The sequence below is a fragment of the Schistocerca nitens genome, chromosome 2 (genome assembly GCF_023898315.1).
Source record: "Schistocerca nitens isolate TAMUIC-IGC-003100 chromosome 2, iqSchNite1.1, whole genome shotgun sequence".
Classification (NCBI taxonomy): domain Eukaryota; kingdom Metazoa; phylum Arthropoda; class Insecta; order Orthoptera; family Acrididae; genus Schistocerca; species Schistocerca nitens.
In genome coordinates this window covers 750712368-750856546 of record NC_064615.1, presented here as the reverse complement: position 1 = coordinate 750856546, position 144179 = coordinate 750712368, and the positions used below count along the sequence as shown (strand labels likewise).

General features: G+C 42.1%; 1 protein-coding gene across 1 annotated transcript; it reads right to left on the bottom strand.

Annotated features, from left to right (window-relative positions):
* Positions 1 to 48197: 48197 nt before the first annotated feature.
* LOC126234604 (uncharacterized) lies at positions 48198 to 133747 on the bottom strand. The gene is made up of 6 exons (XM_049943328.1): positions 133603 to 133747; positions 107049 to 107193; positions 81128 to 81267; positions 63532 to 63667; positions 52002 to 52257; positions 48198 to 49123 (listed from the first exon to the last, which is right to left on the bottom strand). Exons 1-5 carry the CDS (start codon positions 133643 to 133645, stop codon positions 52005 to 52007), a joined length of 717 nt encoding a protein of 238 aa, XP_049799285.1. The 5' UTR covers positions 133646 to 133747; the 3' UTR covers positions 48198 to 49123; positions 52002 to 52004.
* Between the last annotated feature and the right edge of the window lie 10432 nt (positions 133748 to 144179).

Genomic DNA, 144179 nt, shown 5'->3' with positions numbered 1-144179 from the left:
AAACACAAACTGTCCCAGAAGCCACGAATAACTGTTATTCTTTGCGGACGGGTAACATTTCCAGTCGGGCTGTAAAGCTTCAGTTATAGGTATATGACTTTCTGCGGTTCTGTTGATAGTGCTAATTTCTTCCTAGTCCAGTTCGAAATTCTGATTCTATTTTCACATAAGAAGGTGTGCGTTACAGTTTCTACAAGCCCACATTTGTCGCAGTATAGAGATGGTCTCAATTTTATTTTTCATAATCGTTCGGCTGTGGGTATGGTTTCGTCTACAACGTCGCACCGTACGGCACTGACTCTAGTTGGTATAATTTTATTGTTCATATTTTTCCAGACGTTCCTCCAATTTTTTGTAGGTTAATTTACCGGAATTGGTTTGTGTAGACGATGTCTGGTAACATAATCATAGACGGTTCTAGTGTTGGTTTGTGCTGGTAGACGTCTTATACAGCTCCAGTCGCCATAGTACTTTCGGACGTAATCTATGCTGGCGTGCTACATTACCAGGAGCGTTCCTGTCCCCAGGCTCTAACGAGAGGAACAGAAGTTTCGTGATGCCTGTCTTAATGGCGTGTATTAGTTTAAAAGCACGTCTTTAATTCCAAGTCCTCTGTTTTGCCTCTGCAAAGTCGCCGTGTGACAGGATACTTTGAAGATTTTTTTTCCACTCATACCAAGAGGCTACAGCTAATATTTAATGTGCTGTGACCTGCAGTATCGGTAAGACTGCTGCGACATGATAAATTTTGCTAAGTATGTGTGTATGTATAAACTGAACTTTCTGCAGCCAGTCTAACGATCGCATGTCATGGGCCTTCAACAAGGTTCTGATGACATTAAGTTTCCGCTCCCAATTGTTCGTGGCCATGCGCTTGGGATTCGCCCTTAATCACAATCCGAGTTAGAGTCTCTCTTCAGTTACATCTAACAAAAAAAATGATTCAAATGGCTCTGAGCGCTATGGGACTTAACTGCTGTGGTCATCAGTCCCCTAGAACGTAGAACTACTTAAACCTAACTAACCTAAGGACATCACACACATCCATTCCCGAGGCAGGATTCGAACCTGCGACCGCAGCGGTCGCGCGGTTCCAAACTGTAGCGCCTAGAAGCGCTCGGCCACTCAGGCCGGCAGTTACATCTAACCAGTGTGCACCTATTGCACTACTGTAAGAACCGAGATACAGTATTTTGGATTTAAAATTTTGAAAATTTGTGACAAGAACTTATGGGACCAAGCCCCCCGGCCATTATTTCACTCGCTCGCCCCTACACTGTATTCCCGCGTGGGTTCGGACGATGTCGTGCGTCTAGCACTGAAAACTATAGATGAGCCGCCGAGACCCAATTAGTTATATAGGATGTTTCAGGAGAAATAGTAAATATTGTAGGAAATGGTAGTATAGAAAAAATTGTTGAAACAGTGACATATAACTTGTGTCCAATTTTTATCGAACATACATATAGCTGGGTTGTAGTGTATCTAGAGGTAGCCCTGGATGGAAAAAATATTATGAACACCTCACATAAAAAATGTGTTCCACTGCGAAAGACAATCTTATAAGCACTAGAAGCTGCTGTAGGGTAAACTGGGGTCGAAACCCAATACTTACTGGATATACACCTCTGCAAAAAGACCATTGATAATTTATAGGCCTATAATATGAACAAAGTCGAACAGAAGGTGGCTGCTAGGGAGTCTGGCAAAGTGCAGAGACTGATCTGCTTTCACAAACAGATGGAATTAGCAGGACATCCACTCCTGTGATTGATATTACGCTAGACATGCCCGCCTTACACCTGTGGCTTAAAATGGAGGCAGCGGCAGGGACATAAAGGCTATAAATTGTAAATAGCTGGATATAGTTAGAATATACGGAATCCCAAATCAGTATGGCGATGGTTGGGGAAATGCCGACTAACTATACAATAACTTCTAGCTGTTTCAATAAACCTTGCCATGTAACACTTGGAAGCAGGGAGCAGTGGAAGAACGAACCACTACACCGTGCAGTAGACATAATATAGTGGTTTACTGACAGGTCGAAAACAGATGAAAGTACTGGGTCCGGTGTACTGCCTAGAATCTCTTTAGGGAAGACGGCCACAGTATTACATGACATCTTCTATCAGCATGTGCACGGAGGAGAATTAGAGTAGAGCCTACAAAAATCGTAGCATCTACTTTTATTCAGACAGCCAAGCAGCTCTGAAATCTCTATCAGCCCCTGTAACTAGATCGAAGGTCGTGGCAGAATGCCATGAAGCATTTTCTTTCGGACATGTCCGAAAGAACAGACACCACACATATCTCCATAGGCAGGGTATTTCGGGAGGAATAGTAGATATTTTAGCAGGTGGTAGTACAGACGAATTGCATAAAAAACTTCCATATAAATGGGTCCACTTTTTATTGAGGACAGAGATACAGCTGATAGTACGTAACCCTAACACACTCAAATCAAAGGCAAATGAGAACGTTCAAAGTTGATTTTCAAAAATTCCGCCACCAACTTCAATGCACATTTGACTTCTCTAGATAACACCACGTGTAGCTCTTCTTAGGTCGTCTTTGCGTTCTTTTATGGGGGCTCCACTATTCATAATCCGAACGATCAAATCGGCTTTTGGGTTTACTTTTTCTTTGTAGACTTCGCCTTTAACCTGTCACACGGCGACTTTGCAGAGGCAAAACAGAGGACTTGGAATTAAAGACGTGCTTTTAAACTAATACACGCCATTAAGACAGGCATCACGAAACTTCTGTTCCTCTCGTTAGAGCCTGGGGACAGGAACGCTCCTGGTAATGTAGCACGCCAGCATAGATTACGTCCGAAAGTACTATGGCGACTGGAGCTGTATAAGACGTCTACCAGCACAAACCAACACTAGAACCGTCTATGATTATGTTACCAGACATCGTCTACACAAACCAATTCCGGTAAATTAACCTACAAAAAATTGGAGGAACGTCTGGAAAAATATGAACAATAAAATTATACCAACTAGAGTCAGTGCCGTACGGTGCGACGTTGTAGACGAAACCATACCCACAGCCGAACGATTATGAAAAATAAAATTGAGACCATCTCTATACTGCGACAAATGTGGGCTTGTAGAAACTGTAACGCACACCTTCTTATGTGAAAATAGAATCAGAATTTCGAACTGGACTAGGAAGAAATTAGCACTATCAACAGAACCGCAGAAAGTCATATACCTATAACTGAAGCTTTACAGCCCGACTGGAAATGTTACCCGTCCGCAAAGAATAACAGTTATTCGTGGCTTCTGGGACAGTTTGTGTTTTACGTCGTAATAAACAAAACTTAGAAGAGTGCATGTTTTATATTGCAGGAGAACATTTTAAGCTGAAGAAGAATAACAAATATAAGGAATGGTATAAAATTTTTTTTATCTATTGCTTTATGTGGGCTACAAAGAGGTGGACAATTTTATTGATTAGAAGCAGAATAATATTCTTTCACTTTTTTTATTCCTAGAATATTCTTTTACGTTGGTTCTAAAATCAGAACTGTTCTACTTTGGCAAAACCACTCCGGCTCCGAAACTTCTTCCATTTGTTGACAAATATGTGGCTTCCTTACAGGCCTCATATACATCCAGTGCATAATAACTTAAATTGTGAATATATTTCTGAATGAATGTTTGCTATTTATTTTTCCGTCACCCTGTTCAATGTTATAAGTTATGTTCCACAAGGAACGCACGCCATTGGAGGCGACAATCTGTAATTTATTTTACCTTAATGACTACTTCAGTTCTGTTCTTCAATTTAAAGGAATATATGAATGCACACATGGAATACATGTGAATAATGCAGCTGCTCAGTGACAGGTATGGGGGAGGCATTGTGGCCAGGCCTCGGATTTTCGACCCCTGCCCTCTTTGCCCCCGCCTAGCTGGTGCTGAAAGTCTTCTCAAACTTTTTAAACAAATAATAGTGCAGTGGTCAGCACGTCTGTCTAGTAAGCAGGAGGTCTAGGTTCGAAGCTCAGTCGGTCACAAATTTTCAGTTGCCGTCGTTGCTGTATTTCAACACGCTGTGACAGTGTGGCCATCGGTCCCTCGATATTTAAGATGCAATTGTTTTTTGAGGCAATAGAGGTGATTTGCGAACATTTGTCTTGCCATCAAAATAACGGGACTCCAACGGCATCCAATCCCTAGTCATACCTTTGTGCCGGCGCTAACCCATGTCGTATACATGCGAATTAGATTGTAGTTCATATTCAGTCAAATAACGAATGGTCAGTATACAAGTATGCCGGCCAGGGTGGCCGAGCGGTTCTAGGCGCTACAGTCTGGAACCGCGCGACAGCTACGGTCTCAGGTTAGACTCCAGTCTCGGGCATGGATGTGTCTGATGACCTTAGGTTAGTTAGGTTTAAGTAGTTCTAAGTTCTAGTGGACTGATGACCTCAGACGTTAAGTCCCACAGCGCTGTGAGGCATTTGAACCGTTTTTGAAGTATACAAGTATTTACAAACAGTAGAAGCAGGATTGCAGCGAACTGATCACTTAACAAAGTTTAACGTAGAGTACCTGTGTAGTGAGTCATTCCAGCTGCATAGCTAAGGGTAATTTTTTTTAAGCAATTCATTGCTGAATTAATGTAATACCCGCAAGATGATCTCTATAGTCATACTGTATCATTAGCAGCCCGCGGACGTAGTACTATGTTCGTTAAATCGGATTACTCAAGCTGAGGCCAAATAAAGACAAGCGACGACGCCACAACACTATCTTTACTTAAGTAGGTAGTCAGCGCTAAATTTTGTGTGCCACCATTAACGTTGCAGTTTGACAGCATAACACCACCACACTACTGACGACCTGAACCATTATCATCACGCAGTTGTAACTCGCAGTGATTACAAGTTTCTCATGTTTGCCAAGAAAAGCGGAAAGCGCCTCTGAAGTTCCATTTCCATTACGCCTAGGACGGAGAGAATCCTAAATATCAGTAATAGATCACCTCGCGAAGAGAAGAGTCCACGTATTGTCCCAAGCTCTTGCAGTTTGAGGTTAATGCAGTTCCAGATGGTTTCACACTAACGGGTTCTTTTGGCTATCGGAATACTCGTATGGGAATTATAGAAGTGTAATTGCTAGAACGTTCAACTACCTTACTAACACCTCATTCTGGATTGAATACGACTCGGAAAGGAACGTTAATTTTACGTTTCCATCCACCTCCTGACGACTTACTGAATGAAGTATGAAGTGCACGCACAGTTGTGTTGCCTGCCACAAGGATTCTGTGGCAGCTGGCAGTCATTGCTGAATACAGACATGTGCAAATAGCCTCACTGCTCCCGCGGAACTCGTCTTTGTTGCATTTTTTCCATACCGTAATAGCACAATAACATAAGGCTTGTTCTGCTGAAGGACTTGATGCCCACAAATCCTTAAATAAGAATCTCCTAGCGTGAGTAATGCATGAAAGGAAACAGACTTTTGGACAAAAGAATGGATAGCTCCCTGCTTTTTGCGTTTCCGATAGCGCCTACGATAAGAATCTGGTGTCATATTATTTTTCAGAACCCTAAACTCTTTATTTTTTTACCTCATACTAAAACAACAGTTATGATATGAGAAGAGGAAATGACTCATATGCTTCTCAGGAACTTTAGTTTTTCGTGTTTATTTTCTCACTTCATGCTAAAACAAGGGCGTTAATATGAGAAGAGGAAATGAAATATACGCTTCCAGGACATAATATTTCCTTGTGTGCTACTACTGCATACATGAAAACGCTGCAGTTAATTTTTCTATGTTGGATACATTTTGGTATCACCTCACATTCCTTCGTGAGAAGGTTCCTATAAGGTTACTATAAGAACACGCAGGCAGTGATATCCGCTCACTGCAGTCAGAGCCAAGGTGATTTCTTTCTGTTTATGGCGAAGCGTCTGCTGCAGTGTCCACGCTCAGCCAGCATAAACAAATCGCGGCGGTATTGGGCACTGCCGATCGCTGCACTTGTCGCGAGCCTCGACAAGAAGAGCGCACTGCCTCTGCTAACGATACTATGTAGTTAATACATCTTACTTAACGTAATCTGCAGGACGTGGGTTGGGTGAAAATTCAGTTTGTAACTTCCCATCGCATTAAAATACTTTACAGTCATATCTGATGCAATATATATTGTTGTTTGTCTCTCTAATGTTAATAGTATTGATTCAGATTGTGCATAAACACGAAAACACACACACACACACACACACACACACACACACACACACACACGCACGCACACACACACAGTCATTGATTCCAGTCAGGGTGACAACTACTGTGTGTTGAACAACATATGCACCAGTCAGTTCCTCAGTTGGCGTCGAGTGGATGAGTTTTTTCAATTACCTTGCATTGCAAGAATTGCAAGGAGGAGACAGAAAGTAAATGGACTTGTATGCTAAAGAGCTGCGACAAAGCAAAGCTTGACCGATTATCAGATAACTGTCCACATGGGTTTTGTGGACGAGTATACTTTAGTAGCCGCGCGGGATTAGCCGAGCGGTCTGGGCGCTGCAGTCATGGGCTGCGTGGCTGATCCCGGCGGAGGTTCGAGTCCTCCCTCGGGCATGGGTGTGTGTGTTTGTCCTTAGTATAATTTAGGTTAAGTATTATGTAAGCTTAGGTACTGATGACCTTAGCAGTCAAGTCCCATAAGATTTCACACACATTTGAACATATTTTTATACTTTTAGTAACCAACCCACCCACGACCATTACGTAAGATTTCTCGAAGGCGTAGGGGAGTTGATTTCATTAAGCCGTCGACAGTGTAGCGTGATGGTTTACTTCCCAACTTATGTTTTCTATATTTGTGCAAAGGTCGCTTGCTTTTGTAGATCCATATGGACATATTCTCTATCTGGTTGATGTTTTGTGATCGTGGAACAAACGGCAACAGCTTTACCCTCTCTTGGCCCTGAAACCAATCTCACACTGCTTTGCTATGATGGATGGGGCTCTGCTCCTGTAAATTAAGTGTTATCTCGTTAGTTCATATATTTATATTTAAATAACGTATTTGTAATAAGCACATTGGATTATTATTTTCCACAGTGTTTAAGAATTCAGGCCCTGTCATAGATAAGTGATCTATATTCAACAGTCCGATTAAGAATGTGGTTTACCCCGTCTATCATATGATGAGAGTCGTAGTCGGATTTCCACATTAAGACTGCCTGGCTAAATCCGATTAGAACGATCTGGTATCGAAATCAAATTACAGAAATCGGATAATTTGAACGTCTGTATTGCAACAATGCTGCGCACATAAATTCCTATGATGGAGTAACGTAGCAACTGTCTACGAAAAATTGAGAAATATGTCTACTAGCAACAATGTAACGTAATTATAACCCACATTTATGTGATGGAAATACTGAGTCGAACAATACACGTCTATTTCAGTGGTGGGAAGATACACCATATCGGATTTGCTGATGACATAATGACAATAATAATAATAATAATAATAATAATAATAATAATAATAATCGCGTGTGGCGGATAGGGGAAACCCTCCCCCATATGGGTGGTACCGAGGAAATCAAATACAGGGGGGGTGAACCAAATACTAACACAATCCTGAACGGCTACTCAATCCGTTGAACCCAAAATCCAGACACGTCTGAGTGAAAATCACCGTTGCTCTGGCCAGCGTCTGTTAGCTCAATGAGCTTGGCTGAAAATATTTGCTTTCAAAGGCTTCAACACCCTCTGGTCCTGTCTGGTAAAGTAAACATCGATACATTGATCCAAACACGAAAACTAAATAATCTCACAAAAGCAATCGACCGACAAAAAATTCTCATCCTTGCTCTTTAAGAACCACGACTAACTGACAATGAAATCTTGCATTAGGGAAACCATTGCATCTTCAAGAGCAAAATACAACTAAAGGTAGCGAAAGGCGTACCAGTCTTCGGCATTGCATTTCTCGAACACAGATCTATCATCAACTCTGTCAAAGAAATCACACCCATCAACAATCAAAAGGTTCAAATGGCTCTGAGCACTATGGGACCTAACAGCGGAGGTCATCAAAAATGGTTCAAATGGCTCTGAGCACTATGGGACTTAACATCTATGGTCATCAGTCCCCTAGAACTTAGAACTACTTAAACCTAACTAACCTAAAGACATCACACACATCCATGACCGAGGCTGGATTCGGACCTGTGACAGTAGCAGTCGCGCGGTTCCGGACTGAAGCGCCTAGAACCGTTCGGCCACCGCAGCCGGCCCATCAACAAGCGACTTACGACTATGCTCATCAGAGCCCCAGTAAAAAATAAACACTGACTAACAATTTGCCAACAATTCAACCACAAAAGGATGTCTTCCCACTTTAGGAAAAAACCACTTCCCAGGTAACATGCTAAGCTGCCAGGTGCAAGCTGCTTTCGTACGCCTTTCGAGACTCGCTGAAAGCCAGACTTTTCATTCTTTTGTAGCACAGCTACAAGCAGGCAGACAAAATCTCAATAAGGAAATCGTAAGACAACGCTAGAGCAAAATTCGTCTTGTTTCTTTTAGTAACCCTTAGTACCTTACTGTACTGCCAAATTCATAATGCCATTTTTGTTTTCTACCGACATATTTTTTGTTGTTGTTAATATATAATTTTATCTATGAAATGTTACATTTTCATAATACTTACGAATGGTACAGGAAATGAAATAAATAAAGATCTTTTCGAAGTTAAAAGTCGGTAATATCCTACTAATTCGTGTTAACATAGGCTCAATCGTCTCACAGACACTTAATGCTTCATTAAGTTAGACTGCCGTCGTGATGTTTCTGTAGTAAGCTAAATTTAATTTGTAATAGTACAGTGAGTATTTTAATTGCATTTTCCATTAGTTTACTAAACGCAAATGTGATTATCAAAGAGAAATTAATCAGCAGCAGAATTCTCTTTCACGATATCTAAAACGATCTGACAATGCTAAAGTTGTTTACAAATTCTACGCCTGTAGAAATCTACTGGTTCTAACGATGTCATTAAACCAGAGTAGTTATAAGAGTATTTTCGTCTAGAAATGAATTGCCTTGATGGTTGATCGATCAAGAGCGGGAAAGGTAACATTTTACAAATATATGACGAGAGGGACAAGTTCTTGAGAGAGGACTTCCCTATCAATACAAGTGCCTGAGAGACGACTTTCCTATCAATCTCCTGGATAGTTTTGTTTCTCAAATCAACATAGTGCGTTATCATGCAGTAGCACAGGTGATGTAGTTTTGTTCCTCGATTTTCTTACACTGATACCGAAAAGTGTCTCAGTTGTTGGCAACAAATTCCAGCTGTGTTGCACACACCCTGGGGGCAGAATTCGTAGCCCAAAACACACTTTTGGATTTATCAGATGTAAAATATTATGTTCACACTACTCTTTCCTCGAGTTTACTTCTTTTGGTGGGGCTCCCCCTTTCATTTCTTCTTAGGAAGTTAACGATAAAGGCATCATGACACGTCACCAGTAACAGAACTGCATAGGAATGCTCGATGTGCGACCTGATGACGTTCAATAATAGTCACTCCGTTGATTTTTGTTGTTTCGAATTTGAGCATGCAGTACTCCTACACCAGACTTCTGAACTTTGCCTGTTGAATGCAAATGTCGCATGATGGTAAAATGGTAATCTATCACATATATCAGTAGTCGAGACTTCCTTAATGTGGAAAATCATTCACGCCAGAACGATCTTTGTTGATATACGAATATCTTTTTCTGGCGTATTTTTCCCAAAAGCACTCGCTCCAAACACAGTTCAAATCTCTCTAGCTGCCTCCTCTGCATTCACCCCTCTGTTATACCAAAAGTAAACGTTGTGTTGCAAATGTTACACCTCTTTCCACTTGCGACCCAATTTTACAATGCTTAACTGTAGTTCATGATTTTCAAGTATGCAAAATCCAGTGCTTAACTGCAAGATGATAACTAGAACTTCAAATTCGAAAATGACAGTTGATATATACACTGAGAGCGTGGCGCGCGTTCAAATGGGCGGCGCCGGATTTCAGGCGGCGGGTGGCGTCTGGCCGGTGGCCGGTAGCCGCTGCAGCGCGGGGAAACGCTCGAGCGTAAGCTGTTATGATCGCGACGCAGCCGCGAGCTGTCCTGCGGAGTTGTTTCTGGAATACTTGTTATTGCTGGTGGGTAGAATGTTATGCGAATTATCTTCGATGCTCAATCAGACTCATAACTTTAGACCGAAATGCGGTAAAAAAAAAAAAAGAGCAGTTGGACGCAAACAGGCGACCATAAGTTTAGAATGCACAAAGTTCATATCAATTTGTTCGTTTTCGTTCGTTGTATCTGCTCGGGGCGGACGTCGAAAGACACCCGTTTCAGTTCGTTGTTGATCCATTAAACCAGCTTTTTTTTTTTTTATTGTTAGAGGGCAGCTAGCCCTCTGACCGAACACACTGAACTACCGTTCGGGCACCACTAGACCAAGGGCTCACACAATCCGAGAACATCTCGGAAGTAGACAACACTTCCTCCTAAGACTTCCGCGTCTAACAGTGTTGCCAGATTGTGTTTTATTGGCCACGTTAAGTGAACGACTCGGACTTAGTCTCTGTGGCGGCCGACCGGCGGTCAGTTTTTATGTCTAAAACTGTACGCCAATGTGTTTCTTTCACATACCTGTGTGGCGCTTAAGTGTGGTTATGGATAATAGGTATGCTCAGATTGCGAATCTTAAATCATAAATAAAGAGAGGGAAATGAATTAGGCGTCCTTCGTCTTCCGTAAGATCTAATATATTTTAGTTATTCTATCTTAAATGAACTGCGCAGAAAATCATTCACCAGAACTAAATAACTTGTTAGCAACATCAGATGATATTAACAGCTTGCCGTGCTTTCAACGGCGTTATTCCGCGGACCGCACGGCTGCTTGCGCCGTCAGTTCGAATCCTTCCCCGGGCATCGATGTGTGTTAGGTTACTTTGATTTAAGTAGTTCTAGGTCTAGGGGCTGATGACCTAAGCAGTTTGGTCGCATAGTTCTTGAACCCATTTTTTGACCTTTCGCGTAAATTTTCTTTACATAAACGGCCGTATCTTTAGATTGCGTTGACGTAGAAGTGTTCCATTTTTACCGGTTTAGGTGTCGAAATCCTAACAACTAAAACAGCTACGGCAGCTACTGAAGATGAGGGCCGCATAAATAACACCTACTCTTTATTCGAAATGTTCTACTTGCAGTCGATACATCACCGTATTAATCGTAGCTACGCTTTCGATCTAAATCACGTTTACAGGAATGCAAATAGAATCCATTTGCCTATACACGTGGTAATTCACATCCCAGTATTAATGCCACCGTGTTTTAGAAGTGCGAACATTCCCATTGCTAGCTAGCTTAAGAAACACTTCGGCTAATTAACGTTTTCTGGCTGTGGCGAGTCCAGTGGAGAATTAGAAACAGTGTAGAATACGTTTGACAGCTATGTAGCCGTTTATTTCCTGGTGTGGTCCAGAATTATCCTACTAAATTTACTCTCTAATAACAGTATTTTGTTATTTCGATAAACATCCCGAATGATAGTCACGTAAGCGGTGACATAAAGGAAGAAAGTTCATGTTTTTGAGTCCAGAAAGCTCTATGCAACAGAAACTGCAGATCATTTTGCCATTTTCATTGCGAAATTGCCGGCTTATTCATGTCTGGGGTAATAATAGAGGGCTGTTTGCCGGGGTTGTCTGCTAGCGTAGTGAAAGGAAGGTCTGGTTTGTTTTCGGTTCTAATCTCGATGGAGGCAGGTAGAATATCAGCAAAGCAATTTTAAGAAATTCTCGCGCCCCCAATACGTTTTATCGCTACCTTTATTCTGTACTGGCGCCCTGTGGATGTCAATATGACACTCTTGTAGAATTTCATACATGTTACTGCCTACTTTTTCCGCTTCTGTCAATAACGAAATTGACTTAAGTTTGGCGTTGAATGATTTTTAACTGAATTTCGTTATGAATCTTCACGCATAGCTAAATTTGCACACTTTCATGGTAAGTCAGCAACAGTAATCCATTATGACTGGTCTGAACGTTAACACAGACCGTTTCGCGGCCGAATGCTGATAAAATTTTGCTAATTCGTAACAATCTGGGGTTCTTTGTCTTACTAAAACAGTTATGTTATGTCGATAAGTTGAAATTCATTTTTATTGATACAGTTCATACCAATCAGCGTTTCTTCTTTCAGTTCTGTCTTATATTTACGTGTTGTATTTAACACACTAATCAGCATTGATATAGTCTTACAAATTATTGAAAACAGTTTAAAAAAATTCAGATAGTTTGTCAATTTCACGCCTGTGCATAGTATGTTGGTAGCACTTCGTCGCCTTGCCTGTTATGCTGTGTAGCAGACTTTAAAGCCGTGCGGGTCAGCATAAAGAAAAGGCGAGGGGTCTCGCTCGTTTTGTCCACGACTGTACGTCTGGAGTACAGCATTGTATGGTAGTGAAACATGGACTGTGGGAAAACCGGAACAGAAGAGAATCGAAGCATTTGAGATGTGGTGCTATAGACGAATGTTGAAAATTAGGTGGACTGATAAGGTAAGGAATGAGGAGGTTCTACGCAGAATCGGAGAGGAAAGGAATATGTGGAAAACACTGATAAGGAGAAGGGACAGGATGATAGGACATCTGCTAAGATATGAGGGAATGACTTCCAAGGTACTAGAGGGAGCTGTAGAGGGCAAAAACTGTAGAGGAAGGCAGAGATTGGAATACGTCAAGGAAATAATTGAGGACGTAGGTTGCAAGTGCTACTCTGAGATGAAGAGGTTAGCACAGGAAAGGAATTCGTGGCGGGCCGCATCAAACCAGTCAGTAGACTGATGACCAAAAAAAAAAAAATAAAAGGTTTGAAAATTTAAAAAAGGAAACGGATAGGTTAAAGTTAGATATAGTGTGAAATAGTGAAGTTCGGTGGCAGAAGGAACAAGACCTTTGGTCAGGTGAATACAGGGTTATAAATACAAAATCAGATAGGGATAATGCAGGAGTAGGTTTAATAATGAATAAAAAAAATAGGAGTGCGGGTAAGCTACTACAAACAGCATAGTGAACGCATTATTGTGGCCAAGATAGACACGAAGCCCACGCCCACTACAGAAGTACAAGTTTATATGCCAACTAGCTCTGCAGATGACGAAGAAACTGAAGAAATGTATGATGAGATAAAAGAAATTATTCAGGTAGTGAAGGGAGACCAAAATTTAATAGTCATGGGTGACTGGAATTCAAGAGTAGGAAAAGGGAGAGAAGGAAACATAGTAGGTGAATATGGATTGGGGGTAAGAAATGAAAAAGGAAGTCGTCTGGTAGAATTTTGCACAGAACATAACTTAACGATAGCTAACACTTGGTTCAAGAACCATAAAAGAAGGTTGTATACATGGAAGAATCCTGAAGATACCGGAAGGTATTAGATAGATTATATATTGGTAAGACAGAGATATAGGAACCAGGTTTTAAATTGTAAGACATTTCCAGGGGCAGATGTGGACTCTGACCACAATTTATTGGTTATGAACTGTTGTTTAAAAGTGAAGAAACTGCAAAAAGGTGGGAATTTAAGGACATGGGACCTGGATAAACTGACTAAACAAGAGGTTGTACAGAGTTTCAGGGAGAGCATAAGGGAACAATTGACAGGAATGGGGGAAAGAAATACAGTAGAAGAAGAATGGGTAGCTCTGAGGGCTGAAGTAGTGAAGGCAGCAGAGGATCAAGTAGGTAAAAAGATGAGGGGTAGTAGAAATCTTTGGTTAACAGGAGAAATACTGAATTTAACTGATGAAAGGAGAAAATATAAAAATGCAGTAAATGAAGCAGGCAAAAAGGAATACAAAAGTCTCACAAATGAGATCGACAGGAAGTGCAAAATGGCTAAGCAGGAATGGCTAGAGGACTAATGTAAGTATGTAGAGGCTTATCTCACATGGGGTAAGATAGATACTGCCTACAGGAAAATTAAAGAGACCTTTGGAGAAAAGAGAACCACTTGTATGAATATCAAAAGCTCAGATGGAAACCCAGTTCTAAGCAAAGAAGGGAAAGCAGAAAGGTGGAAGGAGTATATAGAGGGTCTATACAAGGGCGATGTACTTCAGGACAATATTATGGAAATGGAAGGGGGTGTAGATGAAGATGAAATGGGAGATAGGATACAGCATGGAGAGTTTGACAGAGCACTGAAAGGCCTGAGTCGAAATAAGGCCCCGGGAGTAGACAACATTACATTAGAACTAAGCTGTGGGAGAGCCAGTCCAGACAAAACTCTACCATATGGTGAGCAAAATGAATGAGACAGGCGAAATTCCCTCAGACTTCAAGAAGAATATAATAATTCCTATCCGAAAGAAATCAGGTATAGACAGATGTGAAAATTTCCGAACTATCAGTTTAATAAGTCACAGCTGCAAAATACTAACGCGAATTCTTCACAGGCGAATGGAAAAACTGGTAGAAGTCAACCTCAGGGAAGATCAGTCCGGATTCCGTAGAAATGTTGGAACACGTGAGGCAATACTGACCTTACGACTTACCTTAGAAGAAAGATTAAGGAAAGGCAAACCTACGTTTCTAGTATTTGTAGATTTAGAGAAAGCTTTTGACAATGTTGACTGGAATACTCTCTTTCAAATTCTAAAGGTGGCAGGGGTAAAATACAGGGAGCGAAAGGCTATCTACAATTTGTACAGAAACCATATGGCAGTTATAAGATTCGAGGGGCATGAAAGGGAATCAGTGGTTGGGAAGGGAGTGAGACAGGATTTTAGCCTGTCCCAGATGTTATTCAATCTGTATATTGAGCAAGCAGTAAAGGAAACAAACGAAAAATTCGGGGTAGGTATTAAAATCCAGGGAGAAGAAATAAAAACTTTGTGGTTCGCCGATGACATTGTAATTCTGTCAGAGACAGCAAAGCTCTTGGAAGAGCTCTTGAACGGAATGGACAGTGTCTTGGAAGGAGGATATAAGATGAACATCAACAAAAGTAAAACGAGGATAATGGAATGTATTCGAATTTAGTCGGGTGATGCTGAGGGAATTAGATTACGAAATGAGACACTTAAAGTAGTAAAGGTGTTTTGCTATTTGGGGAGCAAAGTAACTGATGATGGTCGAAGTAGAGAGGATATAAAATGTAGACTGGCAATGGCAAGGAAATCGTTTCTGAAGAAGAGAAATTTGTTAACATCGAGTATAGATTTAAGTGTCAGGAAGTCGATTTTGAAAGTATATGTGTGGAGCGTAGCCATGTATGGAAGTGAAACATAGACGATAAATAGTTTGGACAAGAAGTGAAAAGAAGCTTTCGAAATGTGGTGCTACAGAAGAATGCTGAAGATTAGATGGGCAGATCACATAACTAATGAGGAGGTATTAAACAGAATTAGGGAGAAGTGGAGTTTGTGGCACAACTTGACTAGAAGAAGGGACCGGTGGGTAGTACATGCTCTAAGGCATCAGGGGATCAGAAATTTAGCATTGGAGGGCAGCGAGGTGGGTAAAAATTGTAGAGGGAGTCCAAGAGATGAATACACTAAGCAGATTCAGAAGGATGTAGGTTGCAGTAAGTACTAGGAGATGAAGAAGCTTGCACAGGATAGAGTAGCACGGAGAGCTGCATCAAACCAGTCTCAGGACTGAAGACCACAACAACAACAATAACAGAACTGCATTCGGACTTCCCATCTCTGTTGATAAACTACTGTCCCCCATACCGGGGCCCTTTGACATTTCACTACTACTTGCTTCTCTTTTCGTCTCCAACTGATTACTTTCACCTAAAGAGTCTGCTTTCACCTCCCTGTCTACTGAATTTGGATAGCCCCGTTATTTGTCATTCTTAATCACAAATAAGTCACCCAAGCAAGAAATAAACAAATCACAATAACACTCGTAGCGCAGAATGGATAGCAATAATCATAACCAAACTATAACGCCGCATGCATTCAACGCTGCCGGTCTGTGTGGCCGAACGGTTTTAGGCGCTTCAGTCTGGAACCGCGCGACCGCTACGGTCGCTGGTTCAAATCCTGCCTCGGGCATGGATGTGTGTGATGTCCATAGGTTAGTTAGGTTTATGTTGTTCTAAGTTCTAGGGGACTGATCACCTCAGATGTTAACTCCCATAGTGCTCAGGGCCATTTCAACCATTTGAACCATTCAACGCTATAATTCGTGTTTAGAAGCACACATAACATTCTACATCACATAACAGAAGAAAAAGAGTGATATATAAGCTAAGATAAATACAGTTCTGCAGCTGTATTAACTGTTGTTACAAAAATAGACTACTGAGTATGCAGGGCCTGGCAGTGACATTTACTGTATGATCGGCAAAGTCAAGAGATGTCTCGTAATTTAGTGATACAAAAGAATTTTAATTATCACTGTTTGTAATTATGTAATTATATAACGCAGTTTGCACTACCAGTTAATTACTCTCGTTGCTTCAGGTGCGTAAGGTAACGTTGTTACCTGCGACTTAACTTGTGTCGTCTTCTGGCCCTGCAGTTGCGGCTGTTCCGTAGCGCCGGCTCAGTAGGCGCCCTGCTGCCATCAGCACTGCATCCTCTCTGCAAAGCGTGGTAATGTTTGCAGGGTGGTTCCTAGGCGCTGCTCATGTCGCGCACAGTAATGGCTGCCAAATACTTATTCACATATGCACATTGGTACCTCTAGCGTCGTCATGAGCGTAACACGACACAGTATGTTTACTTCACAACAGTTCTTTGCACTGTCTCGAATCACAAGTTCTTTGGTGTACTCATTCTACACCTCACATGACGACACTCATCAATCCAAATTGACAGTCACTGTTTATACACAAGTAGCTCACTCTACTAATGAATTATGTGACACACCTTATCCCAAATTTGCACGTCCTCTCACAGTCGCTTTGTAACATACCCAGGAGTACAATTGGTGAATGACCCCTAAACTATTCTCGATTTGACCGTCCACCCTGCCCACGCCACGTACCTGATACTCCTGTGGCGCTTGTATTACTTCTGCTCCACACTGCCGCTGGATTGCCTGAAATTCTGTACACTACTTGCCATTAAAATTGAAACGTGCCCTTAGAAAAATTAATTAATTACTGTGCTGATAAACCTCTTACATTATTTGATTTTCAAACAGCTGAGCAGAACTGAACGCACTCAGACATTTCGCTCTTTACCTGTTCTCATCAACACTAAACTGACACACAATATTTTTAGCGCAACGCAATCTGACTTTCAAAAATCCCTACAAAAGAATGGCCCTGACTAACATTAACCTACACGTTTCACAAATCACTTACCTCACCAAAAATCTTCGTTACTCTAACTACTGCAATACAGCGAGCACCACTACTGCCAGCTAAATAAAAGATTCAAACTACTCAAGGCACTAACTACATACAGGCATAGTTAGCAAATGAACGATTTTGATAGAGAACAAACAATGTATTTGCCTTAATAGTGTTGAAAAGTCATAATATATATAGCAGTTCATGACATCCAGTCTTACAAATTTCAAAACTCCGCCATTTCTCTCCCCACATCCACCACTGCTGGCGGCTCACCTCCAACTGCGCAACGCTACGCGCTGTTAACATCCAGCTGCCGCTGCCCAACACTACAATGGCAGACAACAATGCAAACTAGCCACAGATTGCACACAGCACAGCCAGTGATTTTCATACAGAGCGCTACGTGGCGTTACCAATATAAAAACCTAAACAGCCTACTTACAAAATTTCTACACCAAGAAGAAATGCAGATGATAAACGGGTATTCATTGGACAAATATATTATACTAGAACTGACATGTGATTACATTTTCATGCAATTTGAGTGCATAGATCCTGAGAAATCAGTACCCAGAACAACCACCTCTGGCCTTAATAACGGCCTTGATACGCCTGGGCATTGAGTCAAACAGAGCTTGGATGGCGTGTACAGGTACAGCTGCCCATGCAGCTTCAACACGATACCACAGTTCGTCAAGAGTAGTAACTGGCGTATTGTGACGAGCCACTTGCTCGGCCACCATTGACCAGACGTTTTCAATTGGTGAGAGTTTTGGAGAATGTGCTGGCCAGGGCAGCAGTCGAACATTTTCTGTATCCAGAAACGCCCGTACAGGACCTGCAACATGCGGTCGTGCATTATCCTGCTGAAATGTTAGGTTTCGCAGGGATCGAAGGAAGGGTAGAGTCACGGGTCGTAACACATCTGAAATGTAACGTTCACTGTTCAAAGTGCTGTCAATGCGAACAAGAGGTGACCGAGACGTGTAAACAATGGCACCCCATACCATCACGCCGGGTGATACACCAGTATGGCGATGACGAATACAGGCTTACAATGTGCGTTCACCGCGATGTCGTCAAACACTGATGCGATCATCATGATGATGGATTCATCCGAAAAAATGACGTTTTGCCATTCGTGCACTCAGGTTCGTCGTTGACTACACCGTCGCAGGCGTTCCTCTCTGTGATGCAGCGTCAAGGGTAACCGCAGCCATGGTCTCCGAGCTGATGGTCCATGCTGCTGCAAACGTCGTCGAACTGTTCGTGCAGATGGTTGTTGTCTTGCAAACGTCCCCATCTGTTGACTCAAGGATCGAGACGTGGCTGCACGATCCGTACCAGCCATGCGGATAAGATGCCTGTCATCTCGACTGCTAGTGATACAAAGCCGTTGTGGTCCAGCACGGCGTTCCGTATTACCCTGCTGAACCCACCGATTCCATATTCTGCTTACAGTCATTGGATCTCAACCAACGCGAGCAGCAATGTCGCGATACGATAATCCGCAATCGCAAAAGGCTACAATCCGACATTTATCAAAGTCGCAAACCTTATGGTACGCATTTATCCTCCTTACACGAGGCATGACAATAAAGTTTCACCAGACAACGCGTGTCAACTGCTGTTTGTGTATGAGAAATCAGTTGGAAAATTTTCTCATGTAAGCACGTTGTAGGTGTCGCTACCGGCACCAACCTTGTGTGAATGCTCTGAAAAACTTATCGTTTTCATATCACAGCATCTTCTTCCTGTCAGTTAAATTCCGCGTCTGTAGCAAGTCATCTTCGTTGTGTAGCAATTTTAATGTCCAGTAGTGAATATAAATATACAAGCGGGTTTAGGGGAACCACTTAACACTAAACACAACACTGTGCTATTTCTTGTATGAACAATTCTACTCTGAGGCGATAATAAAATCGGAGGTTGCACTTTTTGCACACTAAGTCGTAAGTATTGATGCCAATTAACGTTATTGCTGATTTGATGAGAGGTCATAATTACACTATTTAACAAATTCAAACTTTTTCTGTATCTGGTTTGTAAATGGGTGGATTAACCTAATTTTGGAGTGCTGAATACAACGTAAAATCAGCTTTTCTCTATGTCATCACATTTCCTAGATACACAAATGAATAAATAATGGTAATAGCGAAAATTGACACAATTAATCCAAACAAAAATGCACATGCAGAACGTTTGAAATCAATGCTATTCTGTATATATATATATATATATATATATATATATATATATATATATATATGGACATGATGCCAATAAAAGGTTCAAATTAGTTCAGAAGATATTTTCACCTTCAATCGTCGTTGGTGTTTGAAAAATGCGACGACAGAGCTCTTCTTTTGTTTGACATTTCATCATTCTCCATAACAAGACCCCAGCAATAGTCACCCATCATCGAAGGGTCCCAATGGCCAATGTAGCGGTGTTCCATTGTAAGAATGCCTTGGTGAAAGGGTTCACCAGGCACATCGCTTATGGCTCCCAAATTTTCCGGGAAGAAATCTAGGTGATAATGTAAAAAGTGAATTTTAAGCGAAATTCTACAGCCTATGTTCTTATAGATGTCAAACATATCATTCAGAATGGTAACATAGTTTTTGTCTTTTTTGTTACCCAAAAAGCCCTTCACAAATGCTTTAAAAGAAGACCAAGCAGTTTGGTATCGAAGATTGGATCTTTCAGCAATTTTCTTGTTTGTGGTACAGCAAATATAACCTCTTTCAACTTTGCCTCACTTAATTTGGGAAACGTTTCTTTTAGGTGATTGAAGGCCTCACCTTCTTTATCCAGAGCTTTTACAAAGTTCCTGATAAGGTCCAACTTGATATGAAGGAGAGGCAAAATGATTTTCTCAAGCAATGGGATATTGTTCACATTTACGTTTCCACGAACATATGACTTCCTTATAGGCCATTCCTTGACTGTATAGTGGTTCTTGGTGTCACGGCTGTCCCTAAGGCACAAGAAGCAGCAGTATTTCGTGAATCGAGCCTGTAAACCTGTAAGGAGTGCAACAACTTTTAAGTCACAGCAAAGCTGTCATTCATGATCCTTATATTTGATTGCCCCTAGCACAGAAACGACACAGCTTTCAGCAGTGACATACCCAGCCTCTGAAACACACAGTTTAAAAATCATCTATTGAAAGAGCGTATATGTTTCACTACAGGTCACAGTCATAAGCACGACAGATAAAGTTCTTTTTCATTAAAATTCAACACTCTTCCATCCACAAATGCCTTTATTTTGAATCACATTTAATTCATAGACAACGGTATAATATAATCGTAGATTATTAAATTTCAGTCTGCCAGTTTCATTGCGATAGGGCATTACTGTGATTATACAAACGGGGGCGAACCTATGTTATAGCAATTCCACGAGTTCCGAAGGGGTGCGCTTACTCCAATCCGTTATATACAAGGTCCTTACCAGAATTAACTCATGAAACCGTTGGAGTCATATCTTGTGCACCTTCCAAGTATAAGCTGATTTTAACAGAGCCACTTCATAACATTTATCATATAAACGGTAATATTTTGTTAATTTTTGGAACTAAGTATGAGCCATGACACAACTGTTGGCACTGATCTATAGGTACTGTTCCATGTAATAACATCCATCAGGAATTGCAAGCAGTTATTTTAACTATATGTGCGTCTAAAAGCAGCGACTTCTGCACAGTTAACTATGTCTACTCAGTTCCTCATGCATATTAATCAGTAGGAACGGCCCGATAAATACTCATGGAAATCAAATGCATTTATACATAGGAAGACGTGTTTGTCGTTTTTAGTACAAATTATCGATGGAAAGTCAGTAGAATCCTTGAAATATGGTCGTCATTTCTGTAATATATAAATGCCACAGAATGGATGAATGCTTGAGGCACAAAGTAAAATGGTAATTAGTTAATTGGGTAGTTACATCTCTTGTGTTGTAGCTCTTGCCACGAAGAGGTTCTTTCAATTTAGCTAACAGGGCGTAATCACGCAGAACCATATTAGGTGAAGCGGTGGATGTTCCCAGTATCTTCCGCCTCCACATACGTAGAACCTTCTGCACAGGTTTCACTGTGTGGTGTCATGCAGTATCTTGAAGGATGATGGGATGCAGAGCCAGAAGGTGCCGCCCCTTTCTTCTCAGTGCGGGACGTTGGCGATGTCGCAAGAAATTGCAGAAGCAGGCTGCAGCCTGAGCCTGTCTCTGAGGTAATACGTGATGATGAAGCCATAATAAGCATCACTTTGGTGCCAGCTGGTTCACGACGAACTTTCTGTGGGCGAGGAGAACCAGGGCGTTTCCATTCATTGGATTATTGCTTCAGTCGTGATTCGTACAACCAAGCCCAAATTTCGTCCATAGTGACGATCCTTCCACGAAGGTCTTCACCTACCCTTTGATAGTGATTGAGAAATTCTTCTGAGGGTGCCTAGCGATGCCACTATTTCACCTCGGATGTTGAATGCAGTCCCCAGTGTGAGGGAAAACTTCACCCGTGCCGTAGGGCGGTCCTTGCGAAACTTCGACAGAGATGGAGAGCTGAAAGTGAAGGATGTCTCTCATCTCTGTTCGAGAAGGTGATAGGATCGAGAAGCTGGACGATTATATTGAGGGCGTGTAATACGGTGAAAGTCAGTCAATAAAGGCTGGTAGAACATTATGACCACCGACCTACAATCTATATAAACTCGTTCAGGCGATAGCAGCGTCACCTGGCGAGGAATGACGGCAAGTGAGACACACACCACAGACACACGGTGCATGTAATATCAGTAGGCGTGCTTTCCGTGTGTAGAACGGGGAAGGCGTGCAATGTATCTGAGTTTGACCGAGGGCAGAGTGTGATGACCCACAGGGTCGACACAAGCATCTCGGAGACTGCATGGCTTGTCGAGTGATTGAGAAGTGCTGTGGTGAGTGCCTTCAACATGTGACGAAACCAAGGTGAAGCCGCATCCAAGCGTCGTTGGGTTGGGTGACCAGGCTTCATTATACACGTCGCACGTCATAGGTTGGGCAGACAGGTGAAACGGGACAGGTGGCGAACTGTGACGGAACTTCGAACAGACTTTAATGCTAGGCTGAGTGCAAGCGTGTCTGAACACTCAATGCACCGAACACTCTTAAAGACAGGCCTCTGCAGCCGACTACCCACGTAAGTGCCAATGTTAACACTACGACGTCGGAAACTACGACTAAAATGGCCATGTGACAATCGGCACTGGGCATTGGCGCTGTGGCAGAGCGTTGCATGGTCTGATGAATCGCGATACCTTCTTTATCAACCTGCTGGGAGGGCGCAAATCCGTCGCCTTACAGAGGGACAGCTCATTGAAACCTTCCCTGCCGGACTGGGGTAAGCTGGCGGCGGCTCTATTATGCTTTGAGGAACATTCACAAGGACATCCATTAGTCCAGTAGTGCTCGTGCAAGGTACCGTAATTGACAAGGAGTATCATACATTGGTTGTAGACCACGTACACCCCTTCACGACGATCATGTTTCCCGACGGTAGGGTAGGGTTTTAAACAAGATAGAGCGCCATGATGTCAAAAGACCAGGAGTGTGATGGAATGGTTAGAGGAACAAAATGGCGAGTTACAATTAGTGTGCTGGCCTCCCTAACTCACAGGTCTGAGCCCGATCGAACACTTCTAAGACGTGACTGAACGTGGTGTCAGAGCTCATCACCCGCCCCCACACCCCCCATCCCCACACCCACCTTCCCGGAATTTACGGAAATTAGTGTGGGGCCAACGCCCTCCAACGACCTACCAAGACCTCATTACCTCCGTCATGCCACGGTGCGTCCGTGTGAAAGGTGGTTTTTCGTCGGTATGCAGTTTTCTCATTTACGATGGAGTACTTACGATGATTATCTTAAACGAATCGAATGCAGGTCGCCCAATTGCATAAAGAGGTACTTCACGGAGACTGCTGGTGAACACCACATGTTACTCTTACTGCTTGCTTTTGTGAGATCAATACTTCCTTTCAGGTGATGAGTTACCCATTGACGAGAAAAATGCTTAGTTAAATATTTTTCCAATAATTGAGATTGGCTTTCACCGTCATCTCTGAGGGTTTGTACTACTTATGAATAAAATTCGTGCGGTTCTTCAATATCTTCAAAGACTCGCAATGGTTTTTTATATACCATGTAATGAGCGTCGGTACTAACTTGAATTTCAGGTTTCACCTCTGCCACGTGGCGCTTCAACATTTTCAGCATTATTGCTTAAGGCAGTTCCTTGGTGATACTGTGCTCCGCTCCATTACAAGTAGCTGCTTGTCGATTCAGTTACCTCAACAGTAATCTCATGTCGTGAAAGGCAAAATCTTACCTTCAAAAAGCTGAAAGGCATCATATCCTTTCGTGTAATTACCCTACAGCAGACTCTTTGTATTGGCATTTCACAAGTAATTAACAGTTTGCCTTTAACATTTACATGCAAATAATGCTTCCAGACTTCGTAATTCTTCAAAATTTGTTATGCCTTTCTCACACATCTACTGTTAACATTTGTGTATGCCTTTAACTCAGTCGTTTCTATGTTGTGTCCTTCGCAGCCCTTATTAAAAGATGTTGATCTAGTTGACTGGTGTTCTCAGTTTGGTACTTCTAATGCCTTTCTTCATTGTTGCCCAGAGATCAGAAATTCAAATTGGAAGGCCTCTCTTAGTGGATAATAAGTTATCAAGAAAGTGACTATCCTACGGACTGCTGTTGAGGGCCAATTCCTATTGAGAGGAGAATCCCAGCAACAAAAGTGTATTCTTTAGTTGCATGCAGACATGCAATACCGATATATCTCGTGTTAAACTGCATTTCTGTTGAAACTGGACTCTCAGAAGCATTAGTCTACCAACAGGAGAATTCTAGAGTCACGGTCATAAAATTATCCGTGTCTGCCTCTGCACACAGTTCTACCTCTTGTGCAGATCCAAGGTTATTCAACCTCTGAAATAAATATATTCATGACGAAGGAAAACGACTGCTCACAACCATAATCGAAAGCCAATGAATCTAACCGAAAGAAAAATTGAGGCATGACTAACGGCTTTTAAATATGCACAAACTCGTAACAACTACCGTGTCTAGATTTCGGGTGGATGGCGACCGAGTTTACATTTGTAACTTGCCCACGATTTCGATCATTAGAAATCGCAATTACCTGTGCAACAGCCAGACTTTCCTTGCGCTTGTTTCTACTGACTAACAATCGCAAGGCGAATTTATAAAACTTCATTTCAGACAGCAAAAACAGACTCCGTATCAACTAAAGTATTTTATTTACTAGCGGAAATGTACTTAATTTTTTACAATACCTGAAGCCTGCGTCACGTGAAAGAAAACTGCGCTCGACGTACTCTGAAAATGGTTGTGTAACATCAAAGCATAACATTTTACTGGGCACAAACGCAAGAAGCAAAGAACGACAGAACACTCTCAATAAGAATTGATTTACTGAAATATTCAGACCTGTTCGTTAGCTGCATTAATATTAGATATACTTTGCCAAAGAGACCGTCTCACAAACTATTCATTCGATTAAAATATCGATCTCATTAGTAACAAATAAGTAAAATAGTTATATTGTTACAAAGGACTGTCCATTAAGTACAGTATTCATGCAGAATAAAATCATTGATCTTCTAAACATCTACGCAACTAATAGCTTCAAAATTTATCATTTTTTGTTAGGTTATACAAAACGCAGGAATAGTGTAGATATGACTTGAAGAGTGATATTTTTGTGACAAAAGCATTTTACCTTCGTCCATTGGAACAACGTTCACAGCACTCTCTTGTTCAATTCATTTATAATTGGAGCAGTAACGAAGAGAGTATGCTTCTAGGAAAAGTACTTGTCGCAAATAAGAAAATCCACTGGGATAAGTCAGTACCGACTTCTTAAGTAATAGAACCCAGTACGTTGTCCTCGATGGTGAGTGTTCATCGGAGGTGAGGGTATCATCTGAAGTGCCGCAGGGAAGTGTGGTAGGTCCGCTGTTGTTTTCTATCTACATAAATGATCTTTTGGATAGGGTGGATAGCAATGTGCGGCTGTTTGCTGATGATGCTGTGGTGTACGGGAAGGTGTCGTCGTTGAGTGACTGTAGGAGTATACAAGATGACTTGGACAGGATTTGTAATTGGTGTAAAAAATGGCAGCTAACTCTAAATATAGATAAATGTATATTAATGCAGATGAATAGGAAAAAGAATGCCGTAATGTTTGAATACTCCATTAGTAGTGTAGCGCTTGACACAGTCACGTCGATTAAATGTTTGGGCGTAACACTGCAGAGCGATATGAAGTGGGACAAGCATGTAACGGGAGTTGTGGGGAAGGCGGATAGTCATCTTCGGTTCATTGGTAGAATTTTGGGAAGATGTGGTTCATCTGTAAAGGAGAACGCTTATAAAACGCTAATACGACCTATTCTTAAGTACTACTCGAGCGTTTGGGATCCCTATGAGGTCTGATTGAGGGAGGACATAGAAGCAATTCAAAGGCGAGCTGCTAGATTTGTTACTGGTAGGTTTGATCAACAAGCGAGTGTTACGGAAATGCTTCAGGAACTCGGGTGGGAGTCTCTGAAGGAAAGTAGGCGTTCTTTTCGTGGATCGCTACTGAGAAAATTTAGAGAACCAGCATTTGAGGCTGATTGCAGTACAATTTTACTGCAGGCAACTTACTTTTCGCGGAAAGACCACAAAGATAAGATAAGAGAAATTAGGGCTCGTACGGAGGCATATAGGCAGTCATTTTTCTCTCGTTCTGTTTGGGAATGGAACAGGGAGAGAAGATGCTAGTTGTGGTACGAGGACCGTCCGTCACGCACCGTATTGTGGATTGCGGAGTATGTGTGTACATGTAGATGTAGATGTAGATGTAAGCGTTTCTTGTTACAGCAGTTCGATGGCTGTGTCCAGACAATCCGTCATCCATGTGAAGGGCTGCTCGAAGTTTATCTCCTGAATACTCAAAACTAGTCCGCTATCAATTAGGGCACTTCACTCACTACTGTCTGTCTTCATTGCACATTATTCTGTAATTCATGGCCAGTTTTGAGTTTCTGTCATCGTCCAATCACTGCTACAGGAAAACAAAACATTCCACGGAGAGCGTCTCGAGCCGGCGACGGCTGTATTGCACTATGAACGCACCAACGATCATCGAGACTTTTAATTATTTATTTATTGTTTTATTTGACTGCTTTTCACACAACATCTTGATTTATTTACCTTGTCATTCTGGTATGCTTTCTATTGGATGACTGTTTACCGCCCTTACACCTTTTAGTCTGATTTTAGGTATGGATTTTTTTGCAATATATTGTATTACAGTTAACGCCTTAGTGTTAGACACACACTTTAACAATGTGTAACCATTTTAATTAATTACCACTAATATCCGATTTTAAGCTATTGACTATTGAATTTGTGATGCTAGATACTTAAATTACCTCATCACTAGCGCTTCCTACAGGCTGTAGTGTTCCGTAAGTACAGGATGCCCTCAGGCCGTCGCTAACACTTGTTTATGTAGCTGGTGTAAAAAACAATTGATGTTGATGTAGCAGGATAATTTTGGTGGTATGTTATAGCTGTCATTCTTGTTATCGTCATGATAAACTCTAAGATATTTTTCTGTGGACCTGGCCATCAGCTTATTGAACCAGTTATTCTTACATTAGAGTTTCTTCCTTTTTATTATAGCCGATCAGTAAGCCGAAACCTGCCACACCGTAAATTACATACTAATGTGCGACTAAGGCGGACAATTATGAAGGAAGACTGCTCGAAAGATGTGTCACGCTACAGCCATAGGGCAGATGGAGCAGCATTATGCCATGGGAAATATTCACCTGGGCTTCCACGGGACCTACTATACTTCAATCAAACGGGCTTCTACGAACAGAGCATGCTGAAACTGGTACCATGATGGGAGAAATCTGTAGTGTGAACTGATGACTATGCAGAAACGTAGACAGAAGATGTACGTTCATTTGTGATTCTTTCTCTGTTTGTTTTCTCGGGTATTAATGGTTCAAAATGGTTCAAATGGCTCTGAGCACTTTGCGACTTAACTGCTGAGGTCATCAGTCGCCTAGAACTTAGAACTAATTAAACCTAACTAACCTAAGGACATCACACACCCATGCCCGAGGCAGGATTTGAACCTGCGACCGGAGCGGTCACGCGGTTCCAGACTGTAGCGCCTTTAACCGCTTGCCCACCACAGCCGGCGGGTATTAATGAACGGCTTCAGCTGTACTTAGTCCTTTATTATTGCATCACTACCGCTTCCGTGGTACTAAAAGCCACATACTCAGGTGAACGTATAACTTACCTATTAAACATTTTGATTAAGAAAATATTGTGCGTTACCTTATGATCTTGCCTCGTACACCGGTTTCCATGTTAGGTCGCTGTCACCCTCCAGCAGGAGTGGCGGAAGCAATGGATAGCCGTCCCTGTAGCGACCGGCGCTAGAAAATTGAGACGCCTACGTCGTATACGTTGCTGAAGCGTTGTTAGGGCACAGCGAAAGGTGTGCGTTTCCTTCACGACGACACTGTTGGCGTTCTCGCCTTTCACCGTCACGCGTCTGGTGCAGAAATAGATTGTATTTTGGAAGATCTGAATTGGCTGAAGATTACTAGGGACAGCTGCAAGTGTTTGTGATTAATTTCTGTAGGCCACAGGCAGTTTTAGCGGGGTAAGAGTCGTTAATTTTCTTTTGTTAATCCTTCACCGTATAATGATCAACATAGAGATAGAAACAGCTACTTTGTTATAAAGGAGGCTACAGAGCATGCAAATCGCTTGTGGCGGTACTGATATAGATACCGAAGCGTATGATTAATTGCTAGGGACAACGGGCAACCAAAGACTGTGCTGCCGGCCTCAAGCTTTCAATATTCCTCCATACTCTCTGACAATCGGCACGTACTCCCAGCGATTCTGTGATTTATGGAGATCTGGATACCAAATGAATTAATTTAGAATAAAATTATGCGTACAGAGAGGAAGCGATGGGGCTTGTTCTAACACCTTGATGGTAATTTCATTTTCTTTGTGCCATTTGTCGGTGAATACTCCGATGTCACATATTATCACCTTTGTGAGACGACTGAACTCCAGCTTCCATCTCTTTCCCATCGTGAATAATTGTAAAAACGGCAGTGCTGCTCTCGTAAAAAAGATCATCTCTCTACTAAATACGAGTTTCCACTTTCATTAATTTCATTGTATATTTCCAGCTGTGATATTATTAGTACTTTAATAAACGGATGCACAAGATGAGATTTTTAACTCCTTAATATTAACATACCGTCATGAATATCAGATATCTTGCTTTCAAACCATGGCAATAGGAATATCAACAATCTAGGAAAATACAGATTGCTACTCACCGTAAAGAAAACACGTCAAGTTGCAGACAAGCACAATTAAAAGACACTTACATAAAGCTTTTGGCCACAGCCTTCATCAGTAGAAAGGGCCACATACCACTCACACCCTCAAACAAACACACCTCACGGACACACGACGGCCAACTTCTGCATTCCAGCCCAATATCATGGGGTTGGCGGTCGTGTGTGTGTGTGTGTGTGTGTGTGTGTGTGTGTGTGTGTGTGTGTGTGTGCGTGTGCGTGTGTGTGTGTGAAGTGTGCTTGTTTGTGTGTGTGAATGGTTTCTGCCTTTATTTTACTGATGAAGGCGGTGGGCAAAAGTTTTATGTAAGTGCCTTTTAATTGTACCTGTGTGTAACTTGACGAGTCTTCTTTACGGTTATTAGCAATCTGTCTTTTCTTAAAGAAAAGAAAAAGTCATACACAATACTGTTATACCGTTTCAGGTTTTTGAGAGCTTGAGATTCCGCATATGCATTGCTTATCAAAACAATTACCAACATATAAATTTCCTTAAGCACTTACCATCGCCTAATGACTGTCACTGCTGGTTCCACATTGTACTTCCCTTCTTCAGTACTTTCCTATGGCTATAGTAGGTGTTCTTCCAGGATTTCGTAACCGTTTACTACATCAGTAGGACTGTGAAAGAGAATTGAGGATGTATTAGATGACGATTAGTTTGGTTTTAGGAGAGATAAAGGCACCAGATTGGCAGATCTGACTTCGCAGTTGATAATGGAAGCAAGACTACAGAAAAATCAAGACTCGTTCATAGGATTTTGGCACTTGAAAAACGTTCGACAAATGTCAAATGCTACAGAATATTCGAAATTCTGAGGAAAATAGGGGTACGCTAAAGGGAGAGACGGGTAATATGCAAGACACATAAGAGCCAAGAAGGAATAATAAGAGAAGAAGACTAAGCACGAAGTGCTTGGATAAAAAATGGTGTAAGAAAGGGATGTAGTCTCTGGACCCTACTGTACAGTCTATACAGCGAACAAGCAATTATGGAAATAAAAGAAAGATTCAAGAGTGGAATTAAAATTCGATGTGAAAGGATATCAATAATAAGATTCACTGAATGGCTCTGAGCACTATGGGACTCAACTGCTGTGGTCATAAGTTCCCTAGAACTTAGAACTACTTAAACCTAACTAACCTAAGGACAGCACACAACACCCAGCCATCACGAGGCAGAGAAAATCCCTGACCCCGCCGAAGATTCACTGAGGACGTTGCTAGCCTCAGTGGAAGTGAAGAAGTAGTAAAGGATCTGCTGAAGGGAAAGAACAGTCTAATGAGCAGAGAATATGGATCGAGAGTAAACCGGAAAAAGACGAAAGTAATGAGAAGTAGCAGATATGAAAAGACCGAAAAACTCAGCATCAGGATTGATGGTCACGAAGTAGATGCAGTTAAGGAATTATTGTATCTAAGTTGCAAAATAACCCCTGACGGACGGAGCAAGGAGGACGTCAAAAGCAGACTAGCACAGATGAAAAGGGCATTCTGTCCAACAGAAATCAACCAGTCTCAAACGTAGGTCTTGAGGGAAAAATTTCTGAACCTATACTTTTGGAGCACAACACAGTATAGTAGTGAAACATCGAGAAAACCGGAACAGAGGAGATTCGAAGCAATTGATATGTGGTGCTACAGACGAATGTTGAAAATTAGGTGGACTGATAAAGTAATAATTGAGGAGTTTCTGTCCAGAATCGGAGGGGGAATACATCAATCAGTAACTTCTATGGTACTAGAGGGAGGGTATAGCGAGAAAACTGTAGCGGAAGACAGCGACTGGAAAACATCCAGCAAATAATTGACTGCTGACTAATAAATGGTAAATATTATATTTTTTAAATTTTAAGAAAACAAATCTTCACATTTATCCCAAAATTCGATGACTTGAAATTTAAGCAGTTCAATGGCAAGTAAGCCAATTCCTTTTACAATGACTGAACATCAAGCACCTCATTTCCAAAAGAACTCCGTTTACATGGAAGATCAACTTTGAACTGTAGGTTGGTACACGCCTCCTCTATGGTTGTTTGTCTGGACTTACATCTACACTACAGTCAATCACTTTAACATTCGGACATTATGACATATTAACCTTGTAGCTCATAACTATTCGTAACAAAACATATAACCAAGTATCATATTCCGTGATGTATCTTGTAAATAATAGCGTAAACCTTATTAAGATAATGTACATAAGTTCTTTTAGATTACTATTTAAATACAACTCGGTCTTATATTCACGTTACTTTAATATCCGGACACTTTGCAAAACTAATCATTTAAAGGCAATATTTTGCGTAACATTAAATGTGTCAATATCTTGTCCGGTATCCATTCTATTTTATCACTTTTTTCAAACACTGCGGCATACTGTAAAGGATCTTTTTTAAATAGTCCGCATGTAGACTGTCCCATTCTTCTTTTAATCGACGCTTCAGAGATTCCTTGGACGATATTGGTGTTTTTCTAACATGTCCAGTTCTCCCCACACATTCTCAATGAAGTTGAGATCTGGTGATTGAAGTGATGGTTGTAAGAATTTGAGTCAGTTCTACAACAAATATTCCTGCACAATGCGAGCCTTATGTTTCGGGCCACTGTCCTGGTAAAACCTGAAAGATTTTTATATCCCCATGGTTTCAGCACTTTTCCGTAAATTGTTCTTTAATATTTTCAGATAGATATATTTGTCCATAATGCTGTGGATGAGCACCAATTCGCCCGGTCCAAATATCGGTATACAGCCCCAGACAAGAACGCTGCCACCTCCATGCTTTACAGTCGGTTTAATATTTGAGACTGTAAATCTTCGTTCTTCGTCCATTCGACCCAAAAACTTTAAATTTACTTTCGTCGACAACAATGACGTCGTTCCACCATATTTCATCTTTTGTAATAAACTCCCTGGCAAAGTATAATCTCTTCTTTCGATTATGTTCATTCACATATGGATTCTTCCTGGTCACTCTTCCATTGTAACCACTTTCATTCAATGCTTTGCGAATCGTTTAAGGGTGTACCTTCTGGCCAGTCTCGTTCAGCAGCTCACGTGCGAATCTGGGTGCACTGAGTGTAGGATCCTTCTTTCCTTTCCGTATTAGCTGCTCTTGTCACGCGCATCCACCTTCGGTGGCTGGCCCTTTTGCGGTATAGAGTGATACGGTCCTCATTTTTGAATCGTCTGACGATATCTGTCTCAGTACTCTTACCTATGATGAGCGTGGCAGCAATTTGTCTACATGGTTTACCTTTTGGTGGTGAAAAGTCACAAGCTGTCGTATCTCAAAACTAGTATTAGCTTTGCGTGGCGCTGTAGCGTCTGGACAGTCGACCGCGCTTGTAAACACACACTTGCCTTCTGACTCGAAGTATTTACCACAGTGTGAAGTGCATCACTGCCGTCTGTCAAGACATTAAAGTAACGTGACCAGCGTAGAGTGCTTTATTGCAATCGTATTATTTAACAAGTGGTATACGTTGTGTTAACATCATTCATACTGTTCTCTACTAGACATCTACCTTCATATAGTACGTGGATATATTATATTTTTCTTTTATTCAGAATACAGTTATGATGCAGCAAAGTAAATTTCTCTTAGTGTCAGAATATTAAGGACATTCACTGTACTTCTGCACACAGTAACGATAGCTCCTGCAACACAACAACGGTTAAGGGTAACCAAATAACGTGAATAAAATAATCTTGGCCTTATTAATATCATAACTTTGCGTAGTTAACTAATTTCAAAATAAGGCTTGTAATTTACCCAGTAATGTTACTTAACTAGAGAAGGAGGTAGACAAGTTAAGCGTCAAACAAACTGACAAATTTAAATATTGAAACAAACATATTCACTTGGTGCAGTTTAAAGCAAGGAATTTATATTACTAAAAATTTATTTAACAATGACGAAGCTAGGCAGACTCAACTGACAAGCTTAAATATGAAAAAACAGAACCACACTTTCTTGGTGGCATACTCTCTCTAAATTTAAGGAGCTCTTCCCGTGGTGTTACTGTGCGGGCATTGGAAGTAAATTTACGTTTGTTAACCATTATGGAGAACTTCACATTGGTTTGCGTTAGCACAAATTTTTAGAGCAAGGTGAGTGCTTACTAAATGTAAAACTTTCATTGTGTCCTTCGTCGCTAGTGCTGGAATACCATTCTCCTCTATGTCAGCCACACTATAACACCAATCTAAAACTGAACGCGTTGCACACACTAGAACTAATAATTTGTTCCACAAGCTGTTTTCGGAAAGTCTCCATCAATGGGAAGTAAACAGCAACGGCTTTGCTAAAAGTGTAGTCAATTCGTGGAACCGAGCCAAGCTATTACATTTGCCACTTTGCAGACACTGCGGCACCAAATAATCCACTCAGCTTAGCACGACCCAACTGGCACATAGAACTACCCATCCACACAGAACACCACATACAGTGGCTCTGCGTAAGGCTAGCTGCACAATGGATCCACCTCTTACCTACGCGACGAAGCACTCACTCTGCGGTCACACTCTTTCTCTCTTTCTCTGTCACTGTCTGTGCTAGTCTTATTTCTCTGTCTCTCTGTCTTCTCTCCAGCACCACCGTGTGCGCCCTTTTAAGGCTAGTGTGCGCCCTTTTAAAGCTAGCTGCACCAGAGTTTCTCTAACATCCGAATGGCGATTTATCATGAGACATCGAATCCCAACCACAGCTGGAGGAAGATTGACCGCACCACAGCTCAGATATATAGAAAGATGTAATTGTTTTCCCATATACACACAAACACACACACACACACGCGCGCGCACGCGCGCGCGTGTCACGTTTATAAGGGAAAACTTTTGGACAGTGCAAGTATGAGTAGTTCATATTCCTTTAATTTTTTAATTTTTTTACAATTTGCCTGTCTGCCGTGTGTATAAAGGTTGATAGAGAATATGCTTCTATAATGCGACATTTAAGTTCTTGCGTTGTAGCCTCTCTGTAGTGAGACTGTAAAAGAACTTCATTTGCAGTTGCAGTCACAAAATCACAAAATATCTATCACACTTTTGATAGTTACGTCATATTCTGACACCATACTGCCTCACAGCTTATGATCAATCTATGGACGACGTCTCGTGCAAGATATATATATGCAGCTGCTTATCTTCTTACAGAAGGCCGGCCGCGGTGGTCTAGCGGTTCTGGCGCTGCAGTCCGGACCCGCGGGACTGGTACGGTCGCAGGTTCGAATCCTGCCTCGGGCATGGGTGTGTGTGATGTCCTTAGGTTAGTTAGGTTTAAGTAGTTCTAAGTTCTAGGGGACTTATGACCTAAGATGTTGAGTCCCATAGTGCTCAGAGCCATTTGAACCATTTGAATCTTACAGAAGTTTTCACCAATACACCAGCCACCTCCTATGACAGCCTATTCCTTTCAAACCAACCGAACTGCAACTATGGTAATGTTGATAAAACATTGATCTGTTTGTTTCAATACATCAGCGTACATATCTAGAAACGTACAAAACCCGTTGTGACTTATACAAATGTATGGGTCAAACATCCGTGCACTCTTCCTATTGTATCTCTCTCTCAGTCAAATGCAATATCTGTAACAATTGTCAATTCATTTGATGATTATGTTACTAAATGTTTTTGGTATGTTATTAAATTGTCATGTTCACATCTGAAGAAAATGGCATCTCCTGTGCAGCAAGCTACGTAAATTTAAGTATAAGCTGTTTTTTTCTTACTTGTCACATCTTTTTCCGTGTGTTTTAGCTTTTAGGAAGCTTCAATTTTCGAGTACTAGTAATAGTGTTTCATAGATTTTGTGTTTGTTCTGAATACATTACAGAGACCATTGTTTCCAACAAGAAGTGTCTAGTCAGCTATCAGCCGCCTTTAGTGAATTAGCAGTCTTGTTAGCAGTCTAGTTAGCAGTCTAGTCTGGTGCGACATGGGCATACAATAACTGCCACACCGTCTACAAAAATGCATCTACAGAAATGGTGATTGTGTCCAAAAATAGCTAAATGTTCAAGCTGTAAACTGATGTAAACCGTTGTAGAAATAAACAGACCTTAGTTTTGGGATTACCCTCGTATTTGAAGGGTTTTTGAAACGTTGCTTGAAGGAAGTTGTGCAGTATAATGAAGATGAAAGGTACATCACTGGATTTAATTTATAGATATGTTGAAGGCCACACACTGGAAAACAGGAATATGCCTACGAAAAGAATACTGAATTTCTCTAAAGCCATAAGATAATGTTATCGCACAGTAAGGGTATTTTAAATTGTATCCTGAAAATGCTACTGGAGCTTCGAATACTAAATTGAAAAAATAAATCATAATATTGTTGCAAAAAATCGATTTCCACATTCACATTTGCTGATAAAATTCCTAATACGCAGACGTTAACTAGCGAAAAAGAACGGAAGATATAATGAAACGCTTTAGCATCCCGCTATTAGCAAACGAACAATATCTGATACCGCAGATGCACAAAAGCGGATTTAATATTGTGGTGGAAATGATTGTGTTTTTCAGGACATTCGCTGGTGTCAATAAACGTGAGCATATGCAACGGGATGAACCTCTGGGGCTTTGAACATCGTAGATTATAAACGGAAACATTTTCCTCTCGTGCTGAGTATGCCCGACGAAATGTCTCGTTGTTAAAGCTTGTCTCTGGCCAGTTGGCTGCGAGATTTGACACCAAATACTTAATTCAGATACTTTATTCATCCATCTACTTCTCGGTAATAGCTAGAGAATTTCTGTTAGATATAGAATTGTTGTAGTATCTTTGACTGTGGAGTCCAATAACGAGATAAATTAAAATACTGTACGGGCTAGTCCTGTATTGGATGTCCACCACATTGCACTATACATGTCTACTTTAACTTTTATTGCATGTAAGGATTAATCTATTCCGTTTGTATATGATGTGTTCGTGGACTCTGGCTTAGTTATGGCCAGACTAACGGATTGTACTGTCTTGTATTTTAACTGCGTTAGACCAATATGTACTCCAGGTACAAACCCATGGAAATGTCTTCTCAGCTGAAATCAGTAATGGAAACCAAAAGATAGTTTATTTACTCAAATGATGTCCAGTGTGGTAAAATAGTAAGATATCATTTTGACAATTTTTAATAGTTTTATACCATGTTGCAGTTGAAATAATACGATGATATAGAAAGAACTTTTAATTCTGTCTCCTAAAACATTGCATTAATTTAACAAATTTCACTTCTTTGGCGACGATCTAAACTTCTATTGCCTTAGCAAACGCATGCATAGCCTACAAGGGACACAGCCGCAGGTTACTTATTAAGTTATTCATTTTGAATGGTTTCGAATATAATCACGGCTGTGGATAGCTAAGGATGTTCGCCTTTGACGAGCGAAGCCGATCAAAATATGTCAATTAATATGTAACCTATGGCTATATTCTGACCATTGATTCATTCTACTTCGTTTGGAAGCATGTGTTCTGTCAGCAACTGTTAGCACAGTAGCGTTTGAAAGTATATCCAACACTAACGTGTGGCAGTGGGCTGAGATAGAATTCCTGATAATTGAAACTGAAATCCTAATTTGCATTATGTAAATGCTGAGGTATGTAAATGGCGATGCTACTGTATATATTAACAAACTTAGTCATTCTGTTTGTCGTGGAACATGAGTTTGAGGAGCAGCTGATGTGACTACTTGAAACGTCAAAACCGTCGATGGCGTCATTCCATTCTGACGGTCGACAGTAGCTAAAAGTAATGAAATTATCACTTTTGATAATTTGTCTCGTTTTTACCACCTTTTTTATTTTTAATGCCACCTTGCTGACTTGTTACACCTCTTGAATGAGGAAAAAGTTGCTGATCGTATGGTATCAATTAGTATGATCGAAATAAAAGAAATTTAAAGCTTCGTTAATTTGTAACGAAACTGACTGAGAGGGTATTTTGGGATATGAATGGTGTGCGCATGGTTGTTGGCCATTTAAACAGTAAATAAGCTGTTCAATGAAATGCATCTGCACCCTTAATAAATTTGACCCTTTCACGTTTAAAAATTACTTAGTATACGTTAGAAAAATAAAAGGGCAAACCCTGTCTCTGTTTGTTTTAGACAATACACTTTCGAAACTAAAAAATCAATTCTAAGCTGACTGATTTTGAAAATGGATTAAGTGGGACACCTGTGCATCATGAACCTAGACCCATGTTTTAGTGTGAATCTAGGATTTTCAGAGTTAATTATTTAATTTTAGAATGATTTTCTGAGGATGGCATTTGTGAGAAGAAGTACAATAAATTATCAGGAAAACAAATTTACTCTCTTGACAAAGAAAGAAATTGATATACCGCACGCAGTTTTTCAACATAACATTTGAAGACGGCTTTGACAAACCACACATCAGTGTTTTCTACATTCTGTGAAGTTTCCTGGGGCTTGTATGTCCCACTACATACAAATTATGTACAAACCAGCAGAATAACTGAGGTGTGTAGTAGTGTTTCAATACAATGTCTATGATGTATAAGAAAAGACAGTTAGTTCAGACTTCCTTCAAGTGGCGAAGACGGTGACTTGATCTGATTACTGAGAAACAGACGCACTATAAACACACGCCACCTATGTGATTGCTCAGAACCTTCTATATATCCACGCCATGGTCTGTAATATTTTTCTCCAAGTTCTAACAGCATTTCACTACATGCCAGCACTAGACAGAAAAGAAATATAGACGTTTCAATACTTTAGTGGTACATACAGTGTGACGATTATTGAACTGTATGAGTAAATTAGTAACAAACTTCGGCGTGAACACACTTTATTCAACATGTAAATGTCACTACAGGTATTCGTATTTAGGTTGTGACATGTTCGATATGCCTGCCATCATTGACGATGATGTGACGCAAACGAATACCGAACTTCTACATGACCCACTGGAGTTTCGGAAAATCGATGCTGTCAATGACCTCATGGACGACTGTTTTCCGACCAGCAATAATTTTGGGGCTATTTCTTTAATGCACCCCACAAAAAGAAGGTGCATGCTTTCAGATCCAGAGAATGTGGCGGCCAATCGAGGCCCATTCCAGTGGCCTCTGGGTACCCCAGAGCCAGAATACGGTCCCCAGAGTGCTCCTCCAGGACATCACTCTCTGTTTCAAAGGCGTTGAATTCCGTCTTGACTGAACCACATTTTGTCGAAATCAGGGTCACATTGAATAATGGCTTTGAAATCATCTTCCAATACCTTCACGTACCGTTCGGTAGTCACCGTGCCATCAAGGGATATCCACCGATTATTCCGTGACTGGACACTGCACATCAAACAGTCACCCGTTGATGCTCAGATGACTTCTCGATTGCGAAACGCTTCTCAGTACCCCAAATGAGCCAGTTTTGCTTATTGACGAACCCATCCAAATAATAGCAGGCTTCATAAGAAAACCAAACCATACTGCGCATAATAATTCCCATCCCACACCGCGGCCAACCTTGCAGTTTGAACGTCCTAATGCAAATCGTCCAGAGGTTATGACGATTCTGTTTCATATTGTTCAATATTTGTCACCCTGCATGTATGGCATCAGCCACGAAAGGGTTAGACTACATCTTCACCGGCTTTGTCCACTAAAAACAACAGTGCCTTTGCGTGATAACCCAAGTCGAACCACGATACGCACCAGTAGAGAAAGGTCATGGCGATCCTCGATTTGACGCCGAGACTACAAATTGAAGGCCGTCGTTCGCTCTGGAACGGGGTCAGTGAGTTTTGGTATTCAGGAATGTATGTCACTGTTCAAAGGTGGGTAAGTATTTGTAGTACTGACTGATATGGAGATAACGTTGAATGCATGCTAACGGTGGCAATGGTTTGATTCTGTGTAAACTTTTCTTGGTGCCAACGTGAATTAAATGAGATATAAGCCGGAGGTATTGCTTCTGAACAGCGTTCGTGCGTGGTCAGTAAAAGTGAAAGACCAACGATTACGGCTTCAGGTACACAAAAAGGCGGGAGCACGGACCTGCGCTTGCCGCAGCAGTGCTTTGTGTAACGACAGCAGAGCCATTGTGTGGGGCTGGCGAGTATTCAGTGTCCGCCCGGGAGCCGCAGGTCGCGTATGTGCGAGAGGCGACGCCAATTGTAGGCCCCGCGTGGCTGCCGCACGCACTTACTCCTTTGTTCCCCTGACGTTGTGTTAGCAAGAGCAGTGTGCTGCACGGCCAGTGGCTTTGAAGCCGCTCGGGTCTCAGTTACGAGTATTCGTATCCATCCCTCAGGAGTGGCACAGTCAGCTCTGCACGTACATGGAAGCATAAAGACAGAGGTAGACTGTGTGAATATGGCTGCCCAGTAAACGGCCAAAGCATAGTTTCCTACCTAATTACATAGCATACCTGCTGCATTTCCCACTGCAGCAGAATACAGCACATCTATTTCAGAGGGAAAACCTTTGCTCCTCTAACAAGAAAACCTGGATATGGTTTTCATCTCTTTAAATAATCGTACAGAATTAGTTTCAGTAGTAATTTTTCTAACTTTTCAAAATAGTCGTGGGAACCTACCTGCGGGTTATTCTTTCATTCACTTTCCAATAAGTAAAATAACAGCAAAGCGTGGAATATACTGAAAGTAAGTTGTTGTGATGTTGCCGAATAGCTGACAAGTTTGGTGATCACGTACAGTATTAACACCAACACTTCTGACCGAAACCTAAATAAACCAGCTTGAGAGATGGTTTCCAAATTCAGGAAAAGGTAATTTTATCGCCATCCATAGTTGAAATGTCACAAAGTGTCCGACATATTGTGACATTTCTACTTAAACTTCAGAATGGCTATAAAGTAGAAATCATAGCTGTGTGAAATATTAGGTTGGTACATAAGTTCGTATCCTTTTTCCGTAAGAATAATAACAAAACGTACATGTAACAGAGACTTTAGTCATCAGTAATATATTCTCCTTTAACATTTACAACAGTTTTCCGACGCTGGGGTAACTTTTCGATTCCTCGCCTGCAGCTATCACGTGGTTTTGAGGCGAAGAACTCGTTGACCCATGTTCGAAGCGCATTTTGATCCGGAAAGGAAATTCCTTGGAGGTTGTTCGGTAGGGAGCGGAAGAGGTGAAAATATGAGGGCACATTTCATAGCACAGCACACCGTCGCTGTTCCACAAAATGCGTAATATTGTCTTTCACGGGTGCGCGCAGGTCTTTCTACGGAAGTTGCCGCTTAGTTTGGGCTCAACCATTCCTTCCTTTGTCATATGTTAGCATGAAGACACCATTTCTCGTCACCAGTAACGATACAGTATAGGAATGGTTGGTGTTTTACACGAACCAACGGATGACGAGCAAGCAGAGATGCACATATGGCTAGCAGCTAATTTTTGTGATTTTGGCTTAGAGCATGCGGTACCATCACCCAGTTGTTGAACCTTCCTCATTAGACGCAAATGTCGTACGACGGTGGAATGATCACAGTTCATCGCAATTGCAGCTCTGGAATACAATGACGTGGATCATTGTGGATTAATGCGTTTAAACGATCTTCCTCAAACACCGAAGGTCTTCCTGAACGTGGAGATCACTAATGTCAAAATAACCCATCCAAAACGAGAAAACCGGTTCCTCACTGTGCTCTGTCCAATGGCATTAACTCCATATACGTTGCAGATGAGTCTGTCTGCCTCTTATGATGCCACTCCTCTATTGAACACAAGCAATAGAATATGTCGTAATGTTCCGATTTCTCCACATGACACTCCATCTTCTAGAGTCCATAGCTTCACTATCTCCAAATGACAAAATGACATTACGTAAACTCAAATAGCAGCAGTGAACCACAAATAAAAAATGACAATCGATAAATAAACCCATAGCAACCAGAATACCAACAAATTTACGCACCAACATAATAAATGAATAGAAATTATAGTCAAATGGCACAAATTTCTTTCAAAAAGTTCACATGATTGTCGTTCCCCCCGAAGGAAAAATCTTCAACATGCCGTTTCAATTCTTTACTTTCAACACATGTACATAAATTCTGTGGTAGGTGATAAAATTGTCATTTCCAAGCTGGTGTATTTACCCTTGAAGTATAAGGTAACAGTTTAGGCACTACGATATTTGTTGCATCTGCGTTATAGTACGAAAGAGTCCTAAAGTGCAGTCAACGAATTTACTGAATCTATTCATATACTTCAGTCGTATCTCTGCTTCAGCAAAAATGTAACACGTCGGTTTCTCCGAAGTGTTCTGTCCATTAGAGCTCTTTGGCTACAGTATCAAAAGTGTCAGGATGAAAATTTACACGTTAATTATGAATATTTTCGTAACAGTTTCGATAAGAATTACTACAATGGATGAATCTCCAGCTACAGACTGCTTTCAGATCTTAGTTGATACGTAATGGCACAGAAATGTAACAAAACCTACAGACTGGTTTAAATATGTAGCTCTGAGCACTATGGGACTCAACTGCTGTGGTTATCAGTCCCCTAGAACTTAGAACTACTTAAACCTAACCAACCTAAGGACATCACACACATCCATGCCCGAGGCAGGATTCGAACCTGCGACCGTAGCAGTCGCACGGTTCCGGACTGCGCGCCTAGAACCGCGAGACCACCGCGGCCGGCAGGTTTAAATATTTCTAAAAATAAATTTCGAGGTTTTTTTGTACATATGAGATTCATGTACAAATAAGATCTTACAGTCATAAGAATCATTTAATTCGAAAACTCGTCACGAATCGGCTTATTATTTTTGTCAACTATACAATTTCAGTATGTGTGAAGAAACTTCTAAGGAGTCTCAGGGAAAATAGAAAACTTTTTCCATGTTGTACAAGAAAGGCGCTAACCAATTTTCATCGACACTGTACCAATTTTCATTAACACGGAAAAGCCTGGCGAACTCCCGTTTTGTCAACCCCTTTTTCCGATGCCTGGGACTGATTTAACAATAACAAAATGATCATCTGTGTTCTTTACAGGATCTTGGTTGAAGATACTGTACCGTCAAACACATAAAATAATGCTATTGTTTCTCTGTGTAGTGTATTCATACATCCTAAGTGATAGAGTTTTCATACGAATGTACGCTGAGTTTTAAAACACCACAACTCTACTGCAAGAGAATGCGTAACATGTTTACCAGCATGCAACAGTGACTCATTTGAGAATGAACTTATTGTAATGGATCGCGTGAAAGCAATTTCCGCGTTACTTAAATATTCAGTTAACTCAGATTACAGGCTGCAGGTGAATCATGATGAAAAGCACCGTATGTGAAAACTGCGTCGTGAGACGTCAAGAAAACGGCAAAGACTGCCTCAAAGCTAAAAACGTATTAAACGAATACAGTTATGTCACCCACCGTGCCGGCCGAAGTGGCCGTGCGGTTAAAGGCGCTGCAGTCTGGAACCGCAAGACCGCTACGGTCGCAGGTTCGAATCCTGCCTCGGGCATGGATGTTTGTGATGTCCTTAGGTTAGTTAGGTTTAACTAGTTCTAAGTTCTAGGGGACTAATGACCTCAGCAGTTGAGTCCCATAGTGCTCAGACCCATTTTCACCCACCGTCTCCAGTGCAGAAAGAAATAACTTCAGAGAAAAAGGACTTGAATGGTTGAATAATCTGCTAATGAAACACAAAGATAGACTGAGTGTAAAACAGAATATTATTGACATTAAAGCATAGTCTGAGCAACAACAGAGACTAGCAAGAGATCCAGTTGACTGTAAGGCAGATGTATGAGATTTTGTTCAACACTTCTCTTAATGAATGTTACGATAGTGACGAATAAAATGTAGACAAACACATATGTAGGAGTAAATCTATTTTTTATTTGAAAATTGTAAAGTAAGAGATAGTTTCCAAAGAAAATTATAAGTTTTTGAACAGAGGTATTGTACAGTTTATTCCTTCATTCATTCATAATGTACTAAATTTTATGCGTTGCGTAAAATCTCAGAATAAAATACATATCACAATACTTTGTGTGTGTGTGTGTGTGCGTTTGTGTCAGTCGTAACAGACAAATACTGCTATAATATCCTTTTTGTTCCTCAGACGACTACAAAATATCGTAATGCTCAAGAGCATTTTGTTAAGTTAATTAGACAAAATAAAAAGAACTTATCTCCCGTATTGTTGTCGTATGGAGAAAATCATATACTATCTTCTCTAACTCAGGCAACTGCAAATCTTAGGGAATAAAATTTTTTTTCTCTTGTTGAGCTTTTTACTTATTTGGATATGACGAGTAGTAGAACACGACGATTCAATCATTTACATAAGCGGCAACGCAAATTATACTCAATGACCCGATTATAAAAAATGAAACTGAATCTGAGAACGTTTTACAAACGTATTCTGCCCCGTGGTTCGGCTTCAGCATTAAAAGAGGTGAAGGTTCGTCGTGAAGGCAGCGTTGCGCACCCGTTTCATTGGTCGATTCGCTATGAAATGGGCCTCTTTCTCGTAGCAAAGGAAACTAAACCATCGGAGACGCTCTAATCTGATGCAGCGTATGACGCTTATTACACTCAAGAGAAGACTACCGGGGAAAAGGAGTTACATTCACTATCAAAATCATTTTTTGCTCCATTTGTGTAGCGTGAGGTCAGACTATTTCAATACAGAAATACTTTAGGCACGAAAGAGATAACTCACAGAAGTTGAGTGTTTTAATATACATCTATTTAAGCCGAGAGATGTATTATTTTCCATTTCTGTCCATACATTAAACCATACGATCAGCTTCATTTCACATCGTATTTTATTTGAAGCAAAGAACACAAATGCGTCTAAACCACTTGCTTAGTAACGAGTTCATTCAACTTTGGATAAATCAGCGAATCTGAGTAAGATTGATTCAACAAGCCCTTGGTAGGTTTCCAGATGCCTACGCACAGGTCACGCAATTCCATAAATTATGGACCGGTGGTTTGCGGGTAAGGAACAGGCGCCCGCTGTTAGCGTAGCACATATGCTTCATCGGGTTCAGATTAGGTGAATTTGGTGTTCAAGCGATCGACGGGCGGTCGCTATTATACCCCTCAAACCACAAGAACAGAACTCTGGCATGGGCAGATATCTTACATCTAGATAAGTAATATTTTATTTAATTACTTAATTACCTTGTTTGGAATATACTGAAACGTCTACTAACTAGAAGATAGAATGGAAATCTGAAAGCAAGATGTAAATCTGTAAAGCTGTAAAGGGCATGTTTCTCAAATCCTATAATTCTAGTGGTTACTAATCTTAGGCATATTGCGTTCATCCACTGAATATGTTGATGGTGTGGTTGATAAACCCAGTATAAGGCCGAAAGAGTCCACAGAACAGCCGGCCGTGGTGGCCGAGCGGTTCTAGGCGCTACAGTCTGGAACCGCGCGACCGCTACGGTCGCAGGTTCGAATCCTGCCTCGGGCATGGATGTGTGTGATGTCCTTAGGTTAGTTAGGTTTAAGTAATTCTACGTTCTAGGGGACTGATGACCACAAATGTTAAGTCCCATAGTGCTCAGAGCCACTAGTCCACAGGACAGGTACAGAATGCTAACAATTCTATCCTACACATGCTGTGTCAATTAACAACTTATGCAGGCTGCCACCGAGTGTGCATGGTGGCAGCCAGTCAGGGATTATTTTAGGTTTAAAAAATTTATTTGAAAGGCCAAATAAAATCTTTACAAGTTTATTCCTAGAGCAACTTACGCTGTACCTACGTGACACAAGTTGCCTGACTTTCAAAACCGAGGCAACTCTGTCCAGTTGAAGCTGCTCACAAGACACGCCATGAGACCTCTGCTGAAACTGCTAACGAATTCACGCCATTGTTTTCAGCCAATAGCAAGCATGGGGTACAGGTCACGTGTGTGGACGTTGGAGCGTTCTGCGGTGCGGAGAACAGTTGCCTTACTCTCTTGTAATCCGGACCTCAATCAGAACAGACGTCTTTACCGGAAGGCAGAGCCTCTGGTTCTGCTTTTCATGAGCGGCCACCAACGTAAGTTAACATGAACCGCTTCCCGTTCCGTTGCCCATCTCAATTAATTGTTCGACCCCCTAGACTGGCCTAAACCTGGTAACTTCCGGCCCTAGGCGCACCCCTTGTACATCGTACATTGAAATATATCCTCTTTATTGTACCTAATTTCCTGTTTTGTCATTTAACGGCAGTCCTGGATGCCCACTCTCAAATACTGACCGCTCGACTTCCTGCACACTGTCGTCACGAGGCATACGTAACAACCTTCTCCCCCCTTCCCTGCCCTTAGACATTAACATTGGTGACCATAAGTGGGATCATATACATTAACAAGAGTGGGCAGTAGAGTATATCCTGTTTTTAAGGCGTAATCGAACTTGTCGTCGTTGTATCCATAAGAAGCCATATTTCAGATGGAAAACGATAACGAAGCAAGTATTCGAGGCCTGTTTAAGGAACTTGTAAAATTTCTGACCTCACAAGCTCTTTTCTTTACTTCGTTATTATGACTCCCGCTGCTACAGGTGACTGCATTGACTGTATGGGACGTACTCACGATGAGACAGTTACTCCCTGTGCAACATCTGTCACGGGGGATGGTACGACAGTACTAATATGTGTAACTATAATACCCGCTCGACTAATGAGGCATGAATGTAATGCTGGTTCCGCAGGGAGATAGAAATTTTAGTTGTTAATATTTTAAACTGTAACGCACCTGCCATCTGAAGGATGGTGTGGTAACGGCCCTCTACACCATCATTAAGGTGTTCTGTGACTTGTTCTGTGACTTGTCTATACAGGATGAACCAAAATTTACAGAGGCGGTAGTACCGAGCAAGCGAAGGAAAATGTAACTAGCAAACATGGGTCCTAAAATGCGTATCTTAAGAGCTATGAGCACCTGTTTTTCTTTAGCGCTGTTCAACAAAGCTCTTTGCTTTCCATTTTTTGGGACCAATAGTATTAGCCACAACAAGAAATAAATATCCAGTAAATATTGGGCCTAAAATGCATACCTTATGAGCTATGGGCACTTGTTCGAGATGTGTTTCACGGTAACGAAAGTGAAAAAATGCTCATAGCTCATACGGTATACACTTTAGAGCTTATTTGTTTCCTGTTTTAGTCCACACTGCAACCTATGGAAGTTTGTCGGAGGAGTTCTGGTTCACCATGCACATTATATGACAATCGGGAACTATCTAACCGATTATGGCACAGAGCGAACGAGGCACTCCTCGTCACACGTGATGCTAGTCAGTTGACAGTGTGTGATACGCACCTAAACATCTGCAACCCGCAGATCTACAGATAACGCAGGTAGTCATAATTATTTGATATCGGTCTTACAGTTAGTGCCAATGTCACTACTTACATCTCTTTTTTATTAATGCCTTTTTTTTCATTTGGACATTCATGTCACGTTGCTGTAAACTTAATAAATGCATTGACATAAAAATAACTATTTTATGCACTAGCTATGCCACCATGACATATCGTAAAAGAGTGTCAAAAATTCGTTCAAGGCCCATTCAAGTCAGTTCTACTCCTCAGGAATGAACAGCTTCGACAGAACAGTACGGGTTAGCATGGATTAACGAAAATCGTATTCGGACTGGATGATAGACCGTCAACTTCGCTCAGTACATTCAAACATCAGCCACGAAGTCTACTATGAGGCCACTCTGAAAGTTATCATCCCACGTGATATCACGGCCACGCACTGCATGTAATTTAGAGAAATCATGGTGAATCTAGATCATCGTAATTTGTTTTCTTCGTGGCGACAGCCGGCGAGTATCACGTAAATGTTTCTAAGTGAGAAATATGTTTTTCAACCTTCTTGTGAGGGCTTGAGAAATTTTCATTACAAGAAATTCAGAAATGAGGCTTGTAACTCTGAGAGGCCTTCTGGAACGCTGTCTCTGCATGTCACATGAGAAGTGTTCAGTATTGAAGCATATGACAGGAACGATCATTCGAAGCAATAAAGTCTGGTAAACATGGTGCCTAAAATGCATACTTTAAGACCTGTGATCTCTTGTTCATCTTCGCTGCTGTGAACAACATCATTTCTACTAAATAAGTGCTCGTAGTTGTTAAGGTATTCATTTTACAGCCCACGTTTACTAGACATTTTTTCTTCGAACGATCTTTCCTATCATATCCCTGAATAGTGCTCATTCGTCCTAGAACAACATGTAGAGAGCGAAGAAACTGAATAAATGGCTTTAGCCAAGCGAGATTTTCGTGTCTTGTCAGTTATTTTTCTAGAACAAGGTAGGCGTACTTACAAGTTGTTGGTGTTGAAGGCAGCTGGACTTAACTTGTCGAACAGGCGATCTTGACTGTCAGAATTGATAACGAAACAGCGCCAACGAATCGAAACACTGAATATGAAACTCGTTTGTATGAAAAACATAGGTAGTAATAACTGTTACTGTTTCTATGAGCATGTGATAACTGTCTTTTAGTTTCAGCGTATTAAAGACAAATGATATACAGGGTTATTCTTATTAACGTTTCAAAACCCTCGAAGAGACGTATATGACGCTCAGACAAGTAATTTAATATAAAAGTAATGGGGCTGCAAACGTCGGAAAATACGCCGAAGTAGATGCCAAATGTTGAACATTTCAGTCACCAGATGACGTACCTCGCCACACGTGCTGGGACTGGGGTTGTCGATCCTACCTTCACCGGTAGCGGGCAGGGTATTTCCGGACCTTTGCGCCCTCACGTTTGTTACATTAAATTACTTATTTCAGTGCCATCTAGGTCGCAGTAAAAAAAAAATTACTGACTGCCAGACACAAGACTCGAAGCCTGAGCCCCACGCGATGAAGTCGTACGTGTAGGCTCGGAGCCACAGCTACGTGAATGCGTGACTTGGGTAGGGATGATGAGGTATGACAGACCGATAGGTTCTACCGTTGCACGTGCGGTGAGGTACGTCCTCTGAGGACGTCACATGCTCAACATTTCTCATTAAATTCTGGGTATTTCCGGACCTTTGTGCCCCCACGTGTGTTACATTAAATTACTTATTTCAGTGCCATCTAGGTCGCTTCGGGGATTTTAATACGTTAATAATAAGCACGCTGTACATCAACTACATCATGCAATGGTTTGTTTGCTAGACACATACCTACACAGCTAAAAGTCATCCGTAGATTTTTCTTCATGTCGATAACAATTCATGTTAGTTACATTTAAATGTTGTTTATAAAGGGCTTCATATAGCAGTCTGTGGTAGTAGCCACATATCTACTGTACAACAAGCCTAAGAATACAGCAAGTTCAATAAAACTATTTATTTTAAGATACCATCAGAGAAAAACAGTACACATGCCACACAAGTCAACATGTCTTGTACAATATAGCTTCCTTATCAAATACATGAAAGAAACATCCTAAACAGAATTTTCATAAAATGCACTGGAAGAATTTACGATAAAATTTAAGTAAATGGAGTGTATTATCTCACTTATAATTATACAATAAAAACGTGGCACGTGTGTATACAATCATAAAGGGGACCGAGATTGTCTACATTCACAGTCCATAAATAGAAAACAAACACGGGGTGGACGATAAAAATTTCTGGGAAACAATAAATAAAACGTTTCAGTCGGTTATGACGTGACAGCATTGCCTCTTGTGCAAACTGTTTCTACCACGTGCATACGACTGTAATGTTACGAAAATTTAATGACACTTATTCATGAGGCTGTATTTTCGGCGCAGTCTCGTATGATTACAAAGGAGTAAACAGAGAAGCTTGTCCGAAACTATGGCCCTACTGTTTCTACTTCATATAGCAATGATGATTACCCAGTGATTCTTTTGTTTAACAGATTCAGGAATTGGTACATGTGACGTGTTACAGTTTTCTAAGTTTATAAATAGTAAATTACAATGATAGATGTAAAACATTTCGCTTTAGAGAAGATAGAATTAAAATTGGGACAGGGTAGTTTGAAAGTCAGCGCCGACATCGGTCAGCCGGGGTCTTGTGCGTTCGGCAGCCATCCTTCATCTCCAAACCAATGTGCGACCAACACGTCGTGCTGGCACAACAGCGAAAAGACGACTCTTCTTGACGAAATGAACCTCTTTCGAGCGGGTGCCATTTTCCCTCAGACTTCTCACACTTCATCCAACGCATATTCTCAGAAACGGTTTGCGTATGTCCATTGTTCACAGGAGGATGTTGGTAACATGTCAAAAGTATAAATGCCGACCGCGTCTCTAAAAACCTGCAAAGAACACGGAGAAACGTTGTAAGAATATATTTGTGCATTTTTCTTTTACAGACACTAACGGAAGAACAGTGCACTACTTACAAATGAAACCAAATAAATACCGTATAAGGAAAGCTAGCAACACAGCAATCAACCGCAGTCCCATTGGTTTCTTATTGCTCTTGCAGATCCAGCTTTCAACTTTGGGGACGGGCCTGCGACTGGTAGCTGTGTACCTATATTTCCTTATAACAATATATAGTCGCTGTGCACAACGATGTCTTGCGGAAGCAAAGTTGGTGAACCGAATAAGGGACAAAAACTGTGGTGTTCGTGAGAATACATGCCAACTACGTAAGCAGAAAAGGAGGAGATGATACATATGTCGGAATAGAATAACCATTATAATTTGCCAAAGTGTGTGAATGGTAAGATGCTAAAACACTTTTTAGCGTGGGAACTGCGAGATTATGTTTTACTTTACGTCGGTGACGAACTCATTAGGGATTCAATATAAACGCGGATTGGGAAAGCGTAGGGAAGGAGACCGACAGGAACCATCAGGGCATTCATCTTGATTCATTTAAGGTCATCACGGAAATCTAAAATGTGGATGCCACACAGGGATTTGAACCTCGGTCTGGCTTTTAAACAAACCAAATGGCACATATCGTCTCGAAGTCCTTCATCAAAACCACTTCACGAACGTGTATATGAGGCTGTAGGAATACACGATTTACGTTTTAAGTCGAGGGCTAACGCTAAAAATGGGCATCACAAGAGTATCTTTGGATGAACGATTGCTGTAGGAAAGAATACTGAGTCTAGTAAGAGATATTACTATTTTTGTGGATGAACTTTCTAAGTGAATGACAATATTATACAGAAAATATTACGTAACTTCGGCAACTATTACAGTGACCTCCATTTCGGTTAACAATGTTGTGTATTTTGAGTGCATAATTTTCATGAGATACACTTGCAACTAAAGAATAAAATTTGTGACCTGTCTATGATGTTATTGTTTTGCTTTTTTATTCTTGTTTGAGCCATCAGTCTTCTGACTGGTTTGATGCGGACGATTTCGTCTCCTGTGACACGGTCTTCATCTCATAGTATCACTAGCAACCTACGTCCTCAATTATTTCCTGGATGTATCCCAGTCAGTGATTTCCTCTATTGCTTTTACCGTCTACAGCTCCCTCTAGTACCATGAAAGTTATTCCATGATAACACATATCATCCTGTCCGTTCTTCCTTTCAGTGTTTTCCGTATGTTCCTATCTTCGGCAATTTTGCGCAGTGTGTCCTCATTCATTACTTTACCTGTCAGCGAAATTTTCAACATTCTTCTGTAGCACCACATCTTCAACGCCTCAGTTCTCTTTTTTTCCGGTTTTCCTATAGTGAATTATTCTCCGTCCTACAATTCCATGCTCCAAACAGACATTCTCAGAAATTCATTCCTCAGATGAATGTCTATGTTTGATACTACTAGACATCTTTTGACCAGGAGTGCCCCTTTGCCTATGCTATTCTGTGTTTTATGTCTTCACTGTTTCGTCCTTCATGGGTTATTTTGGTTTCACGGTACCAGAACTGCCTAACTTCGCCTCCTTCATGACCAAATCCTTTCACCCTGAATATCCTTTCATCACGAATTATAATCCCACTCTTAAGCCGTTATTTTAATTCTATCTTTGCTTCTTCGATGTACATATTGAAGAGAAAGAAAAGAAAAGATAGACAGCATTTCTGTCTTTTTCTGTGATACGTCAGTTTCTGACTGGTTTGGTGCGGCCCGTCAAGAATTCCTTTGCGCCAATCTCTTCATCTAAGAATATCATTTGCAACCTACGTTCTCAATGATTAGCTGGATATATTCCAGCGTGTCTCCCTCTACAGTTTTTACTCTCTGCAGCTGCCACTAGCACCACGGAAGTTATTCCTTGATGTTCGTTCTTTGATTTGCAGTCTCCTGGTTCTTGTATTGTTACTAGTCTTTCCCTATAGAGTAGTACTATTTTTTTCAGTATTTCTGACACATCCTATGAACATGTCTTGATTTTGCTTCAATTTTACTTCAGTTGTCAAGCGAAACGTGAGGACTGCCTCTGTTTCTGGATTTAGTCTTCCTAAAGTCAAAATAATCGTCATCTAGCAGTTTCTCGATTTTTTTCTCCATTATTTTCTTGTAAACTGCTTGGGTGTATGAGTTGTTAAGGTGTTGCACGGTAATTCTCGGACTCTCTTGCTCTTTTTATCTTCTGAATTGAATGGATGATATTTTTCCTAAAGTCTGATAGTATGTCTCCAGTGTCATAGAGTCTACATATGGACCTGAACAGCCGTTTCGTTGCTATTTCACCCAATGCTTTAAGAGATTCTGATGGAATGTTACCTAAGGTCTTATTTAATCTCAAGTATTGTAATTCCCTTTTACACCCGCCAGGATAGCCGAGAGCGCTAACGCGCTGCTTCCTGGAGTCGGGTAGGCGCGCCTGCCAGCCAGCCAGCCAGCCTGGATGTGGCTTTTAGGCGGGTTTCCACACACTACTAGGTGAATACCGGGCTGGTCCCCACGTCCCGCCTCAGTTACACGACTCGCAGACATTTGAACCACATTCACACTATTTCACGATTTACACTAGACGCAGACAGCTGGGGTACAATAATTCCGTCCTGGGGGGTATGGGGTGGCGGCAGGAAGAGCATCCGGCCACTCCTTAAAATTAACCATGAAAATTCCGTACTTAATCCTGCCGACCCTGCGCAATGCGGGATAAAGGCAGTAGCAAAAGAAAGAAAAAGGAAGATTGTAATTCCCTTTTACGTTCCGACTGTGTTGCCGGATTCCTCCCACCACACCTGTTAAGAGCCTCTTCCACCACACCTGTTAGAGCCTGCGGACGCCGGCGAAGGCCCAGGCGGCGGCCGCTGCGAAGGCGACGGCGAGACGGGCGCCGCCGGCGGACCCTGCAGGGGCGGAGGCGCGGCTGCAGACGGCGACGCCCAGCTGGCGGCACAGCGGCGAGTACACCTGCAGGCTGGACAGCGTCTCGCCGATGCGCTGCAGGAACATCGCCTCGGAGCGCCGGCAGCGCGCCCGGCTCGCCACGTACACGCACACCAGGAAGCCGTGCTTGGCGCTGTACCACCCCCAAAACGAAACACTCGTATTAGCCAGGCCCCTGAGTGGTGCTAGCGCCGCTTTCCGCACTTGAAAAAATTTTCATACTACCTGTCTCTAATCACTCTCCCGTGTTCCTTCGTGAGTCAAACGTGAAAGAAAAAAACAACGGTAGGAAGAAAGTATGTAGTCCTGACAGTGCAAAATTGTTTTATGTAAGAAATTAACACGTAAATATCATCTAAAGAAACTAAGAGTAAATAATAACAAAAGTGCCAGTACGATGTAACTCAGAAGTAGATGATGTGTCAGTTGAACCAATGGTGTACTTTAACTACAGCCGGCCACTGTGACCGAGCGGTTCTTGGCGCTTCAGTCCGGAACCACGCGGCTGCTACGGTCGCAGGTTCGAATCCTGCCTGGGGCATGGATGTGTGTGATGTCCTTAGGTTAGTTAGATTTACGTAGGTCTAAGTCTCGGGGACTGATGACCTCAGATGTTAAGTCCCATAGTGCTCAGAGCCATCTGAACCATTTAATTGTCCGGGGACTGTTAATATCAGCTGTAAAAACAACCATGGAAGAGGAAAAGAAAGTGCCAAATGCAGTAAGAGTAGCTGTATACCTGCAAAATACTGAATGGAGAAAAAAATTTATGGCAACTGAGGGGAAAATAAAAATGTGTCAAACAGTGACATACGCAACAGAAACTAGAGCTTAAACGAAAAAGATAGTTAGCTGATTTGGTGTAGGAGACCAAATAGCGAGGTCATCAGAATGATATTTTCACTCTGCAGCGGAGTGTGCGCTGATATGAAACTTCTTGGCAGATAGAAACTGTGTGCCGGACCGAGACTCGAATTCAGGACCTTTGCCTTTAGCGGGCAAGTGCTCTACCATGTGAGCTACCCAAACGCGACTCACACCCCGTCCTCACAGCTACTTTTCTGCTAGTACCTCGTCTCCTACCTTCCAAACTTTACAGAAGTCGTGCTTGGGTAGCTCAGTTGGTAGAGCACTTGCCCGTGAAAGGCAAAGGTCTCGAGTTCGAGTCTCGGTCCGGCACACAGTTTTAATCTGCCAGGAAGTTTCATATCAGCGCACACTCCGCTCTGCAGAGTGAAAATCTCATTCTGGAAACACCCCCCTGGCTGTGGCTAAGCCATGTCTCCGCAATATCTTTTCTTTCAGGAGTGCTAGCTCTGCAGGGTTCGCAGGATAGCTTCTGTGAAGTTTGGAAGGTAGGAGAGGAGGTACTGTCAGAAGTGAAGCTGTGAGGACGGGGCGTGAGTCGTGTTTGGGTGGCTCAGATGGTAGAGCAGTTTCGCGCGAAAGGCAAAGGTCCCGAGTTCGAGTCTCGGTCCTGCACATAGTTTTAATCTGCCAGGAAGTTTCAGCGAGGTCCTCGATCCCATCGGATTAGGGAAAGATGCGGAAGGGAGTCGGCCGGGCCCTTTCAAAGCAACCATTCCGCCATGTGCCTGAAGCAATTTAGGGAAAACACGGAAAACCTAAATCAGGATTTGAACCGTCGTTCTCCCGAATTCGAATACAATGTGCTAACCACTGCGCCGCTTCGTTCGGTCGTAAAACATAAGACAAACTTCAACTGTAGTGGAAATGAAGAAAATAAGAAAGATCCAGGGAGTAACCATGTGGTGAAAAGAAAGCTGTTGATAAGGGAACAGTGTCGAATATAAAATAGAAATAAAGCAATGAAGACAAGAAAAAGAAATTGGGAAGACGTGTGAAAAGATTGGACACTTGAAAACTAGCTAAACTTTGTAAACACGCATGGTCGTGAGGGAAACGACTACCTTGAAGAGCACTCAGGAGATCGAGGCGCAGTTGGTCCAGCACATCCACGAAATGAGGCAGTCAGGTGGGAGCAACCCTACTCAGCAGAGAAGGAGAAGAAGAAGGAGAAGAAGAAGGAGAAGAAGAAAAGCAAAACGTTAACGCGCCTAGTCCACGTTTAGGTAGCAATAATTGTCTTGACGCTAAAAATCAACCCGAATCTGCGGATTCGAAACGCCTTCAAACTATCCACTAAAATCTTCATTAAAGCGTGACTGGGAACGTCACTGCAGCATAATGTTGTTTATAAAACAGCTTTTCGGTCTCTGTCACAGGAGGCCATTATCAGGGTGATTTGTTAACTCATACAGGATACAGCACCCTCTTGGGGCAGCTTGTCAAGTGACCGAAATAGTTTTGTAAACAAAAAAACTACGCAGTTACATACATTGAAACTTTTTATGGAGGGGACAAAGATCACAGAAACTTATACTTGCATATATAAATGTTACCATAACGTCTTCAGTGGACTTAAATATTTGCCGAGAACTATACAGGGTGTATCTAACTAATAAACGTAATAATTTTGGTTTTTGATGAACGGGAAATTCAGAATGCTTTTTTCATACTTTTTCATAGATGTTCAATATGCCCCCCTTGAGATGCACGGCATATGGCAGTGCGGTATTCAGATTGTTCCCACATTGTAGATAGCATGTCTTGAGTTACAGCTTCCACAGCTGTTGTTATGCGATGTCTCAGGTCATTCATTGTTGTTGGTAACTGAGGCACATAAACAGAGTCTTTTATAAACTCCCGCAAAAAATTATCACGTATAGTGAGGTCCGGTGATCCTGGAGGCCAGTACTATAAGGCTGAGTCATTTGGTCCAGTACGACCGATCCATCGTTCAGTAATCTTTTGATTTAAAAACTCCCACACTTTCAGATGCCAGTGTGGCAGTGCCCCGTCCTGTTGAAGTTGTTCGAATAGGTCTCCAACTGTTGAAAAAGAAAGTAAGAGTGTTCTCGGCAAAGAAAAATGGATCGTGAAACTGCACAAAACACATTAAATTTTGGAGAGTCCTTCACATATAGTACAACTTCATGTGGTTGTTCCGTACCCCATATTCTCATATTATGACGGTTCACCTTTCCATTTAAATGGAATTTTGCCTCGTCACTAAACACTAAGCCACGAACGAAATTACAGAATTCGACACGTTGTTGTTTGTCACCTTCGCGAAGAGCTTGCAGTAGCTGAGTTTCGTATGGTTTGATGTGTAAACGTCGACGCAGCACATCTCAGACGGACATCGAGGGCATGCTGAGCTGTCGAGCTGCACCGCGAGCGGATTTCTGCGGACTGCTTGTGAAACTACGACGGATGCGTTAGATGTCTGTGAAAGATACTCGGGGACAGCCCGGAGATTTGCCTTTACACAAACAACCTGTTTCTCGGAATTGTTCATGCCATTGTCTAATGCTCTGTGTTATATGAGGAAATACACTATACCTAGTCCTAAGTCACACTGAACGATTATTACTAACCCGCACTGCGCAAAACTTAGAATACAAAACGCTTTCTGTTGTTCCGATACCAGTTTACTAGAACTGAAGTGGGCGCACACTGCTGTTACTTAGCGGGAATCATGTAACACTCGAGAGTTTGCTCTTTTCAACAGTACGTTGTTCACGCATTTATCTCAAATAACATAATAGTTATGATTTTTTTTAAATCGTATGATTCTTTCTGATACACACTTATATCTTCGTGTGATTACGTACGTGACCAGTCAGCGCAAGTGACTGCCTTTCGAAGTACCCGGTTTCAATCGCGGTACTGACAGCGATTTCCTTTGGTCCATTCAGACTCGTAAGACTAATTCAAGAGTTCTGTGATTGGAAGCAGCGGCTCCAAAGTTTGCAAAGCCGTCAACGGCTGGCGGAGTGGCATTTTGACCCCATGCCCGTCTGTACCTCACCCAAATGACGCCACTGGCTGAGGGTGACACGGCGGTCGATCGGTCCCGATTGGCCAGTCGGAGGCCAGAACGGCGGAGATTTTTGTTTACACATCCTTAGGTGAATGAACACAGGGACGCCAGAGGACGAGAAATACGGCGCGAGTAAATGGTTGTTTCAGCAATTCGTACTTGAAATCTCTCAGTTCTTCTATAGCTCAAGCACCTCTGTGGACAATTGAACTACTGAGAGCATTATTATTATCTTTGTTTCTTTTCTCAGACGTTATGTCTGGTCAAACATGGAAAGTGATGCGGACCTTGATCAAGCGTGACTTCCTTTTAACTGTACGGTATATGTTACATTGCATTTAGGAACTTTCGGGTAATTGAACATATATCAATAATTGCGGATTTCTGTAGTTGTATATATAAGTTTGGATGTAGCTGTATTGCATTGATGTACTGGTGGATATTGTGTGGTATGACTCCTATAGTTGATAGTATAATTGGTATCATGTCAACTTTATCCTGATGCCACATGTCCTTGACTTCCTCAGCCAGTTGGATGTATTTTTCAATTTTTTCTCCTGTTTTCTTTTGTATATTTGTTGTATTGGGTATGGATATTTCGATTAGTTGTGTTAATTTCTTCTTTTTATTGGTGAGTATGGTGTCAGGTTTGTTATGTGGTGTTGTTTTATCTGTTATAATGGTTCTGTTCCAGTATAATTTGTATTCATCATTCTCCAGTATATTTTGTGGTGCATACTTGTAAGTGGGAACGTGTTATTTTATTAGTTTATGTTGTAAGGCAAGCTGTTGATGTATTATTTTTGCTACATTGTCATGTCTTCTGGGGTATTCTGTATTTGCTAGTATTGTACATCCGTTTGTGATGTGATCTACTGTTTCCATTTGCTGTTTGCAAAGTCTGCATTTATCTGTTGTGGTATTGGGATCCTTAATAATATGCTTGCTGTAATATCTGGAGTTTATTGTTTGATCCTGTATTGCAATCATGAATCCTTCCGTCTCACTGTATATATTGCCTTTTCTTAGCCATGTGTTGGATGCGTCTTGATCGATGTGTGGCTGTGTTAGATGATACGGGTGCTTGCCATGTAGTGTTTTCTTTTTCCAATTTACTTTCTTCGTATCTGTTGATGTTATGTGATCTAAAGGGTTGTAGAGGTGTTTATGAAATTGTAGTGGTGTAGCCGATGTATTTATATGAGTGATTGCTTTGTGTATTTTGCTAGTTTCTGCTCGTTCTATAAAGAATTTTCTTAAATTGTCTACCTGTCCATAATGTAGGTTTTTTTATGTCGATAAATCCCCTTCCTCCTTCCTTTCTGCTTAATGTGAATCTTTCTGTTGCTGAATGTATGTGATGTATTCTATATTTGTGGCATTGTGATCGTGTAAGTGTATTGAGTGCTTCTAGGTCTGTGTTACTTCATTTCACTACTCAAAATGAGTAGGTCAATATTGGTATAGCGTAAGTATTTATAGCCTTTGTCTTGTTTCTTGCTGTCAATTCTGTTTTCAGTATTTTCGTTAGTCTTTGTCTATATTTTTCTTTTAGTTCTTCTTTAATATTTCTATCATCTATTCCTATTTTTTGTCTGTATCCTAGATATTTATAGGCATCTGTTATATCCATCGCTTCTATGCAGTCACTGTGGTTATCCAATATGTAATCTTCTTTTTTAGTGTGTTTTCCCTTGACCATGCTATTTTTCTTAAATATGTCTGTTCCAAAAGCCATATTTATATCATTGCTGAATACTTCTGTTATCTTTAGTAATTGGTTGAGTTGGTGATTTGTTGCTGCCAGTAGTTTTAGATCATCCATGTATAGCAAATGTGTGATATTGTGTGGGTATGTTCCAGTAATATTGTATCCATAACTTGTATTATTTAGCATGTTGGATAGTGGGTTCAGAGCAAGGCAGAACTAGAAAGGACTTAATGAGTCTCCATGGTATATTCCACGCTTAATCTGTATTGACTGTGATGTGATATTATTTGAACTTGTTTGAATATTAAGTGTGGTTTTCCAATTTTTCATTACTATATTTAGGAACTGTATCAATTTAGGATCTACTTTGTATATTTCCAATATTTGTAGTAACCATGAGTGGGGTACACTATCAAAAGCTTTTTGGTAATCAATGTATGCGTAGTGTAGCGACCTTTGTTTAGTTTTAGCTTGATATGTCACCTCTGCATCTATTATCAGATGGCTGAAGACGAGTGCTTTCGGAGAGACGGCCATTATTTTGGTTATTGTTTTGCTTTTGTTTCACAGTAAAGTCATTTTGTTTAGTTTAATAAGGCTTATCCTTTCATCCCTCGGTCCCGCAGTGTCTAAGCCCACACACTTTAGCAGCTATTTGGACGGTGCAAAACTTTTTATCAACTTATTATGAAAGTATCCTTAATGTTTCGTGTGTTAAAGTAGGATCATATTTCTATTTGCCGAAATTTTAAGGCGTCATCATTTATTCTTGATTACACTTTCCCGTCTTATTTTAAGAATTTTAATTTCTCACTCAATTTTTTGTAAGAAAGATTATAAACATCTTTTTTGAAGATACATGCTAATGGAATCTTTTTTAATTTCAAATATACCGGATATTTTTGATTTACTGAGGAGTTTAGTTTCCTATCACAGCCTTCGACAGCCATTCGTGGTCCTGTGCAACTAGTTAAAAACATTCCGTAGTTCCGTCGGTATACTAGGATTTTCCATCCATTGATTGACCACAACGTAGGCTATGAATTTTTTGAGATTTTCTCCACTCAGCATTTCCTCCATTATTATCATCCATGCTTCATTGAAACTGTTTGTTGGAATACGCATCACTGCAGTACATATGCAGCAAAGCAGTAGGACATCTTCTCTATCCATGTATTCCTCTGTTAACTCCGGTTCTTGCATTTTCCTCAGAGATATAGCTTGAAGTCAAAACGTCAGCCAGAAAAGTATGTTTAGGGAAACACAGTTTTCATAGATTTAATTGAAGACTTTGCAAAGTCAAGCACTACAATTTTCAGCGCCCAGGCAAACATTTTAGTTCTGAATTCAGAAAAAAAGTGTTTCTTCAGTATTTTGACTATTGTCTAGGAACAAAGCAAATAAAACAGAAAATACCTTCGTCTGCTTCCAAAGTCAACGCGTATGGTGTACAGCTGTTTGATCTGTCAAACGTCTCGTCTGTAAGAGCAGTTCCACTTACACACAAGATTTTTCTCCGTTTCTTCACAGTAGCAGGCTTTGTTAGGAACCGACTCGTCACCAATTTTCAGAAAACTGTTACATTTTATTCACTTAATTTCGAAACATGTTCGCTTAGCTGAATCTCCGAACATATGCAAGGGTTCTGTGTCTTCCCAGTAGTGCCCCTTTTTGCTTTACACCGTTCTGTCTTGTTCTCATAATTTGGCATATTAGCCACGAAATCTAAAACTGTATTTTTCAAATCGTAATAATGTAGGAAACGGTAATTCTCTTCTCTTCATGGAGTCTTTTCCTGCAGTTACGCTTGCGTTTCTTAATCTGCACATCTGCTTTGTCAGGTGGGCAAAAAAATGTAGCTGTTCTATTATGATTCTGCCATTTGTAACTTTTAAACTGCCTTGACACTTAGTCTGTACGAAATTCACGCACAACCAGTTCGTATACTGACGAAATTTTCCGTGCAACCGATAGCGATGGGCATCCCTGAGAAGGCTTTGACTTTCCTTCTGTTACTGTAATTATTACAATTACTCACATTGTATAGAAATCAAGTAGCTTAGGGCTACGAAACCATATGGAAACGGAGGCTGTAGGCGAGGGCACCGCCTGACAGACTGTGACAACACATCCACCGGTGAACGACCGGTGAAAATCAGCAGTGGGGGAGTCGCTGGTCGGAAAACTCACGGTGCGAAACTGCTTGTTTGGAAGTCTCACGGTACCTGTGGCATCCATAACATGACCGGAAGCACCACGGTCGGGAAGCCCACGTCACTGGACTTAGTTTTATCTTGATTAATTCAGTTTTTCTTCTGATAATATTTAAAGGTCTTTCATATTCTCCTTGTAGCCAAACATCCAGTATCACAATCTGTACTCCCTTCATAATTTTATATGTGGTCGCCCTATATATGGAACAGACGAATAGCAACGTTTAATTCAGTTGTCAGGCTGAAAATTTAATTCCTGTTTGTGATAAACACAAACACAGCGCTGTAGTCCAGTTTACTCCAGAAAACCATATGAATTAAACCACAGAGCAGTAAAACGGAAGCGGTCGTTATCGAAGCCATTTTTGCTCAGGATTACAATTTTCTCGTATAAAGCATCATCCACTTCCAGAATAAATCCATTACCATGGGGCCTAACGTACATACACTGAACAGTCAGAAAGTTCGTCACAACAATGATTCTCTGAGTGTATCGGAGTCGTCATACTATATATCCTTTTTCAGAAATGTATCTCCACGAATAAACACAGGAGAACGTCTGGAGTGTCTGATGATTTTGATAACAAATGTGTATACGAAATGCTTCAAATTTTCTCAGCAAAAATCGTATTTTTCGTAGTATATTCATCAAGTTCATCAAGCATACACAAATAATTAGCAAATCTCTCATAGGTTCGTCACATCAGTAACAGTAAGAAAACTAAAAAAATTCCGCCCGGACAGGCCATGAAGGCCCAATGGTACCGACCGGCCGCCGTGTCATCCTCTGCGTTCAGGCGTCGCTGGATGCTGATTTGGAGGGGCATGTGGTCAGCATACCGCTCTCCCGGCCGTATGTCAGTTTCCGAGACCGGAGCCCCTACTCCTCAATCAAATATCTCCTCTGTTTGCCTCACAAGGGCAGAGTGAACATCGCTTGCCAACAGCGCTTGGCAGACTGGACGGTCATCCATCAAAGTGCTAGCGAAGACCGACAGCACCTAACTTCGCTGATCTGACGAGAACCGGTGTTACCACTGCGGCAAGGCCGTTGGCCAATAATAGTAATGGTAACAGAAAAATAATAATAGAAGTAAATAGTAATATAAATTAAATAAAACAATTTCAGAGACTTTATTGGTCTCATGCAGACACGACTTTATGTATATGGACTGAAACGGCGAGTGAAAATTTGTACCAAGGTTGACAAACGAAACCGCGTCCTCTGTTTATTAGGCAGGTGCGTCAGCCACTAAGCCACCTTGGCATAGCGGTTCACACAGCTGCACGGATTAGCCTGGCACGCTTCCCTCCTCGATCCAAATTCTCACTGCCTCTCAGTCTACTTTAAATTCCCCCTTACACGCGAACAGCATTGCTGATATTCTCCATGTGGCACCTCGGCATCGAACGTAAATTGGAGGGTCCACCCTGAACCCAGGTGCAGGGACTTATACAAATCAAACTTACATTCGACGCTGAAGGTACTACTCCAGAACACGGACAGCCTCGGCCAATCTGTTCGTGTGTAAGGGGGAATTGAGAGCAGACTGAGTGGCAGTGAGAATTTGGATCGATGGGGGAGGCGTGCCAGCATAATCCGTGCAGTTGTGTGAATCGACGTGCCAAGGTGGCTTAGGGACTGACGCACGTGCTTGGTAAGCCGTACACCCGTGTTCGATTCGCGGCCTTCGTACACATTTTCCCTCGCCGCTTATATATATATATATATATATATATATATATATATATATATATATATATAGTAAAAGGAAAAAGTGTAAACGTTAAAGTCAATAGAGCGCAATATTTGTGTGAAATATTAGTAATATGATTCAGGAAAATAATAAAGTAAAACGAGGTACAAAAACATCACTAACAGTAACACTGTAGCAGTTAAACAGATTTGGGAAAATATTAAACATTTTGTTATTGAAAATATATTCGCCAAATGAGAAAAAGAGAGAAAGTACAAAGTTAAACACTTCACAATGCATTACTACTTCTCGATGAAAGTATTTTACTGCATAATCATTCTTTCAAATATCATACTCGATTAAAAATTATTGTAGGGTGAGAGCCACGATGAGAGTAGTGGGGCGAGTTTCACGTGAAGGCACGGCGCGGATTCAGCACCCCACCTGTGAGTTCAGCGACCTCCCGCGGTTATAATCCTTCACCCTCCACCACGGAAGAGCTTCGCTTTGTCATCTTTTCAACGGCTTCATGTGGCGCCAGCATGAAATCCTGTGTGACCGTTCGTCACGCTTGATTTCTGCTTTCTCTGCTTACTGTTGTGGTCAGTATTATTTTGTTGTTTTTGTTCCTGTTGTTTGTTACGTGATACTTAACACTGTGAAAAGTATGTTCATCACGTGTTATTTGTAAAAAAGTTCCACGTCATTCTCTTGTCAGAGTATTAACGTTTGTCAGCTGAGAGAAACACTCTTATCGTCACGTATCAAATTTGAGGAAAGAGAGAAACAACAGAGGCTCGCTTATCTCCGAAAGAACTGCTGCAGCTCTAAATATAAAACAAAATACTGTAGTGAAGTTTTAGAACAATTGTCTGAGAATGAAATGGACGCTATAAAATTATTGAATCTAGACAGTATCGGAAAAAATGCTGTTTGCAAAAGCGGATTATGAAAGAAGATTTATTTCCGGCGGATGTGATACGTCCTGTTGCTTCCGGTTAGCCCTACGTCGCAGACAGGAACAGCCGACACTCTGAAAATTACCAACCTTAAGGAGGCAAGTCCTTTCGAGGCGGTCAGACATTGTTATAATGCAGAACAAGCTGAGCTGTCGCTACGACTAAACACAAAAAGGAGTGACAGGTCAACTGCGAAACTAGTGGTCTTTTTTCGTAATGAACTACAACGGGCGAGCGCAGCATGACGTGTCACATTTAACTCAACGTATGTCATGTTCGAAATCTCCGATGTACTTACAGTACGGAGCAGATGGAAATACGATATACTCTTATGATTCAGTTTCGTTAACGTGGGCACGACACCTAACAAAAGTAACAAAAATTTTTCACTTGCGAAAAATGCTAATGTCTTCGGGAAACGTATTTTCGTGAAGTTGCTGCAAATAATGTTAAAATTTTGCTGTGTTAAATATACAAAAATGAAAACATAGTGCAGGACTTCGAAAACACAACGATACAAGTTCCATCTCTGTACATCGAATAATTTGCGAGTCTGATCGAGGTTAATGAAACGCTAGGTTATCTGCGTGTCCCGTGAGGGATGCGACAGCTTTTTTCAGCGCCTCCGCTGCACTTACAGTTGTGTCTACCCTAATGTGGTTTTGAGCAGAGTGCAGCACGATATGAGTGTTCTTTTCTACTTGCATTGCATTTTTTCCCGAAAATTACTTTGTTATTTACGAGAAAAAATACGAAACACCAGAAGAGAAATCCTGTGGAAAAGTAAATGAATTTTTACAAATATTTAGTTCTAGTCTTAAAACAAACAGCTTTGAGTTCCTCTTATCCAGAGTGCTGCCCCGACGTCAGCTGATCACGGAGAGCACAGCACGGTGGACCTGAGGAGGAGTGGTGCTCACCAGCAGAGTTCCAGCATGCGGGTGTGCCTGTCCTTGAGCGCGGCCGTGTCCTCATTCACCAGCGTCATGAAGCGGTCCGCGCACTCCGTCCAGTCATCCGAGATGGCGCGGTAGCAGTCCGTGTACTGCAAGTACTCTGCAAAACACACGGCAGATGTTACTGTTGACGCATTCCAACAGTCTGAAGCGAAAGAGCTACAAATTTAAAACGGTTCATTCAGTAGAAACGTATGTCTTGTCTCCCTCTTAAATGTAAACATATTGCGCAAATCGAATTGCTTATTAATGATGTCATTTTTTTTAAGCTCTCGTCCATAACGTTTTATGACAACTGTGTCCAATCGCCTGCTGTCGAATTCTTAGTTGTTAAAATCAGTGAAACAGTTATTATCTCATGGCAACGCGGTGTTTCGGGAAATGATAGGTCAAGTCAGTTGGTAGTGATCGATTTCTTAACAACGTACTCGTAAAGTTGTCCATAGCTAAGTGGTCAGAGTGTCTGACCGCTATTCGAAGATCTGGAGCCCGATTCCCGGTCTGGAACGGGGTGAGCTCAGCCTCATGATGCCGACTGAGGAACTACCTGACCGAGTAGTAGCGGCTCCAAGGCATAGGAAGCTGACCAGTCGGAAGAGAGTTGTGCTGACCCCACAATCCTCCATACCGTATCAGAACTTTGATGCTGGCAGAGCCTTACACGACGGCCGGTCAGGAATGAGTGGTCCGACAGTGCCAGTAGAAGGAGCTTAGTTGTTTGATAACCATAAAAACCCAGTACCAATTACGCATCGCTTTTTGAATTGTCTTTTATAGACGATACATGCCGGCGAAATATACAGCGTACACGAACATCCTTCTCAACACAAGGACTGAGTTTGCAAATAATATCCTTCCCTCTCGGGACTGGAGGACGACGGAATCCAGCTGTTCAGTCTGCACCTACTCCTTGCCAACATACCGTATGAGAAAGAAAGCTGCGTTTCACATGAGGAAGTTTTCCAGAATCTCCGCTGAATCTTGGAGAGAAGATACTTTTTCTGCAGTTTTGTATCATTTTTAGACTTAATATTCGCTTTTTTTTCGACTGCTTCTGAAATTTCTTCTTTTCATGTTGGGGTCAATCACTTATCTTTCTCCTCCTGCGACCCGTGTAAACTTACAATATATACCAACAAACGTAATAACAAGATTCGACCGATGTCGACAGTTAGACGCTGACCAGTACACACTTCCCAGAAAGCTGTGGCTCTGCGGCGCGTCTAATACTTGGAGCCAGATAGCGTCAGCAGGTTCCGACGGCACCATCCATCACGTCGCTGACTTCGACTCATCAGCGATCGCCATCGATTACACATCAGCGCCACGGCCGATCGCCTGTGTATCCGCCCCAACTCCTCCGTTGAAACCGGTCTCAGGCTGAATAGCTGCTGGAACCCATTCTAACATTCGCTCTGGACTTCCACTCTGGAGTTCAAATTACCGGCCGGCCATCCACATTTCAGTCTTCCATGACTTACCTAAATCCTTCCAAGTAAATGCCGGAATTGATACTTGCAAAGGGCACGTCTGATTTCCTTCCTCATCTATCACGAGCCCGAACTTTTGCTCCGTTTCCGATGACGTCATTATCGATGGTGTGTTAAACACTAATCTTCCTTTCTTCTAAGTTTCACAGTACATTTTTCTTAGATTGTTCATATGGCTTCTTTAAACATGCGCCATTTAACTACCTTCTACCCCGTAACATGGAGATGTACAGCAGTTGGTGGTGAGACTTTTCTGTGGTGACTCACCCATGGCGAAGTAGAATTCATTGTAGCAATGGGATCCGACTGGTTCGCAAACACAGAATCTTCACGGACCCTTAGCTAAATGTTGGGTAGCTTACAGTACGTTAACCGCAACAGATGTGACAAAATGTAAGGCCGAGAAACTTCTCTTTCTACTATTTTTGTTATTGAGAACTTCGTCGTTTGAGAAATGACAATCAGCGTCTTAAGAAGGAAATGTGTGACAGTCACTTAAATATTTGTGTGGCTACGTCGCTTTCGACTTGACATTTCTTGTCAGTATCCCCATAAATAAAAGTGAGGAAGAGCAGCATTACAGGAAGCCATTGAGATTACTACATAAACACATATGTACACCACAAACGAGATCCCAGAATAAGTTTCGGCTGCGTCAAATACGATGTCACCATACAATACACGCACTAGACTGGTAGGTCATACCTATGGCCACGAGTACCGACACGTGTGTGAGTTTCTTTTTTTTTATTATTATTATCAATCTTCTGACAGGATCGGCGTGACCAGTAACGTATTCGTCCCCTGCGTTAAGCTCTTCATCTCAGAGTAGCACTTACACCCTGCGTCATCACTTATTTGTTGGATGTTTTACACAATTTTTGTTCCCGCACAGTTTTCTCCCTCCATAGCTTCCTCTAGTACCATGGAACGTATTCCTCAATTTTTTAACATGTCTCCTGCCGCCCTGTGCCTTCTTCTTCAAGAAGGTCCGTTCTCCACTGTTCTGCGAAAAACTACTCGTTCTTTATTTCATTAGGCCATTTAATTTTCAATATTCTTATGCAAAACCAAAGCTAAACCTCTTCGATTCTCTTCTTTTCCTGTTTTCCCGTAGTCCGTGCTTGACTGCCATAAAGTGCTGTGTATTGTCGGAAATGTCTTCCTCAGGTAAAGACCGATATTTGGTACTAGTAGATTTCTCTTACATAGGGATAACGCCCTTTCCGCTTTTACGAATGATGATTTGGTTTTCGTGTCCTCCTTATTCTTTCTGTCATGTGCTATCTTGCTTCCGAAGTAGAAAATTGCTTAACTTTGTCACACTTCCTGGTCCCGAATCTCAATGTGTGTATCACTAGTTTCATTTCAGCTGCTCCTTATTACCTTCATCTTTGTTCTGTACTCATTAGCCTGTTAATTCTAATCAAAAGACTCATAATTCTTCCTTATTTTCACTGACAACAGTCATCAGCGAATCTTATCACTGATATCACTTCAACCCGAATTTTTTAAAAATCCACTGTAGAACCTTGCTTATATTTCCGTCATTATTTCCTAGTGATAGAGATTGAACAGTAAGGACGAAAGACTGCATCCTATATGTGGCGTCGAAAAGATTAGATTTAGTGCACTGTTATAACACCAGCCATACGACTTACGGGAAGTCCGCTGTGTACAGTAAGTAGTTTGGATAGTTCGTGACAGGGTGGCTTTGGTTGCAATGTTTCCAAATTAATTTACTGTAATTATGAAGACAAATTTCGAGATGTTATGTGTTATCCAATATTCTTTACTAAACGGCTATCAAATTCTAGATATTAACAGAATAAGGGTGATCACATGTGTATCGAACGAATGTCTGCTGATTTCTCATTTATGCATACATTTATAGGCACATTCACAGGCAAATAAATACAGATTTCAAATGGTTATTACAGACAAACTACAATAGATAGAAACACATTGTGCTTGCCACTAGATACAGAAAGGTTTAAAGTTTTGATATACCTACGTTTCTGTTATGTTTGTAACAACATAGCGACTAACCCACAAGAGAAATCATTTCGTGTGTTGGAATTTGCACCAAGTCACTCCATTGTTCCAGTACAAAGTACATTCCGCCATTGATTCAGCAAGAAACCGTTTCTGCGCAAGTAGATTTATGAGTGGCGTATAAAACACTTGGAAGCAGATTGCATGTGCAAAGGGAAGAACACTGGTCGGCCATGCTCGTCTCTTGAAAATGTCGAGCGCATCCGGAGCCCTAAGACGTCCACAACACCGACAGGCCAGGAACTTCGATTTCCTCAAACAACGGAGTGGCGTTTTCTGAAACGAAACCTACACATACAGCCTTACAAGTGGCAGTTACTGCAGCAATTACGTCGCGGCAACCATGTCAGCAGATACACTATGTGATCAAAAATATCCGGAGACCTGACAGAAAAAAGAATTACAAGTTCGTGGCGCCCTCCATCGGGAATGCTGTAACTCAGCACGGTGTTGGCCCACCCTTAGCCTTGATGACACCTTTCACTCTCCCAGGCATACGTTCATTCAAGTGCTAGAAGGTTTCTTGGGGAATGTCAGCCCATTCTTCACGGAGGGCTGCACTGTGGAGAGGAATCGATGTCAGTCAGTGAGGCCTGGCACGAAAAATGGAAACAGCGCATGGCGGCCCCGACGGTCACCCACCTAAGTGCCGACCACGCCCAACAGCGCTTAAATTCGGTGATCTCACGGGAACCGGTGTAGCCACTGCAGCAAGGCCGTTGCCTCGAAATAAATCGGTGTGAAAATAAATTCTTACTCAAACGACCACATGGGCCACCCACAAGTGGGGCTCGCTCACCACCCACGGGCCAACTCCGCCACCCACACGCTCACCGACTGCCGAATGACTGACCCCCCGGCCAAGATGGCCGCTCGCTTATATAGGATCGGATGTCTACCCCACTGGCTATGCAAGTACCAATTACACCAGTTAAGGTTACAAATTTTGACACGTACTTCCCTCAACAAAAATAAGTACACCATTGGAACTGCGATAGAAAGTACATCTCATTTGCTACATTACATTAATTTCTAGGATTATTCTATCGCCCATAAATCAAGTTTCAGTTTCTTGCAAAATTTCTCGACTTAGAGCAAATTTGTTTGTTTACATCTGTGCTGCAAAGTTTCAACATAGAACTGCATATAGCACTGTTTTTAGACGTAATCTATAGCGATCTACATATTGCGCTACTCAAAATCTTCATATCTATAAAAATTGATTAATTATGGGCGATAAATGTTAATAATAATTTGCAAACGATGAAAACTATTTCAAGTTAAGTGTATAGTATAACTTAACTAGTTCAAAATACGTGTGATGCCACCCAAAACATTACATAGTGCCGTTCTTTACGTCATGAAATTATATTGAATTTTATAAACAATTTCCCATCAAACTTTGTTTATTGTTTTTTACTAGCTTAATTATTTATGACTCTTAACATATGACTACGGCACTCGATCCGCTATGACGAGACGTTTTTAATGAGCGCTCGCTCATCTCTCTAAGTTGTTATTTACTATTTTTATTAATTTTTCTGTATTCATGATATTAAGCAATTTTCAAGTTGCTATAACTTTTGTGTGTGCAACGGTCTTGCCGCAGTGGATACACCGCTTCCCGTGAAATCACCGACGTTAAGCCCTGTCGGGCGTGGTCGGCACTTGGATGGGTGAGCATCTTGGCCGTCATCGCTGTTGACATTTTTCGGGGTGCACTCAGCCTCGTGATGCCAATGGAGGAGCTACTCGACCGAATAGTAGCGGCTTCGGTCAAGAATACCATCATAACGACCGGGAGAGAGGTGTGCTGACCCCACGCCTCTCACTCGTGGCCTGAAGACGGAGTGCTTATAACTTTTGCGTCTCGTGACTTAAAATAAAGATCTTTCAGAATGTGCATACTGCTGACCACAATCCACTGCCACATCGGTCTTCACCGTAAGTTACATGGTTTTCGCGTAATGAGCGAAAAACCAAACAATGTCCCAACCTGGGGCCACGTGGCCGCCCGGCGGCAGAGGCATCCCACCGATTCGTTGCAAATATCGCGCGGGCGCGCCACGCGCTTCCGTGAATGGCGCGCCATGTCGCGCACTCGCTCTCCACAAAGCAATCCTTGCATACTAGACCTGTTCATCTAGTAACAGGGGTTTGTACCGTCACAACAGTGAAGCAGTCTCCACACCAACAGAGAGAAGACGCCTGCTAAACGTAACAACAGCACTGGAAAACAAAAATTTAACTGCTGTAACTACTTTACCATTGCGGTGGGTCTCTCCATAGATCAGTATAATATCGGTGAACTCTTCGAGGGAGTACACTGCAGTTGTTATCTGTTTGACAGTAAGACCTGACTATAGCTACAAGCAGACAGCCATGCGACCTTATCAGAGTGGAACCATAGAAAACGCACGCAGATGACGGCATAGCTCCATGAAGGCTTTCTTGTACGTGCAGCTCCCCTTGGAGCAGCAGTAAGGAGGCAGCCCTTCTTGCCCCAACATATGAGCGAAACATAAAACTATAGAGGACGGCTTTCTTGGACCACCTGCTACATACAGACCAAAAGATTATTTCCTGTGAACATATAGTTACTATGTTCCAATTATTGCTTCAAATACTATCGGGAGGTGTTGGTACAAAGTATAAATTACTCAATGAAATTCAATGTCGGCATCCGTTTGAACGTGGGTTTAAATTTCTCTACGAAACTCAATACTGGTATCCATTTGTACATGGGTAGCCACTTTGGATAATTTGGGGGTATGTAAATAATGAGTAAATGATATGCTGTTTTAGAGGAAGACGATGGAGCTGGTAGTATTTTAATTTCAAAAATTTACTATGAACCAACAACTTCGTTTCATATTCAAGCAACATGGTTTGTTCCTTGGATTGTTGCTGATCTGTGAGGTGGAGCTTAAATATTTTATTTATGCAATAAAAGTTATTTAAAATTCAAATTAAAGTTACCTACATGATACAATTTACATAAAAGTAAAGCTTTTCTAGAATGTTTCCCTCAACTGAAATCTCACACACATTTCGCTACTTTTCTATGTAGGATGTGTCTTTTGTGTAAAAAAAAAAAAAGATTTATTTAGCCACATGAATACTATTTATTAATAGAATTTTCCAGAATATGTCATCCCAAAATGAATGTCACAGAACTGAATGTTGGGACTGCAGTATTTAATGTATGTGTCACTGGCACATCTGAAAGACGATGTATATCAAGTATTCGAGCTTTATAATCAGGGGAAATTTTTTTCAATTGCTGAGCGTTAATAGTAGGATATCATCTCGTAATTACTTGACACTTTATCCAACACCATGTTTGTTAGTTTTGGAAATACGGGATGCCCAATTACCTTCTCTGCCGTAGCGATGTTGGGTGTCTGCGGTATTTTGTCTCTTCGAATACATGATCTCGGCGTCATTTTATCCGTCCAGTGCAACACTGTTCAGTGGAACTCAGTCCGTCGTTTCTTTCTGGAGCATAGTCATCCTTTCACGACGCCTAACTGCCTTACTGCCTAGGCACATCTCCATGTCCTATTGGTTCCCTTCTTTCCTTGCTTGAAACAGTATTATTTGCTGTTATATCATTGTCGTACGGAACATATTCGCTTCCTCGGGGAGAAAAACAGCCTGGAAATTAATGTACTGCACACAGCATGAATGTAATGGTTAACAGCAGGGAAACCACACATATCTTGATGTAAGTCAGACCATTCTCGGTCTTCATCCTAACGTTGATCGTGTCTCCATTTAATTGTCATTGTCAAAAATAGTCACAAGCTAGTAGTATTTGAAGGGGATGTAGGAGAACTACCAAATTTCCGCCTGTAGCCACTTCTTGAAGGGCATTTGCCACATAAATACAGCCTTCATCAAGGATCAAGAATTATTCTTCAGGCCACTAGATACACTATGTAATCATAAGTATCCTGAAAATGACTTACAAGTTCGTGGCGCCCTCCATCAGTCATGCTGGAATTCAGTATGGTGTTGGCCTACCCTTAGCCTTCATGATAGCTTCCACTCTCGCAGGCATACGTTCAATCAGGTGCTGGAAGGTTTCTTGGAGAATGGCAGCCCATTCTTCACGGACGGCTTCACTGTGGAGAAGTATCGATGTCGGTCGGAGAGGCCTGGCATGAAGTCGGCGATCCAAAACATCCCAAACGTATTCTATATGACTCAGGCCAGGACTCTGTGCAAGCCAGTCTATTACAGGGAAGTTATTGTCGTGTAACCACTCCGCCACAGGCCGTGCAGTATGAACAGGTGCTCGATCGTGTTGAAACATGCAATCACCATCCCCTAATTGCTCTACAACTGTGGGAAGCAAGATGGTGCTTAAAACATCAATGTAGACCCGTGCTGTGATAGTGCCACACAAGACAACATGAGGTGCAAGCCCTCTTCATGAAAAACACAACCACACCATAACACCACCGCCTCCGAATTTTACTGTTGGCACTACACATGCTGGCAGATGACGTTCATCGGGAATTCGCCACACCCACACCCTCCCATCGGATCGCCACATTGTGTACAGTGATTCGTCACTCCACACAACATTTTCCACTTTTCAATCCTACAGTGTTTCCGCTCCTTACACCAAGCGAGGAGACATTTGGCATTTACCGGCGTGATGTGTGGCTTATGAGCAGCCGCTCGACCGTGAAATCCAAGTTTTCTCATCTCCCGCCTAACTGTCATAGTACTTGCAGTGGATCCTGATGCAGTTTGGAATTCCTGTGGGATCGTCTGGACAGATGCCTGCCTATTACACGTTACGACGCTCTTCAACTGTTGGCGGTCTCTCTCAGTCAACAGACGCGGTGTAGCCTGTACGCTGTTGTGCTGTACGTGTCCCTTTCACGTTTTCACTTCACTATCACATGGGAAACAGTGGAACTAAGGATGTTTAGGAGTGTGGAAATGTTGCGTACGGACGTATGACACAAGTGACACCCAATCACCCGACACTTTCGAAGTCCGTGAGTTCTGCGGAGCGCCCCATTCTGATCTCTCACGAAATTAATGGCTACTGAGGTCGCTGATATGGAGTGTCTTGCAGTAGGTGGCAGCCCAGTGCACCTAATATGAAAAATGCATGCTTTTAGTGGTGTCCGGATACTTTTGATCACATACTGCATCATTCCCATTCAAACGTGAAGTTAAATTCAGACTCCATAAGTGTAAACAGTATAAGAAATTTTTTTGAACCGAGCAGTTAAGAACACGCTTTTTATTGAACTGTAATTATCGGTTTCAGCCAAAATTGGCTACCAACTACGTCATCATCCACTTAAAGCACTCGCAGAGAATACTCGTAGATTAATTAAAAGTTAAAAGTTTAGTACAGGATGAAGGACGGTAATAAATCCAGCAGAAGGTGCTTTGTACAAAATTTTAAAAAGTATGTTGGGGTATTTAAATGGAAATGGCGTATAATAGTGGTGAACTAATTATTGTAGATAAAACTCTGAGTAGTGTTCTGAGAAACCCTCTGAAATAAAAGACAGTAAAATTTAGGTTTTACGTTCCATTACTGACCATTATGTCTAATTTGTGACTAATAGTGATTGTTATTACCAACTCCAACGACTAGGAAGGAAGACTAAATTCGTAACTCGCTGTTAGAAAGCACATATTTCTAATCCTACACGAGAAGTATGGGCATTGTTAGTAAACCTTTTTGTCGTAATAAAATGAAATGCTATCAGTTTACGTTCCCCTTCAACTAAGGTCTCCGCTATAGGCTTGGACGACGACCTGGTAGGAACCAAATCCAATATGTATTGTGGTGCACACGACCGTAACTTATGACATTTGGACATTAACGATCATATGGAGAATATTTGTGAATTGTTTCACTGTAACTGGTTCATTTTTTATTCTTTTATTTATCGCGACTTTACTTCCTCACCCCCTCCACAGAAAGGGTTCTCAACGACACAGTTTGCCCCTGTTAAACGAAATTAATTTCCATCGTGAAACTCATTTTCTTCTCCTGACAATTGTACTTTACGTAAGTATATAAATAGTCTTGATACCATATTGATTTTGAAATATATTTGCCATCTTCTGAGAGTCTTTTAATGGAAGTGAGGATGGTAAAAGAAGCTCGCCTCTACACTGATCCAACACATATCGCACGAGGCCCCAGGAATAAGTTTGTGGAGGAAGTTCGTGTGGTTTTGTGACGCACAGGATACTAATAGAGCACTGTACTGGCGTGTGGTGTGAATGTAATTTGGTACAGTTGCTTTAAGTTGAAATTTCTGCTTAGGTTCAAATGGTATATGAACACAGAAGCCTTGTCATGGGTAGGTGAAGAAAGGGAAGCATGGAAATCAGTGAGCCGGCCAGGGTGGCCGAGCGGTTCTAGGCGCTACAGCCTGGAACCGCGCTACCGCTACTGACGCAGGTTCAAATCCTGCCTCTGGCATGGATGTGTGTGAAGTACTTAGGTTAGTTGGGTTTAAGTAGTTCTAAGTTTTAGGGGACTGATGACCTAAGAGGTTAAGTCCCATAATGCTCAGAGCCATTTGAACTTTTTTTTTTTTGGAAAGCGGTGAAGGGTAGAGTGGGATTTGATGGGAGGGATAAATGTCCTACAAAGTATCTATATCTACATACATATCCTGGATATCACTTTGAAGTGCATGGCAGAGGGTGCTTTCCATTGCAATAGTTACTAGGGCTTATTCAGGTTCCAGTCGCATATGGAAGACAAGGATCCCTAGATGATTGTCCTGCAATTCAGAGGGCGCCTGGCATAAGGGTCATCGAACCACCTTCTAGGAACTGCTCTACTGTTCCACTCTCGAACAGCGTGCAGTAAAAACTTAAATTTTTCCGTGCGGGCTCTGATTTCTCTTAATTTATTATGATGATAGTTTCTCCTTGTGTAGATTGGCGCCAACAAAATATTTTCACACTCTGCGGACAAAGATGATATTGAAGTTTCATGACAACGTTCTGCCGGAACGAAAAACTGATTTGTTTTAGTAACTACCACCACAATTCGTGTACCAATATCATGTGGTCCATTACGAGCAGAGGACATGGCTGGTACGCCCTTTCTAATGTCATTAAACTTTATTCTGAAAGCGACCAGTTTCGGCAAATCATTTTGCCACCTTCAGGCCCCATACGTTGTTTTCAAATCAATCACAGTTTATTGGCATTAAAAATTCATTTACCATGTCCACAGCACTCGCACATATATTTCTTCTCTCCCATATTTCGTGATAGTAGAAAATAAGTTGCACTCTTTTGACTTTTTCGATGTCCTCCGTCAATCTTATCTGATGCGAATCCCACACTGCACAGCAGCAGTTCAGAAGAGGACGGGTAAGCGTATTGTTTATCGGTCTCTTTAGTAGAACTGTGGCATTTTCTAAGTGCTCTGCCAATAAACCGCTGTCTTTGGTTTGCTTTCCCCACAACTTGATCGGTGCTATCGTTCCAACTTTAATTAATCTTAACTGTAATCAATAAGTTTTTATTTGAATTTACAGCCTTTAGATTTGTATGGTTTATCTTGTAACCAAATTTTAGTGGAGTTCTTTTAGTTATCATGTGCTTGACTTCACACTTTTCGTTATCTGCAGTCAATTGCAACTTTTCGCACCGTACAGATATCTTGTCTAAATCATTTTGAAATTTGTTTTGATCATCTGATGACTTTACATGACAGCTTAATCTGCACACAATCCAGGAGGGAGGGTCATATTGTCTCCCAAATCATTTATGAAGACGAGGAACAGTAGAGGGCCTGTACCAATTCCTTGAGGAATGTTAGATATTAATTTTGTTTAACTCGAAGACTTTCCGTCAGTTATTACGAACTGTGACTTTTGTGGCAGTAAATTACGAATCCAGTCACACAGCTCAGGCAATACTCCATTGGCATGCAGTTTCATTAGAAGTCGTATGTTAGGAACGGTGTCAAAATCTAAAACTATGGAGTCAATTTGAGAACTCCTGTCGACAGTACTCTCTACTTCCTGAGAATAAGAGCTAGTTATGTTTCAGAAGAACGGGATATTCTCAATCCGTGCTGGCTGTTTTTCAATAAACCATTTTCTTCGAGGTGGTTCATAATGTAAGGCGTTGTACTATTTCTCTTGATTCAGTTCAATTCTTTCAGTACCTCCATGTTACACTCCCATGAGTCATATAGACTTGTGCTCATCCGTGCCATCCTTATCTCTGTGCGTCCAGTACTCCCCGTTAGTCCTATTTTGTGTGGGTCACAAGCGCTTAAGGACTATTTTAGGATGGATTGTACAAATGTTTTATAAGCAACCTCCTTTGTATAGTAGCTACATTTTTCTAGTATTCTGCCGATGAACGAAGACTCTCAGGTACCTCACTCGTGACTGAGCTTAAGTGATCCGTCCATTTCAAAGAAGTGCAAACTTTTGCGCCCAGGTATTTGTATGACTTAAGCGATTCCAGTTGAACCTCGTTGATAACGTTGCCGTAGGGTATTACTTCTTTTTCCTTTTTTGTTCACATTTTTATTTTTCTGAACCTTTAATGCATGTTGCCATCGTTTGCACGGGTAAAAAACCTGATGAAGATCATACTGCGCATTTACGCTTTTTTTTTTTTTTTTGAAACAGTGCTTCATTATAGATAGCTTGTGATGATACAGTTAAATTCAAATTGTAATATCTAAAAATTTTTTAGTTAGTTAAACAGCATAGAGTGAAAATCGACGGAGTAAAATGATCGCTCTTATACAAAAGATTACTATTAAGGAAACATCTATAACAATAAGCGCAGGTGTAATATCTGTGAAAGATGTTCGTTGGAAAGAGAGGGTATTTTGTGAAAAATTAATAATTTTAAGAAGAATAAATTACAGAAATGAACGTAAGTTATAAATGTACTGACTGTAACAGTCTGAGGGTATTAGAACATGTAGTTAATTTAAACAAAATGAAATCATAAAGGTAGGGGATCCACTATGGTGTTTTGGATGACCTTGGTGCTAGCACAGAGAAGGAGGAGAAGAACGGAGAACAAGAGCAGTTGTAATCGAGCCTTAAGAGTGTACGTATCGTGGCGTGTCATGTCTGGCGATTTGAGCCTAAACCCATAACAATTCGGAGTGAACGTACTTAATACTTGTTGTGGCACTGGTTTATAGTTTCTGAGGTCGTCTCCAATTTATTTTGTGTCGAAAAGCAAGAATATCCAACTGGTTTGATGTGATGGAATTTGGAGCCAATGATCAGAAAGTAACCATGGCACACAAGTATGTGGCAGTTATAAATTAATTCCAACATAGGAGACGTGAAGAGTCTATCCAAATTATAATAAAGCAAGCACCAACTTCAACACTGATACGATTGGAACGAACAAGGCAGTCTTTAGCAGTGTATCAAAATGTTACAGTCAACGTCATGGTTTACCAATGTTCTAATATACACTACTGGCCATTAAAATTGCTACACAACGAAGATGACGTGCTACAGACGCGAAATTTAACCGACAGGAAAAAGATGCTGTGATATGCAAATTATTAGCTTTACAGAGCGTTCCCACAGGGTTGGCGCCGGTGGCGACACCTACAATGAGCTGACACGAGGAAAGTTTCCAGCCGATTTCTCATACACAAACAGCAGTTGACCAGCGTTGCCGGGTGAAACGTTGTTGTGATGCCTACTGTAAGGGGGAGAAATGTGTACCATCACGTTTCCGACTTTGCAAAAGGTCGGATTGTAGCCTATCGCGATTGCGGTATATCGTATCGCGACATTGCTGCTCGCGTTGGTCGAGATCCAATGACTGTTAGCAGAATATGGAATCGGTGGGTTCAGGAGGGTAATACGGAACGCCGCGCTGGATCCCAACGGCCTCGTATCACTAACAGTCGAGATGACAGGCATCTTATCCGCATGGCTGTAACGGATCGCGCAGCCACGTCTCGATCCCTGAGTCAACAGATGGGGACGTTTGCAAGACAACAACCATCTGCACGAACAGTTCGACGACGTTTGCACCAGCATGGACCATCAGCTCGGAGACCATGGCTGCGGTTACCCTCGACGCTGCATCACAGACAGGAGCGCCTGCGATGGTGTACTCAACGACGCACCTGGGTGCACGAATGGCAAAACGTCATTTTTTCGGACGAATCCAGGTTCTGTTTACTGCATCATGATGGTCGCATCCGTGTTTGGCGACATCGCGGTGAACGCACAATGGAAGCGTGTATTCGTCATCGCCATACTGGTGTATCACCCGGCGTGATGGTATGGTGTGCCATTGATTACACGTCTCGATCATCTCTTGTTCTCATTGACAGCATTTTGAACAGTGGACGTTACATTTCAGATGTGTTACAACCCGTGGCTTACTCTTCATTCGATCCTTGCGAAACCCTACATTTCAGCAGGATAATGCACGACCGCATTTTTCAGGTCCTGTACGGGCCTTTTCGGATACAGGAAATGTTAGACTGCTGCCCTGGCCAGCACATTCCCCAGATTTCTCACCAATTGAAAACGTCTGGTCAGTGGTTGCCGAGCAACTGGCTCGTCACAATACGCCAGTCACTACTCTTGATTAACTGTGGTATCGTGTTGAAGCTGCATGGTCAGCTGTACATGTACACGCCATCCAAAGCTCTGTTTGACTCAATGCCCAGGAGTATCAAGGCCGTTATTACGGCCAGAGGTGGTTGTTCTGGGTACTGATTTCTCAGGATCTATGCACCAAAATTGCGTGAAAATGTAATCACATTTCAGTTCTAGTGTAATATATCTCTCCAATGAATACCCGTGTATCATCTGCATTTCTTCTTGGCGTAGCAAATTTAATTGCCAGTAGTATAGTTTTGTTAAAAGTGTTTGTTTCAATCACTGTCCCAAAGTCAGACATCGGTCCAAAGCTACCAGTCCTTTTCGTTGAGACTTCACTTGTGTGTCAATCTGTATAGTCAAACGATCGTAATTGGTTAATCTTGGTGTTACGACAATCTTGTTGTGTCACATAAAACTAATTTCCGAGAATAATTGTTTACTTTAAATTTGAAAAGACAAGAAGTGTGGTCGCTTTGATATGTCATTGTAAAGTTCAATTTAACTGGATGTCTTGCTTTTAAATTTGCTTTATCAAAATGTTAACTTAACATAATCAATTAATTTCGAGATGGCAGCGACTAAGCCACGTAATAATATATCAGTCTGCACCCTCCTGTTTCCAAGTAAAATTGTTGCCACATCGGTCATTAATGTAAATTTACTTCTGACATATTTAAACAAATATAAACTGAAATGAAGTATTGAAAGAACTCCTTCAGAGCTGACGATCAAAACAATCTTCACAGATATAGTTTTCTTTCAGTGAATCTGTCGTAAGGTAAGGATAGAAATCTGCAAGCTGTTCGCTAGAGGGGTGCGGATGAAACCAATTCCAGGTAGGCCACATTAAATGTGGTGTGTGTAACAACTTGTGTGGCGCTTTGAAGAGAAGTTTAGAACATAAATATGTGCCTTTCTAATAACAGTATTCTGTCAAGTAACACGTGTCAAAATTTGTGTTAGAGACTGTTGTTAACGTTAGTAAAAAAAGTGTAATGTTGTGCAGTTTCAATGAAAATGTTAAGCTGGGCGAACTAAAGGCTATATTTTTCTGAGAAGTGAGACGTAGTTAGCGCGGAAAGGACGTGGTTCACGGCAGGTAGCGGCACACGGGAAGAGTGCCGTAAACCCGACCGCTAAATACAGTATATTCACTTCCCGCAGCGCGGTCAACGCTACAAAACAATACAGAAATTTTTTGCACATTATGACTTCCATTTTAAGCGATATTAGGGGGTCATACAGCTAAATATTGTCACGTTCGTAGTTAAGAACCATTCCTTTCCCTGCTATGTAACGTTAATATAGGTTTGATTACTCGCGATTTGGACATTTACAACACAAAGGCGAATGGGTCACCCGTCAAACCGGCGAATTCGGTTTCAAGCAGCACCTTCCGAACGGCGAGGGTCCACAGTTCCTTGGATCACTACTGAACTTCTTTCTCCATCTGTCGATCACTCTCCATCCAAGATAAAAGGCTGCATCATCTCCTACAAGCAACCCTCAACCCAGCCACTTTCGACAATAAACCTAGGTATACGGTTACTCTATACTGGTGAAAGATGTAATTTGTGGATTCTGCATCATTCTGTGAAATCAACCTTTGCTGAATCATATCTGGGTAAATGCCTGTCGAAAGCGCCAGCTCAGTGAACAAAAAGGAACCATTCTGTTTCTGTGCTGACATTGCACGGGACACTTAAACTGCAAGTCAGTCACCGAGATGCTAAGTTAAACATGGAGGCTTTTTTGTATCCAATATTCGAATGTTCTATCGACTGAACTACATCACTTACGTACAAAGCTGTCTTATTGCTAAAAATGAGACGTACAGCAAATGATTTTTCCTTCACAGATTCCAGCACTGCCGTAGCATAATTCGTATTATGTTTGACGTAGTCTTTCTGTTTCAGTTTCAGCTTCAATTTGAGAACACGCCAAACAGTTGCTTGCAGAATTTACAACTCTCTGCTGCATTCCTACGTGTATTTCCGTGAACAATGTTCAACTAAATACGAACTCTCTCGACGTTTCATGCTGATAAGGTTGTTGATCGATACTATTCCCTTTACAAGAACATAATGTCTTCTCAATGGACCGAAGCCATTGGTAGATTTTGTCGGTATTTGCAGGTGTTTGACTGTATCGTTGATGAAGTCACCGCATAGTGAAGATAGAACAACAATTTTTAAATTCTAAACGTATAAAACATTCTGTACGAAGTCAGAATTTTTGCTAATAAGGCGGAACATTTCACTTGTTCATCACCACGTACGCTCCAGTTTCCCATTCACAGCACTTGCGAAATGATCAAAACATCAACCTTTCTGCTACATTCTCTGACTATTATCGATATGTTGCTACGCTTTAAAGTGCTGTAGCCGTTGATGAAGTCTCCTCGGGTTATCAGCCGAGTCAAGGCGTCGTTCCACAGAAGGACGCCTTGACTCCGTTGATAACTTGAAGAGTCTTAATCATTGAGAATCGCCGAGAAAGCCTAAATTCGCATACAGCTGCAGCCGTTTTCAACCACTATTTGCAGTTTGCATTTTCCTGTATTACACGATGGCGTGCTGAAATGTAATGCATCCCATTATTTTATCCTTTCTCAATATTGGCCTACGTATAACATAAAATGCTTATTACTCGGTCGACTTCCCCGCTTCGCTGACCCAAGATGCAACCTTCCGCCGCTAGAGGGCACTGAATTGTACAGCATAACATGGTGACGTAACGTATTTATGTCGATGCATGAAACAGGGTGCTGTAATCGAATTTGTAACCAAAGAGTTTGTTCATATCCTTCAACATAACAATGCCACACGAAACACGAGCGCTGTGGTATCTGCAACAATCTGACACATTGGGTTCACTGTCTCGACTATCTTCCGTATAGTCCCGCCCTGGTCGATTTTAATCTGTTTCCAAAACTTACAGAACACCTTCGAGGACTTCACTTTGATTTGATGAAGTGGTGCAAGCAGAGGTGAAGTGGTGGCTTCGTCAACAAACATTCCATTGTGAGGGTAGCAACAAGCAAGTCTGTCACCAGGGTGACTACGTTGAGAAACAAAAAGATAGACATGTAGACTAAAGATATAAAACGTTAATAAAGTTTGTTTTATTTAAAAAGCTTCAAGAGTTTTCTCCCACAAAATTAGTTGGTATTACTTTTCTGCTCGCCCTTGTAGTTAATCTCATTATTTAAGTAAATTGCGATGATAAAATATCGCTTTTAAATGATTCTTCGTGTACAGACTGTGTACTGGGAAAATAGTAAGAGAGGAGAGTAAATAGAAGGGCACATAACGTAAGCGTCAACATCTGCTCCTTGATAAACGCCTGTATCAGCTGTAGTGTGAAGGGAAGTGCGGCTGTTGGGAGACTCACCAGCGCGGAACTGTGCGTCGTCGCAGAGGAAGCGGAAGGTGTAGCGGGCGCCCTCCACCTGCTGCTCCACCAGACGGCGGCTGCTCACCGACGCGCACTGCAGGTACTCGTCCACGCAGCCCATGCCGGTCTGGAACGCGCTGTGGCAACCACAACACAGGCAACACGTAAAGTTTATTTGGCCAGGCGTGGCAAGTGACTCTACGTATGTCTAAAATATGATGAGCTTTATTAGGTTCAAATGGCTCTATAGGACATAACATCTCAGGTCATCAGTCCGCTAGACTTTGAATGACTTAAACCTAAGTGACATAACACCACACACATCACATGCCCGAGGCAGGATTCGAACCTGCAACCGTAGCAGCCGCGTGGTTCCGGACTGAAGTGCCTAGAACTGCTCGGCACAGCGGCCGGCTGAGCTTTATTAGAAACTACACAGGTGTGATATGTAGAAAACTTAATAATGGAATAAATAAATTACTCAATTACTGCCGGCCGGGGTGGCCGAGCGGTTCTAGACGCTACAGTCTGGAACCGTGCTACCGCTACGATCGCAGGTTCGAATCCTGCCTCGGGCATGAATGTATGTAATGTCCTTAGATTAGTTAGGTTTAAGTAGTTTTAAGTTCTAGGGGACTGATGACTTCAGAAGTTAAGTCCCAAAGTGCTCAGAGCCATTTGAACCATTTTCGCCCGCATCTCGTGGTCGTGCGGTAGCGTTCTCGCTTCCCACGCCCGGGTTCCCGGGTTCGATTCCCGGCGGGGTCAGGGATTTTCTCTGCCTCGTGATGGCTGGGTGTTGTGTGCTGTCCTTAGGTTAGTTAGGTTTAAGTAGTTCTAAGTTCTAGGGGACTGATGACCATAGATGTTAAGTCCCATAGTGCTCAGAGCCATTTGAACCATTTGAACCATTTTCGAACTCAATTACTTTTTTGTTGTTGTGCAGCTACTTTTTTGCATCCCTGCTACACTATGATATCCACGCCACTTGAGGAGCCAAAGTCCAATGCCGCAGCCTACTGATGAAGCAAGAAGTACAATGCAGCAACGACTACAGCCGTTATGAAACACAGAAAATGTATTCGCAGTCGCGAATACAGTCAACCTCCAACTGTAGAATGGAACGACGACACTGAAAATTTGTGCCGGGCTGGGACTCGAACCGAGGGATCCCGCTTGTCACGAGCGCTTGCCTTAAAACTTTATTTCAATTTTTTTCATTTTTTACGGGCATCTTTCCTCCTCTTGAACCCCTCCTTATGCTCACCATAAGCGCTTTTGTCGGTGTCCCTTCCTTTGTGACCATTGTTATCCTACTTCCATAACATAAGTGTCTTGAATGAAGTAAGTTAATGATCTCTTCATGAAATAAAGAATAATGTCTTCCTTATGCAGAACCAAGAATAAACACCTACTAGATGAGCAAAATGTGATGATAATACAAGAAAAAATCTCTTTGGTTTGAAAATAAAACAAGAGTTCTTCACAAAACAACTATATTTCTTGAAAACATAAATAAGTATACGTTCTAAACACCATCTTCTTCTTCTTCTTCTTTTATATTTTTTTTAACGGAGCGCATGAGAAAGAAACACGAAGAGGCTGTATATCCAGAGTCATCCGTGAATAAACATGCATAAGAAAAAAAATGTAGAAATGAAGAGAAATACGAAGTTAAAGAAACTATGAAGACTTGCATAGACAAGCTCTACATCTTCGCGCCAGCAGAACAACGTCCGCTTTATCGTTGCAAAGGGGAACGTGGGATCGTCCTGTGTTGACTGGTGCGTTTCTTCCAGATTTCGGATCCTGGACGGTTTAGCGAAAATACTCTGTAATCAGTTCGTGAAAGTGGTTCGATAGTCTCGATGTCAGCGCAGGGTGTGGTGTTGTACTCCGAGACGTGTCCAGAAGTCCGCCGGATCGATGATGCCGTCCTGGAAGAGGTAGTTGATCACCATGCCACTGATCCATGTGATGGCGCACCACTTAGATGATGGAATGTATCAGCACGATAGGAGAGACGTGATGTGCGGGCACTCGGAGGTAGAAAGCTATGATTTTCTGTACAGGGGTTCCGACAGCTGCTGCTGCCACCCACTCGAAACGGTGTAAATCCGTATCTTCGACATTGCACTCGAGGCAGAGAGGTGAATTCACCAGCGCGATACAATGCTGTTACTGTCTTGTAGTATATTTGTCGTTGCCGAGAAGGTACCATGTCGCAGTGCTAGTGGTGTGGTATGGTTGATGAATCTTTTTCCAAATTTGGGCGTGAAGTGCTTTAACGGGGTTTCGAAGTGGGTGCAGACGGAGAAGGCGGTAGATGTTGCGACTGGTCATCTTCTTGGTCCTGGGGAGCTCGGTGCATATTGTAATGGTACTTGAATTACGCAACCATTACGGCACCTCACCTGAACCTCTCGATACCAGCAGTATTCTACTGTGTTTCTGCAAAGTAGTTAACATTTTTCCGAGACAACATACAGATTTGATTTCATTAATGTAGAGGTATTTTGATAGATCGATATGTTTATATTGCAATGATATTATTCTTATGTGAGCTCTTTCTTTTTTCACTATGATCTTTGACGTACCTGTAACTCTGAAGTTTTGGGCGCGTAAGCAGTTTGTTAGAGACTTAGAGAGTCGGACCTTGAAAAGGTCAAGCCTTGGACTTTATGTTGGAAAGACGCATATTGTAGTCAGCTTATAAAATGTGAACTTTAACAGTGAGGAAGATGTTTTCAAGTGTGTTTTGTATTGTGAAGTGATGTTTTGTGTGTTACGCGATATAGCAAAAAAAGCAATAAAAAGGAAGTGTAACTTAAATTCGGAGTGTTGATTATTTTTTACATCACCATTGTGCTAACTTTCAAAGGTTTAATCTTCAAGAATGGTTTGTGAAGCACATCTATAAAACGTTTGAATATAGCAGAATAAAACCTAGGCCTCTTTGCATCCGAGCTTGGAATCATCACCACCTAGATTTTCGCCTGCCGGAGTGGCCGAGCGGTTCTAGGCGCTACAGTCTGGAACCGCGCGACCGCTACGGTCACAGGTTCGAATCCTGCTTCGGGCATGGATGTGTGTGATGTCCTTAGGTTAGTTAGGTTTAAGTAGTTCTAAGCTCTAGGGGACTGATGACCTCAGATGTTAAGTCCCATAGTGCTCAGAGCCATTCGAACCTAGATTTTCGGCGACTGAACCATGATTTTACAACGAGACCGGCGTGGGAAACTCGAAAAGATGAGTACTAGTTTATTTGTTATTACATGAAATGACTTTATTAACTGTGCTCTAATGACACCTGCCACATAATAACTGTGTTGTTGCCCGAAAATGCAGTATTTAGCAGCGTGAGCAACACAACAATCATTATTAAATTTTGACCTTTGTTGTGGTAGGGTAGTTAGAATATGTAACTGATTCGAAAAGGAAACTGCCAATGTGTGGGATATGTGCCAATGACGTTGGCGGGCGTCTCGATACAAGTGCGAACTCGGTGGTCAACATTCCAGTGAAAATAATATCTTTTCTTTCCCACAACCGGGGCATATTATTGGTGTAAAGTGCCGTGGTTGTAGCTTTCACGTTAACCAAATATAGGCCACCGTACCGCTTCGGTAAAGTTCGGTCATCAACTGGACTTCGAAGATGTCGCTGGAACATATAAAATACTCGAAAGCCTCCTATAGGCTGTCCACAACCATTTCAGTTATCCGTGAACGCTCCACGCCACACCTAAAGTCCCATACGTCGTCGCCCATGTGTCACTATCCTGCACTTGTACACTAGCTGTAATTCTCGTACCTGCATGCGTGTTCGAAGGAACGTTGCATCGTACTTGTTACAGACACAGCCACTACAGGATCGTACTGCCAAAACTAGGCTAATGACTTTCCATTAAATGTCTCCCCTGTATGGGAATTACAGTAGGTATACAAGTGACTTAAGGACAACAACTTATGAAACTTCGAGTCTGGCCTTCAAGCGTGCAGGGATAGCCAAAATGATTATGACGACCGCTCGCGGCAGGCGAGATATCCGGGTCGGAGTCCTGGCCCGACACAAATTTTAAATGTCGTCATTCCGTTCTGCAGTTGGAAGTTGACTGTATTCGCAACTGCGGATACATTCCATGTGTTGGTAAAGTGCCGCATCATGCCGTAATTCGCGTTCTCTGTGTGTGCAACAAACCATTCCCAGTTAGCGGGATTGTACAGCAACAATAGACCATAGCATCACAGTGATTAGGTGGGGCGTACGTTTCCATTGTGTCGCGTAGCGACATGGTACATATAACATGGCCACACTGATAATACTTTAAGTCTGGCTGTCTGCACAAACTGGTAACACCGTAGTCTGCAGCAGTTGCTGGAGAAAGTCTTGTCTTCTGTTCGAGCACATGGTATACTAGTAAACCGTGCGTCACCTGAATGCACTGAAGAAAATGTCTGTTTATTTCATGCATTATGTGACAGTGACGGTCTTACGTTAAATCTACAAAAAATACTATATAAAAACAAAAATCACAACGTATAGAAAATTAAATTTTAAATAGTTTCTTTCTCATGACTCGATCCAAGACAGCTCATACGGCCAAAAAGATGAGGGAAATTGCAAAACTGGGGTTTTCTTAAATAAGCATACTCCTATAGCTCTGATGGAAGAATGCTGAATGAGAAAGTTGTAGGGCTTAAAAACATATGTGGACTGATTTTTGTTTGCTTATTATGACTACCGATTACTTTATTTAGTTTCGAGGTCTATCGACAATTCCGTTTAAATTGGGTTCTCTTTAACTCGTTAACATTCACATTCTCATACTTTCTATTTACTGTAAGTATTTAAGTATAGACTGTACTAAGTCAAAATAATACCTGTTTGAAAAATGAAAAATATTAATTATTATTTTACATACATCGACATTTTGAAATAAAAAAGGCGCTCTCAATAATTGGCTAGATCTTCTCAGCTGATGACTCTGCAGTAACTATTTTGGGCTTATTTTCTTCGGGAAGAGTTGTGCTACCACGCTTTTAAATAATTAATTGTAAGGATAAAAAAATAATTTCGAAAAATTTGCGCTTTTGTTGGTCGTGTTTTTTTTTAAGTAGCAACATTTTTAGATAATGAAAATTCTTAACAAGTCGCTGACATTTTTTCGCGAATTAAAAAAAATCTAGTGAACGCAATTAACATTTTACACCGATGCGCATCATGGAAGTTAATACTGAATACTTATGTTCTCTGGAAAAAATTCTAGGATATGTTTAATTAACTTTTAGCATTAGCAACAGCGTAATAAAATGAAACATGTAAGCGCGCAGTGCGTCAGCTGCAGCGGGCTGCAGAGTGAAGGGAACTGGCGCGCGCTACACTGAAATGTAAAATATTAAAAGTAAATATTTCCGGTGCTGTTTTGCTTTTAAGGTGAAAATTACAATAACATTTGTTATTAACTCGTCAAAGTAGCCCAGAGTAAATACACTCCTGGAAATTGAAATAAGAACACCGTGAATTCATTGTCCCAGGAAGGGGAAACTTTATTGACGCATTCCTGGGGTCAGATACATCACATGATCACACTGACAGAACCACAGGCACATAGACACAGGCAACAGAGCATGCACAATGTCGGCACTAGTACAGTGTATATCCACCCTTCGCAGCAATGCAGGCTGCTATTCTCCCATGGAGACGATTGTAGAGATGCTGGATGTAGTCCTGTGGAACGGCTTGCCATGCCATTTCCACCTGGCGCCTCAGTTGGACCAGCGTTCGTGCTGGACGTGCAGACCGCGTGGGACGACGCTTCATCCAGTCCCAAACATGCTCAATGGGGTACAGATCCGGAGATCTTGCTGGCCAGGGTAGTTGACTTACACCTTCTAGAGCACGTTTGGTGGCACGGGATACATGCGGACGTGCCTTGTCCTGTTGGAACAGCAAGTTCCCTTGCCGGTCTAGGAATGGTAGAACGATGGGTTCGATGACGGTTTGGATGTACCGTGCACTATTCAGTGTCCCCTCGACGATCACCAGTGGTGTACGGCCAGTGTAGGAGATCGCTCCCCACACCATGATGCCGGGTGTTGGCCCTGTGTGCCTCGGTCGTATGCAGTCCTGATTGTGGCGCTCACCTGCACGGCGCCAAACACGCATACGACCATCATTGGCACCAAGGCAGAAGCGACTCTCATCGCTGAAGACGACACGTCTCCATTCGTCCCTCCATTCACGCCTGTCGCGACACCACTGGAGGCGGGCTGCACGATGTTGGGGCGTGAGCGGAAGACGGCCTAACGGTGTGCGGGACCGTAGCCCAGCTTCATGGAGACGGTTGCGAATGGTCCTCGCCGATACCCCAGGAGCAACAGTGTCCCTAATTTGCTGGGAAGTGGCGGTGCGGTCCCCTACGGCACTGCGTAGGATCCTACGGTCTTGGCGTGCATCCGTGCGTCGCTGCGGTCCGGTCCCAGGTCGACGGGCACGTGCACCTTCCGCCGACCACTGGCGACAACATCGATGTACTGTGGAGACCTCACGCCCCACGTGTTGATCAATTCGGCGGTACGTCCACCCGGCCTCCCGCATGCCCACTATACGCCCTCGCTCAAAGTCCGTCAACTGCACATACGGTTCACGTCCACGCCGTCGCGGCATGCTACCAGTGTTAAAGACTGCGATGGAGCTCCGTATGCCACGGCAAACTGGCTGACACTGACGGCAGCGGTGCACAAATGCTGCGCAGCTAGCGCCATTCGACGGCCAACACCGCGGTTCCTGGTGTGTCCGCTGTGCCGTGCGTGTGATCATTGCTTGTACAGCCCTTCCGCAGTGTCCGGAGCAAGTATGGTGGGTCTGACACACCGGTGTCAATGTGTTCTTTTTTCCATTTCCAGGAGTGTATAAAATGATTTTTGTATGAAGTTCAGAAACCGAGATATCGGAGACTATGAAAGCGTGGGCGATTTATAACCATTTTTCAGAGAGGGTGCGCTGATTCGTCCCCTCCCCGTCAACTACCCTTCCTCCTCCACACTCCGCCGCCCTCTACAGCTGACGCACTCTACGCTTGCACGCTTCACTTTATTCCTCAATTACTAATAACTGAAAATCAGTGAAACATATCCCAGTATCTTTTTATTGGATATTCAATATTAATTTCCATCAAGCACGTGGCAATAAAACGTTAATTGCATTCCCTATTTTTTTCGTGTCTGCTCCAAAAGTTCGTGTAATTCTTTTTTGTATTTATTTAATTCTTGAAAAAAGGTCGGCAACTTCTTTCTTTAAAAGTTATTTTCATAAACTAAAATTTGAGACAGTTAAAACAACATGACCATTAAAAGCGCAAGTTTCTCGAAGTCATTTTTCGATCCTTAAAATTAATAAAATCGTAAAAATTACTTAATTGTAGGATACGACAACTCTTTGCGAAGAAAATAAGTCTAAGACCCTTACTGAAAAGCTGTGCAGTGAGAAGATCTAGCCAATAATGCAGAGAGCCCTTTTATTCAGGAAGGCCATATACCTCGGAAAATATTTAACATTTTTTAAATTTTTAAATCAAGCACTTCTTTGACTTACCGCGGGCTATACATGCGGTAAATAGCAAGTATGAGAACATTAATTATTTAACGTGTTACATAGAACCCAACTTCTAACATTTCTTTCGATTATTCTCGAAAAAGCAGTCGACAGATCTTTTCAAATCCTACAGCTTTCTCGTTTAATATTTTTCGATTGGGACTAAAGTTTTCTTTGAGGAGAACTAGTTTTTTTTTGCAAATTTACGGATTTTGTTGGCCATGTTCGTCATGGAGTTTCATAAAAAAATTAAAACTTAATTTCCAAAAAGCTCAAATTTTTTGTTTTTTCATAATAATTTTTGTAATCACTACTCCACAATGTCTAGACTATTTGTGTAAATTTTTATAGCGTTTCTCGTCTGAACGCTGATATCTTGAGTGTAATGGTGGCATAGCTACAATGTATTTCAGTTTCTGACACATCGGTAATAACAGGTATGTCCAATAACATTTTTGAGAAAGATTTCTCGACGGTCTGTCTACCGTTGAATGCCACAAATACCAGAGGTCTCTGACACCCATTTGCTGGCACCTGGTAAAATCAGATATCGTTTTCCTTCTGAATAGTATTAAATGATTTAGTGATTTTGAGCGATGCTCCACAGAAAATGACTTAGATTTGCATTCCACGTTCGTTAGCTTCTGAGGCAGGCGACCCGTTTTAATGTGTTGACTATTGTATTACTCTAATATGCAAGAAGTATCACCCAAAACTAATTATATGTTTTGTGACATTGTCAGAATACCTCACTAAAATGTTTAACGTTAATAATAATGATTTACGTATTGTTTCTTTTCCTTTTAAATGATTTCTTTATGCAGTTTTTCGTCAGGAATTAGTATGTTTTCGTCAAACCACAGTTAGTAACAGTGGTGTAATGCTTTTTACTGTCATTGTTTGATTTTTTTAGCGTAAATGTATGCGATAAGTTATGTCATTACGTTGTAGTGCATGGTTTATACCAACACAGGCAGCGTGCACATTTTGAGGTCCACATATGTGTTCATGGAGATCTTGAAGCTGACCGAAAGTGAAAGTTAAGGATTTCAGCTAGACTTAAACCAACTTAATTGCCCATTTATGAAACTATACAAAGTGGTTCAAATGGCTCTGAGCACTATGGGACTCAACTGCTGAGGTCATTAGTCCCCTAGAACTTAGAACTACTTAAACCTAACTAACCTAAGGACATCACAAACATCCATGCCCGAGGCAGGATTCGAACCTGCGACCGTAGCGGTCTCGCGGTTCCAGACTGCAGCGCCTTTAACCGCACGGCCACTTCGGCCGGCTATACAAAGTGGAAAGAAGTTGCTAACTCTGGTGTAAGTAAACGTGCCTAATTGGTATTACATACATTTGGGTCAGTGGAACTACTGTATATTCACTTCATAACTATTCCATTGACAAATGGGTTCTACCCGACGAACAAGCCTCAAATTCGCATCGTTGACGGTAATGTCGAAGTACTTCAAAGACGTTCGTATAGTGAACCAGCAAGGTGTTCACTAAGCAGATGTCTATGACTACATTCACATAGTTTACTGAGTGGAGCTTGTGATAAAATTTAATGTATTAAAGTTACCTTAGCATTTTGTTAAACAATTTCTTCTAGCAACCTACAGCTCCATTCAACAAAAGGCAACATAAGAACCTAATATGCACTCGCCTGCAGTGACGTTCGAACTGACATTCATACCACCCTTACACCTCAAGATATGTGCGAAACCACTAACATCTTACCTACGGCCACGCCCTTTCAAGGCGATATTGCTCACTGAACCTTATAAAGTAACGTTATAGATAAGAACAGTTCTTCATTATGTGAAGTGGGACATTTCAGCAGTCGACGAATTAAATTTTATGTCTCAGTGACTCAACTTTTTGAGTGTTATGTAGCATGACGCATCGAAGTAGAAAGGAAATCCTAAGCTAATTTAGCAGAACAATTTAGGAACACACATGACAGTAAATTCACTATCGTATGATTGCCAAATAACGACAACCACGTTATACCTTAGCTGTGTTAGGGGTGGCTGTGTAACGGAAAGCTTGTGCTCGTCTTATATGGGCTGTGAGAAAAGAAGGCGCTAGCGCGTTTGACTTTTACGTAAAATCTTCTCCCGATAACTTCTAACGTTGCCCTTCAGGCTATCTAGTTATATGGCATTCCTGCGACATTCCACATTTTTAAGCTTTCCGGTGTCGATGTGTCTGTTAACGCCGGTGTTACGAAATTTCTGCCGCGCAGGATTAGCCGAGCGGTCTCAGGCGCTGCAGTCATGGACTGTGCGGCTGGTCACGGCGAAGGTTCGAGTCCTCCCTCGGGCATGGGTGGGTGTGTTTGTCTTTAGGATAATTTAGGTTAAGTAGTGTGTAAGCTTAGGGACTGATGACCTTAGCAGTTGAGTCCCATAAGATTTCACACACTTTTTTTTTTTTTGTTACGAAATTTCAGCAGGGTAGCAAAGTTATTGATATTAGTTTCCACTGATGCAGCGTACGGAATCTGAAACGTTGAAGTTTATAATATTCTATCAGGATTAAGATATTCCCAACATCCAAATGAATACAACAGATACTTTGAAAGTTTGAAGCGAAACTCATTGGTTTGGGATAAAAAGTAATTAGAAATGAACTTTGCCCCACATGTCACGAAACAGAAAGATATCTAACCCTTTGCATTTCTACTGTGTTTATGTGCAGTCTTGCGCTACACACTAATAGAATTTCACGACTACCATGAAAATGTAGAAGTATGTCGGTGACGATGTAGGCAAGAGGAAGTGCAGTTAACTAAATTTCGATGCCACACAGTCATCATTTGAGGATACAGAAGAGAATAAAATGAAAATTATGTTCATAACACAAAAACTAAGCTGTAGGAATGGACAATGTTCAATTCTATCCTTAACACGTTCTTCGCATTGAGATACTAACAAGCATTTTCTTTGCCTTGGTGATGTTGCCCTCTTGCTTGGTCCTTAAATGATGAAAATAATTCAAATACGTCTCACTGATGGTTTTTTGAGTGTTTCCCAAGACTTTTTTGAGTTTCGTCGCTTGGCAGTCGTGAAGCAGCCCTACTACATTGTGGCTAGAAGGCTTACGAAATGTATTAGAAATCGAGTGTCACAAGAGAAAGAAGTATTTCTTTGACCGGAATTTCCATGTTAGTTTACTTATCTCTGTAATTGAAAGCAAGATGAAACCCAAATTTACGAACATTCGAACAGCATCAGAACAAAATTAGATACATACAAACAGCAGCTGAACCAATGGTAAACTACATTCGTGGTCACAAATGAGTAACTAACTGTAGCAGTGACATAGTCCATAGTACATATTTCCTTGTTGAGTAATATGCTGCGACACGAATTTATCTGTCATCGTGGTGTTGATTCAGCGCAAATAGTTGCAGAGCTCTGCCTGCGTTACTGGCCTCCTGGTGTCTTTTTCTACTGGGATTTTCCTGCAGGCCTGACAAGAAGACGCCGAGGTAAATGTGTATATTTGTCGTGACGAAATATCCAACGTTCCTTTCTTCCATATTCACTGGTCATTTGCATCGGTATCAACTAAGAGCAGAGAAGCTGTTGCGAGTGAATTAATAACAACAATAATGGTAACAATAACAATTAATAATTAATTAATAATAATTAATAATTAATTAATAATGACTGAACTTTTTGGATTACAGAAGAAGTTGACGATTAAAAATAAAATTATGCTGATTGTTCATTTGGCGCAATGCAAAGGCTTTCTTAACATTTTGTTACTGAATTCCGTTCTCACTGCAGAGAGAAAAGAAGAAAAAAAACTCAAGCGATATGCATCAGTAGTCCAACGAAATCTGAACCAGCAACTCCCCTTGCCTTAGATCACGAGGCAAGCATGGCTCCACAGAGGAATCGTGACACAGCTTCGTTCAGCTCTCTGTCATTGCTCTGGTCGCACTTATTTTTTTGAAAACCTTTCGTAACATGAAATCAGAATCAGTAGAAATGTAATCATTTTCTTCATATCGAAAACTTAAATCTCGACCGCAAGATGTTGCACTCAGAAGACGTCCAGTTTACTAAAAGACGACGTGCGTATACATACTGCAACAGCTGAAATTGAAGATTTCCTCCAGGAACTGCCACAGTCTACACTGTTGCCATTTTGCGCACGTAGCCTTGTCAGCGTGGCCATGTTGCACGTCCCATGTCGCGCTCGGTGCAGACATACACCTTGCGGCAGCCGGGTACCGGTCGGGCTATATGTCAAAGGCTGAACATTGGCAATGGAAAAACACAACGATTTCACACACCTTGTCTTAGAACGCCAATCCTACACATCGAGATCGGCACCAGTGACTGTTGTAAACGTTTAGAAACCAATTAAAAGCTTATGGCAGCCTCAGACCCAACTCAACCGTACTACCTGTTCACTGGAGAAACGACGTGCAAAATATGTATAAAAATAAATGTGGATCAAGCTGAAATATCCATACTTATTTGGCCTCAAAATGAAAGTTGTTCTTCGTACTGAAGAGGAGTGCTGAATTATACCTGCTGTATGTTCCATGAATTGGTACTAACAAACCCGTGGCTTTCTTGAAATTTATAACCGTGCTACGCTATCCCGCTTATACCATGAATTAAGTCGTCTCACAAATACAGATCATGTCAGCCACCCTAAAACCAACAGTAATCCTTTCCAACTGCATCATTTTAGAACTACCCTGCAATACCATTCATTCCTTTTCTTTGAACAATCATTGCCCAGACTGCGCGGAATGGCCAAGAGAGGTATTACAACCGCTAAAGTATAGGACTTGCATGAATGGCAACATGAATCACCAGATGCACGGTCAGTTTTGCAGTCAGGGACCACGGATAGCCACGGGAGTGCTCCTGCTGTCTTATAACATGGTACCCAGCCCATAACTTCAGGCGTAGGTCCAGTCACGCGGACCAGTTGGTTGCAGGTACTGGAGTGCCCTTCTTCTAACGAATACACGGCCATCACTGACACGAAGGCTGAATCAGCTTTCATAAGAAAAGACAACAGACTCCACCAGTTATTCCAGTGAACCCTCACTTGACATAACTGATGTGAATGGTAGTGATCTAGAGTCAGTGAAATGTACGCTATAGGACGTCTGGCTCGGAGGTTCCTGGAAGTAAATAATTTGTAACAGTTTGTTGTGTCAGTATGGTGCCAAATGCTGCTCATATTGCTGCTGAAGATGTAGTACGATGCGCCAGACCGTAGGCAGAACACGATGGCCTTCCATCTCGGAAGTGGTCTTCCGAAGCCTGGTCTCCTTGCGAATGAACATTCCCATGATCACCGCTGCCAGCAGGCATGTGTAGTGGATACTTTCCTACGAAGTCTTTGAGCAGTATCGCAGAAGAAACATTCAATTTCTTGTTGCCCTGTTACACGATCTTGTTCTGACCCAGTGAGGTCTTTGTCGCCATAAGGCATTTTTGACAAACATCAACTAACCATGTCCAACCTCAAAGGTGACTAACGCTCACGACCGTTACAGTGCGTATTTAAAGCAAACCTGATTTGCTACTAGCGCCACTCTTACGCGACTGGTGCGAAATTTAGGTACATATAAATTTAGGTACATATAAATTTAGGTACATATAATCGTTCATATGTAGAAACACGTCTATCAACTTTTGTTTATGCCGACCAATTCCTTGTCCTTCTTGGTGACCCTATATTTTCCGTCAGTGTGTACAGTGACGACGCGTTGCGACGCAATTCTGAGTATTGGACACTATGATCATTTTCAAACAACGGATCGTATTCAACCCTCAGGCCGTTTCTCCCTTCGGGCGAGACGTAGCCACTCGGTACCACAACCCGGAATCAATAAAAATTTGTATCCCTCGGGAACGAATTGCAGAGAGGAAAGGCATGACTCATACAACGTTTATACAACGCAGCTATTGAAACCTTTGCGTAGACTGATAATTCTGGTTGGAGAAGACGGTCAAACCTCAGGTTACAATTATTCGGAGCAGCAGCTACACGCAATAGCAGCGGAAGTGCCTTTCGTTGGCGAATGAAAACGATACCGTACTTTACACTGTATCGTAGTGACTAGCCGTCTTGATAGATTCTACATAAAAACATCGTTCAGTGTGCTATGTGGCCAATCAAGCTTTCAGATTACACCGCGTTTCATTAATCTGTAAAATACTTGCCTCATGATGGATGTAGGAATGTTGAATCCCTCCAGCACAAACGGACGTTGAGGTCGAGTAAGCCTCTGAAGCGAGACCGAAATTTCAGTCAGGCATATTTTTCTGGATCAGACAAAGTAAGGTGAACCTATGCAGTCAAGCTAGCTAGATAAAGTGAGATGAACATTATTTTCTGGCGCAGCCGCAACGCTGTTCTGGACCAATAGGTTGCCTCCAAAATATCGCGGCAGACTAACGGATCAAAGCAAAGATTACGAATATAGTACGCTAAACGTCCGCCGGCCTCAAAGTTCGTGTATGAGACTTTGCTGGTCACATTCATTTTCCACATGATCCAAGTATCGCGGCGGGCGGGATAACAAGGACACCAAATACAGCAAGTAGGCTGATGTAGAAGCTTCCCCTGCGGATTACGAAACGGCTTTGTATTCGAAAATGAAAGAAGACATAGAAGTCGCAAAGATCGAAACATAGCTTGGAGCAGTTCATAAATTCACAAGAATACCGACAGAACCATGACCGTGATATTCAAAAAGAGGAACGGCACTCTATTTTAATAAGGGCACTGCGGCGCAAATCTCAGAAAGCTCACGGCTAATGTTGTCTGTCACTCTTGGTTTTAATTTCACCGAAAGCTGTTTACCCTTTCCTATGTCACGAGCCAGTCCTTCCTACCATCATTTCGCTTCTGATTTCTTAACATTTTTAATGCAGCAAACTCGCATTGGTTTCTCCGCGTTTTTATTTATTTCAATTCTATGTGATTTGTATTGCTGTATTTTTGGCTTTCACTGAATACTTTTCTGCTTCTTTCTTTCGTTGTCCAAGTTTTCTTAGCAGTTACCTTCCTTATGGCTAAGTTTGTCTGTCCATTATCAGTGACTGCCCTTTTAAAGATGTCCACTTTTCTTCCTTATCACAGCCTACACATCCTTAGAAAACTTCAAACGCTTTTCATCATTCGTCAGTACTTTCGTATCCAGCTTCCTGCCACGTTGATTCATTTAGACGATTATGTTACACTTCAGCCTACTTTTCACCACCAGTACATTGTGAACAGAGTCTAGACCTGCTCTTGAGTACATCTTACAATGCACCATCCGTTTCCGGAATCTTTGTCCGATCATTATGTAATCCAGCTCGCACCTACCAGCGACCCGTGGCTTTTTCGAGATATGCTTCCTTTGCTTCTGATTCTCGAACACAGTACTCGCTAGTACTACTCTCCTGGAAATGGAAAAAAGAACACATTGACACCGGTGTGTCCGGACACTGCGAGAGGGCTGTACAAGCAATGATCACACGCACGGCACAGCGGACACACCAGGAACCGCGGTGTTGGCCGTCGAATGGCGCTAGCTGCGCAGCATTTGTGCACCGCCGCCGTCAGTGTCAGCCAGTTTGCCGTGGCATACGGAGCTCCATCGCAGTCTTTAACACTGGTAGCATGCCGCGACAGCGTGGACGTGAACCGTATGTGCAGTTGACGGACTTTGAGCGAGGGCGTATAGTGGGCATGCGGGAGGCCGGGTGGACGTACCGCCGAATTGCTCAACACGTGGGGCGTGAGGTCTCCACAGTACATCGATGTTGTCGCCAGTGGTCGGCGGAAGGTGCACGTGCCCGTCGACCTGGGACCGGACCGCAGCGACGCACGGATGCACGCCAAGACCGTAGGATCCTACGCAGTGCCGTAGGGGACCGCACCGACACTTCCCAGCAAATTAGGGACACTGTTGCTCCTGGGGTATCGGCGAGGACCATTCGCAACCGTCTCCATGAAGCTGGGCTACGGTCCCGCACACCGTAAGGCCGTCTTCCGCTCACGCCCCAACATCGTGCAGCCCGCCTCCAGTGGTGTCGCGACAGGCGTGAATGGAGGGACGAATGGAGACGTGTCGTCTTCAGCGATGAGAGTCGCTTCTGCCTTGGTGCCAATGATGGTCGTATGCGTGTTTGGCGCCGTGCAGGTGAGCGCCACAATCAGGACTGCATACGACCGAGGCACACAGGGCCAACACCCGGCATCATGGTGTGGGGAGCGATCTCCTACACTGGCCGTACACCACTGGTGATCGTCGAGGGGACACTGAATAGTGCACGGTACATCCAAACCGTCATCGAACCCATCGTTCTACCATTCCTAGACCGGCAAGGGAACTTGCTGTTCCAACAGGACAATGCACGTCCGCATGTATCCCGTGCCACCCAACGTGCTCTAGAAGGTGTAAGTCAACTACCCTGGCCAGCAAGATCTCCGGATCTGTCCCCCATTGAGCATGTTTGGGACTGGATAAAGCGTCGTCTCACGCGGTCTGCACGTCCAGCACGAACGCTGGTCCAACTGAGGCGCCAGGTGGAAATGGCATGGCAAGCCGTTCCACAGGACTACATCCAGCATCTCTACGATCGTCTCCATGGGAGAATAGCAGCCTGCATTGCTGCGAAAGGTGGATATACACTGTACTAGTGCCGACATTGTGCATGCTCTGTTGCCTGTGTCTATGTGCCTGTGGTTCTGTCAGTGTGATCATGTGATGTATCTGACCCCAGGAATGTGTCAATAAAGTTTCCCCTTCCTGGGACAATGAATTCACGGTGGTCTTATTTCAATTTCCAGGAGTGTACTTCAATATTTTTGCAGAATTCAGTTACTGTTTCTACTCTCGTACTGCTGCTAAAAGCCTACATTCTCCCGTAACCCTTTCTTCTACTCTTTCCCCTACAACCGCATTCCAAACCTACATGACTATTTGATGTTCATCTCATTTTACGCACTGAATTACTCGTTCAATATCCTCGACTACTACCCTTTCTTGTCATATTCTGCTTGCGACGTCGGCATGCTTATCTGAACAAATGCTGTTGGTTTTGATTTGGTGTTGAATCTCATGAGAACAACCTGTCAATGAGCCTTTCACAGCCACTGTCTCTGGACTACCTTCTTAATTACAACGAATCCTACTCCTGCATACCGTTCCCTGCTGCTGCTATTATTAGCCTATAGCTCTGTGGTCAGAAAGCCTGGTCTTCTTTCCATTTCTCTTCACTGGCAAAACACTACAAATAGATTGTGCGTCGCCCTTTTCAGATTTTCTAGCTTCCCTATCACGTTCAAATTCCGACTTGTAGAATGTTACCCTTTCATTGGATGTTCCGCGTTTTTCTCATGGTCACCTCCCTCTTGGTGGTCCCTTGCCGGGAATCCAACTGGGGAGCCAACGGAGAGATCATCATGACACTTTTTTAATTATGGGCCACATGTGGTGTGAATACACCAAGTTTGTTTTTAATGCAGTGAGTTCCGTTGTCTTGTGCTCCCTCATGTCGTTAACCATTGCTGATATTTCAGTCTTTTAAGGGCAGTTTCGCACCCCACGTGCAATGGAGTACTCTGAAATCTGCCCACTTCTCCGCCTCCTTTGACAAGGCCGTTGTCTGAATGGGGGTGACCTCTTGTGCCGAAAATCTTTGGTGGCATTACTGGCTATTTTTATTCGGAATTTACGCACTGGCTGGATTTAATCCTGCACCCAGGACGTTATCCTTAGACCTCTGGTCTAGGGGAGGATAGAGGTCGTAAAAGATTAAAAAAAGGAGCTCACTCCATAGAGTACTTGCCCTTGAGTCCCAGGGTAGTTTACAGTTTTCACTGCCGTAAAGTATGTAATGTGAACACACTCCCCTGCACAGTGAAAATTCATTCTGGAAACGATTCATTAAAATTTTAAAAAAGTGGCCATTCAGATATCCTTTGCAACGCTAACCATGAGTATTTCAACACAGAGTCAGATACCATAGATGACACTGATGCAGCACGACAAAGCCGAGGTCATGTAATCTTAACGAGACAATATTCATTCTGGTCCTAAAGTCATAATAATTATTATTATTACCATTATTATTATTTAATCTCACAGGTTATCTCATTGCAACTGATTAATAATGAGTTTTTGGGTGTTCAGCCGAGTTGTTGTTTCCATACTGCGGACAATATTTCGACGATCGACCTATCTGTCTTCTTCAGGTGTTGCGAGTGGCTCAAATGGTTCAAATGGCTCTGAGCCTATGGGACTTAACATCTGTGGTCATCAGTCCCCTAGAACTTAGAACTACTTAAACCTAACTAACCTAAGGACATCACACACAGCCATGCCCGTGGCAGGATTCGAACCTTTGACCGTAGCGGTCGCGCGGTTCCAGACAGAAGCGCCTAGAACCACTCGGCCACACCGGCCTGCCACTGCGAGTTTTGACCTTGTGTGTACTTGCTGCCAGGAGTCCAACCAGACTGTGAGCTATTACTGGTCTCATGCCGCTATTTATAGGTGAGTTCGATTTCCGACGTTCTCGCGCCCATTGATACCCTTTTGTTTGATAGAGCACGCACTGCTACTCCGTGAAACACAGATTCCGTAAACGTTTCCCAACTCTCAGAGAAATGATTGTCGGCAAGATTTAATAAATTGAGTGCCACACCAAAGTGTTATTTAAACTAGAACCTCCATCGCTCTTTTCTGACATCTTTATTCCGATAGGTTCCACAATCATGCTCTCCCAGAAAGTTGGCATTTGGGTCATGATACTGATCTCATCGTATTTCAATTCATTATTATATAGGAGGCTGCGCTTGGTTCATTTCCGTCGTGTGTGTGGCTGAAGTACCTTGCAGCTGTCCTCGATTGTTCTTGACAGTCTGTCAAAATGCCACATTTGCATGGAATGCACAAACCGGCTTTCGGGGACTTAGATTCTAATTAACATTAGAAAGAATACCGTTTATCTTAGTTGAAGTGACACCATCAGAAGAGTCAAGGAGAGATGCAAGGAACATCAGCGGCACACGCGACTAAAACAGTCACGCTAATCAGTTGTCGCTTAGCAGTAATAAGAGATGAGGCCCCTCCACGCCCGCACCAACGTGGTGACCAAACCAAAAGTTCTACTGTCACCTTCGTAAACATGTTAGTTGTCTAGTAAGTGGATCACAGGATGCTGGGCTGTGATGTTGTCCGTGCGTCTGGGTAAGGCTACGCGTTAACATGGTTCATCAGGTGATAGTGGACGAAACGCGAGTGAGGGTAGCGATTTGAAGAGCAGAGGGAAAAAAAGTGCCATGGCTCGTGCCGTGGGAAAAAAACCTCTGCGACAGTGGGATGGGTAGCAAGAGCAGTAGTGGCTTAGTAGCTGCGATAGTTCATGCAAGGTTGGATTTGTTAGTATAGGTATCATGCATCATTACCGTGACAAGCGATGGCGATGTGTCCCAGTTGCTGCAGCTGGTACATTCCTGGAACAATCAAGATCGTTATACAGTAGTGGGAGATCGGCCATAGATCATCTCACTGTGTGGGGGATGTGTGGAGCTTGTTTGCATGCAGTGTACGGTACGGCTTCCCCGTGTGGTGCCAGTTATTCGTCAGTGTATTTCAGCTGGATATCCAGTAATGGCGTCTGATTAACAGGGGCTCGCCTGTGCCGTTATGTTTGCGTATGCTTGGCCATAAATGTTATGTCCTTACAAGTATGTCTTTTGGTCTTTTATGTTTCCATCTATGGTTATGGTGGTAGTTCCCCAGATTCAGAATAAACGGGTTCTGCGAATGTCTTGTGGTGAGTTTGTGGATTACCTCCGTGAGAGTCTCAAGTCGGTATTCCCGGTGAAGGTCTGCGATGCGTGTGTATCGTGGAGCATTGCTTACGATTTTAAGTACTTTGTTTTGTATGAGCTGCAGACGGCGCAGGCGTGTAGGCGCAGCGTATCCCCAGACAGGAGCTGCGTACGTCATCGTTGTTGTTTGTTGTTGTGGTCTTCAGTCCTGAGACTGGTTTGATGCAGCTCTCCATGCTACTCTATCCTGTGCAAGCTTCTTCATCTCCCAGTACCTACTGCAACCTACATCCTTCTGAATCTGCTTAGTGTATTGATCTCTTGGTCTCCCTCTACGATTTTTACCCTCCACGCTGCCCTCCAATGCTAAATTTGTGATCCCTTGATGCCTCAAAACATGTCCTACCAACCGAACCCTTCTTCTAGTCAAGTTGTGCCACAAACTTCTCTTCTCCCCGATCCTATTCAATACCTCTTCATTAGTTACGTGATCTACCCACCTTATCTTCAGCATTCTTCTGTAGCACCACATTTCGAAAGCTTCTATTCTCTTCTTGTCCAAACTAGTTATCGTCCATGTCTCACTTCCATACATGGCTACACTCCATACAAATACTTTCAGAAACGACTTCCTGACACCTAAATCTATACTCGATGTTAACAAATTTCTCTTCTTCAGAAACGCTTTCCTTGCCATTGCCAGTCTACATTTTATGTCCTCTCTACTTCGACCATCATCGGTTATTTTACTCCCTAAATAGCAAAACTCCTTTACTACTTTAAGTATCTCATTTCCTAATCTAATTCCCTCAGCATCACCCGACTTAATTTGACTACATTCCATTATCCTCGTTTTGCTTTTGTTGATGTTCATCTTATATCCTCCTTTCAAGACACTGTCCATTCCGTTCAACTGCTCTTCCAAGTCCTTTGCTGTCTCTGAAAGAATTACAATGTCATCGGCGAACCTCAAAGTTTTTACTTCTTCTCCATGAATTTTAATACCTACTCCGACTTTTTCTTTTGTTTCCTTTACTGCTTGCTCAATATACAGATTGAATAACATCGGGGAGAGGCTACAACCCTGTCTCACTCCTTTCCCAACCACTGCTTCCCTTTCATGCCCCTCGACTCTTATAACTGCCATCTGGTTTCTGTACAAATTGTAAATAGCCTTTCGCTCCCTGTATTTTACCCCTGCCACCTTCAGAATTTGAAAGAGAGTATTCCAGTCAACATTGTCAAAAGCTTTCTCTAAGTCTACAAATGCCAGAAACGTAGGTTTGCCTTTTCTTAATCTTTCTTCCAAGATAAGTCGTAAGGTCAGTATTGCCTCACGTGTTCCAACATTTCTACGGAATCCAAACTGATCTTCTCCGAGGTCGCCTTCTACCAGTTTTTCCATTCGTCTGTAAAGAATTCGCGTTAGTATTTTGCAGCTGTGACTTATTAAACTGACTGTTCGGTAATTTTCACATCTGTCAACACATGCTTTCTTTGGGATTGGAATTATTATATTCTTCTTGAAGTCTGAGGGTATTTCGCCTGTCTCATACATCTTGCTCACCAGATGGTAGAGTTTTGTCATGACTGGCTCTCCCGAGGCCATCAGTAGTTCTAGTGGAATGTTGTCTACTCCCGGGGCCTTGTTTCGACTCAGGTCTTTCAGTGCTCTGTCAAACTCTTCACGCAGTATCGTATCTCCCATTTCGTCTTCATCTACATCCTCTTCCATTTCCATAATATTGTCCTCAAGTACATCTCCCTTGTATAAACCCTCTATATACTCCTTCCACCTTTCTGCCTTCCCTTCTTTGCTTAGAACTGGGTTTCCATCTGAGCTCTTGATATTCATACATGTGGTTCTCTTCTCTCCAAAGGTCTCTTTAATTTTCCTGTAGGCAGTATCTATCTTACCCCTAGTGAGACAAGCCTCTACATCCTTACATTTGTCCTCTAGCCATCCCTGCTTAGCCATTTTGCACTTCCTGTCGATTTCATTTTTGAGACGTTTGTATTCCTTTTTGCCTGCTTCATTTACTGCATTTTTATATTTTCTTCTTTCATCAATTAAATTCAATATTTCTTCTGTTACCCAAGGATTTCTATTAGCCCTCGTCTTTTTACCTACTTGATCATCTGCTGCCTTCACCACTTCATCCCTCAGAGCTACCCATTCTTCTTCTACTGTATTTATTTCCCCCATTCCTGTCAATTGTTCCCTTATGCTCTCCCTGAAACTCTCTACAACCTCTGGTTCTTTCAGTTTATCCAGGTCCCATCTCATTAAATTCCCACCTTTTTGCAGTTTCTTCAGTTTCAATCTGCAGTTCATAACCAATAGATTGTGGTCAGAATCCACATCTGCGCCAGGAAATGTCTTACAATTTAAAACCTGGTTCCTAAATCTCTGTCTTACCATTATATAATCTATCTGAAACCTGTCAGTATCTCCAGGCTTCTTCCATGTATACAGCCTCCTTTCATGATTCTTGAACCAAGTGTTAGCTATGATTAAGTTATGCTCTGTGCAAAATTCTACAAGGCGGCTTCCTCTTTCATTCCTTCCCCCCAATCCATATTCACCTACTATGTTTCCTTCTCTCCCTTTTCCTACTGACGAATTCCAGTCACCCATGACTATTACATTTTCGTCTCCCTTCACTACCTGAATAATTTCTTTTATCTCGTCATACATTTCATCTATTTCTTCATCATCTGCAGAGCTAGTTGGCATATAAACTTGTACTACTGTAGTAGGCATGGGCTTTGTGTCTATCTTGGCCACAATAATGCGTTCACTATGCTGTTTGTAGTAGCTAACCCGCACTCCTATTTTTTTACTCATTATTAAACCTACTCCTGCATTACCCCTATTTGATTTTGTATTTATAACCCTGTAATCACCTGACCAAAAGTCTTGTTCCTCCTGCCACCGAACTTCACTAATTCCCACTATATCTAACTTTAACCTATCCATTTCCCTTTTCAAATTTTCTAACCTACCTGCCCGATTAAGTGATCTGACATTCCACGCTCCGATCCGTAGAACGCCAGTTTTCTTTCTCCTGATAACGACGTCCTCTTGAGTAGTCCCCGCCCGGAGATCCGAATGGGGGACTATTTTACCTCCGGAATATTTTACCCAAGAGGACGCCATCATCATTTAATCATACAGTAGAGCTGCATGTCCTCGGGAAAAATTACGGCTGTAGTTTCCCCTTGCTTTCAGCCGTTCGCAGTACCAGCACAGCAAGGCCGTTTTGGTTAATGTTACAAGGCCAGATCAGTCAATCATCCAGACTGTTGCCCCTGCAACTACTGAAAAGGCTGCTGCCCCTCTTCAGGAACCACATGTTTGTCTGGCCTCTCAACAGATACCCCTCCATTGTGGTTGCCCCTACGGTACGGCCATCTGTATCGCTGAGGCACGCAAGCCTCCCCACCAACGGCAAGGTCCATGGTTCATGGGGGGGGGGGGTCGGATAAGTGTCATGTACATGGACCTCGACACCCTTCTGTTCAGTGTGCTACGCCTGTTGAGCATAGGATAGAGCTGTTTGAGCCTCGCGCTAGCTCGGTTGGTCATGTGTTGTATGTGATCCCCTCAGAGTAATTTCCGGTCCAGCCAGACACCGAGGTATTTGACTTTCTCGCGGAAACATATTGGACGTGCGTGTAGAGTTATTGGTCTGTAGTAGCGGTGTTTGCGCAGTTGCTTCGGTCTTTTAGTGAACAGAACGGCTTCGCACTTGTCGACGTTTACTCTAACACGCCATTTCTCCAACCAAGGCTCGGCCACTCTGAGTGCAGTCTGTAGGCGTGACGTAATGTTTGATGGTTTCCAATCTTGCGCAAGGATGGCTGTGTCATCCGCGTAGATTGCCATCATTGTGTTGTGTGTGGTTGGGAGATCGTTTATGTAGAGGTTAAACAGTAGGGGCCCTAGGATGCTTCCCTGGGGTACTCCCGCGTGTATACGTGTCGTGTTGATTGTTTTCCCTGCACGTCAGCGTTGAAACTTTTGTCTGTGAGGTATGAGTGTATTAGACGCAGCAGCCCGTCGGGGAATCCCGCGTCGCTGAGTTTGCGGATGAGGCCGTTGTGCCATAGACGGTCGAAAGCCTTTTCGATGTCCAGGAACACTGCCCCTGTAGCTTTGTTTGCGTTGAAGCCATGTGTTATATGTTCAACGACCCGTAGGAGTTGTTGTGTTGTGGAGTGGTGATTCCTGAAGCCGAATTGCTCTGGTCTCAGCATGTCATTTGTTATGCAGTGCCTAGTGATGCGTTTGAGAATCACCTTCTCAACAATCTTACTGGGCGAGCTCAGAAGGCTGATGGTTCGGTAATTTTGTGGGAGGCTGTGGTCTTTCCCCGGCTTCCTGAACATCAGGACCTTGGCCGTCTTCCAAAAGGCGGGGAAGTGTTGGTGTTTTAGTATGGCATTCGTTATGTGTGTTAGGTACTCAGTTGCTTTATCCGTGAACTCCTGGAGGACACGGTTTTGAATGCCATCATGACCAGGGGCTTTCCTAGCAGCGGAATGCATTATAGCCCAGGAGACTTCGGCTGTGCTAGCATGTCGAATGTCGTCGCGCGATGGTTGGGCTAGAATGCGTATAACCTCTTGGTCAGTAGCAAGTGTGAACAGGTTCGGTGTCAATGACGCTGCGAGTGTTCGAGCCATTAGTTCTGCTTTCTCTTCCGCTGAGTATGCAGGTCCGTCAGGCCCTTGAAGCGTTGGGGTGTATATTTTCTCCCTGGTGAAGTGTCGGGCTAGTTGCCACACTCCAGGTCGTGCGGTGTCCAGCCCTTCGAGTTTTTGATTCCACTGTTGTGTTCTATGTGTTTGTATTTTATCGTGTATGATGCCCTGTAGTCTGTTAATGTGCCGTTTGAAGTACGGACGCCTGGTGCGCTGCCATTGTCTCCTGAGGCGATTCCTCATTGAGATTAGGCCCAGGATTTCCTGGGGCAGGGCCGCACAGCGTTGTTGTGAGGTGCGATCAGGTATGGTGCTTGCCATTGCGTCCTGGACGGCGTTAGTGAGGGTTTATACTGCCTCGTCAATTTGTCCTGTTTCGTTAATTTCGTGTATAGGTGGGATGTGGCTATCAAGCGTTTGCTTGAACAATGTCCAATTCGCACGCCCGTAGTCCAACATCTTGCGTTGTTCCGTGTGCTACAGTGTTTCCTCAATGTATAGTATTACAGGTTGGTGGTTTGAGGGCAGATCGTTTTCAACGGCAACGTTGAGTGTCGCTGTAATGCCCTTGATGAGGGCCATGTCTATCACGTCTGGCCTGTGTCCCCTCTGATAGGGAATGTGCGTCGGTTCAGTCGGCGCTAGTATAATGTAGTTTCTGCCTAGCGAATGTTCGTACAGTTTTTTGCCGTTGGGATTTCGTATGCGTGAATTCCATTCTGGGTGTTTTGCGTTCAGATCTCCAGCGACTATTACTCGCGGTGAAATGTTGAGTAATGTGCTGATATCGCGTGTTGAGATGCCTACAGGGCTGTTGTATACCGATATCAGTGTGGTGTAGACTCCGTTGAACTTGACTCTGACGGCCGTAGCCTCGATTTTTTCCAGTTCAGGGAGCTCTTAGCACTGCCTCGAATGTAATAATTAAACGAAAAACGATGACACCAGTATAATGGAGCAAAATCCAAGTTTCTGGAACAAAGTAATCAAGGAATCTATCGAAATAAAGATATCAGACAAACTGATAAATAGGTATGGAGTTTTCAGTTTAAATAAAGTTTCTGGTCCGGAACTGAGTTTGCTAAAATGTCGTCGACCGTCTCTCCCACTAGACCTAAAGAACACTGAGGGAATTTGTTTTCACGAACTGTCAGTACGTGCTCTGTAAAAAAAAGAGCATCAAAGGGCATTGTGCACGTCGGCAGTCTAACTAGGCTATAAACCGAGGCGTGAGACGAACAGCAGTTCATAATCTGGTTTGAGTCCAGGCAGCGAGTACGAAACGTTTGGCAGAATGTCAGAAAAAAAAACTGTGACGCCGTTAGAACGTTGTACGTGCAGGCCTCTAGGGAACCACTTTTTCCTGTTACGCTGAAGCTGCTGCTTGACAGCTAGTGCTTTCGTATTGTACCCAGCAGGCTCCTGAAACTCTGAATCTCGATTTCTCGTAAGTGCTTAGAATCGATTGAACTACATCAGAATTATATACATCTTACTACGCACATACATAAGTGCGAAATATGAAAAAATATGACCCTTTGGGAGTACAATTCCTTGTTAATTGCACGTGACGAGCTGGGAAATACGCCATTTCGTTATCTGCTTTTTAGGTAACTTCCAGTATTTATCAACAGTTGAAACCAAGTTTGCGAATATTAAGTGACGTTCAGCACTAATAGCAAATGACTACGGTAGGTTTCGACACGACGGGCTAGACGTCACTTCTGCAGGTGTCCACAGCCTAGCCCTAGCGCCTCGGTGCTGTTCCGTGCTGCGGGCAGCGGCCACTCGCCTGCAGTAGATGTCGAGCTGGTGTGGCGACGTGGGCAGCCCGCTGCCGCTGTCCTGGAGCATGCCGGGCAACTTCTTCAGGCACTGGTCCAGCCGGTCGGTGCGGTTCTCGCAGCTGCCGGCGCTCGACGCCACCAGCCACGCCCCTGTCGAAGATAGGCCCATATTAAGCACTATAATATCTGCTGTCATCAAGAGTGGCTGACAATATCTTACGAAATAACGAAACAAGTACAGATTACGCGCCACATCTTTTGTGCAGATTCTTTCAATGTCTGTAGCAGTACAAGAAATCCGGAATTCGTCCCCAAGATGGAATCACTTGCAGCTACAAATGTGCTTTCCTTTTTCCTGCCTGAACCCAGTCACGAAGTATTTAAACAGGACTCATTTTCATTTTGTGCGGTGCTGACATTTCGCTAGAACTACAAAACGTTAGTTACGCCATACACATATTTGGGAGCCAATATTTCATTACTATACTGTTAGGCTGCTCAAAAAAGGTGTTACTTAGCTTAATAAAATCATGTCTACGGCCAACAGGCTTTATTATCTTTTAAATCGGACACTTGTGGTCATACATTTGATTCATTTGTCAATATCCAGCCAACGATTACAAAGGCATAACTGAGCCACAGGCGAACAATACACAGTCCAGAGCCTCAGTGCCTGTGTACATGTTTTTGCAGAGTGAAGCATCTCCCAGGCTGTGGCAATGCCATGTCTCCGCAATACTCTTTCTTCCAGGAGTTTCGCAGGAGACCTAGTGTGAAGTTAGGAAGGTACGGGACGTGGTACAGGCGGAAGCTATGGAAACTGGTCGTGAGTAGTGCTTGGATACCTGAGATGGTAGAGCAACTGACCGCGATAGGCAAAGGTCCCGATTCTCGGTCCGGCACACAGTTTTAATCTGCCAGGAAGTTTCATATCAGCACACACTTCGTCTCATTCTGGAATTATGTGCATAAGTTTTTAATAATGAATATATTTTTCATTTCCTGTAACTTAAGTTACAATTAATTTCATAAGAGATTTCTTGCGATAAATTGTTTAATACTTCCGGCTGAACCTATTAAAGTCATAATATTTTATCAGTTTTCTTTTTTTCTACCATAAATACATACCTTTATCTGACTTTCGTTAAGTTTATCATAACTTTTGCACATTTGAAAGGGTTTAAAACCGGCCCATGCCTGTAGTGTGATTTACCATATAACGTAAGTGGTAATAAACTTTGTTTTTAAAGAAAACTAAACTTTATGTATAAGTCTTGAATTTATGTTAGGCACACTATGAAGTACACTTGCTTCTTTAACATATTTAACTTTCGCATTACGAAAATACCTTCAAACGAAAGCAGAAAAGAGCACCAGAACAAAAGAATACTGCTTACTACAAATCCAACAACGTGTCATTGTGATACCTTTTTGATTAGATATTGGGCCCCTCCCTCCCCTAGATAAAGTCGATACTATTAACATAACTGTTGTTTGTTCCGTCCGGCATATCCGACAGAACAGGCAATAAACAATATGACGCGGCCTGCACTTCATTTTATGAAACTGAGGAACAGAGAGGAAACGAAAAAGGGTACATTGGAATTCATGACTCCCAGCCGCACAGGGAATTGCAGTATTCCAATGTCGAAAGCTGAGAATTTTTACCAGAACAGGACTCGAACCCCGAGGGTGTGCTTCTCTAGAACGGTTGCCTTAATCGTCTCGAACAACCGGACACGCCTCTAGTCAGACCCTAGTTCTCAGCTTATCGCACGCCGCATTGTAGGGTTCTTCGTCCGTTACACCTCCTACTCCCAAATTCCTGATTCCCTTAGGGGTTCGAACGATACTTGTGCATCCGCAGTGAAACATATTTCATGGGTGCGTCTCGTTCAATTATAATAATGCAATAAAGTCTGTCGACAGAATAGACAACACTAAGTTACATTAATAGTATCGAACTTTACCTACAGTCAGGGAACCCCAATATTTAATCGAAAAAGGTATCACTATGACGCAATGCTTAATACGTAGTAGGGAGATTTCCCACCTACAGCTTTCCCTTTCTTCTCGTTTCTTCTGTTTCAGAAAAATGTTCGATAACTCATTGTCATGATGGAAGAATATGAGAGTGATTGTTTGTATGCAACTAATACAGGGCGTGAAAGTGGTTAAATTCATTCTCAAGTACTGTTAGACAAAATTCCAGTTTAAATTTTCTACTTCTTGGAGTCAGCAGTTTGCCATCAAGTCAGCATACTTTTATGATTACAAGAAAGCTAGTAATTTCTGTATACATTTATGTACTTGGTCCAATAATTCTGAAATATTATGAATGTTATTTCATTTATGGTAGTAGTTTGTGTGTGATTTGGTTTGTGTATGTATAGAAACATTTTTATGGTTCCATTTATAATTTCGATAGTAGCAGCTGATCAAGCTTAGAGCTTTCGTTAGTGATACAATAGTGAATGGATTACCGGTAAATAACATTTATACATTTATTAACGCTGTAATCAACAACAAACAGGGTACCGCATCATGTAGGGATGAGGAAGGAACTCACGGTAACTGTCACCGATCGTCGTGGCTGCTCCGTATGTTACGTGAACCCGAACTTCTCCGACAAAATCTCTGAGGCTGTTCATGGATATTTTCAGTTTTGGTATTAGGCACCCGTTTCTCTAGTGGGTCATACACAGTAACTGAATTTCGTTTGATTTATCATCCCCATTTATTTTTGCACATAAAAAATCTGCACAACAGGGGCAACGTCGATTATGTGTATTGCGAGTCTTGTTTGGAAACAAACTACGAGGGGCGTTCAGAAAGTAAGCTCCGATCGGTCGCGAAATGGAAACGACTATGAAAATCCGATAAAGCTTTGCACAGATGTGTTGGGTAGTGTCTCTAGTATAACCCCAGTTAGCATCACGTCGCTCTTCTCATTTCTGAGCTCGCAGTGAGTGCGTAAAGATGTCTAGAAAATAGTGTCTGCCGCCAAGTACGAGGGCCTGGTGAGAAATTTCGCCTGAAGCTATGCAGCTAACATTACATAACTGTCGTGCTGGTTCTTCTTCAAGACAATTCTCAGCCGCATTCTGCAGGGGCAATGAAGATGCTCCTGCATCGTTTTCAAATGGAAATGTTAGATTACCGACAATACAGTCCGCAATTGTCTCCCCCTGAGTTTCATCTCTGGTCACATGAACCGCTGTCTTTGAAGACAACATTTTGACACAGACAACGAGGTGTAGGCCAGCGTGGAGAATTGGCGGAAAGCACTGGCGGCTGCCTTCTATGATGAGGCTATTGAAAGGTTGGTACAACGCTATGACAAAAGTCTAAGTCAGAACGGCGACTACGTAGAGAAGTAGCTGAAAGGTGTAGCTAATTGTTACAAGTAAAACATTTCTGATGTTCACTGTGGTTTCAATTTGGCAATCAATCGGAGCTTACTTTCTGAACAGGCCTCGTATTTCAGTTCACTGACAGTACTTGCTGGTAACAGCTGTAAAGCCCACTTCACTCTTCACGCCCAAGCTTGAACTTAGTTCTTCGGCTTATTTCCTCGGCAGTGTTGTACGTAAACAGTGATGCAGAGCTCTATGTGTAAATGTACTGGTGAGGAATTTGACGAAAAGCACCTCGTGTGTGGATTCACTGAATGTGATGGAAGAGCAGCACAACGAAGATGTAGTAAAACTGTACGTGTTCCGTTAAGGATTGTTGATTATTGTGTGTTTTGAGTTCTACGTTTTCATGATTGCTGATTACAAGCATTTTCACTGCTAAAACGTACTTTCACAGAAAGAACTCTAGTACGGGTAACTAAAAGAAGTAATCGCAATTACAGTATAGCTGTGTTATGAGCCGCTGGAGACCATGTGACCTCTGTACCAAAGTACTAAAAAAATATCCCTTAAAAAGATTCAGAATCGGTCAATGGAATTCTAGTTCATACTGTGCATGATTCTAAAACTCTCAGGTGCACCTGAGCCTGGTAGTGTTGAATACGAGTTCACAGAGTTGTGACGCGATACGATGCGTCGTAAGTTACTTACTTCCTATTAAAAATATGAAAGAAAGGTGTGCAAATGTATCTACCAATCCATGTAAGCATGAGATATTTTCCTAGCGTATTTGTTCAAACACATTTCAGAAGTTTAAAACGCATCGTAGAACATAATTTCATTCAGCATTATCTTCGTCGGTGTGGGGTGAAAATGCAAAGCTCCTACGTACATTTCCCCATATCTGGTGCTACTTTCCTAATGATCGTTCCTTTCCAGTTCGACAGGAGGTTTCTTTTCCTTCTGGAGGGTGTAGAGTTTCGACATTGTTAACTGAACTGTCACGTTGCGATCATCCATTCTCTGACACAGTTACAGCCAACCAATAACAATCTGCTACTTACTAATTCGTCGAAACAACTTCCTAAACTTTATTATTTGTAGTACTCCCTTGAATAATCATAGGTATCTTCGACATATCACAGGCTGGTGGCGTACAGAGATTGACTAAACACAGGAAAAGAGAAAGATTTCAAGAAACTGTCGCCAGGCGAAAATAACGTTACTTGTGAGCGTTTTTAACTGTGCTCTTGAAGAAATGAAACACATTTCAGCAAATGCCGACCTTTGTTGTGCACACTGTTTCATATTCACATGGTGCTAAAGGAGCTCTGATTATATTTGGAAACCAAAAGAAAGCTGTGCCGGAATTATAAAGAGGACTTAAGTTAGCTACACACGAAGTAAAAACTATAAACGCAATTGTAAATGGTAGACTGAGAAACACTGACAAGTGTACAACGTTAATAGAGTAGTATAGTTGTTAAAGCTATGAAAGTATTGTAAAAAAATTCAAAATCATCGTTCAGCACGCCTTAAACAAAAAGAGAGAGCTTGTTCTCAGATTCAAGAGAAGTAGAAACCTGCCAAAGCTGAAAGCAGGGAAAATGAGCATAAGGAGAACTATGAAAGAAGCGTTCAATGACTTTGAAAGTAAAATTTTGTCAGTCAGTATGAGTAACAACTCTAAGAGGTTTCGGTCTTATGTAAAATCAGTAAACGGTTCCAAATCGTCTGTCACTCACTGTGTGACCATACTGGCTTCGAAACGGAAGATAACAAGAGAAGACTAAAATACCGGATTCTGTCTACCGAAAGTGTTTCACCGCGGAAGATCTTAATGTAGTCCGCTTTTGAACCATCGTACGAGCGACGAAATTGTATATGCTTAGATGAAAAGTTACTACAACCACTTGGTAGCGGAAAGGCATCGCGACCAGATGATATGCCTATAAGATTCTACAAAGACGATGCGAAAGAACATCCTCTCCTTCTAGCCGCATTTTATCGTAGATCGCTGGAAAAACGAAGGTTACCTAGCGACTGGAAGAAAGCGCAGGTAATTCCCGTTTTCAAGAAGGGCTGCAGGATACTTACACACAATTGTTGATCTGTGTCGTTGAAGTCAAGCTGTTGTAGAGTTATGGTACAAGTTTTGTGCTCCAGGATTATAATGGTTTTGGAGCACGAAAATCGCATCTATAAAAATCAACATGAATTTCGCAAACAGAGATCTCTGAAACTCAACTCGCTCTGTTCCTCCATGAGATCCATAAGGCTGTAGACAACGGCACTCAGGCTCATGCCGTGTTCCTTAACTTAAGGGTGGTATTTGACACCGTTCCGCACTGCCGTTAAATGAAAAAAATACAACCTCATCGAGTATCGGACCAGATCTGGGCTGGATTCAAGACTTCCTTGCAAGGAGAACTCATCACATCGCTCTTAACGGAAGAAAATCGACAGATGCAGAAGGTAAGTACCGGAGTACCCAAAGGAAGGGTGATAGGACCGTTACTGTTTACAATGTGTATAATTGATCTAGTAGAAAGGGTGGGATGCTCTTTAAGACTGTTCACAGATGGAGGAAATGTAATTCATCCACAAAAGGAGCGATCTATAATGCACTTCTTCGACAGATGCTTGAGCATTGCTCATCAATCTGGGATCCTTATCATGCTGAAATGATAAAAAAGATGGAAAAATCCAACAAAGAGCCGGAGAGTTTCGTCACGGGTTCGTCTAGTACATCCGAGACGCTACAACAGAGGCGTTGTACACCACGGAGAGGTTTATCTGGTACTATTGAAATTTCGAGAGAGCACTTCCCTTGACGTCATCAGTCTAGATTGGATTAGATTAGATTACTTTTTCGTTCCATAGATCCGTACTGAGGAGATCCTCGTGGATGTGGAACATGTCACTTTTTTTTAAGCTGAAATAACAATACTAATACTTTGAGTATATACAATACATAATTTTTTTATGCTGAAATAACAATACTAATACACTCCTGGAAATGGAAAAAAGAACACATTGACACCGGTGTGTCAGACCCACCATACTTGCTCCGGACACTGCGAGAGGGCTGTACAAGCAATGATCACACGCACGGCACAGCGGACACACCAGGAACCGCGGTGTTGGCCGTCGAATGGCGCTAGCTGCGCAGCATTTGTGCACCGCCGCCGTCAGTGTCAGCCAGTTTGCCGTGGCATACGGAGCTCCATCGCAGTCTTTAACACTGGTAGCATGCCGCGACAGCGTGGACGTGAACCGTATGTGCAGTTGACGGACTTTGAGCGAGGGCGTATAGTGGGCATGCGGGAGGCCGGGTGGACGTACCGCCGAATTGCTCAACACGTGGGGCGTGAGGTCTCCACAGTACATCGATGTTGTCGCCAGTGGTCGGCGGAAGGTGCACGTGCCCGTCGACCTGGGACCGGACCGCAGCGACGCACGGATGCACGCCAAGACCGTAGGATCCTACGCAGTGCCGTAGGGGACCGCACCGCCACTTCCCAGCAAATTAGGGACACTGTTGCTCCTGGGGTATCGGCGAGGACCATTCGCAACCGTCTCCATGAAGCTGGGCTACGGTCCCGCACACCGTTAGGCCGTCTTCCGCTCACGCCCCAACATCGTGCAGCCCGCCTCCAGTGGTGTCGCGACAGGCGTGAATGGAGGGACGAATGGAGACGTGTCGTCTTCAGCGATGAGAGTCGCTTCTGCCTTGGTGCCAATGATGGTCGTATGCGTGTTTGGCGCCGTGCAGGTGAGCGCCACAATCAGGACTGCATACGACCGAGGCACACAGGGCCAACACCCGGCATCATGGTGTGGGGAGCGATCTCCTACACTGGCCGTACACCACTGGTGATCGTCGAGGGGACACTGAATAGTGCACGGTACATCCAAACCGTCATCGAACCCATCGTTCTACCATTCCTAGACCGGCAAGGGAACTTGCTGTTCCAACAGGACAATGCACGTCCGCATGTATCCCGTGCCACCCAACGTGCTCTAGAAGGTGTAAGTCAACTACCCTGGCCAGCAAGATCTCCGGATCTGTCCCCCATTGAGCATGTTTGGGACTGGATGAAGCGTCGTCTCACGCGGTCTGCACGTCCAGCACGAACGCTGGTCCAACTGAGGCTCCAGGTGGAAATGGCATGGCAAGCCGTTCCACAGAACTACATCCAGCATCTCTAGGATCGTCTCCATGGGAGAATAGCAGCCTGCATTGCTGCGAAAGGTGGATATACACTGTACTAGTGCCAACATTGTGCATGCTCTGTTGCCTGTGTCTATGTGCCTGTGGTTCTGTCAGTGTGATCATGTGATGTATCTGACCCCAGTAATGTCTCAATAAAGTTTCCCCTTCCTGGCACAATGAATTCACGGTGTTCTTATTTCAATTTCCAGGAGTGTAGTATGAGTATATACAATACATCGTTTGTTTCTATTAAAAAATTCGTCAATGGAGTAGAAGTAGTTGGCCACTAGTAAGTCTTTCAGGCTTATTTTAAACTGATCTTTATTTGTAACTAAATTTTTTATGTTTGCTGGCAAATTATTGAAGATGAGTGTTCCTGAGTAGTGGGCCCCTTTTTGAACTAAAGTAAGTCCTTTTAAGTCCTTGTGCAGACCATTTTTGTTCCTGGTATTGTATGTATGAACTGAGCTGTTTGTTGGAAAAAGAAATATATTATTTGGGACAAATTTCATTAAGGAGTAAATATACTGAGAGGAAGTAGTTAGTATACCCAGTTCTTTGAAGAGGTTTCTACAGGACGTCCGTGAATTTACTCCACAGATAATACGTATTACACGCTTTTGGACTCTGAAAACTTTTGTTTGACTTGAAGAGTTACCCCAAAATATTATACCATATGACATTATGGAATGAAAGTAGGCAAAGTATGCAAGCTTTTTCATTTTTATGTCACCTATGTCTGCTAACACTCGAATTGCAAATACATATTTGTTAAGGCATTTCTGCAGTTCTGTGGTGTGCTCCTCCCAACTGAATTTGCTATCAAGTTGTAATCCCAGGAATTTAAGACTGTCAACCTCTTCTATCTGCTCTTCTTCATACTTTATGCACATGCTAGGTGGAAACCTCTTACAGGTTCTGAATTGCATATAGTGAGTCTTTTCGAAGTTTAATGTCAGTGAGTTGGCTTTAAACCATTTATTAATACCCATGAAAATATCATTAGCAGATCTTTCTAGAACTGCACTCGACCTACTATTTATTGCAATACTTGTGTCATCTGCAAACAAAACAAACGCTGCTTCTGGCAGTGTAACTGATGAGAGATTATTAATATACACAAGAAAAAGCAATGGCCCTAAAATGGATCCTTGTGGGACACCACATGTAATTTCTTCCCATTCTGATGATGACTGATGACTTAATTCACTAGTCCCTTGCACTGACACCCTTTGTTTCCTGTTAGCGAGGTATGACTTGAACCATTTTGCAGCACTGCCTGTGACACCATAGAATTCCAATTTATTTAAACGAATGTTGTGGTTCACACAGTCAAATGCCTTTGACAAATCACATAAAAAACCTACCTCTTGTAATTTGTTATTTAATGAATTAAGTACATTTTCACTGTAGGTGTAAATAGCCTTCTCGATATCAGAACCCTTCAGAAATCCAAACTGTGTTCTTGATAATATGTTATTTGTGGTCAGATGGTTGAGAAGCTGCCTGTACATTACTTTTTCTAAAATTTTTGAGAATGCTGGCAAAAGTGAAATCGGTCTGTAGGATATTACTTCCTTCTACGTACGTCTCGCATAACGACCGTGACGAGAAAATTCGAGAAATAAGAGCCAATACAGAGACTTACCGACAATTATTGTTGCAACGCTCTGCTCGCGAGGGGAACTGGGTAGGGAGGATGAGCTAGTGTTACCAGAATATCTTCCGCCACCCACCGTTCGTTGGCTTGCGGAGTATGTTGCAGATTTTATAGATGTGGATGTAATGATTATCGTAACGCGTTTGCTTGAAGTATTAGTGGACGTACTTGACTACGGGCTAACAAAGAAATTTTCAGTATAGATGATTGTCTTTTCATTTATGTTATGATTTGATGAACTCTTGTCTTATTTAGGCCTAGGAAATCTGTTGGATGCCTGACTTATCACAGGTGTCTGATCGGTGCGGGCTTTCAATATTAGTTTGTCACTTCTACTCTCTATGCAAATTTCTAACGAAACAGTTGGTTGCTCACACGGGACATAAGTGAAAGACGAATCACAATTAAATTTGTCTGCTGGTAGGAACTACTATTCTTGGGGAAGACGAACTGTTCTAATCTCACTTGTGTCCATTGTTTCCAAAGGAGGCTTTCCAACAGTAGTGACAATCATCCACTCTGCGACACGGCGGGCCACTAATGGCGCGTCCTCCTAGTGTCGTTATCGTTATGGCCGTCGTTAGTAGCGCTCCCAGATCCCCTCTGACAGATGGCAGCTCCGTGACTTCCGGCGTTTATCACGCTGCTCTTTTGTGCGGCCACGACCAAGGTCGCGGGGTGGAGCGTCTCTTGGCGGCCGACGGCTCCTGGAAGGCTCTCAAGAGCGGGCTCAGCAGCCGCCCGTGATCGATAGCTCTGGCACCAGCCACCAGGCAGTACGCGCCGCCGACAAGTAGCTATGCGGAGGTTTCGTGGTGCGGAATCTCTGACACCAGAGCGGTCTTTATAAGTATCATCAGCAGATGAACAATTATCCTCTTAAATATTTTCACGAAAATTAAATTTTCTGAAAGTTAGGAAATCAGATAGGCATTTATTTAACAATAAGCATTCTGTTTATGAAGAACCTCATTCATTTCTAGACAGAACTCTTCATAAAAGTTGAATTTAAGTGTGCCTCGATATCCACACTTTATAGTCTACCATAGGGAGCGGAAAGAATGAATAAGCATGTCAGGTAACGCAGAATGTGACACATCGATTAACAGTGTTGCACAGCATCGGCCTAAATGTCTCTCTACTGGTGTTTCAGTAAAATGGTAAATATCTCTGATCACAATGAGACTTAACATCTGAGATCATCAGACCCCCGGTCTTAGTAATATATTGTTGTCCATTCCATAACATTTTCTATCGGGATCGTGGGATTACAACACTATTTGTCAATATAATATTGCCTTCCTCTTATTTTTACTACTACTGTCGTGACATGAGATGTATTGGAGAAGACAACAGGTTATATTTCTTGGTTCGCTTTCCAAGCCATACCACATACAATTCTTACTTCAGATATACAGACCTACAATCAGCAACAGCTTAAGTCTTACTGTAAAGAGGAAATTTACAGAATTTAAAATAAAGGAAAGCTACCTGCTAATAACAGAAACAGGTCTTATCGGTCACAAGTTAATGTTGAAGTATGTGTGACATTCCTCTACGTCCAGTTGCTTAACGGGTTGAAACTGAGTGTAGACACAGATAAAATAAACAAAAACCTTATTTCAGTGACAATAATGGAAAGATGGTGACCGTCAGTCGTACTATCATTTGCATTTTTCATTGCAGATCTAGATATCACCTGACTGTGTAGCTATCATCCGAGCGTTATAGATAGTCATGTATTTTCAAAGTGGTTACAACAACACATATTCCAATATGACTTAGGCATGTATAAGCATTTCTCCAATCTATAACGCACTGATGATTACTGCGACCTTAGCTGAAATCTAGATCTCCAATAATAAAAAACAGAGGATAGCACGGCCGATGCTGACCTTCTGGCAATCCTGGATTGCATTACGGTCATAGCACACAGTCGTTTTCGTGGAATCGGACATGATGATTAGTTCAGCGTGATTCAAGCTTAGAAACGTCTATGATGGTGCTGAGCTGAAGACCAAAGTGGTAGCTAGTTTTGCGTACTTCCAATCCCTGTTTGATGGACCAAAGAGGGGTATAGATTACAGAAAAATTCTAAAATTGAAGAATATTCTAACATAGAGATAGACATGAGGAAGAGGCGTCTAAAATTCTATGGCCACATAATGAGACTTCCCGATCACAGACTTACAAAAAAAAAAAATAGTAAGATACGTAGCATCCCTTGTTAATGGAGGAGAATGGATCAAAAATGTAAAGAAAGATCTGGAATTAGCCAACATTACTACTGAAGACATGAACAAAAGAAACAATTTCAAACTTAAAGTTGACAAATGGGAGGTCAAACCAGAGACAAAAGCGCCGAGAACTTGAACAAAATGGAGCGAAGAAAGAAAAGCTGAATTCTCGCAAAGAATGAAGACCTGGTGTGCAAACAAGAAGAATAAGAAGCCCCAGAAGTGAACCATCTTTACTTAGCGTCTTCCATGTTGGGAGCTTTACGACTAATAATAATAATAATTATTCATTCAGTAAAAGTGCACAGTAATATTTAACTATCTTATTTATTTTTGCATTTATTTCACCTGCTTAGGACGTTCAAGCCCTCTCTTACTTCTAATCAGATGTCCTTAGAGAGTAAACATTACTACATTACAGTGAATGAGCAGTACATAATGTCAATAAAAATAACAATAGAATACTTATTATTACAGGTGTAGTACTGACTACATATAACTTATGACTTGAGGGTCTTATTAGTATCAAGTCAATCAATTTCTTCATCACTTTCAGGATGCATAATGGCAATGATATCTCACAGAAATGTGGAGCAACATCAAAGAAATCAAATGTGGAGAAGTAGTTGACCAGTGAAATGAAGCGCGAGAAACAATGTATTTCATTAAGTAGATAACTTTACTCCTTGTAGACATCTCTGAAAATCTCCTGGAAACCCGCTCATTTCCGGTGCACGAACTACTTATCGATAGTTTTGGCTAATAATAAATACCAGTCGCATCCCAAATTTGAGCACTCTACTGTAACACAAAACGGAGAAAAAACGTCCACATTGATCCGGCAATTATTATTTACCGTACATATGGTTTGATTATCGAATCTTCAGTTACACACTGAGGTGACGAAAGTCACTGATACATCCCAATCTCGTGTCCGGCCTCCGTTTGTCTGGCGAAGTGCAGCAACTCGAAATGGCATGAACTCAACCAATCGTTAGAAGTCCCCTGCCGAAATATTGAGCCATGCTGCCTATATAACCGTCCATAATTCCGAAAGCGTTGCTGGAGGAGGATTTTGTGCACTAACGGCCTCTCAATTATGCCCCATAAACGTTCGATGGGATGCACGTCAGCCGCTCTGGGGGGCCAAACCATTCGCAGGAATTGCCCAGAATGTTCTTCAAACCAATCGCGAACAACTGTGGCTTGTTGATATGGCGCATTGTCATCCTTATAAAATCCAACTTTGTTTGGGAATATGAAGTCCGAGAATGACCGCAGATAGTGTCAAAGTAGCCGAACATAATCATCAAAGGTCGAACCAAGAGAATCCAGTCCATTTCACGTAAACATGTCCCACACCATTAAGGAGCCACAACCAGCTTCCACAGTGCCTCGTTGACAACTTGGGTCCGTGGCTTCGTGGGGTCTGATCCACACTCGACAGCTACCGTCAGTTTTTATCAGCTGAAATCGTGACTCACCTGACCAGGCCACGACTTTCCAGACGTCTAGGGTCCAACCGATATGGTCATCAGCCCAGGAGAGGCGTTGCAGTAGATATCGTGCTTTTAGCAATGGCACTTGCCTCGGTCGCCTCGTGCTATAGTCCACTAACGCCAAATTTCGCCTTACTTTCCTAACGGATACATTAGTCGCATGCCCCACACTGATTTCTGTGGTTATTTAACGCATTGTGTCTTGTCCGTTAACAATGACAACTCTACATAAACGCCGCTGCTCTCGGTCGTTAAGTGAAGGACGACGGCCACTATTTTGTCAGTGGTGAGAGGCAATGAATGAAATTTGGCATTCCCGACACACTCACGACACGGTGGATTTCGGAATATTGGATTCCCTAACGATTTCCGAAATAGAATGTCGCATGCGTCCAACTCCCATTGCCGCATTCAAAGTAAGTTAATTCCAATAGTGCGGCCATAATCACGTCTGAAACTTTTTCGCATGCATAAACTGAGAACTAGTGGCGAATCCACCAATGCAGTTGCCTCTTTACCTTGTGTACGTGATACTACCGCAATCTGTATATAATGTGTATATCGCTACACCATGACTTTCGTCAGCTCAGTGTACAGATGGTTATCTATTTATCTTTGATCGACATGAAGTGTCACTATAAATATAAAAGTAAGAAAAACAATGTTTTGTCTTTCTAGTTTGCGACAGGCACTCTCAAGCCACTTTTATTTCTCCTCGACAATTGGAACTGTTTGCTGTTGTATCCATGTGCTTGACTACGCTGAGGAGGACTCTAGAAACGTCTCCAAGTTCAAACGTTGTAATGTATTGTGCAGTATTATGTGTGTCTATGCTGGCTGGCACTAACTGTCGTATAAAATACCTCATAATAAGGCTTAACTAAGTATTTTTTTTAGGATAAACTTTCCGAGTTTATTTTCTATACGTCAATAATCTTTCGATACCATTCATTCAATGCTGATTATTTTTAACACTAGTTTTAATTGAAGTAGGTGTCTCTCTCTATTGGTATTTCCTCTTTAAATTTGAAATACTTATTTCTTAATGAACACTGCTCTTTCCAGAAAATGTTGGTAACGTGCAGTGTTATATGCTACGAAACGATTATCATATTTCACTGCACAAAAATACCAGAAATGTGGTACACATTCAGCTGACAGCTGAAAATTAGTTATGCAAGAGGATAACTGCGTAATATATTTTGACCGTTGGTGAGCAGACAATTGAACACTTTAGCTGTGCGTCGGTGGTTGTAATTTCATTTGATGCATTGTCCTCGGAGCTGGTCACCGTCATCAGCGAGGACGCGCGTGAGTCAGCGCGTGTTGGAATCCGCGTAAGTACCTAGACCAGGAGTATTCAACTGCCACTCAGTTTTGTTTCTCTGTTAGTAGCAAAATGTTATAACAGCCCACCAGTACCAAAGTAGTGGTATTTATAAAGTAGGGAAGCAACCTTACGTTACAAAATTCATAAAGCAGAGGCGCAAAAAGTTAAATTTGTAAATTTCTGGTAAGTTCCTGTGGGACCAAACCGCTGAGGTCATCTGCCCCTAGGCTTACACACTACTTAATCTAACTCAAGCTAACTTAAGCTAAGGACAACAAACACACTACTGCCCGAGGAGCAAGTTAAAGCATATAATAACAATAATTACTTACAAAATACATTATGACAAAGTTTTATGAAAATCTAATGAAATAATGTTTAACAGGCAAGCGTCTACGGCACAGTATGAAAGTTCAAATGGCCATTAATGAGGTGTAGGGACCAGGTAGCTACTACTGAGCTAGGCCGTGCAGTACCGTAATGTAATTCTCGTTATGTGCGAAGCGATAATGTTTACACTGATGCTTTATTGTAGTGTGGTTTCAATGTTGTGAAAAATCGGATGAAAAATATTTTTATGGGAGCGTTCTGTACTCGCTAAACCACCATCTGGTCATCTAATTAAATGGTATACACACTGTGGTCTTCTAACTGAATTCCAACTCCCCTGCTGACGCGTTGAAGTATTTCAGTGCGACGCGTATTCTGTAAAATCCCAAACTGTGATGAGATTAGAAAAGATTACTGCACGCTACAGCCATAAACTTTTAGAAACATCCATGACAATGTAAAACAAGCATCGCGTGTGTTCTACATGGATATTAACATTAATGAACAAATTTTTAGAAACATCCATGGCAATATAAAACAAGCATCACGTGTGTTCTACGCTGACATTAACACTAATGAACTTGATTCTTTAAAATTATCTCCAGTTTGAAGTCCTGTCCAACAATAAATTTTCATCTGAATAGTCACATATGTAAGCAGACTTAGACTCACTTTCCGGCGACTTACTAACACAGTGTAAATATACGAAAACAAAATATTCGCTGAAACACAAAAATAAGTTACGTAAGAGACGACGAGGAAAAATTTCAGTTAGAAATGTCATTTTTTTCAGAGCGTAACTATAAATTCGGCTAACTACATTTTAACGCTTTTTAGAGTCACAGCACTTAAATAAGTGTACTGAAGTAGAATTGTGTGTTGTAAGCTAATGTCATGTACATCCTACAAGTAGTACTATTCTGTCTATCTCGAAAAAAGTATCACAGAAACAAATGAAATAAGGATGCAGTAAAGATCATCAGAAGTGCCTGTTATGTCTAGATTCACTCACCACGCTGCAGTACAGGGTGGGCGAGAAGTCCCATGTAACAACTGTGTGTATCAGATATTGTTATGCACGTTGGTAGCTATGTTATTTATTATCAGTTGGAATTCATGTTTACATGTTTTCGCTGTCGCAGTCGAGACAGAGTATTGCAGCATTCCAAGATTTCCAGGACTGAATAAGGCCTCACAGCGAAAGACAGCGCTTCTGGGTTGGGAAGGACGTGCTTTTGCTTTTGGCAGTGTTAAAGGCAGGCCGCGGAGTGGAAGGAAGAAAACTCCTAGAAGAAACATGTGCCGGAGTCTCTGCTTCGACTGAATTATCTCCTATGAAATGGACAAGTAAACGTGCTTCGGGACTCGGAACACCGAGGACAACAACGCGAGACCACGTGAAAACAAACTTAAGGTCAGAACTTTTCGACTGACGTTCGTAAACGAATCATCAGGAATGCACCTGTTTTAGCATGCTGTGCCTTGTTAACTCAATTTCCAAATGCAATGAACCGTGCGCCAAGGTTGTATCTTGAGATAAAATTCCATTTATCGCAGCCCACGTGTTAGAAATATTGTCGTTTGGGTCAAAGCGAATCCTCATTACACAGTCGAGTTAGAAGGGAACCCGCCTCGCCTAATGATATGGGCAGCGATGACATCACAACATCTACCAGGACAGCAATTTTTTAAATGACTATGAATGGACAAATTATTAACATGGTCAACACTTCAGCTTGAGCAAAAGGGGCTCACAGGATACATTTAGTTTCAGCAAGGTGGCGAACCTCTCACTACACTCTTGCAGCGTGCAAGTTCCTAAATAAACATTTTCCAGGACCGTGGATAGGCCGTGGTTCATCAGCAACACCAGCTCCCTTGAAATGTCCACCAAGAAGTTCTAACCTAATCACACCCGACAACTCTTTATGGGTAGTCATTAAGGCGCGTGTATCTCCACGTCGTTATACTACGTACAAACGAAGAACTCCAAAACGCTGTTGAGGGTGCATTTCGCACTTGCTCAGAAATAGGTCAGTAAGAACATGGAGGCTTACTGAAATGTGTTTACACTGTGATGGGGAACATACCGATGTATTGGAGGTCTAATAAGTATGAAGTCCTTCTGCTAAAACAATTCAAATCAATTAGCATTCGATACTAGGTGGTATGGGGACTTCTCGCTCACCCAATATAGAAGTGAATTCGACTGTCAGGATGTGAGGCGGTAAATTACAATTATTCGGTACAATGGAATAAAGAATACATATTTACGAATTTTTTGACTAAATGTATTAATTGAAAATTTCAATGTTACTGCTTCTCTCACGAAGTTACTGATAATTTCGCAATGAATTCCAGGAATTAAATTCACATTTTTAGGAGAAGTAATCTATAAATAATGTAATATACTAAGATATATAACACAGCTGCGCAATGGCGTGTTCGTGTAAGCGCGATGTACACCCTCATGGCTCTACATTGTGATCAACAGTTACAGAATTTGTATATCAATATGTTCCTCGATGTATTAATCATTTATCCTGCAGATGAGAATATAACCCCTGAAATGTTTTTTTGATTTACTCAGTAAAATAAAATGAAATAACGTCCCCCCCCCCCCCCCCTTGAAGCATGGAAGTTCCCGAGGAGGGGTGGCCCGCGCGCCTCAGCGATGGACATGATCGTACCGTAGGTGCAACCACAACGGAGGAGTATCTGTGGAGAGGCCAGACAAACATGTCCTCCTGAAGAGGGCAAGCAGCGTTCTCAGTAGCTGCAGGGGCAGCAGTCTGGATGTTTGACAGATCTGGCCTTGTAACATCAGCCAACGAGGCTTGCTGTGCTGGTACTGCGAACGGTTAAAAGCAACTTTTCTCGAACACATGCAGCTCAACTGTGTGGTTGGATGGTGCTGACATTTTCTCGGGTAAAACATTCCGTAGGTAAAATAGTCCCCTGTTATAATATGTGGGTGGGGACTACAAATGAGGATGCCGTTAGCAGGAAAACATAAAAAGGCATTCTACGGCTCGGGGCATGAAATGTTGAGCCCTTAATCTGGCAGATAGTTTAGAGAATTTGTAAAAAGAAGTTAATAGATTCAAGTAGGATATAATGGGAATTAGTGAAGTTCGGTGGCGGGATGAACAGAACAATCAGGTAAGAACATGGTTGTAAATACAAAATGCAATAGGGAAGTTTTACTAGTCCGTCAGTAAAGTACCTAATGATGGCCAAAGTAGAGAGAGTATAAAACGTGAACTGGTAATAGGAAGGTGAAACGTGAACGAAAAGCAGTCTTCAGACAGGAAAAGAGTAGAAGCCTTTGAAATGTGGTGCTGCAGAAGAATACTGAAATTTATATGGGTAGATCACGTATCTAACGAGGAGGTGCTGAATAGAAATGAGGAGAAAAGAAATTTGTGGCAGAACTACATTACATGAAGGGGTCGGTTAGTAGGACAGAGTCTCAGATATCAAGCAAATATCGGTTTAGTGTTGGAGGAAAGTATGGGGAGGTAAAATTGGAGAGCGAGACCAAGAGACGAATATAAGCAGGTTCAAACGGATGTAGGTGTTCGGAGATGAAGAGGTTTGCACAGGCTAGAGCAGCGTGAAGAGCTGGATCAAACCACTCTTCCGACTGTAGAAGACAACGACATACAAAACAAAAACTTAAATGTTAATTTCGATACGTTCTCTAACATACAGTATAAAGCGATTTTATTGAAATAGTCCATCTATAAATAAATATTTGTGTTACAATTTTTCTTTGTCCACCGCCCTTAATATGATAATTTATCTACAGTGTAATGTGAAAGTGATTGTGTGTAAGGTTCATTCAACAGCCAGTTAAAACATTTATGATTACTCTACGTCGAAATGCTCTTGTACTTAATTTCATTTGAAAGGTAATCTTACTATTTAAAGAAGGTTGGAGACAAATAGAGATTGCTTGAATGCCTTTATTAGAACTCTGAAACTATGGGAAACACTACCACTCGCATTTGGAATTTTTGGCTGCAATGCACCATTTTACTAGTGATAGAGTTGTCTTCTTTGACCGGTGCGGAGGCAGTTGGTTAAATGATACAACGATATACACGCCCATATCTCGAAAGAAAGGCGCAGTTCTTCAACACCGGAAATTGCAGAAATTTTTCAGTCCTACTGTAGTAAAAGCGAAGCAATTTTGCGAAAAACAGGCATTGTAAAAATTAGTGTTGTTTTAAAATTTCTTGTTGAACTTGTCATACTCCGAAAGTATATTTAAACAAAGGACTGACACATATAAACATTGAGCGACACAACAGGTATTTATAAATACAGAAATGTAGAAATCGTATTTTTCGGATATGAAAAGCAAATATTGATTTCCGCTTAATGTAATTGAACTGGTCTGTTTATCCCACGGAGTTCACCATGCAGAGCTATAAGAGATGCAGAATCAGTTTAGTGTGTCTGCAGTATTTTTAACGCTAATAGTTAACAAGTATAATTCACATGCTTCATTATCATATAGCCGGCCGGAGTGGCCGAGCGGTTAAAGGCGCTACAGTCTGGAACCCCACGACTGCTACGGTCGCAGGTTCGAATCCTGCCTCGGGCATGGATGTGTGTGATGTCTTTCGGTTAGTTAGGTTTAAGTAGTTCTTAGTTCCAGGGGACTTATGACCACAGCAGTTGAGTCCCATAGTGCTCAGAGCCATTTGAACCATTTGAACCATTATCATATAATTACGTTTCAACGTCTGCGTTGACAGTATCAGATAGGTGCTCCAAAAGACGTGTCAATGGCCACTCATCAATATTTCTTTAACATAAAATTATTGCATGGCATTTTTGGCTAAAATCTTCTCTACTATTTTAGTCTCTTTAAAGAACCTGTTCTTACATCACCCTTTGTCAATACGTGGGCTCTCAACTGTAACTCTTTAGTGCAAGAGACTGATTCTACGAAACATCCACAGCTGCATATATACTCCGCAAGCCACCATACGGTATGTGGCGGAGGGTACTTTGTACCACTACCATTCATTTCCTTCCCTGTTCCACTCGCAATTAGAACGAGGGAGAAACGACTGTCAGTATGCCTCCATATGAGCCCTAATTTCTAGTATCTTCGTCGTCCTTACATGCATCGTATGTTGGTGGCAGGTGGATCGTTTGGCAGTATGCTTCAAATGCAGTTCTCGAAATTTTCCTAATAGTATTTCTCGAACGGTACGTCGCCTTCCATCCAGGAATTCTCATTTGAGTTCGTGAAGCATCTCCGTAACACGTGTTGTTCGAACCTACTGGTAACATATCTAGCAGCCCACCTATGTATTGCTCCTATGTCTTCTTTCAATCCGACCTGGTACGGATCCCAAAACATTCGATCAGTACTCGAGAATAGGTCGCAGCCGCGTCCTATATGCGGTCACCTTTAAAGGTCTATCGCTAAAATTCTCCCAATAAACTGAAGTCGACCATCCGCTTCCCCTACCACAGTTACCACATGCTCGTTCCATTTCATATCGCTCTGCAACATTACGCCCACATATTCAGACGACATAACTGTGTCAAGCAGGATACCCGTAATACTGTATCCGAATAACCGTAATACTGTATCCGAAAATTACAGGTTTGTTCTCCCTACTCATCCACATTAACTTACATTTTCCCACACTTACAGCTAGCTGTCATTCATCACAGCAACTATAAGTTTGTCTAAGTTGTCCTGTATCTTCCTACAGTCGCTCAACTTCCACAGCTACAGCACAGCATCATCAGCAAACAACCGCAGATTGCTGCTTACCCTGTCCGCCAAATCATTTATGTACACTCTTGGAAATTGAAATAAGAACACCGTGAATTCATTGTCCCAGGAAGGGGAAACTTTATTGACACATTCCTGGGGTCAGATACATCACATGATCACACTGACAGAACCACAGGCACATAGACACAGGCAACAGAGCATGCACAATGTCGGCACTAGTACAGTGTATATCCACCTTTCGCAGCACTGCAGGCTGCTATTCTCCCATGGAGACGATCGTAGAGATGCTGGATGTAGTCCTGTGGAACGGCTTGCCATGCCATTTCCACCTGGCGCCTCATTTGGACCAGCGTTCGTGCTGGACGTGCAGACCGCGTGAGACGACGCTTCATCCAGTCCCAAACATGCTCAATGAGGGACAGATCCGGAGATCTTGCTGGCCAGGGTAGTTGACTTACACCTTCTAGAGCACGTTGGGTGGCACGGGATACATGCGGACGTGCATTGTCCTGTTGGAACAGCAAGTTCCCTTGCCGGTCTAGGAATGGTAGAACGATGGGTTCGATGACGGTTTGGATGTACCGTGCACTATTCAATGTCCCCTCGACGATCACCAGTGGTGTACGGCCAGTGTAGGAGATCGCTCCCCACACCATGATGCCGGGTGTTGGCCCTGTGTGCCTCGGTCGTATGCAGTCCTGATTGTGGCGCTCACCTGCACGGCGCCAAACACGCATACGACCATCATTGGCACCAAGGCAGAAGCGACTCTCATCGCTGAAGACGACACGTCTCCATTCGTCCCTCCATTCACGCCTGTCGCGACACCACTGGAGGCGGGCTGCACGATGTTGGGGCGTGAGCGGAAGACGGCCTAACGGTGTGCGGGACCGTAGCCCAGCTTCATGGAGACGGTTGCGAATGGTCCTCGCCGATACCCCAGGAGCAACAGTGTCCCTAATTTGCTGGGAAGTGGCGGTGCGGTCCCCTACGGCACTGCGTAGGATCCTACGGTCTTGGCGTGCATCCGTGCGTCGCTGCGGTCCGGTCCCAGGTCGACGGGCACGTGCACCTTCCGCCGACCACTGGCGACAACATCGATGTACTGTGGAGACCTCACGCCCCACGTGTTGAGAAATTCGGCGGTACGTCCACCCGGCCTCCCGCATGCCCACTATACGCCCTCGCCCAAAGTCCGTCAACTGCACATACGGTTCACGTCCACGCTGTCGCGGCATGCTACCAGTGTTAAAGACTGCGATGGAGCTCCGTATGCCACGGCAAACTGGCTGACACTGACGGCGGCGGTGCACAAATGCTGCGCAGCTAGCGCCATTCGACGGCCAACACCGCGGTTCCTGGTGTGTCCGCTGTGCCGTGCGTGTGATCATTGCTTGTACAGCCCTCTCGCAGTGTCCGGAGCAAGTATGGTGGGTCTGACACACCGGTGTCAATGTGTTCTTTTTTCCATTTCCAGGAGTGTATATAGAGTACAACAGCGGTCCCGTCACACTTCCCTGGGGCACTCCTCACGATACCATTGTTCCTCATGAACACTTGCCGTAGCGGTCAACGTACTGCGTTCTGTTACTTAAGAAGTCTCCGAGCCACTTCCATTGATGTGGTTGGACTGTAATATAGCGGCTTTCTCTGCCCCGATGAATTTAGTTATTTAGTTTCTGAATACAGTGTATTGTTAAAAATGGTTCAAATGGCTCTGAGCACTATGGGACTTAACATCTGAGGTCATCAGTTCCCTAGACATAGAAGTACTTAAACCTAACTAACCTAAGGACATCACACACATCCATGCCCGAGATAGGATTCGAACCTGCGACCGTAGCGGTTCTATGCTTACTGAGAGTCGAACGCCGCACACATGGTTATGAAGACACGTTAATAATCAAATTCTTATTCAGCAGTAGCTAGGAGTAGCATGTTCAGTTGCAAACCTTAAAGATTCGAACGTGCCACCGTAGCAGCAGCGCGGTTCTGCACTGAGGCGCCTAGAAGCGCTCGGCCACAGCGGCCGGCAGTGTATTGTTAGTATCGGTGTTAAAGTACTAATGCTTTGAAAACTTTTGACATCTCAGAGCATTAAAGTGTCGCAAGGCAACACGCTTTGGACAGCCTCGTGTTTTGCGATATCCTTAGCAATACCGACCGCGTAAACAAATGAGTTTAGTTGTTGAAAATCACGTTAGTTACTCAGTGGTTTGTAGAATGCGGCAAAACGCACACAAAGGGAATGTGCTGAGAAATTTAACCTCGTGGATATTTGTACAAAAATAAACTCCTTCGATACTGTTAGAAATCACGATATACAGTGATCCATTAAGTTACATAGTAGAGATGCTTCAAATGTAACAGATTTTTGGATACATAGTCCGAAGTTTTGAACGTTGGTATGAATTAAAGAAAAGAAAAATAACAAACCTGGCCTACATCAACCAGCCGGCTCTATTGTGGATTGCGTATTTGGTTTGTATAATTTAGAATATTATTTTTACTCTGGGAAACAAATCACAGCAAACAATAAGAGGAGCTACAGAGACTAAAGGATGAATATGTAAAGTAAATGATCTTATAAATTCTCATAAATAGACCTATTAATAACCTTTACGGTAATAAATGAAATACACACCTTGGGGCTATAATGTCTTTTAAGGCATTCGCCAAAAAACTAGTTCTAATAAAAAGTTATTTTACAATAATTCTGAATATCAAAATAGGCACACAAAAACGGAATATAAACGTTACTAGAAAACGTTTAAGATGTAATTGTTTTCGTATTTGTATGTATTATCAAGACAATAAGAGACTAGAAGTTTTTGAAATTTGATGCTACAGAAGAATGCTGAAGATTAAATGAGTATAGCGAGCAACTAATCAGTAGGTGCATAATCAGATTGGAGAAAAAGAAAAATTTTCCAAAACTCACTAAGGGAAGCGATCAATAGATGGACAGTTCGTGAAGCATCAATAAATTGTCAGTTTTGTAGTGGAGAGAACTTTGTAGGTTAAATTTATAAAGAAACATCAAGGGATGAATGCAGTAAACAGATTAAATGGGTATAGGTTACAGTAGTTATCCGAAGAGACTAACACAGAGCCGGCCAGAGTGGCCGAGCGGTTCTAGGCGCTACAGTCTGGAACCGCGCGACCGCTACGGTCGCAGGTTCGAATCCTGCCTCGGGCATGGATGTGTGTGATGTCCTCAGGTTAGTTAGGTTTAAGTAGTTCTAGGGGACTGATGAACTCAGACGTTAAGTCCCATAGTGCTCAGAGCCATTTGAACCATTTTAGACTAACACAGGACAAGCTCGAGTGGAGATATGTACCAAACCAAACCTCAGACTGAAGATCAAAACAAAACTGATACCAACGATCATTCCTTTACTTTCTACAAATCTAACAGAGACGGTTAATGAGCCGAAAAGAGAAAGTGAAGAAACGTATGTACAGCAGCTATTAAGTCACGCAGTCAGGAGTGCCATCAGTAATGGAAAAGAAAACTAATTCCGAGTAGCCCGTCATTAAGCAGCCTAGGGTTTTCGACATGTGATTTGCTATTATTGTAAGTCAGAATGGAAACATCCTTTACAGGTCCGTAAACTAGGAGGTTCGGCTTCTGTTGTGTAACTGGAAGGAATAAACAATGAAAAGATACGAGCATGTCCATATGTCCGCGAACAATGCGGGAAGATATAAATATTTGCACTTCGTACAAGTGTAGGGTTAATGACCTTTGATAACGCGACAACTGGGTCGCCCCTGGAACCCATGTGATACGAATTCCTGTGATAACAACGACTGTAGTAGTCACGTTGTCACAGATGACTTTGATTTAGTGGATACCTAAAGCGAAATGCAGTTTGTTTACAAAAAGAAATGCTCAGTAGATATTTGTACGATATATGCCGGATTACTCCTCTAGTTTGTGGACTCCGTATCAGTTCATATGAATACAGAATACCAGGAGCATACAGAATAGGGAATAGGAACGCCTACAGGCATCTATGTCACACGTCAGTGTGGAACGTAACACCTGAGAAATCTCAACTGACAGACATTCGAAGAAAGAGGCTTAATAACTCGCGGGGAGCAATTCCCCCTCTACTGCATATATCTATATTAATGCGACCATGCATACTGGCGTGCAAACATCGGTTTATCAACACTGATTCATTAAATAATGCAGGAAGGAACCTTGACGCATGGCACAATGAGAAGACATCTCTGCCACATTCTTTATTGTGATTTACAGAGTATGAACATCTAAGTACACAAATGAACGTGATCACGCACCGAAAACGTATTATTTGAGTCGGTATTCACGACTAGAAGAAGGGATCGGTAAATAGAACACTTTCTGAGAGATCAAGAGATCACCAGCTTAGTACTGAAGAAACGTGTGGAGGGTAAGATTAGCACAGATTCAGACGAATATATGCTGCAGTAGTTATTCGGAGAGGAAGAGGCTTGTATAGGATACAGTACCATGGAGAGCTGCATAAAAGTAATCTTCTGACTGAAGTCACAACAACGAAATAACAGTCACGGAAAAAAAAAGAAAGGAACTAACAAACCGGACGTGACTTAACGAATGATGGATTTACTCGACGTGTTACAAATTTCTTGTTAATGGAATAATAAGGAACTACTAAATACTTTATATTTTTCGTGCACATTAAAATCCTGATCGTAAAAAAAAAAATCAGCGTTAACGTACCTCGCACGCTTCAGAAAATAGATTTTTTTTGTTTTCCACCTCAAATCGATATTTAGAGTTTTCTGAACAAAATAGTGGTTAAAAGCACTGAATTGGACATCAGGAAGTTGTGTAAAAATCGAATATCTCTCGGTGTGCGTCCTCACCTATGTTACCACAAGTTTCACAAGTCAATATTGTCATTAGACTCCTGTTTGATACCAGCTGATCTTCAAGTTGGCAGCCCTCTTAGAGAATATGTTTTCCCTTGTGTATATTTGGCCTTCGAGCGTTATTTGCCTCATAAACTTTTCTGTAGTTTGAGTTGTTGCTATTTTGTCATCCTCGAAAGTTATTGTGCATGTAATTTGTTTTAGTTAGGGACAGTTAGCAGGTGTCAAGTTTTTGGGTAACTAGGAATATATCCTGGATTTAATATTTCATCAGTTTTGGAAATTGATTCCAAGAGAGTGACCGAGGCTGAAGAATGGTCCCTAGAGGTAAATAAAGACGCCAGAATAACAAGGAGGAACAAGAAAAGGAAGAGTGAAGATGAGGAACATGTAAACCAAGAAGATTAGGCAACTGTAAATTATTAGGAACAGCAGAAATGAGTCACAAATCCAATTTCACACTGAACTGAACTTCACGAGAATAAAGTTTTCTGGTACATTTAATTTTTTGCACAGAGATATATTTAAGCTAGAGGTCTGAAATTTTTAGTTTTGCTTCAGTGTACTATTTTGAAGAAAATAGTCTACAGACACTAAAATAATATCAACAGGAATTAAATTACTTGCTGATTAATTATAAAAAGGTAATATTGATTTTGATATCAGATATAAATATTTCTAGAATTAAAAATTGTGACTGAAATGACATCATGTTACTCTAATTTTTAGATATACATGTAGTTAATGTGTATTTAAAGTTTCAAGTATCTAAGTAAGACAGTTAGTCAGAGCATAGATTCCAAGTATGGGATAATATATCAAAATGTAATTTACTGATCTTCAAAAAAACTATTAAAAAAAGGGCAACCTGAGAACTAGCGTTATCAAAGTATTCAGAAATAAACACGCTTATAGTCTTACAATTTCCATCCTACAAAGAGTTCACGTTATTTAGTTAGAGCCCTGTAATCTTCATGAACTTTTATTTTGTATTTGTCCAGGGGTTCACAGGAAAGTTAAGATTAAAGTAGTCAGCAATAACTGACACTTTGTTGACAATGATTTTCATAGCTGTAAGTCAGAGACCAAACCGTCTCATCAAGACGGATAGCATAAGAAGGAGATGGCTACAAAACACGAAACAATTCCCCAGTCATTCAGACACAATATTCAGTCGTAAAGAAAACAAAGAGATTAAAGTTAATGGCTGTGTTATAGAGTCATCGATATTCACCACAAGGCTCCTTGTCATTTTCAAATTTCTACAGATTCCGACTTACCAGCGATGAACACAGCGAGCGATACCGCCGCGATGCGCGCCATGTCGGGAGAGGCGGCGTTATCTGAGCTGAGCCGGGCTGAGGTGAGCGCGTGGCGGCGCCTGGCGTCGCACTGGAGGCGCCGCCGCTGGAGACGACGCCGGCAGCATCGCCGCCGCTGGGACGCTGGGCCGGCAGCCGCTCGCCGCGGCTAACACGCACGCGCGCCGCCGTGCCAGCGCATGCGCACAGAGGAGCCTCCCGCCACATACCTACACAATACAAGTCATGTGGCTAATGTGCAACAGGCCTGAGATACCTCACATTCTGCCGTAAAATCCAGCAAAGACATCATCCTGAACATGACCCTCTTTGACTTTGCCGCCCACAACAAAGCGTGATTAATATTCACGACGAGTGTCCAGGAAAGCTCTCTGAAGAGCAAAAGAGCATTGTTTGCAGAGATGATTTTGCCTTTTGGTTTGAAGCCACTTGGACGGTATCAACCAAAGGCTTCATCGAATCTATGCAGATTTTTGGACCTGCAATATCGGCTGTGGAATTGTAGGACTCTCTTGAGAGGTCAGGGTTCCACTACACAAAGGAAGTAGCTACTCGGGTAGCAGAGTAATTGTAGAGTGTTCATGGGTTCTTTTGCTAGGCTACGCGGTAGTTTGAGGTACTCTGATGCACACTTACCAATCGATACGCAGATAGTGAAATCAGGACCCTATGACTCTCAACAGTTGTAAATTGTCGGAATATTTGTAAGAAAATTCTCGAATTTACTTGCTACCCGGAAACTTCTCGCAGTCAGTATTTTGTTTATTCCCGAGAGGTGGCTGAAAACCGAAATAGAAAGCTCTACGATATTTAGAGGCCATAGGAGAGGGAGTGTTCATTGGAGTCGACAAAAATAATGTCTCTAATGAGGTCGAAATTGAGTGAAAGTGAAGTTATCTGGTCGCCTGTAAGAGGTCAAGGTGATTCCGAGTTAATTGATACATGTTTTTACCAGCCACCCGATTCCGCTGTGACAGTTCTACAGTCATTCAAAGAATGTATCGTCAGTATCTCGTAAATACCCACTAGTTGGAAGCAACTTAAATCTGGAAAGTGTGTTCCATCTGTAAAAGAGACCACATATAGGACATTAGCGCAACCTATTCTTGAATACTACTCGGATGTATCCGCACTATGTCAGATCAAAGGAAGCAAGTACAAGCGGAATGCTAGATCTGTTACTCATAGGTTCCCACATGAATCAAGTATTATGGTGATGCTTCAATGGGAATCCCTGGAGAGAAGGCGACCCTCTTTTCGATGAACGCTACTGAAAAAATATAGGGAACTGGCATCTGAAGCTGACCCCAAAACGATTCAAATGGCTCTAAACACTTTGGGACTTAACATCTGAGGTCATCAGTCCCGTAGACTTAGAACTACTTAAACCTAACTAATTTACGGACATCACACATCCATACCCGAGGCAGGATTCTAACCTGTGACCGTAGCAGCCGCGTGCTTCCGAACTGAAGCGCCTAGAACCGCTCGACCATAGCGGCCGGCTCCAGAACGATTCTATTGCCATCAACATACATTTCGCGTAAGGTCTACGAACATAAGATACGAGAAATTAGGGCTCATATGGAGGTATACAGACAGTTGCTTTTCTCTCGCTCTGAAACAGGAAGGGAAATGACTGGTACGCACCGTGATGTGTCTTGCGGAGTATTTATGTAGATGTAGATGTAGATGTAGAGTAAACTTATTATGCAACATTCAAAACAGCTTGTAATGGTATTGCGCGTTAGGTTGTACGGAGGAATACTTTTTTTAAAGAAATTCGATATGTTACGCCATTTCTGAGTTCATTCGCATTGAAGTTAGCCTATTTGGATGTAGCGCGCTCAAGTTCGAGCGGCCTAGCGGATACAATTAGTGTCAGTTATTCTCATATCGTAGATGATAGCGCACGAGACCGCTCAGCCTTTGGGTCAGGTTCGATCCTTGCTATCGTCTCATAACCAGTATTTGTAGTCCTCTCTTGTTCGGTTTTAGGAAACCAAACGAAGAACACGTATGGCCATACCGTCTCTGGCGGGCAACTTGAATGTTCGCTCTCAATATCTTGATTCGCTAACTTCAATCGTAATTAACTCGTAACGATTTTTTTTCTTATGAATTCTTCCCCAGCAAAACCTACCCTTCACCACCATTACAATTTTTTCAGATTTTATATAAGTAACTGACTAAAAGAGTGATCAATAATTAAGGATCAGTTTAGTGGCTTTAGAAACAAATCGGTCGACAAATACTCAGCTTCAGAGTTAACAGTCTGTGTTTCAGCACCGCAAGACCGCTACGGTCGCAGGTTCGAATCCTGCCTCGGGCATGGATGTTTGTGATGTCCTTAGGTTAGTTAGGTTTAACTAGTTCTAAGTTCTAGGGGACTAATGACCTCAGCAGTTGAGTCCCATAGTGCTCAGAGCCATTTGAACCATTTTTGTGTTTCAGCGACTTATGGGAAGTTCGTGAACCGTTGTAACAAGTATGTCGAGCTTCGCGCCAACTGCAGCTCACAAAAGCCAAACTGACGTTGTTGATGTATACTTTTGTGGGAACCCACCTAGTCAAAAACAAATAATTATTGGCGAATTACAGGTTGCTAGAAAACGTGTGTGCGTCGCGAGAAGCTCAACACGTTGGAATGGTGTGCTGACAATAGTAATTCCATATGAATGAACGGCTTTATGCAAGAGTTGCGTGTTCCTAGCCTAGCCTAGTGCTAGGGCAAGGATACCTACAGTTCAATGTGCGTGCTCTGTTAACTGAAGAAAAGTTTAGGCGTGTTGCTGTAATGCTGTTGGGTACAGTAAAATAAAATTTATGTTTCCACAGACATCGCTAATCGAACATTTGAGCTCATAGCTATGCCACAATATACGTAATTGCCAACAAGTGGATGAATTCACGTCATTACTGTCACATCGATGGTTAGCCTTCAGAAGAAGTTACACAGTGTAACGGCTAACCAGGCCGTCTTGACATAATGGAACTGGTAAAAGTATCCCGCAGCTGTCAACATAAGGTCAGCTGCTTTAGATCAATCTATGTCGGATAAAGACAATTTACGACATTAAGAGTAAATAAATGATAGATGTTTTAGCTAAAGAAGCCACTCAAGGTGAAGAATGAACTCATTGTGTATTCCGCAGCTAAATGTTTCCTAAGAAGAGCTTAACCTTAAGCGGGAGTAATATGGAACAAAATACTGCTTACGTTCTTCTGACGAATGATAAGAATTTCCGCCACGTGGGATTAGCCGAGCGGTCTAGGGTGCTGTAGTCATGGACTGTGCGGCTGGTCCCGGCGGAGGTTCGAGTCCTCCATCGGGCATGGGTATGTGTGTTTGCCCTTAGGATAATTTAGGTTAAGTGGTGTGTAAGCTTAGGGACTGATGACCTTAGCAGTTAAGTCCCATAAGATTTCACACACATTTGAACATTTAAGAACTTCCCCGGGCGATGTTGGCATTACAACTGCATCTGTTCAAGGAGCATCAGAACTTCTATCGTACGCCTGATCTTCAGTCACTGCTGCATCAAAAAAGCATCTACATCGCTCAGTCTTACACCGTTCCCGTTGTGTGCAAATGGTGAAGAAGAAAATGCGACGTTGCAACTCAAGCCAGGCTCGCCACAGCCGAGGACTTGAGGAACGCGTGTGATCAGATGACAAAGAAATAGGCCCCTATTAATTAAATACAGGGTTATATTCCTATGGAATACTGATCTCCTCGTTAAATTAACATTTCAGGGTACGTGATTTTGTATATCATTTTTTAATATTAATTTCACTTCGATGCATGTGTGAGTTTAAATTGAGATTTCCTGCTTAAAGGGAATGAGGAAGGTAAACAGGCTATCGTGGTCAGTCCCTGTACTTCCTGCAGAGCAGTATGCGAGAATCTAATCTGTGACGCAATCATCATGAGAGAAGAGATTACTGTAGTGTCTTTATTTGACAATGTCTGTAAAGTCTGATGCATCGAACTTTACAGACACTGTCAAATACAGACGCTGCAGTAACGCACTTCATACGAAAGCCAAGCAATCAGACGAGAAAACAAATTAAGTCTCTCCCTGTGTGGGAATCCCATAATTGTGCGAGAGCTATGGGTAGCAGACAGTGGGACATGGAAATTTGTGATGTTTGCCTGTGAAGCGAGCTCGGATAGCCGACCAGTTAATATGACCGCTCGAATAAAGCGGGAAATACAAATTCGAGTCCCGGTCCAGCACAATTATTTCCAGTAAGTCGCAGAACTGTTGCCGTTCGGCATTCACTTTTGCGAATAAATTTCATTAGTTCATGAGAGATCCTAGTAACATTTTACGAAACAGCGACAACAGATTGCGCTGAAAATTTGAAAGGCTTATTCCTTTTAGAAGGGGCTACTTGACACAGAAAGCATCCTTCTGCACATCTGTTGCCGCCTAGGCTGGGTGGGAAACCTCTGATGAACGAAGACTTTTTTCTGCTTTCTAGAGCAGTATTTAGGTCGAATGGGGTTCAGGCTGTTGCTTGTGCAGACGTTGGGTTCACTTAAACAGTTATTTTATTTAACGTCAACAGAGTAGAAATACACTATCACCAAAAACAAAATATTTCTGTACTCGTAAAGATCTTTAAGTAGATGAATATGTACAAAATATCTTCCATTAACTAGAAAAATAAAATTCAACATTTGCTCGACTGTACATATCTGGGCAATAACATCAGCAATTTACTAGTTTATTTGTTCCAATATTACTCGTATAAGTCCTGGTCCCCGACCATAACCAATCATCATATCTGTGACAATTTCACCGGTGAAACGTTAGATGGCAAAATAGCTTTCACACTTAACTAGGGTCGTAACACACAGCTATACATTTGTCTACTACTACTACCTCCGTCACCATGTCATGTGTTGACGACTTAGAAACTAACGCACTGTTGAGTTTGCGGTTATTGGAAGCCAGCGAGGGCACTGGAAGACAGGAAAACAAAGGCAAAATGCAGAGGACAGGCTCGAGTGGTAGCATTTAGGTTGCGGAAGGTAAACGGTAATGGGAAGCACAGGCGAGCTTGCAGACGCTGCTTCCATATCAACCTCGACGACCGCCTTTGAATTCTGATACGCTTCCTCCCTCCTGTGTCTGAACAGCCAGATAGCTACAAAAAACTCTGCACCAAACTACTTATGCAATATACCTTGACGGAAAAAATCGCAACACCAAAATATGATTTATGTAGAGTAATGAAATTCTGGGAATATATTTGTCTAGGTAACATATTTCAGTGATTAACATTGCAAGTAAACAGATTAATGTGAGTACTAGAAAAGCCATTGCAAATAGAAAATGCTGCTGCGTTAATAACCGGTGTAACCGTCAAAATGTTGAAAGCAACCATGCATACATGCATGCATTGTGTCATACAGAAACCAGAGGTAAGATTGTGGAATGAAGTTCGCTGTCTGTTGCACTTGGTCCATCAATACGGGAACGGCTAATGCTGGTTGTGGATGACGCTACAGTTGTCGTCCGATGATGTTCCAAACATGCTCGACTGGAGACATAGCTCGTATTCGAGCAGACAAAGGCAACCTGTCGACACTTTGTAGAGTATGTTGGGTTGCAACTGCGATATGTGGGTGAGCGCTATACCATTTGAAAACACCTCTTGGAATGCTGTTCACAACAGTTCGAATCTCCAGACTAACGTACAGATTTGCAGTGAGTGAGTGTGGGACAACCACGGCAGTGCTCCTGCGGTAATGCGGCAGACCACAGCTCCAGATGCAGGTCCAGTGTCTAGGCCGCAGGGAGATTGGTTCAGGCGCAGCCAATACACGGCAATCACTGGCACCGAGGGAAAACCGAAGAGATCTGTACTCCACCATCCAATGAGCTCTCGTTTGACATCGCTGAAGTTGTAAATGGCTGTGGTTTGGGATCAGCAGAATGCTCACTAAAGGGTGTCTGGCCCTAAGTTGTCCTTGAAATAGCAGATTTGTAACAGTTTGTAGCGTCATTGTGACGCCAACTGCTGTTTGAATTACAGTCGCAGCCGAACCCGATGGCCTTCCCTTCCTCAGTAGTCTCACATGGCCGTCGGGAGCCCATTTCCTTCCGACCGTAGATTCCCTTGACCAACGTTGCCAGCAGTCAAGTACAGTGGCTACCTTCCTGCAGAGTCGTTTCTCAGTATAGCGGAAAGAACATTCCGCTTCTCGTAGCTCTGTTGCAGGATCTCGTTCGAACTCAGTGAGCAATTGTTAATGGCATCTTCGTCGTCTTAAAGGAAACTTCACTGATAGCAGCTCACTAAGTCCAGTCTTAAAGGTAAATAACGCCCACGAACGTTACACTTCACATTTAAAGCAAACCCGATTTGCATCCTTACGTTGGCGCTACTAGCGCCAGTTTTGTCGGACTGGCGCGAAGTTTCAATAGACGTCTTCTTTCAGATGTAGAAACACGCCTACCAACTTTCTTTTCACTGGCATAAGTCCTTCTTGCTGTTGTAATTTTTTTCGTCGTCATGTTTTAATGATGACCTTTTTCATTATTTTTATTATTTTTCTAATCCCTGTTCACCTCCTCAGTTTCTAATTAATCAAAATCGAACCTACTGCAAATCGGGACGTATCTGCCTTACATGGTCATGACTGAGACCAGAAATCATGATTACTTTCCTATCCGCAGGGCACAAGGTGCACGCACTCTCCTCCTCTCGTTTAAACGGAGCTGCCTTCTTAGGCCCAGTACCACTTATATGTTCTTCGACTGCATAAGTGATACGACAACGATTCTGTTATATTGGGATGTTAAATTTTTCTTTCTTTTAGTTGCGTAATATTCGGCCATATCTCTTCAGAGCTACGAAGTTAATCATATTCGATGCTTTTACGCGATACTCGTATAACTAGAATGGCTGAGCGTCACCCATTCCAAGAGGAAACATCATTGTTGGCTACATTAGAAAGTAAATATAAAAAATAAAGCATTTGAATTTTTTATATGTTTTCAACAGTTGTTAAATAAAGTTAAATAACATTGTAATGATGTATTTGACAGTTTTCGTAAGAACACGGACCGTGTAAGAGACTAGCAGTATCTTCCTTCTATATAAATAAAAATGTAAATTTTCGTTTGACAAAATCGTAAATCTCCGGAAGTTCCTCACCGATTGCTTTGAAATTGCGACTCAACGTTGCATTGGAATACGCAAGTGTTTTTATATACGTACTAGAGCTCCACGTGCTATACGTGTAATTATAGAGAAAATAAATGAAATTTAGATGTTCGTTCGTCAAAAACATAAATCTCCGAAAGTTTTAAGCCGATTGCTTTGAAATTTTGACTCAATGTTGCATCGTAAACGGGTGTTTTTATATCTTTGCTGGAGAGCCAATTAAATATAAACATATATAATGTATGTGTATATTTATATAATGTATAGCACTGCAGTAGGTATGTAAAAGCACGCGCATAATTGAATGGAACGTTGAGTAAAATAATCGAAGGAATCGGTGTAGAACTTGCGGGTATTTAAGATGGTGAACAAAGAACAAGAGATTGTTGCAATCAAAGTATCGCCTTGCATCTTTAGTATGTATGTAATAACAAATACATATTCGAATGAAATGTTGTCTCTCTCAAGCACTACGTTCGAATACGTTTTTACGCTGACGCTAGAGCGCCACATATAATATACAAATATATATGTAAGTAACAATTATAGTGGACATCTATATAATACTGCAAATGTTCGTTTGTTCGAAACCTTAAATCTCTGAAAGCTCTTCACCAGTTGCTCCTAAGTTATAAAACAACGTTGCTTTTGTATACACTTGTGTTTTATATACCTAATATACGTATTTATATAAAAAGGAAACATTAGTACCAAAAATATCGAAAAATTATTGACCGACTTTTTTTAAATTTTTATACCACACGCTAATGAGCAACAGGTGAAAATAAAATATATATTTTATGGATACGAAAAATAGTGAAACGTTGTTAGCAAACACAAAAGTTGTATATATGGTTTATGAGTCTTCTGATTAGAACACTACCGAAACTGAAATGCAATAACAATAAACAAGAGAAACGATAGATATGGTCATTAGAGAATTTGGTGTTAAATCAAAACTAGCAAACATAATTCGTGAAACACTAACAGGTACAGTATCTAAAGTCAAATTTATGGGAGAAGTATCTCAGTCTTTTGAAATAAAAACTGGTGTTAGGCAAGGTGACGGTTTATCACCTTTACTGTTTAACTGTGTTCTAGAAAAAATTGTAAGGATCTGGAATTCGGAGCTAAAAAATCACAAAATTGAACCAATAACTCTGGGAAGGAAAACACATTGAATTAAGGTAAAGTGCTTGGCTTTTGCGGACGATTTCGCAATACTTTCAGAAAACCTGACAGAAGCAGTTACTCAAATAAACATTCTGGAAAAGTTAGCGAACAGAACTGATCTCAAAATTTCAGCTGAAAAAACAAAATTCATGACAAATATAAAAAATGCACCAAAATACATAGAAACACAAATAGGTAAAATAGAGCGAGCAAATAAATTTAAATATCTTGGAGAAACTATACAGCAGAATGGACTAGAAAAATCTGCAATAGATCTAAGAATTAACAAAATGGAAAGAGCATATGGTTTGACCAAAAATATTTACAACAAGAAATGTATATCTAGAAAAACAAAACTAAAACACTACACCACAGTGGTATGGCCAGAATGTTTATATGGATCTGAATGACTAACAATGAACTATAAGATGGACAAAGTAGAGGTACTGGAAAGAAGGATTATTAGAAAAATAATGGGTGCAATGAAAACTGCAGATGGTTGGAAAATAAGAAGTAATGAGGAGATCTACAAAAATATAGAGAAAATATCTGAAGTAATGACCAAACGAAGATTAACCTTTTTTGGGTATCTCTACCGAATGGATGAAAATAAACAAAACAAATACTCCTATATTTCTGGAAGAAGAAATCGATAATAGCATGGATTACAGAAGTAAGAAAAGATCTCGAAAGAAACAACATCAAAGAATCAGAAATAGCAGAAAGAAACCGTTTTAGAAACAAAATACTAAATTTGGAAGGCTTTCAAAGCAGAAGAAATAAAAAATCGGGAACAATATGGACAGAAGAAAGGAAGAGACTTCATGGGGTGAAAATGAGGGAATATTGGAAAAATAGGAAACAACAACAAAGGAAGAAGAGGAACTGAAGTTGTTAACGTGATCCTAGTTGGTCAATACGATAGTAAAAAAAAGGGCCCAAGGTCATAGAGAGAAGAGAAGAGGAGATGTGCAGAAGGGTGGGAGGAAATGGTGACAGAAAGCGCAAAGAAGAAGACGGACTGAGAGAGGGGACAGGAGGAGATGAAGAGAGATGGGGTGCAGAAGACGGAAACTCAAAAGGGGAAAGAGATGATGCACTGAGAGAAGAGAGAGAGGTGGATCACTAGGAGAATTTGGAGGAGAAAGAAGAAGATGGAGAGGGAAGTGGAAATAGATGGTGGACAGAGAGTGGAGGAAGGAGGAGAAAATGGACGAAGAGAGAGGGAGGAGAAAATGATTAGAGACAGGGGGAGAAAAGGAGATTACGTCATTTTTCAAATTCCCATATATGTCAGAAGTATGTGCTTCCTGTTTTCTTTCTTTCCACTTAATCAGTGTGAGCCAAAGCAACATGTGGCCAGGAATGGCTTGTTAACATAAAAAAAATTGGACAGAGAGAGTGGGAAGGAGGGCATGGGTAGTTAGTAGGGGATAATAGAAGGTGGACAGAGAGTCAGGGGAATTATAGATGAACAAAGTTGGAGTAGGAGGAGATAGTGGGTGGGAGGGGGGACGAAAAGATGGACAGAGAGGGGGAGAAAGAGGGACTGGTAGACAGAGAGAAGGTGAGGAGGACATCGACAGACAGAGTGGAGGAGAAGGAGGAGGAGAAGGTTAACCAGAGAGGCAGGGAGACAGGGGAGGAGGAATAGACAAAGAGAGGGTGGAAGAGGACAACAACAGAGACAGGGGGTGGAGGCAGGTGGAAAAGGAAGAGGATACAAGCATAGAGTTTGTGTGTGTAGAGTATGTGCAAGTGGGAGAGGTTGAGAGGAGGCAGGTAGAAGAGGGACTGTGAGAAGGCAGGCTGAAGAGAGAGAGCGATGAAGCAGGTGGAAGAAGGAAGGGGAAAAATTATAATTGCTTATGAAGTTTCGAGTTACATCCCTGTGACAGTGACCTGTGTAAGTTAGCTATTGTACCAATCAATTTTATCATATGTGTATATTTCTTTGATTACTTTACAATTTGTATTGTTTTGATCTAAATGAAATATCTTCGATATTACACTACAAAAGGAGTTCATTTCTTCCTTTTTAGAGTATGAATGGAATAAATAAATGCATAGGAAACGTCTACTATTGAAAAAGTTTATTAAATAAAAGGTCGGCCGCTGCGCTACGGGTACGGTTGCAGGTTCGAATCCTGCCTCGGGCATGGATGTCTGTGACGTCCTTA

What these genes read in the sequence shown, in the direction of transcription:
- LOC126234604 (XM_049943328.1), bottom strand. Translation starts at nt 133,645, where the DNA reads ATGGCGCGCATCGCGGCGGTATCGCTCGCTGTGTTCATCGCTG. An exon ending in GCTCGCTGTGTTCATCGCTG is followed by an intron (nt 107,194 to 133,602) that starts GTAAGTCGGAAT and finishes TATCTTCGACAG; the next exon opens with GGGCGTGGCTGGTGGCGTCG. An exon ending in CAGCTCGACATCTACTGCAG is followed by an intron (nt 81,268 to 107,048) that starts GCGAGTGGCCGC and finishes TGGTTGCCACAG; the next exon opens with CGCGTTCCAGACCGGCATGG.